Genomic DNA, 142360 nt, shown 5'->3' on the forward strand with positions numbered 1-142360 from the left:
ACCCTTGGAACATTCGGGGTCTCTAAGGTGTCGTCAAAACACCATCCCCCAGCCCTGGGTGCTATGAGTAAGGAGTGGTCCCCTCCCATGTTACCCTGTGGACACAGGAAAAAAAAACCTAGAGCATTTGTCCCACTCACCTTCCTCCATATCTGACCCTCTCCACCACAACTGGAGGCCCACATGGGCATGCATCACAAAGACCAGGGCTAAGCCAGGCTGAAGCCAAGAGCTGGGAGCTTCATTTAGGTCTCCCACATGGAGAACAGAGTCCAAAACACTTGGCCCCTTCTCCATTGCTGTACCCAGGCCATTAGCAGGGAGCTGGATTGAAGTGGAGCAGCTGGGACACAAACCAATGCACATGTGGGATGCCTGTATTGGAGGAGGCAGCTTTACCTACTACACTGCAGTGCTGGCCCAATGCTTTGTTTTTTAATGCGAGCTTGGTGTGTGCATTTGCAGAAGCTCATTATAATAAATAATGAATAATGGCCCCCCAAGAAGGCGATCAGATCCTGTTCTCCCAAACAAGCGAATATGTTACTGTTCGGGTTGTGATTAATCTGGGAATTAAAACAAAAATGTATCCTTGCTTAATTACATACATGACTGTAAGCCATTTAAAATTATTAACTTATTAGAGGAGAGATCTGTCCATTCTTCCTTCCCTCCCTCCACTGGCTCACTTGCCAAATTCTTTCACTAAAGCTGAAATCCAGACATGCAATCCAGGTCTCCCACGTAGGGTGTCAACAGCTGCTGCCTCCCAAGGCCACCATCAGCAGGAAACGAGTCAGCAGGTGGGGCCTTGCAACAGAGCCCAGGGCCTTTGACATGGGACTGTAAAGGAGGAGGGGTCTTAACTGATGTTTTAACCAACAGGCCTATGAATTTTAAATACCTGCTCCTAAATTGAGGTTCTTACTATGAGGGGAGAGGAGCTTGCATTATCCGGGTGGGTCTAATACAGTCACAAAGTCCTTATAAAAAGAAGGCAAGAAATTAAAGTGAATAGGAGAATAACTACACAGGAGATGAATGTGATGGCAACAAGGGGTTATGAGCCAAAGAATATTCTAGAAGATGTAAAAGGCAAGGCAGTGATAATCCCTTTAGAGCCCCTGGGGGTGCTGACAGCTTGACTTTAGTGTAGGCAGAATGTGGATTTATGAGACAAAAGTGTGTTGTTTTAAGATGGAACAAGAATAAGTATCTGCATTTCACTGGGTGTTCATTAAAATAGATATGAAACTCTAGTTAATGATATGCAGACTGAAGTGCTTTCAGAGGTAAGTGAACAGATGTTTACAGCTTACTTTGCATAAGAATGGATAAAGGAATGGATAAATGAATAGATCTGTGATAAGCAACTAAAGCAAAATGTTGATTAGAGAGTCTGGATGTATGGGTATTCCCTATGTAGTATAGTTGGCTAAGTTTCTGCAAACATTCCATATGGGTAATGTCCTGGCTGCTCCACTTCCTATCTAGCTTCCTGCTAATGCACTTGGGAAAGCAGTGGAAAATGGTACAAGTGCTTGGGCCCCTGCCTTTATGTGGGAAACCTAGATGAGCCCCTGACTCTTAGTTTTGGACCTGTCCAGTTATGGCCCTTGTGGCCATCTGGGGAGTGAATCAGTGGATAGAGATTCTCTTCCCCTCTTTCTGTAACTCTGCCTTTCAAATAAGTAAGTAAATCAATACATCTTTTTGAAAAATCGGCATGTTTGAATTTTCAGAGTGTAACGCTGAAGATGGGGTAGAGGCTCGCCCCTCAGTGGTGTGCTGAGGGACTGTGAGGGTGTACACTCCGGTGCTTGGACTGGGGAAGACGTGGAACACTGGAAAGGGAGAATTTGGATTTTCTCCTGGGTCTGTGTTGAGCCCGTGGAGTCTTGTGACAAGAAGTGGCAGAGTGACATTTGCATTACACCTCTCACTGTGCAAGTCACCCCTGGATTGAAGTTCTGGAAAAACTGTTTCCTTAATTTGAAATGCAGATCATCTGGGATGGAGTTGCTTTGGTCAAAGGAGTTTGTCCCTCTGTGGTTACCTCAATGTTGGCCTAAGGAGGCAAAGCTTGGGGCTCCTTCAGTGATATGGACAGATGTGACTTCAGATAGTCGGGGAGGCGGGGGGAAGAGTGGTTGATTCTAGCCTTATCTTTAAGGCTACCTGTTCTCAAAGAAAAAAAGTGAAACTTTCACATAGGCTGATGGACTGAGTTGTTTATTCAGTAAAATGGCCAATGAAAAGCCAAGGTTTAGAATCACAATGTCTTGTTTCTCACCTCAATTATGACATATTCCGTGAGTGTGGCCTTGGGAAAAATTACTGAAATTCTCTGCGTTTTAGTTTCTGAGTTGTAAACGGGAGTAACACCGGCAAGGGCCTAGGAGAAGTTGCTGAGTGTATGATAACAGGTGAGGTCGAAGTACTCACCATGAAGTTCTTGGAACAGTTCCTGACTGCTCAGGAAATGGTCAGCACTGGGGCTGGTGCTGTGTCCTAGTGGATTACACTGGCATCTCACACGGGCACAGATCCTGATCTGGTTGCTTCACTCCTGATCCCTGCTGAGATGCCTGGGAAAGCAGTAGGAGGCCAGCCTCTGTGCCCACGTGGGAGTCACGGATGAAGTTCTTGTTCCTGGCTTCAGCCTGGCCCAGCCATAGGAGTTGGAACCATTTTGAGAGTGAACTGATGAATGAAACACCTCTCACTTTGTTTCTGTCTATTCCTCTTTTTCTGCCTGTGACTCTGCCTCTCAAATAAGTAAGTACTTCTTTTTATTCTAAGAAAATGGTCAGTTTCTTCTTCTTTTTTTTTAAAAGAAATAATCAGCATTACCATTATCAATGTTCATTGATCTGCTTCTCAACGAATAGTGTGGTATTAGGAAGCATATCTATACTCCTGGCTTCTGTCATTCTTTCCACATCTTGGAAATAAGTACTGAATGTATCTTTAGACTACTCTGATGTTCAGACCTACATCCCCAATCTGCTATGGACATTTAAAACAGTTATTTATTTGAAAAGCTGAGTTACAAAAAGAGGGAGAGAGATTTATTCCCCAAAAGTTCACAAAGGTTGGGGCTAGACCAGGTGCAAGTCAGGAGCTAGAAGTCAAGAATTCCATCTGGGTCTCCTATGTAGGTAGCGGGGACCCAAGCTCTTGGGCCATCTTCTGCTGCTTTCCCAGGCACACTAGCAGGGAGCTGAATCAGAAATGGAGCCTCTGGAACCTGAACAAGGATTCATACGGGATGCTGTCATCACAGACACTCTAATTAATCAAAAACTAATTACACACTGTCACAAGCTCAGCAGTTAGCTTTTGTTCATCTGGAAATTAAATGAAAAGGAAGATGCGCTCAATGTAGTTATAGCATGGTGGCATTCTCTGAGGCTAGCGAAGGTGATGCCACTTTTATCTCTACAGGAAAGAGGTAAGGGGAAGGAGCCGCTACCAGAACATGGGGGACTTGCAGGGTAGTGCCACTTAGTGGGATGGGTGGTCTTTGCTGAACACTGCCCTGGTAGGCTGTGGTCTGGCCCAGAGGAAGCCAGGGAGAGAAACTTCTGGGTAATTCCCTACCAGACTCATCCACCAGCTGAACCTGTGGACAATTACCCCTGAGCCCCTGCCTGCTATCTGGTGGGCATGGCCCACTGCTTACCTACCTGTGACCTGCGGCACCACTTCCAGCCCTACACGTGGAGTGTGACCCCTGACAGGAGTACAAGGTCAAGGGGAATACACGTGGAGCATGACCTCTGACATGACTAGAAGGTCAAGGGAAATAGACATGCTTTATAACCAATTACAGCATCTTTGGTAGGTGGGAGGACAGTTGGAAGATGCCCTCCTGCCCTCTCCTTCCTTAACCTTTAAAACTTGTAACTTGTGTATAATAAAGCAGACATTCCTCGCCAGCTTGTCTCCGGTGGTTCTACAGTCAAAGAACACCACTGCCTCATCCTCTGTGACCTTGGGGCCTGCTGGCGGGTTTAAACCCGGAGACAAACACACCCCTGTGGCCAAGAATGTAGTCCATAAGGCCAGCCTGCTCAGGCGCAGGGTAGAGTGAGAACTGTGAAAGACCGCATAATTGTGAATTTTGGTTTGTGGCCAGCCTGGGGCCAGATGCCCCAAGCTCCCTATTGGAGTCCTGAGAGACACTTGCCAGCTGTCCTAGATAACCGTGGTGTATTCCGGGGAGAACTCCCTGCAGTGAGTCAGGGCTCTGTTCTGCAATCTTCAGGAAGCTGAGACCGGGTCCCTTGGCTCATGGTGGCGATGAGCCAGCATAGGAGCAAACTTTCATACCTGCCTCTCATTGCTGTCTTCAGATCTGGCCACAGGTTCTGTCAATTAGCTGCCACTATAATAAAATACTATAGCTTATCCTTCCTGCAGGATAAGCTGACCTACACAGAAGGGACAAAACATGAGGGATGGCCCTCCTATACAACAAATCATTCCCTGAATAACTCATCCAGTCCCATGAGAAAGGAACTGTCCGTCTTGGAAAAGGAACCGTGGTCACACTGGACATCTTCTCTCTTTTCTATCAGGCACTACCACAACACCTGCTGTGCATCTGCTGCCCAGAATTGCAGGCTAGGTGGGTGCTATGCTTTCTCATCCTGGGCCAGTCCTCCCCCGCCCCCATCTGCCTCATCTGCTCCAGGACACACACTTCAGAAAACAGATGTGTAGTTCTGAGATGGAGTCAGCCCCTGTCACAGCCTACCTGGCCAGAGCCCTCCCAGTGTTGTTGGCCCAGTCTGGCCCTACTCCTGTTCCAGTTACACACAGATCTGCACTTAAGGAAGATTCTTAACAACTCCATCACACCATGAAAGCTCATCTCCCATCACCACCACAATGACAATCAAATTTCAGTGTGAATTTCAGAAGGGGACCAGCCCTGCTCAAGTAATAGCAGTATTGTGTGGGTGGGTGTGATATTTTGCTCCATTTCATGTAGTTGTGGATTGTTCACTGTTGTCCTTACTTAGCAAAGTTGCAGTGATTAACGTAGCTGTTTCACTGAAGAGTCAAATTTGAGGATAGTATGAACAATGGTCCCGCAGTCCTTTGTGAATATGGCCTGTTTACATTGTGCACCTGTGTGTACAACTTGGGCTGTGGCTATGGTGTCATTCGTCAGACATTCAGGCTTTACTAGTCATGCATAGCTTTCCAAATGGCTGCTCAAGTTTACATTCTTGCCAGAAGTGTACAAGGGGTTCTGCTGCTGTCAGTTCTTATCAACACTCAGTACTGTCAGGATTTTTATTTTGTTAAATGTAGCGAATTTAGTTTATGCTATCTTGCTATATTTTAATTTGATTTCAGCTGAATATCGATCAGGTCGAGTATATTCCCTATGTTCATTGGTTATTTGCATTTCTCTTACACATAGTGTCTGCTGAAATCTTTAGCCATGTTTTCCTGGATTTTCTGCCTTAATGATTCATAATGGTTCTTTACAGGAAATTACCGGTAGTTAATCACTTTTGGTCTACAGAAATGGCAGTTTTGCATGGTTTAACATACAACCTTCTGCACATTGGTGCTTTTTAATGTGCTAACAGTTTATCAGATTATATAGCTTATCATTTTTTAGAAAAAGATTTATTTATTTTTATTGGAGGAGAGGCAGAGAGGGAGTTCATCATCTGATGCTTCACTCCCTAAGCGACTGCAATGGCTGGAGCTGAGCCAATATGAAGTCAGGAGCCAGGAGCCTCTTCTGGGTCTCCCACGTTGGTGCAGGGTCTCAAGGCTTTGGGCCGTCCTCAACTGCTTTCCCAGGCCACAAGCAGGGAGCTGGATGGAAAGTGGGGCTGCTGGGATTGGGACATTACGCTATTGCACCGGGCCCTATCGTATCATTTCATTTTCTTTATCAGTTTTTGTTTTAGTCAGAAGCTTCTAGTTTTAGTGCAGTTGGGCTTATCAATTCTTCACTTTATGATGCGTGCTTTACTTGTGTTATTTTAGAACTTCTGTCTTTTAGGCTGAAGATGATCTGAATGAGCTGGGGGCTTGGAGCAGTTTCTTTGGACATCCCACTCTGTACCCTGCTCACTTTGCCTCCACAGGGAATGAGGCAGCTCCCTCTGCGTTCCCGTTTGCAGTGTGTAGGGTGGGCAAGGGACCACTCCTGCGTGCTTCCTTTTTTTAAAAAAATATTTTTTATTTTATGACATAATTCCATAGGCTCTGGGATTGTTCTTACCCTTTCCCCAAGTTGTCTTCCCCCTCCACTGATTTCACCTATATTATTACAACAGAATAGTCCTTCGTAAGCAGTTATACGTCCATTATTCTGTTCCTTAAGTGTATCCTGACATTGTGGGTACAAACAATGGCAGATAGTACAACATCCTTCCGGGTCATTCGCATGGGTGCAGGGTCTCAAGGCTTTCCGCTGTTGCTTTGCTAGGCCACATGCTGGGAGCTGGAAAGGGAGTGAAGTAGCCAGGACATGAACCAGTGCCTATATGGGATCCCAGTGGGTGCAAGGTGAGGATTTAGCCATGAGGCTATGGCACTGGGCCCTAAGAGCTTCACTTGCAATGAGAGCAATGCAGATTAACACTCTCCTGGCATAGTTGCTGAGAGCAGATTGGCAGCTGCTGTGCCCAGTGGTTGGGGATTTACTGCAGAGGGGCATCAGGGAACGTGGCAACATGGAAATGTCCTAGATCTTGACTGCACCTGTGGTTGCACAGATGGACGTGTTTGTCAAAGACTCTTCAGATGTGCTTTTAGAATGGAGCCCTTTATTGTATGAAATTGATTAAAATGTATAATAGGATGATTTTTCCCTTTTAGAATTGAGAGAGATCAAAAGAGTCTGCTAGTGAAATTACAAGTGTACATCCCCGCAGTGTCTGTAATGGAAAAGGACTGAAGAGAGTCCAAATAGGGTACTGTTTCAATTAGGATAGCTTCTGGCATTGGAGGACCATGTAGGAATACAGATGGACCAGTGCAGGATAACCCTAAAAAGCTGGTTATGTGAACACAATACTGTGTAGAACAGTTGTACAGTAGTCTGTCGTTACAAGGAAAGGGTTGAAAAGAAACACTTTAACACATTTTAAATGTAACAAAAGCTTGTAGGATGTAGGAGCAGCTGCTCCTATTAGTTACAGCTAGAAGCTGGGAGGAAAAGATGGGGGAAGAGATTCTTTTTATTTATTTTTATTGCAAAGCCAGATATACAGAGAGGAGGAGAGACAGAGACGAAGATCCTCCATCCAATGATTCACTCCCCAAGTGACCGCAACGGTCGGTGCTGTACCGATCGGAAGCCAGGAGCCAGGAACTTCCTCCAGGTCTCCCACACGGGTGCAGGGTCCCAAGGCTTTGGGATGTCCTCAACTGCTTTCCCAGGCCACAAGCAGGGAGCTGGATGGGAAGCGGGGCTGCCAGGAATTAGAACCGTCACCCATATGGCATCCCGGAATGTTGAAGGCGAGGACTTTAGCCACTAGGCCACTGTGCCAGGCCCGGGTGCGGGGAGAATTTTAAGGGTCTACCCTTTGATATCCTTTGAATATTTGAACTAGTGTAAGTATTATGTGTATACATTATATATGGCTATATACCTGTGTCAAGTTACTTACATAATTCAAATGTTCTTTGTGTCACCCTAGACAGATTTATGAGATCAGTTGGGGAAGGGAACCTGAATCTGCATGTGAAACGCTCCAGGAGTAATTTGGACTTGCATCTCAGATTAAGGTCATTGTCACGTCGATATCTATATGGGGGAAATGTTTTGCATCCAGGCAGGGAGAGTTACCTGGCAGGCAGGATGACCCAAAACACGGTGGCCATGGAGTCCACTCAGTCTCTGCACTGTCCCAGCCCACCCACCTCGGTACCCAAATCCACCAGCAGTCAGCTTTTTCACAATTGTTGAAAGTTGTGCGTTCCTGGAATCGGTTGCTTTCCTAACTCAGGACATTGGTCATTCGCAGGGCAGGATAAACTGTAAGGCTCTGGGGGTAAGATCTGGGTAGGCATGAATGCTGGGTTCAAGAGGTAACACAAGGTTGAAAATTTCCCCTTTCAATGGGATGCAACAGATGCAATGGGTCAAATTCTTATGAAGAGGGGAGAACTCACGGATCATATTGCATTGTGTCTGGAAAAAGGTTTGGGGAATTTCCCCACAGGGATCTGGGAGGGAAATAAAGAGTAGTACCTTTGGTGCAGGTGCAATGCAATCTGCACACCAAGGAAGACAAGCATCTCTGGGCAACACCCAAGAAGTGTGCAGCAGCATCAGAAGGAAGCTGACTTACCTGACTGGAACTAATGATAGATGGCACATAAAGAAGCAAGAAACAGGGCTGGTGTCTGAGTCAAAACCTGAGGGAATAAGGAGTGGGATTAGACAACAGGGGTTGGAGAAAAGAACTTTGTGTTAAGGATAAGGCAGGAGCAAAGGTGCAGTGACTGGGAAGCGTGGGGAAAGTCCATGCTAGAGAAGCAGGGGCAAATCTGTCATCCGCATCTTTACTTCACCTGTGCTGCAGGTGCAAACGGAACACGGAACACGCTGTTTAAGGGTGTGTCCTGCTGCTCACAAGGTGGACCAAAACGCGGAGCTGTGTATAGCATGCATTGTTAAGTTTCAGTTGAGCGTAGTGGAGATACAATTCAGTATACATCTCCACTTCCAATGAAATGGTTCAATATATCTTGACAAGAGAATGCTGGACTGTCTGCCGTTGTCCATACCTACAATATCAGGATACACTTAAATAGCAGAATGATGGACTTAGACTGTTTGTGAAGGACTATACTATTGTAATAAACTAGGGGAAATCAAGGGGGAGGGGACGAAGTATGGGGAGGGGAAAGCCCAGAGCCTGTAGAAATGTATCATTAAAAAAAAAAAAAAGCCAAGGGATTAAAACAAAAACAAAGAAACAAATAAACTAGGGTGGGAATGGAGAGCCATCCAGAAATGTCTGCTCTAACATACGTGTGTTCCTGTAAGTCCTGCATTCCTCAATATCACGGTAACACCAACATGGAAAGTCAAGGTTGGAGATTATGGAAAATGAGTTTCTCCCGGACTAGCGTTTCTGATGCAGCAGAGAAGCTGCACCAGAGTCCTGGCTGCTCTGTTTCTTATCCAGTTCTCGGCTAACGTGCCTGGGAAGGCAGCGGAGGAGGCCCGGTGCTTGGGCGCCTGCATCCATGTGGGAGATCTGGACAGAGATCCTGGCTCCTGGCTGTTGAGGCCACTTGGGGCGTGAGCCTCTCTCTCTCTTTTTCTCTTTCACTTTGACTTTCGAACAAATACATAATAAATATTAAAAACGAAAAAATTATTTTATTTAACTTTGTGAAAAGCATTAGTAAAAACAAAAACAGCGTCTGAATAAAAAATGTTACAATAAAGCAAGTTAAATTTCTTACGAAGTTAGAAACATGGTAAAAACAAATCTCGCTGCTTTTAACAGTGGTGATTTAAGCCTAATGGAAAGTGCCTTAAACAGAAGTGAACTCTTCTGGGTTCTGGAGACAAAGGGAAAAAAAAAAAATCCCTACAGGTCATTGAACACCAAGAAATTGTGCCTCCAAGGCGGAGAATTGAGCCAAAGAAAGGAAGGGAATGGGCAGCACGTTTAGTCCGAGCACGCCACCTACTGGCGAGAATTGATTACGTTTAACAATGAAGTGTGATTTCTCGGAATAAAGCATTACACAAGCACCAGCAAACTTGATATGATAAAGATGCATAGGCACCAGCGAACTTCTGCATTCCATTGCCATTCTTATCATGATTTCACCTGAGAAACTAGGAGAAGACAGGGCGTGGTCAGGCCAGGGCGGAAAAAGCCCGACGCTAGAATTGCAGTAGACGGGCTGTGGATACGCTGAGAAAAGTTCTTTTTGGGCATGTTAGCAGTTGTGCATCCCAGCCTGATAGACTCAGAATCTTTGTACTGCCCCAGTCTGGGAGACGGCCCTGAGAAGATCCCACAAGGTCGAGGCTGTGGCAGCCTGCTGCCTTCCCCTCTGTAGGCATGAGCAAAAGGCCGAGAGCGTCTGACCAAGGAGGACGGTGGGAGGACGGTGGACAACTATACGTGCTGCTTGGGAAGCAGACCAAGCAGAAGCAGCAGTTGCGAAAATCCAAACAGCAGAATAAGTGAGATAAGACTATTCCGGGGTTCTCTGAAAAGTCCATTAAAAGTCAGTGTGGCAAAACAAAAACAGAAAGACTACACGAATTTCAGACTTTTTGCACCAAATAAGCATATTTTTTGATTCAGTTTTCTATAACCTTAAAAAAGATTAAATTAATTAGAGAGGGCGAGCGACTGACCAACAACCTCAGACACAGGGCTTGTTACAGGTACTTGGTAGAGTGAATCAGCTGTTGGGAGATATCACTTTATCTGTCTACCTGTCTGTCTATCAATGTAGTTGTGTGCCTCCTAAATTTAAAAAAAATAAAGAAAATAAAGAAAGAAACCCAATCCAGGCCTTCTGCATGAGTACAGGGACCCAAGTGCTCTAACCCACTGTCTCCTCGGATGCGCATTGGCAGGAATCAGGAGCAGAACCAGGACTCGTCCCAGGCGCTCCCACATAGAATGTGAGCATTCCAGGTGGCGTAGGAGCTGCTGTCATCAAAAGCCCCCTGCCTTGCTGTCCTTTATGGCTTAACATATATGTCTCTGTTGCACTAAATAATGATCTTCTTTGTCTTCTTCTTTTTTTTTTTTTTTGGTGACTAATCTTGACTGAAGAAAAAAAAGAGAGAAATCTGATTATTTGGTAAGAGAAGATTTGGAACTGGTGTGATGATTCAACTGGCTAATCCTCTGCTTGCAAGTGCTGGCATCCCTTATGGGCTCCAGTGCATGTCCTGGCTGTTCCACTTCCCATCCAGCTCCCTGCTTGTGGCCTGGGAAAGCAGCAGAGGATGACCCAAAGCCTTGGGATGCTGTACCCTCGTGGGAGGCCCAGACAAAGCTCCTGGCTCCTGGCTTGGGATTGACTCAGCTGTGGTCTTTGAGGAGTGAACTAGTGGCTGGAAGATTTTTCTGTCTATCTCTCCTTCTCTCTGTAAATCTGCCTTTCCAATAAAAATAAATACATTTTTTTTAAAGAAAGTGTTTTTTTTTGTTTTGTTTACCATAATGAATGTGAGAGCTATCCACATCAGTGCAGATAACTGATACTTGTTAATTTTTACTGTTGAATATTATTCACTGTATTGATATTCTTCAATCTCTTTGTCTCATATACTGTTGATGGATACCTGGGTTGTATCTGTTTTTTTTTTTCCCCTGCTACTCACTTTCTTATAAATGCAGCATCTCATGAATCTGCAAGGATTTTTGTGGGCAACAGTTTTCAAATTTTATTGCTGTGGATGCATTAATTTTTCCCCAGAAATCTAAGTTCTCTCTTCAACAAGCTGCTTTCCAACAGAAATTTTACACTGTTTCTTTTTTTTCCCCAAAGATTTATTCATTTTTATTGCCAAGTCAGATATGCAGAGAGGAGGAGAGACAGAGAGGAAGATTCTCCATCTGATGATTCACTCCCTAAGTGACCGCAATGGCTGGAGCTGAGTTGATTTGAAGCCAGGAGCTAGGAGCCTCTTTGGGTCTCCCACATGGGTGCACGGTCTCAAGGCGTTGGGCATTCCTCAATTGCCTTCCCAAGCCACAAGCAGGGAGCTGGATGGGACACAAGGCTGCCGTGGTTAGAACCAGCGCCCATATGGGATGTTGGCAGGTTCAAGGCGAAGACCCCAGCTGCTAGGCCACTGTGCCTGGCCCTATCCTGTTTCTTTACCTCCATGGCTGTCCATTTATTGCTCACAGAATTGGTTCTTGTTGCAATAGATTTTTATGCTTGCAAAATCTTGATTAGCATACATGTCTACTCCAAAAATACAAATGCAAATTTTAAAATGTTCTGTTACCACAGGATTTCTAATTTTTTCTGTATTCAGTTGAAGTATTAGCAGCACAAAACTTCATGAAGCAATTGGTTGGTTTTGGAATTGGGAAGGATGTTGCACAGATAGCATCATTGCTAGGATGAAAAATGCTGAGCATTAGATCCAGTGCTGTTCTTACCTTCATCAGTACAAATGCTGAAAGCCTTGTTCATATAAATAAGTCAGTATGAACAGAGGATGTTGTTATAGCGATGCCAGTCAGTTCTCCGTACTCCTTCCAAGATGAATGCCAAAAACCATATTGTGATCTCATTAATTTTTAATTCCTTATTAATGGATACATCCATCTTCTCATTTTTGGAAACACAATATGTTTCCATAAATAAAATAGTGGAACTTCTTGACTTGCAAGAGGATTTATCGGCCTGTTATCAGGGTTGTTTGATGGCACAATATCCAAGCAATACAACAACAAAACCTTAATAAAATCTGTCAAATGACTATCAATTGTGTCTGTAACTCTTCACCGAGGGGTTCAGAAGTACCGCATGTATGCTTGGAAAAAATTCAAACATTGAGTGTTAATAAATCTTTGTTAATATCTCTCAAAAATTTAAAGTCTGAAATTCTAAATATACTGAGATAGAGAAAAATAGTGTAGTGCACTGATGTAGCTCTCACTAGGAGACAAGAGTGGCACCTGACAGTTCTGCTTCGTTTAAATCCCCCCCTTCTCCTGGTTATTTGATGTTTCTAAATACCATATACTGTCATCTGTTAATATTTCATCAGATAATTCTAAAACAGTATTCTGATTATTGCATCTAAAAATAAATATTTAATCTGATCAAATATGCAAGGTTCAAGCACAGAAATCAGAATGGAAGTGGCAGCTCATCTGCTGTAAATTCTTCTCCACCCACACGTACACCCTTTAGTTCCCAAATTTCTATCCCTGATCCCCCAGAAGATCTTTGGATTTCAGGGACCCTGGGTTCAATCCCTGCAATTCTTTTAACTCCTGCAACTCCTCCAGCTTCCCCAGAAAATCATTTAAATTTGCAGCTTCCTGCTTTTAACTTCCCTTTCCCTTTGGCTTCCTCCTGGACTGGACCGCCCAGGTGACTGCTGATAGCCAAGAAGTGCATTAACTGGTCCTTGACTGTCAGGCTGAACGTTCATCCTTGATAGTTCCTTCTGATCCTTGATCATATTTTTGTTCTGAATTTTTTTTTCTAATGTAAGTATAGTGACGCCAGCCTTTGTATTTTGCTTGATGGTATATATTTTTAGCATTAAAAATTTTAGCTCATTTATGTTTTCATTTAAAAATTTTAAAGATTTATTTCTATTTGAATGGCCGAGTTCCTGAGAGGAGAAACACAACAGAGAAAGAGAGAGAGGAAGAGAGAGAGAGAGAGAGAGATCCTGTATATGTTAGTTCACTCCCCAGATAGACAGAGCTGGGGCTGATCCAAAGTTGGGAGCCAAAAGTTTTGCTCTGGATTCTCTTCCTAAGTGCAGGGGCCCAAGAACTTGCATCATGCTCTGCTGCCTTCCTAGGTCATAAGCAGGGACCTGGATGTGAAGTGGAAAAGCTAGAATGTGAACTGTTGTTCATAGGAGATGCTGGCGCCCCAGATGGAGGTTTAGGCGCTGGTCCCTAGGACGCTGGCCCCAATCTTTCTATTCTCAAAGTATGTTGCTTTTTCAGTCAACGTATTCATTGATTTTGCTTTTGTCCTATCTTACAATCTCTGTTTTTAAACCGGTATATTTCAACAATTCAGGTTTAATATGACGATTGATATAATTGAATTAAAATTTACCATGCTGTTAGCTGATTTTTAAATTTAACCCATCTATCTTTTTTAAGATTTATTTTTATTGTAAAGTCAGATATATACAGAGAGAGAGGAGGAGAGACCGAGAGGAAGATCTTCCATCTGCTGCTTCACTCTCCAAGTGACCGCAATGGTCAGTGCTGTGCTGATCCTAAGCCAGGAGCCAGGAGCTCTTCTGGGTCTCCCAGGTGTGTGCAGGGTCCCAAGACTTTGGGCCGTCCTCGACTGCTTTCCCAGGCCACAAGCAGGGAGCTGGATGGGAAGTGGAGCTGCCGGGATTAGAACCGGCACCCATATGGGATCCCGGCGTGTTCAAGGAGAGGATTTTAGCTGCTAGGCCACCACGCTGAGCTCTAACCCATCTGTTTGTTTATGTTCTCATTTTCTGACCTGTCTTGAGTTGAGAAAATTTTATGATTTACTTATGCTTCAGTTCCAGGCTTCAGATCAGCTCAGCTCCAGCTGTTGCAGCCACTTGGGGAGTGAACCAGTGGATGGAAGATCTTTGCCTCTCCTTTTTGTGTGTGTGTATCTGCCTTTTCAACAAAAATAAATCAACAAAAATTAAAAAGACACATTGCTAAAATATTGTTGAGGACTAGAAATGTGTCCTCTGAGCTATTAGTACCAGAGTAAGGTGGAAAAGATTATCAGCATATTATACTAGTATACAGCGTTAGTAATCATTTAAAACTTCCTTCTTTTCTGGTCTCTCTGCTATCTGTCTCTCCAATATGTTGCTAAGGTCTCGCAGGGTGGGGATTTGCTGCACAAAAATGATCCCGCTGTTCCTCCCTTTTCTTCTCTGGCTTTTGACTTTTCTTTACTTCTTCCTCTTAAAATCCTGTCTCACCTCTGCCTTCTTCTCTATCTCAAGTTCTTTCCAACACTCCTCCCCTATCCCATCTTTTCTTCATGCCACCTTTGCAAACTAATAGGTTTTACTTACTTATTTTAATGTGAGGGAGACAGAGAGGGATAGGAGTAGGGGACTGAGAGAGAGAGAGAGAGAGAGAGAGAGAGAGAGAGAGAGAGAGAGAGCTCATTAGACTGACAGCTATCATTCATTGATTTATTCCTCAGTGGTTGGGCAGGGGGCTAGAACAGGAGCCAGGAGCCCAGGAGCCAGGAATTTAAGTCCTCTTGTGAATGGCAGACACCCATTTAACTCATTATGATTGCCAGGAATTGAACCTAAATAATCCAATGTGAGATGTGAGTGCCTTAACTGTTTGCCTAAGCAACAGACTATTAAAAAAAAAAAAAACAGTTTATGTTTTAGGTTTATGGAAAGTTTGAGTTCTTACATGTTCCATCTCTCCGCCCTTTCAGTTTTCCTGTTAGTAACGTCTTGTGTTAACAGAGGACATTGGTTGTAATAGAGGAGTTAATATTGACATTTTATCACAAATTCCAGGCGATAGCTTGCCTTAAGGCTCAGTCTTGGTGTTGCACGTCCTATGGGTTTTGACACACGTGTAGTGACTTGTGTCTGCCGTTAGGGTGTCACACGCAGTGATTTCATTGCTCTGAAACCCGGCTCTGTGAAGCTTGGAGCTCTGTCATTCCACTGCCTCGACTCCTGTGCCCTTCCTAGCTGTCTAGAGTTGGAATCACACAGTATGTAACATTTGATGTTGGCTCCACCCTGTTAGCAAGAAACAGTTATGTTTTTAAAATATCCTTTTCAGGCCTGCTTAGCTCATTTCTTTTCAGTGTTGATTAACATGGTATCTGAATGTATCCAATTTATCCATTCAGCTACTGAATGATATCTTGCTTGCTTCCAAGTTTTGGCAACTATAAATAATTTAGAAAAACCACTGTGTGTATTTTTTTTTTGCCTAGACATAAACAATAAATTCTTAAATAATGGCTTGAGAAATGAAGACTTGGTAAAAATGATAGATGCTACCAGGAGAACATTTGTTAAGCTTTCTAGACTGAGCAAAAAGCTTGTTGCTTATAGATCCCTTGTCTATACACTTAAGGAACAGAGGTTTTTCTATTTGTAACTTGTGATTATAAAAAAAATAGAGTGTATATCCTTGTAAAAAGAAAAAAAATGGAAGAGGAAGGGAAGGAGAGAGGTGAGGGTGGGAAATATTGTTATGCTCTTTATTTTTTTTTAAAAAGATTTATTTATTTTTATTGGAAAATCAGATTTACAGAGAGAAGGAGAGACAGAGAGATCTTCTGTCTGTTGTTTCACTTCCCAAGTGGTCACAATGGCTGGAGCTGACCTGATCTAAATCCATGAGCCAGGAGCTAGGAGTTTCTTCTGGGTCTTGCATGCAGGTGCAGGGTCCCAAGGCTTTGGGCCATTCTGTGCTGCTTTCCCAGGACACAAGCAGGGAGCTGGATGGGAGGTGGAACAACCAGGACATGAACTAGTGCCCATAAGGGATCCTGGCACATGTAAGGTGAGGATTTAGCTACTAGGCTACTGTGCCGGCCCCTATGCTCTTAAAACTGTATCTGTGAAATCCATAAAGTTTGTTCTATTTTTATACATATTTTTTCTTTATGATCGATGACTTTTAAGGTTTTTAACTTATTTTTAATTAATTGTTTTATTTTGTTATTCTATGATACAGTTCTATAGGCTCTGGGATTTCCCTCCTTCATCCCCAAATCCCTACCCCTCCCCCGAGTAACTTCCCCCATGTCATTACAGTAGTATAGTTCTTCACAATCAGTCGTAAGTCTTTCATTTTGCTATTTAAATATATTGTGGCATTGTAAGCATGGACGTTGGCGAAGAGTCCACCGTCCAATGTCAAGACACATTCAACAGTTTCATTGGGAGTCCATCCTTGATTTGGAAGTGGAGACGCGCGTACTGTGTGTGGGACGGTCTCTACTACACAATTGCTATGCTTCCCCGTAAATGGAAAGCCATAAAGCAAAAGCAACAGCAGAGAGAAAAATAGGAAATTTACAACAACAAATTAAACAACATGCTACTGGATGACAAATGTGTCATTGAAAAAAGGAAAAGGAAAATCAAAGACGTTCCTGAAGCAAACGGTGCTAGTGTGTGAGCGATGAATCAGAGAGGAAATTAATAAGAAAAATAAAAACTTTTCTGAACGTATGAAATATGAACAATGATATCAAACCCTCTGAGATGTAGCAAAAACAGCATTGAAGGGGTTACTGATCTTACATGTTGCATGAAGTTTGCCTTCTATCAAATAGAATCCCCCAAAACAACGGTAGCAAACTTAAAAAGATGAACAGTAGAGGGCGGTATTTGCAAGATGTTCGGCAACGGTAGATCATTTCAGCTTAAGTAGCACCTGAAAAACGAGGTGAGATTTCTCATGCTCTGAGTATTTTTTCTTGTTTTGCTTTATTTTGTTACTTACATGTCTGTGATAGAAGAGGTACTTATTAGGAAGCCCCTTGGGGAATGTCCAGGAAATCTTGTAAATGTTTAGACCTGTTAGGAATGACAAGATTTGAACTTGCATCTCCTTAGCAGGAAAACACATTATTAAAATGAAAGTCGATCTCCAGTTCTACAGAAGTTTAGAGGGGAGGTTTATTTTCATAGCACAAAGGTAGCATTTTCCCGTGTTGGATAACTGACAGACTTGAGTAGGAATAATAGTGACTGTTTTTTTTTTTTTTTTTTTCCTCTCTGTAGCTCTAAGAAAAAAGAGCCGGCCCATTTCTTTACTGATGACCATTCTTTTACAAGTCCTTAGAGGCACTTCCACTTGGAGTGCCAGCTCTCACAGGGAAAGAAAAAGAGGAGGGTCAAGTAGCCATAAAACTTTGAAGAAGGGAAGGAAAGAAGCAGAGCATTGTTGCAGAACATAACTGGGAGAGTAGATATTATTTTACATCTACATAAAGGGATTTCCAAATCAACAAGACAAGATTCATGTAACTTAACCGAAACACTCAAATGAGCATGCAACTGGCAGGTTAGAAGCAAAGGCAGGCGAGTCATCAAAACAGAAAGCGTCCTGTCTCAGCCTAGAAGCTGCTAAGGTAGCGACTTCAGGCAGAATCAAGATTCCCTTTCCAGTCATCAGTGTGCGTTTTCTCCTATGAGCAGAAAGCAGCTGATCAAGTTCCACTATTCTTCTCCCCATCGTCCTGAATATCGGCAGGTAAGACCCCATGCTCACCTCCACGGCAGGTCAGTAAGCCACGGGTGGATCTGACCCCTTTGAGAGGTAGCCCCTTCTGGTACATCAAGTCTGTGTATGGGGGGACCGACTAAGTGTTGTTCCCCCGCAACCCGCCACAAGACAGGGCAAGTGGCAGAGAAATAAGAGGGGGACAGAGAATGCCTGGGGGCAAGATGCCTGCTCCTCGTGCGGAGGAACCTGGAAAGGCATGTTGGATCCAACCTTTGTTTTCAGCCTGCAAGGGAACTCTCTCCAGAGCAGAGAGGAAGCAGGCGGTGAGAAGCGTGAGCTGCAGAGTGAAAGAGTGAAAGACAGCTGTGCCTCAAGATGGCTGTTGGTTTCTGCAGCTCTCCATTCAGCTAAAAGGTGCTAATGGTAAAGTTTACTTAACTTATCTATCTATCTACTTATTTATTTATTTTGCACAAAAGCACTGCAAAGCTATGATGAAGAAAATGGAAAATGAAACTGCTGTTCACAACCAGCCTCTCTCTCTCTCTCTCTCTCTCTCTCTCTCTCTCTCTCTCTCTCTCTCGTCCCTGAGGGCTTTGTGTCATCCTTTGGACATGGCGTTTTGAGGAAATCTGCATAACCTTATTCTTTTCCTACTCCCTACCTCTCTCTTGCAGGTGTAATTTATGAGCGATGTTTTCATCTGTCACTGCTCTGTGTTTTTATGACGAGACCAAAAGAAACCACTGAGGGGTCATCCAGCAGAGGAGGGAGGACTGTTCCAAGACCGTCTGTACGACCTGGCAAGATACTCCATGGCTGACCAGGTAACAGGGCTCGTTTGGGTTTCTTCCCTCTGCCCCCCACCTCTAGTTCTACCAGTGTCCATGCCTCCCAGATGAGGCAATTGGATCTTTCTAAACTGTTTCTCAGTCCCTAAGTCAGGACCAAGAGGCAAATGTCCTTAAGGCCCATGTAAGTGCAAGCTGAAAATGTTACATATCTATTTTCAGAACCTGAAGTTTTCAGCAGAATGAGCTAAGACAGTGATTCCTTGGGGATATTAATGAATTTACTTATTTTGTTTGTGAAAAAGTATTTCCAGACATGCATAGAGTGCCCGCTGCACCCACACCCGGGTGCGGATACGGAATTTCCATATATATTCCATAAATATTGCAGGGAAGGGAAGAACTCTTGAATTTCCCATCTCCTGTCACCAAGTCATGGGCTGCCCTTTGAAGAATAAGGCTGCAGATTCTTCATTTGATTTTAGCTCTGCTGAATATGCTACACAATTTGGTGAGAATAATTTCCATTTTTGAAGAGGGGAGGAATATTTTGGAAGTAGAGCTCAAGTTGCTCTGCTCACATAAAACAGTTCTTGGGAGAATCAATTAAAAGCACCTAGTTGGCCAGAATGGAGTTATAAGCAGCAAGGGCTCTGACTTTGACCACAACAGCATGTTGTGGTTTCCTAAGCAGCCGGCCGTTTGTCTTTCTGTATTTTCCTCAACAGGCATCTTGGTCTAATGCTGAAAATATCTGTAGTCTGTAGATATGGATTTTAGTCTCAGCTCATCCACTGATTTGTGACTCCATCTGGCTCTTCTTCTCGCCTCAGTTTTCTCTTGGATAAAATGTAGTGTTCCTTGTCTGCTATCACATCCAATTCCATGTCAACAATCTCTCTGTGTTGTCCCTTCTAGAACAAAATGGAAGGAGAAGATGCCTCCCCCACAGGTAAGAAGGTGCATTGTGTAGGGGTTTTCACATGGGGCAAGGGGCACAGAATCAGCACCGGGGGCGGGGAGGCAGCTTCCCTGGCTCACAATGAAAGGCCCAAGACTGCATTCACCTCTGGACAAATGGAGCTCAGGAGCTAGAACATGTTAGATGTTTTGCTGCTCTGTTCTCAGAGAATGCAACTTGTCCAGACTAGACCTTGTCATCTTGTAAAACAGGGATCAGGCTGAGATGAAAGAAGTGGAAAGTGTGGACTCAAAACACAATCAAAACACTGAATGTCCTGTGGAGTGAGTAGAGAGAAGGTTCTAGGGAGGGTGGAACAACTCAATTCCATAAAGGAAGAATCCCAGGACTCTGTTTAGCAGGATAATTTATTCCACAAACCCTTTCCCAATTTCCTAGATTGCCTATACATGGGTGTCAGGCGATGGGAGCAGAGGGACTGATAACTCAAATAGGCCAGGCTGCTGGTCCCTCTGGGTTCTTTTCCTTCTTATCTGCTGTTTTCTCCAAAGGCACATGGGACTCATTGGCATACCCTGGGTCCCCACAGGCAGAGAAGACAGCTGCACTTCTGGGTCATCACCGTTGAGGATCATCCTGGTGGGCAAAACAGGCAGTGGGAAGAGCGCCACAGGGAACAGCATCCTCTGCCAGCAGGTCTTCAAGTCCAAGCTACAGGCCCAGCCCGTGACCAAGAAATGCCAGCGGGAAGCAGGCACATGGAACGGGAGGAGCATCCTGGTGGTGGATACGCCCCCCATCTTTGAGGCAAAGACCCAGACCCAGGATGCATACCAGCACATCGCAGACTGTTACCTGTTCTCTGCCCCAGGGCCCCACGTGTTGCTGCTGGTGACCCAGCTGGGGCGCTTCACGGACCAAGACACCATGGCAGTGAAGAGGTTGAAGCAGGTGTTCGGGATGCAGGCCCTGAGGCATACGGTCGTCCTCTTCACCCACAAGGAAGACTTGAAGGGCCAGTCCCTGAAGGATTATGTGACCAACACGGACAATGGGGCCCTCCAGGACCTGGTCCTGCAGTGTGGGAGGAGAGTCTGTGGCTTCAACAACTGGGCATCCGGGGAGGAACAGCAGGCCCAGCTGGCGGAGCTCATGGCTGTGATTGCACAGCTGGAGCAGGAGCTCAAGGGCTCCTTCCTCAGCAATGACCTCTTCCTGCAGGTGCAGCAAGGTGGGGAAAGGGTCTGCCAGGGAGACAACAGGAGGAGGTTCCTGGCCAATGTGAAGCAGCAGGTGGAGAAGCAGAAGCAAGAGCTGAAAGAGCATGAGAGCAATTGTGCATTTAAAGCTCTTTTCAGAGTCAAGCGCTGGGTGAATTCACGTTGTGAGCTTTGGCTTACTCTTCTCTTGTGGAGCTTTTTTTTCCTACTAATTTTCTTGATTATATTTTACTATGTTTAGTTCTTGGTGCTGTAGTGACATTTTTTAAAGTCTCACCCAGTGAATCTACTGTTTCCAGACCCTGACTGATTCTGCACCACTTCTGCCTGCCCTTCACCCTTACAGCATCAGCTTTGTTCAGATTTCTGCTGTAGGTCTAAATACTTCCCACTGTCTTTGCCAATACAGCTTCAGAAATGGCCTTGAGACTCCATGTCAACCAATGAGAAGTGCTTATAAGTGCAGTTCATGACTATGAAGATTTCGTTCTGTCCTAGAGGAGACCCGTTGAAAGAGACAGATTGCATTCATTTTCTGGGAATTTATGGATCTGAGATGCATTGCATTTCAGCATCCACTGTGCCACCCGCCCAATATGGAAGGCTTACTCGAAAGCAGATCAGCAATAAAATGAATCTTAGCTCCTGACTCATCAGCCCCAGAGCTTACTTTGTCTTTGGATTTCCAATGATATCAGCCAACAAATGTCAAGCTGCTTGAGCTTTACTTGTATTTGAGCTAGTGAAGAGTTCTTCAGATCACTTTTCATTCTTTAAATCTATGAGGACTTCCATGTTCTGACACTTCTTTTGGGAAAGGCATCCACAATAAACGAACAAGTTGGTCATTTCTTGTTGTGAAATTTCTAAGAAATATTCTCTACTACTAAAATGTCTGCTACTTTGGTAGTTACTTGTAGAACTCAGAGTAAAGCCAAAAGCTGTGATGATTGGGTTATTTTGATGACTAGGAGAGAACAGAGGAAGTATGAGTCCCTGCAGGCAGGGCTTTCTCTGTGTTTGATTCACCTTGTGGAAGGACCCTCAAGAAAAACAGAGTTCACATTTGAATCGTCACCTTTGTCAACACCCCATGGTAAAATGTCCTTGGGGGTCACATACTTTAGGCTCTATTTCCTGGGAAACCAGTGAGTGGGGACATCAGCTGGGGATTGGGTAGTACTGCTCATGGTGAAAGTGACTCCTCTGTGGTGGATAATGCCTGCATTCGGAGAGGTGGATATGAGCACCCACATGCCTAAGGGAAGGACATTCTGTGAAGGGAGGGTGGGAACACCCATTGTTTGCTGGGCAGATCAGCACCAGCACATCCTATATTCAACCTAGTGTCCCTCTGAGGGGGCCACTGGAGTGAAAGAAGCCATCCTTGCCCTTCCCCCATATCACGGTCAGTGGCCACCGTGCTCAGCTTCTTCTTTATTTTCTCCCACAGTCAGCCCCTCCTCTTTGTCCCCCTTGCTGCAGAGACAGTGCGGGTGCTAGTTGCCAATCTATGGAATTTTTCCTCTGAATGTTACTCCTTTCCTCAGATTTTTATAATTCAGCCACCACAGTGCTTCCACACCTCTTTCTATGTATATCAAACTGCTCCAAAGGGCTCCAGTGACTCTCTGACACTTAGGAGGCAATCACTGAACCCCTGAGAGTGAGACATGGGCACTGCCTCTGCCAGGCCCCTCCCTCCTTGCACCTGCTCATTCCCATCTCCCTTCCATGAATCGGAGGGGCAGGCGCACTCATCATCACCCCATCTGGAAGTGGGCTGCTCTATTTTCTGCTGACATCAGTTCCATAAGAGAAACCTTCCCTCACACCTCATTTTTTTAGGCCTTCATCCCTCTACTCCATAGTTAGCGTTGTGGAGCAGAAACTTAGCATCTATCTCACATTCCTGGTGCTGGCAAGGACACTGACACCCAGCACTCATATAAAACATGTTTGGGGAGCTGAGTTGAAAGAAGTCAGGAAAGTGGCAGACCAAGTTTCTTAGAACAGTTTGGGAACACTGCCCTGAGCAGGTACTCCTGGGCTGGAGAACTCAGAGTTCCTTAGGGTTCCCAGTGTTTGCAGGGCTAACCCATATACCTCCTATCCGTGTTTGGAAGGAGTTCCTCTCTGGGTGCAGGTGTCAGAGCCACAGAGCCCAAGCCAGAAGCCCCCTCACTAATGGTGGGGCTGCAGAATGGCAGAATGCTGAATCACAGTTCACTGACCAACATGATCCAGGACTAGCTACTGACCCATCTGGTCCTAGCTTATCCAGGATGGCTGGAGTTTCCCTTCCAGGGAACAGAGGTGTAGAGGGCGGGGAAGGTGCTGTTAAAAGGGACAAGATGCAGCACAACGGCCCGTGTGACACTGTTCATCTAGCTCCCTGCTTCCTCTGAAACCCTATATCTGCTCCTCTTCCACCCCACGCCTGCTTTGTTTGCTTTACTACCACTTAAAACCAGAACCCCACCTCTCCCTCAGATTTTCTCGGACATCCAATGTGACGACCTGTGGTTACTGACTGGGGGGGTCAAGATATTGCATTGCAGTGTAGTCTGATTGACAACGGGAGCTGTGCTATCAGATGACCCTCAGTCTCTCAGCCCTGGGAGCTCAGCGGGGCTTTTACATTTCGAAGTGGTCGACGAAACCAGAGAAAGAATCACACTTCATTCTCAGATGCAAAAATTATAAGGCATTTGAAATTTACTCGTCTTTAGGTTTAATGAGGCAGTCCATGTTTTTGTTTTTTAAATTAAAGATTTATTTATTTTAAACAAAAGTCAGAGAGAGAGAGAGAGAGGAGAGAGAGAGAGGGAGAGGTGAGAGCTGAGCTGATCTGAAACCAGGAGCCAGGAGCTTCTTTCAGGTTTCCCATATAAGTGCAAGGTCCCCAAGGTCATAAGCAGGGAGCTGGATCAGAAGTGAAACAGCAGGTACTAGAACTAGTATCTCTATGGATACGCCACTGTGCTGGGCCCTGTTCATGTTTTCCAAAGGATATATCTTAGAAAGCAGGTCCCAGGGACCAGATACTCTCAAACCATCGCAGTTCAGCACTTTCTCACTTGAAGTCCCTGCAAGTACTGTGGCTCAGGCTTCCAGTCACCATTGCCATTAAAAAAGAAAAAAAACAAAGATGATATATTTTTCTTCAGATTTTATTTACCTAAAAGCACTTGAAAGAAATCAGATGACATATCTGATGCCAAAAAGAGCCCGTGAAGATGAAACTGGGTGACAAGCAAACACACCGAGAAGGAGATGGTGGTCCGGGACAAACAGCAGTGAGGGCAGGAAGCACCTGAAAATGCTCAGCACTCACAAGGAACTCATCTCTTCACTAAAATGGCAATGAAAATCACAACGCATATAATGAGGAAGGCACACAAGATAAGGTGAGACCTCGCCCAGTGCTTGAGTCTGAGAAGAGCTCTCAATGCACAATTGCTCTCATGCTCTTTCAGCTCTTGCTTCTGCTTCTCCACCTGCTGCTTCACATTGGCCAGGAACCTCCTCCTGTTGTCTAGCTGGCAGACCCCTTCCCCACCTTGCTGCACCTGCAGGAAGAGGTCATTGCTGAGGAAGGAGCCCTTGAGCTCCTGCTCCAGCTGTGCAATCACAGCCATGAGCTCCGCCAGCTGGACCTGCTGTTCCTCCCCGGATGCCCAGTTGTTGAAGCCACAGACTCTCCTCCCACACTGCAGGACCAGGTCCTGGAGGGCCCCATTGTCCGTGTTGGTCACATAATCCTCCAGGGACTGGCCCTTCAAGTCTTCCTTGTGGGTGAAGAGGACGACCGTATGCCTCAGGGCCTGCATCCCGAACACCTGCTTCAACCTCTTCACTGCCATGGTGTCTTGGTCTGTGAAGCGCCCCAGCTGGGTCACCAGCAGCAACACGTGGGGCCCTGGGGCAGAGAACAGGTAACAGTCCGCGATGTGCTGGTATGCATCCTGGGTCTGGGTCTTTGCCTCAAAGATGGGGGGCGTATCCACCACCAGGATGCTCCTCCCGTTCCATGTGCCTGCTTCCCGCTGGCATTTCTTGGTCACGGGCTGGGCCTGTAGCTTGGACTTGAAGACCTGCTGGCAGAGGATGCTGTTCCCTGTGGCGCTCTTCCCACTGCCTGTTTTGCCCACCAGGATGATCCTCAACGAGGTGGATGTTTCAGTCCAGTTATCTTCCACTACGCCTATGAAAAAAAGAAGGTTTTGTTTCTTTTAAGTTATTGATTAAGACTTTGGGGATCAGGATAGCTATCCCACAGAAGGCATTGATCTCCTCCCCAGAAACAGCAGCATCCTTGATGATGTCTAAAGTGTACGTAGAACTGGGGCACCTTTGGGAAGCCCAGGCTTCTACCTGTGGCTGGAGTGTCAAAACTGCAATGGTTAGGAGATGACTCAAGCACTTCACCTGGATCGTGGCAGCTACAGTTTTTATGAGAAAAAAACCATTTTCTGTGCTTTTCCCTGAATGTCTTTTTAGCCAGTTCCACACAGAATTGTTCAGTCAATAAATGAGATTTGAAGGAGGCAGGGTATGAGCAGTCGCAGATGAGAAAATGAGCATCTGTCTTTTCCTACAGAATAGCAGGCACACATGCATAGAGGAACCCAATCCATTTATTTGAAGCTTCAGGGTGAGGGAAATCTCTGACCTAGCTTGAGCCCTAGTGTGAGCTGGGCCAAAGCCAGTTGGATCTGTGTTTTGGATGGGGAGTGAAGATGACCGCAGGCAGTGTGAAGAGGCAGCTTGGGATTGATTCAAGGCTATGTTGCCAAGGAAAGCAGATGCATGTGTATTGGAAAAAACATGTTTGAATGAAGCACAACAAATCATGCTCAGATTGGTGTTGGAAAGGGTTACATGGAGTCAGAGCTAAAATCTTCAGGCATGGAGGCAGTAAGAACCTGGCACTCTCTAGAATTCTTAGGAACTCCAGTGTTTTTAAGTTCCTAAAATACAGGGTGCTGAACTCTCTGCCATTGTCCATACCCTCAATGCCAGGCCACGCTTCAATAGCAGAATGATGGACTTATGACTGTTTATGAAGGACTATACTATTATAATAATATAGGGAAAATCAGTGTGGGTAGGAGGGAATTTGGGGAAGGAAGAAGGGATATCCAACAGCCTGTGGAATTGTATCATAAAATAAGAAAATCAATTAAAAATATTATGTATTTTGTGCCTTCTATTCTCCACTGGTCCTTCCTGTTCTTAAGTATTTTGAAATGTTTTATAGCAAACACGATTGTTAAATCTCGAAGGGGAAGTTTAATGTTCCTTTTTGTGTCTTTTTCCTAGTTTATTACTTTTTATGTTTTAATTTTTTAAAAGCTAACGATAGGCAAAGAAAGAGAAACCATGTTGTCTATTTGATTCCAGATCCTCCAATCTTGAGTTTCATTTCCTTTCTATATTTCTCATAAAAGGTCTGCAGGGAAGAACATCAGGTGAGTGCATGCACCTGTGTGTGTGTGTGTGTGTGTGAGAGAGAGAGAGAGAGAGACAGAGAGAGAGAGAGAGAGAGAGAGAGAGAGACAGAGAGATGAGAGCGAGCGAGAGAGAATGAGCTGGTGAGTGAATGAGCTGGTGAGTGAAAGAGTGAGTTACATGCTGCATGCCCAGGGAAGTAAAGGACAAATGATAATTTATCCTCTTTCATTTAGAATTATGGCCTATATCACTGTACTTGAGGTGTGGGGCAGGGAGGGAAGACAGTTACTGTCTCCAAATGTTGGAAGCTCTTGAGGACTCTCTTACCTTCAGCCATAGCTCCATATTGGCCTTTCTGAAATCCTTCCATTCTCTTCTGGAAAAAAAAAAATAGGAAAAGAATAAGAAGCCAATGTGTGTGGGAACTGGTGGGGCCTAGGAACACCTGAAGTTAGATACAGAAGGACAATGATCCTAGTTGAGCAATTTCCACTGTGAACTTTCCAGCTCTTATTTTAAGCATACCAGGTGATGCGAGGCTACGGTAACACAATGTGCTATTGCTCCATTTTTTTGTCAGCTTGCACGAAAGCAGGAAATGTTTTGAAGCAAATCAGTTGAGTATCTCCCCATATCTGAAAGACAGGAAATGAAGGAAGCATTCCTCTGTGGAACTGAGGGTGGGACATTCTTCCTCACTCCTTTGGATCAGGGTAGAACTTGCCAGAATCAGAAAAAAAAAAAAAAAGCCTTGTGGTAAATTACATTGGTTTGTTTGGAAAATTAGAAATTCTCAGTCTCAGTAACTTTTGTGTTAAATGTGAATTCCTTTGACAAAGGGGAACACACAATGTAATTGGAGAGGAAGAATGGGGACAAGGGCTGATGTCGAAGGAAGCAGTGGAAGAGGTTGGAATGTGGCCACTCTCCCACCCTGAGCAGTGGTGGGGAATGAAGCAACACTCAGGGCAAATTCCACATAAACTCATATCCTTTCCTGGGCTTAAAGGTCCTAATATCCCAATAAAGATCTTTTTGTTTGCTAACAGAGTTGTGCAGACATCGGTATGGGTACTGGCATAAACATATCCTTCCAAGGAGGCACACTACTATATTTGGTCTTGGAAAGGTGAGATGGGGAAAGGCACAGGGTACAGCAACGAAGACGTCACTTTGGTTGCTACCCTCCCATATTAGAGCACCTGTCCTGGCTCCACTCTGCATTCCAGCCTTCTGCTGGATGTGCGCCTGGGATGGAGCAGATAGTGGCTTAAAGTCTTGGGCCTCTGTCACTCAGGTGGGAGGCTGTGCTGAGCTCTGAACTCCTGGATTTAAATTGGCACAACCCTGGATAGTGTGGGGATTTGAGAATGAACCTGCAGATGAGAGATCTCTCCCTATGTCCCACTGTCATTTTTTTTTTAAGTAAATGTGTAAGAGGAGCAATGAGAACGTGATACATAGCGATCATTAAGATGAACTCCTACACTGTGCTTTCCTTATTCTTCTATACAGATGCTGTGGTTATGAAACAAACCTTTTAAAGAGATAAATTCATAGAAAAATATAGCCAATACCATCTGCCATAGCAAACATAGGCATTTTAGACAGCTGCAGCCATTCTGTTTGGTGAATGAATTAAAATGTCACCCAAATAGGTTGCACTTTCCTATTTTTTCCTAATCAGTTTCATTCTATTCCTTCCATTGCCCTTTAAGACAATCAAGTTTTTACAACCACTTTTCTTGTGTATTTATTCGATTTATTTTTCTGCATACGTGTGTATCTATGTACAGCATGTGGCACTGTTTCTGTACTTTAAAATTTCCTAAGTGAAATTATTTGTGTTATATTTTATGTGTGTTATTAACAAACATGTAAAATCCTCTGAAATATTTGATTGTGACTTACTGCAAACAGCACCCACCTCTATTTTTCATTGTGCATCTGTACACATATGTACCTCAAAGATATACGACCAGCTGTTGACAAATATGACTCAATGAAGACTGTACTAGCTCATGTTTGTATAACTCATATATGGGAATTCCCTCAAAATTTCCTTCACAGGCTCTTAATGATAGTAACACTTCCAATTTTTAGTCACTGTTATGGACATAAAGGAGGATGTCTTCATTTGATTTTAACTTGTTCTATATTGATTACCAATGAATTCAGAAACACTTTCTTAGCTTACTTTCTGTTTAGGTTGCATCTGTTGCTTCTAGCTTTTGTACATTTTCTTGCACACAATGAGTTTTCTTGGTCCTGTTTAAGCAAAATGATCCATTTTCACATTATCGCAATGTATTGAGACAGCCCGTTCCTTCCACTCCTCTCTTGCCACCTCCTCTCTCTCCTCTCACATTCTCCCCACTCTTCCTCATCTTTCTCCTCTCCTCCTATCTCCTTCCCATCCTCCCATTCAGCTTCCTCTCTCCTTGCCTTCTGATATAGAGGTAAACATTCTCATCCCATCTCCCATATATAATTCTCATCTCTGATAAATTCTATCTCAGCTGTCCCTAAAACTCCTCAAATCCTCAGGCATCTTTTCCATTTTAATTGACCATTTCTGAGATTTGGAGTCAACATATTGGTATGGTAAAGACAATGGCTGCAGTGGTGATGTTGGCAATGAACTTCATCATCCTCTGTGCAGTCATTTATAATTTCCAATTTTTATCAGTTCTTTCAATTGCTCTCCTCAATCCCCAGTGATGCAATCACTTTAAACAACCATAATTAAACTTTCTGTCAAAATAGTATGAAAGTGAGTAGTAGGTGAGCTGCCAATGTCGCACATTTGCTTTGGAGGTAAAAATTCTCAAATATCTCCGTTAAACACGTTATTTCAAATAGGCAGATACATCTCTGGAACACTGAATACAGCACTTCCTTCCATGGTTGGGATGCAGGCTGTTGTTGATGAATCAGAAATCTGGTTTAAAACTTACACAGAGAATTGTACTGCAAAACACTTAAAAATGATTATTCAAAGATAAAACTGCTGGGGAAGGGTGGGAGCCACTATGAATGAAAATATTTCAGCAAAAGAAAATTGGGTATTTTAAACTGTCTTCTCCACGTGACCTGAACAAAGCAACGTGACTGTCACAAAGACCAGCCAGGGTCACGTGTACATTAGTCAGGTGCGGAAAGCAGTTGAGTGGGTCAGGCTGCAAGGGGAGACCAAAGGCCCATGGAGGAATAAATGGGGATTTTTACTTTTTTTTTTTTAAGACTTTCTTGAAAAGAAGAATAATGGGCACACACATGTACAAACACAAACATACAAAAATACCTGCGGGGGGAAGAGAGAGAGAAAGAGAGAGAGAGAGAGAGAGAGAGAGAGAGAGAGAGAGAATGATAATGAATCTTTCATGCACTGGTTCACTCCCCAAATGACTGCAACAACTAGGATTGGCCGAAGCCAAAGCCAGGAGCCCAGAACCTCATCTGGATCTGCTGCTTAGGGACACAGGGGCTCAAGTACCTGGAGCATCTTTTGTTGGTTTCCCAGGTGCATTAGAAGGGAGCTGGGTCATAAGCACAACGGCCAGGACTCAAACTGGTGCTAAAAAAATTTGGGCCGCTGGAATCACAGGTGGCAGGTCAGTCTTTTGCACCAAAATGTTGGCCCGAGAAACAGATTGTTTAGCATATATTAACAAATCATCAAGTGTCCAGAGATAAATCAGGAAAGATTCTAATCAGACGCTAAAATGGGTCACAGAAAAGATATTAAAATGACTGGAAAGCACAGTCCAGATCGGCAGGGATGTAATGCTTGCTGACTTGCAGAACAGATGAAAGTAGGGAACTGAGAATGGAGACAGGTTCCTCTCTAAAGGGAAAATTCCACTCAACAGGGCCCAGGGTCATTTGGCAGGAGGTGTGCAAGCGAGATATAGCAAACCCAGACAGGGACAGTAGCAGGGTCCAGCTGAAGGAGGAGGTTGAAGGAAATGAGCATAAAGTACATTTTGGCTGAACAATTGTGTGAACTTGATGTTATCCTGATGATACTTTTATTTTAATCACAAGAAGAGTTGAGTCTCTCATGCTGCTTTTGGAACAATGAAATGACTAGTTTTCTTTTTTGTTGATAGGTATCTATCACAGCCTGCCCCAGTACCTCTATTTCCAGGAATTCAGACCACATTTTCTTAAGAATTCCACAGCAGAGTGGGGTGACTTGGGTTCACAGTAGCCTGCTAGATGATACATGGACAATAACATGAGTGAGAAAGGAGCTCCCAGGCTCCAACACAAGATAGACGAAGGGGCACTGCTGATCACCCTGCTTTGATCAGTACATGTTGTAGTGAAATGTCACACTGTAGCCTGTAAATGTGTAGAAGTCTTGTTAATAAAAAAATTGAAAAAGTCCATATTTAGGGGTTCAGTTCCTGTAATTCAATAACAAGTTCTTGCTGTAAGGCTTGCCTAACAAAGGCATCATTTGCATATGCCCTGAGCAGGTGTAACACCCTAGAGCATGTCATAGAAAGAAGGGAGATAGTGGGACAGCATTGGGGTTGGTTTATAAGAAGGCCAAGGGAGCACAAAGGAATCTTGTATGGGATTGAGGCTCATGAGGATGTGGAGCCCTAAGAACCCATGTCCCACCCCCAGGCCTCGGCCTCTCTGGGACTTAGTGCTTGGGTCAGGGTGGAGGATTCTGAGACATTCAGAGTGAAAAATGGGGAAGAATCCCCCGGCCCTGTTTGTAGAGCTCGGGAAGGCCAATGGTCCTCTGGGAGTGTCAGTTTTCTCTGTCAAACAGGGCGAAAGGATGTCATCTAGTTTTACTCTCAGAGTTTTGTGAAGATCCTCCCAACAAAGTAAGAAGAAGGAGATGGGCAAGTTCCCCCACCCAGTCCCCTCTCCTAACGGAGAAATGGGGCAGCTGTGAATGCAGGGCGAGGGATTTCAGGGCTGCTAGCACATTGAATAGGGCCATACACCTGCGTGTCCCAGACGCTCAAATACTGTTCTGGGTTACCGACGCGGCGCTCCGGAAACAGTCCAAGAGCATTAGTAGCCCCAACGGCATTGATCCTTCCCATCCAAAAAGTCGCAATGAACACACCCGGGCTCCTTACCGGCAGCGGCATCAGGTCTGTCCTGCGGTCAGGGGCGCTCAGGGAGGCGAAGGGGAACAGAAGTGGCTGCCAGGTCCCAGTGGGGGCGGGAACAGAGCTGAGCAGGGCAGCTCAGGAGAGGCCACTGAGCATCAGAAAGGAAGACGAACGAACAAGGAGGACGTAGGGTGCTCCGCCACCCCCGCCTCACCTCTCCCTGCAGCCTGGGAGCCAGAGGGCTGGCTGGGCAACCACTGGAGCAGGACCCCTGCAAGCAGCGGAGCGCACGGGTTGAGCTGCCTCCTGGACCGATCGCTTCCTGTCGGAAGGCTGCCCTGGGCCAGCTTGCCTCCTCCTATTTCCTTTCAATGACTGTTTAAAGTAAGCAGTCTTAGGAGGAAGCAGTCACGAAGAGAATGACAGATCCTGTGCCCTTGTCCCAAGGGGCATAAAAAGCTTTCTTATTGCCTGTAGGTTCTAGGGTTCTGGGACAGTTGCCCACCCAGCTGGTACCTGTCACAGAAGCATGGGGGACCTCGTCTCACAGTTCTGGTTTTAGAACGTTCCAGCTAACCTGGGATGGGAAGGCATTGCTGAGCCTCTGAGGTCTGGCCAAGGCTCTCTGTGGGCCTGAATCCCTGCGTCCTGGAGACATTGTGGGGTTTATGGGCAGGCTTATTTGGGTAGGTGCTGGAATGGGATGGTGGCATCTGTTTCTCAACAGGTTGCACATTTAGGGCCAAGAGCACTGAATGTAGGCGATTAGGAGCTCAGAAACACACCCCAGGTGGGGCAAAGGTGGGTCATGACTAGAGAGTCCCCGCATTGTCTTCTGACATTTGACACAAGCCGAGGCACATCATGACAATTGGCTAAGAGGTTGCGGGGAAAAGAATTGAAAACAAACACTGAAAAACCCAGGTCGGCAGAAGAGCAGTGGAGCAGGCTGCCAACTGTGTCATGGGCAGTCTGGTAAAAAAAAAAAAAATGTCAAAGATAGCAATCTCACCTTGTCGTTTTGCTCTGCGGATTCTCAAAGTCAACCAAAACCAGTGCTCAAGAGAGAGGACTTGGCCACACTGTTTTTCACACGGAGTCTTCCTAAATTGACAGTGAGCAAGCAAGCGTGGCTAAGAGCCATTGCCCAGGAGTGAACTCCTAGCCTAATCACAGGAGGGAGGCCTGTGGGCTAGAGAAGTGAAGTGAGGACCTAAGTTAGGCTCCTACTTTGCCACAGAGACTAGCAGATGTAAATGTAGATATTTACATTTCAAAGAATACAAAGGATGTATCCCAGGTTCTAGGGGGAAAAGCAGGCCCAGGTAGTAAAACTGATAAAAGCTTTTAAAAAGATTTACACCTGAAAGGAGCAGATAAAGGATTCACACCCGAGTTTCCTAGGGAAAAGTCTTAAAGAAGAGCTGTAATCTCCAGTTCCTCCCACGCATCCTTTTCTCCACCAGGGGAAATTATTTCTTATGTTTGCTTTTTATTCCACTTACACTTTCTAATTTTCGAAGGCTTTCAACCTGGTGCCACTCATAATTTGTGGGACACATTTCATCCTTATTCAATATGGACCCAGTACGGTCCCAGCAAGCAGCTGGAATTTCTTAAAAAGCTGTTTGTTTGTTTGTTTACAGCTTAATACTTTATTATTGAGATAACATCTTCTAAATTTATATCACAGTCAAACACTTAATGCTCTACTAAAAGAATTCAAGAAACAAAAATAAAAGACCGTAGTTCAGCAGGAAATTAAGCAAGGGTTACGAGCAATAATGAATAGAATGTTCAGAGGGGCTGGCGCGATGGCTCACTGGTTAATCCTCTACCTCCAAGTGCCGGCATCTCATATAGATGCCGGTTCATGTCCCAGCTGCTCCACTTTCCATCCAGCTTCCTGCTTGTGGCCTAGGAAGGCAGTAGACGATGGCCCAAAGCCTTAGAACACTACACTCGTTTCTGGCTCCTGGCTTTAGATGGTCTTAGCTCTGGCCTCTGCAGACACCTGGGGAGTAACCAGAAGATGGAAGATCTTTCTCTCTGTCTCTTCTCTCTGTAAATCTAAGTTTCCAGTAAAACTAAATAAATCTAACCCCCCCCAAACCCCAAGAGTTGTCCAACCTCACTCTCTAAAGCCAATTTTTAAAGTCAGAAAAATCAATCAAATTGTAGTAGTATATAATTCCTACCAATTTATTTTAGAAAATTGACAGGCAGATTCACATAAAAATCTTATTATAAACAGGTGAGCATGCACCTTTGCAATGAATTCTAAATTCATTTAATTCTAGACATTCCAAAATTCCTACCTCCCTACCTCAGATGCTCTGCCTGGATTCCCCAACGTTTTATTTATGTGCTTCTAGAACCTCAGCTAAGGAGTTAATGGATTGATGCTCCCATTCTAGATCAATCTTCTCTGCCCTCTGCTAACACTTCCTGGGCTCTTAAGGCTCAAAGATCCCCAGAAGGTCAAGGATGTGAGGTGCAGACTGGCTGCATCCGCTTCCAGGGTGAAATCAAGAGACTCTGTGCTAGAATCTAACCTTAGAAAGTGCTAGAGGGGCTGGCCAATCCTGCCCTTTCTTTTGGGTGGTGATATGTGTTCCGGCTGCTCCGTATCCAGATCCCTGTCTATGGCCTGGGAAAGCAGCGAAGAGGGGTGCAAGTCCTTGGGCCCCCACACCGACACAGGAACCAGTTCATGGCTCCTGGCTTTGGATCAGCTCAGCTCTGGCCACTGTGGTCACTGGGAGAGTGAAGCAACTGATGTAAGATCTTTCTCTGTCTCTCCTTCTCTCTGTAAATCTGCCTTTCTAATAGAGCTTTAAAACGAAAGTACTAGAACCAAGCTTTAGAAAGTGCTAGAAGTATTTACTGATAAAATGAAGAAACACACTTCTTAAATGTTCTCACTGTTCTCTCATGTGCTTTTGTAGTTACACTTGGTGCTAGAAGAGTAATGTCAGGGTTCAGACAGTTTCAGACAGCAGCAGTGTAGAGACGTGGGCAGACCCAGGTTTGAAGGTATTCCCAAGACTGGCCTTACGGTGTCTTTTCCCACACCCTCCCTGCATTCCTCTGTTCAGATTTACAACAAACTCTGAGGCTCCCTGGAGATATTGAACACCAAGAAGTTGGCCATTTCCTCCTTGTCTGACATTAAAATCAATCCCGTTAGATTCCTGGGTAGGAAGATCGGCTAATCATTCCCTTTCCAGCTACCCACTGCTTTATTTCCTACTTCCTTCTTCACCAGGCCTCTTTAAACACTACAAAACCCGATCAATCGGTGTTGAAAGCAGGTCTTCACACACCCCAGGGCACCTGTGTCCCCGTGTTCTCTTTGTGATTCTTTATGGGTGTAGAGATCTGGGTATGCTCGTTTGTGATGGAGATCTGTTTTTGTGATGTAGTGGCACTGTCTCTAGCCGTTGTGAAAATCAGCTGTATTCCGGTGCGGGGGATGCCACAGCCACATCTCTGGAACATTTTGTGCAGTCACCTTCCCTGCTCACTTAACTGCGATCCCAGAGACTCTGTGTTTTGCCTGTGAATTTCTGTTTGAGACAGACGCTAGAGAATTCCTTTCTTCCAAGAGGGGAAGGGAGCTGGAGTGAGAGCAAGTGTGGCATTTACCATTTTATGTTGTGCCACGGTGGTGGGCTTCTCCAGTGACACTTAGTCTGACCTGGCCAAAATTTGACTGCATCTAGCACTAAAAGTCATGTCTCCTGTGAAATTTGTCAGTGTATTTCAGACTGAAACTGTCACCAGAAGTTTCCTAAATTACTTCATGTCTGTTCACCCCACCGTTTGACTTCTGTTTATCCATCTCCTCTCCCTATTACAGGAAGGTTATCCTTGAGCAAGAACCGTGGGAAATTACAAAAATGAAACCTTGAGTTAGAACGGGAAGAAGCGAAACCAAATGCTGCAGTGGTTTCTCTTCCTTGTGTATTTTCACTCTATGAAGAAATTCAGGCACAGGTGCGTGTGCCAACATTTAATTCATTCCTAGACTGCTGGGGTGCACAGAAAGGGTAGATGCTGAGGTATTTTCCTCTTCAGCCCTCAGGGAGGAAAAAAAGGGACACCCAGAAACCTGAAAGTGGCTGGTGGCCCCAGGACAATTGCCTCTGGCTAAAGGAAACTCCATCCTTGGCATACTGAGCTGTGACAAATGCTGTCATGTGGGCCTTGGCGTGATAACATTTGGAAGCTCTATTTTCACCTAATACACAAAACGGTGCTGTCTGGGTCTATGTTCCTTTTAGCATTTGACGCCATCAGTAACTTCATGCACTATCTTGGCATGCACATGATAGTGCTGCATATCCCTGGTTCCTTCTTCTCTGAGCGCCTTAGGCCTTACACACGCTCAGGAAACTGTCAGACTCTGCCTTGGCCAGCACCCGTGGCCAGCACGGTCTCTTGTAAGTGATCAGATCAGCACTCTGGGAACTATATCCATGAATTTTCTGACTATCGGATCCATTGACTCAGAGGCAGGACTTCAGTGACTGCTTATTTGCACAGCATTGAGTTGGGATAAAAAGTAAATGTAGGGCCCGGCGCGGTGGCGCAAGTGGTTAAGGTCCTCACCTTGCACGCCCGGGATCCCATATGGGCGCCGGTTCTAATCCCGGCAGCCCCGCTTCCCTTCCAGCTCCCTGCCTGTGGCCTGGGAAAGCAGTCGAGGACGGCCCAAGGCTTTGGGACCCTGCAACCCGCGTGGGAGACCCGGAAGAGGCTCCTGGCTTCGGATCGGCAAAGTATCGGCCCGTTGCGCTCAACTTGGGGAGTGAATCATCGGATGGAAGATCTTCCTCTCTGTCTCTCCTCTCTGTATATCCGCCTTTCCAATCAAAAAATAATAAAAATAAATCTTTAAAAGTAAATGTAAAGTTCATTTCTCTGCAGAGAGGTGCAGGGGGTTAATTTGCATAAGATGTGGTAGAAACGGTTGAGTGCTAACATAAGCAGTCATGCAGCAGGCCACGACACCCTGTGGTTTTTCAATGAAAACCTCAGCTTTTAGCTGCCATCAGCCTCACGGAAACTTGCACGCACACATCAGCTGATTGAAAGTTCAACTTCCAAAAGATTTAATTTCTATAGAAGAGAAAGGCAAAAAAACAAGTGTACTTGTACACAGAGAGACCTAGAAGAATCTCAGAAATCACCAAGGCTGGTTCTCTTCCTCCCACTCCACGTTACTGGCATGGAGACCAAGGTGCAAAGCAGTGATTGGTTTTAAGATCACTTCTGTTATTTTCAGTACATCATGTGAGATATAAGTCAAAGTTCTACTTTGTTGTTGAAGTCTTCATCTGACTTTTAGAGTTTTTGATCTCTAAGTTTTGTGCTTTTTGCTCAAGATCTTTATCTCTGCCAAATTTCTCGTGCACCACACACAATGACTTCCTAATTTGATTTAATTGTGGTCTCTCATGTCTCTGACTATTATACACATTCTTTACAGATTCTTTATGAGACATTTCATTAGTTTCTCTTTTTATTAGAGTCTAGGATTACTGGATTCCTTTTGGAGCATGATATGCCTTTCTGTTTCATTGATTTACACATATCTGGCAGTTCAAGTGTCTCTATCATTTTTAAAGGATGACTTTTGGGAACTGAAGCCTTTTTCCTAGAAGGGTCTCCAGGAACCAGTTGTGTGTGTGTGTGTGTGTGTGTTTGGTGAGTGGTAAGCAGTTCTGTTCAGTTCCCCACAACACATTCTACGAGCACGTGGAAGCCTTGAGAAGCAGGGAGTTCTGAGAATAGTACAGAGTAACCCCACTTGGAAGTAAAACACCCCAAGTACCTGAACTTAAAGCAAAGTGAGAAAATTAGAAGCAAGGTAAGAAAATTTGTAGTAAAAAAAAATAATTAGGCAAAGAATGCCATTGAAAAGTAAGGTACAAAAACAGTTAGGAGCCAAACTAGTAACTGTAACAAAATGCTCAAAACATGGGGAGATATCTGCTTAAAGAAATAGAGAGGTAGGGGACAAATTCAGCAAAATCTCAAAGATACTTTATTGATTGGAGAAGTACAAATCTTGCCTGAGGACCAGTGTTTGGTCCTCAGGCAAGCTGTTCCCATGGTGACTCTTTTTTTTTTTTAAAGATTTATTTTATTTTATTTTTTAAATTATTTTTTTATTGGAAAGGCGGATATACAGAGAGGAGAGACAGAGAGGAAGATCTTCCGTCTATGCCGATACAAAGCCAGGAGCCTCTTCCGGGTCTCCCACGCGGGTGCAGGTTCCCAAAGCTTTGGGCCGTCCTCCACTGCTTTCCCAGGCCACAGGCAGGGAGCTGGAAGGAAAGCGGGGCTGCCGGGATTAGAACCGGCGCCCATATGGGATCCCGGGCGTGCAAGGTGAGGACCTTTAACCACTTGCGCCACCGCACCGGGCCCTCCCATGGTGACTCTTACCAGGTCTGGTGTGAGGTCCCAAACATGGCATCTTACTCACAGCTGCAAATATAGGATGGGTTTTAAGTCTTTAGACATAAATCATCTTTTTTTTTAAATAGATAGCTATTAGGTTATGTCTTTTTAAAAATTTCTCTGGAAAAGGTCTTTTAGAAAAGCAGGAGGCCAGGATTTCATTTGATCTCACATATGGGTGGCAGGGACCCAAGCGTTTGAGCCATTATCTGCTGCTTTCCCAGATGTATTAGCAAGGACCTGGATCAGAAGCAAAGCAGTTAGAACCTGAACTGGATTCTAATTTGGGATGCTGACATCGTAAGCGATAACAACCCACTGTGCCACACTGACCACAGCATCATTATTCTTAAATAAAATAAAGGGCTGATTTAAATACCAGCACTGCAATACTGTGAGTCAATCTGCGAATTGTGATAGCTCAGTGACAGGTGGGGAGTAGATACAACAAGGACACATTAGACAAAGGGATGACTCATGTCCCAGGCCGGACAAAGTGAGGTGAGATTTTTATCTTGCTGTTCAGAACAACATGCTATTTATAACTTATGAATTGTTCACTTCTGTATTGTGAATTATTATTCCTTTTAATAATTTCCAGCTACAGTTGGCTGTGGGTAACTGACACTATGGTATGACTGTGTGTCCATGTGTTGTTATTGGGCATGCCCAAAGGTTATTGTGCATAAGATCTAAAGTCATATGCTGCCACAAACTTTATAATTTACTTATTATTTTATTGCTTACTTCATCATACTCACAAAAAACATGACATTGTAAAGAAGAAGAGAGTTTTTAGGCAAATGAAACTGCCTTTATAAATTTGAAAATGAGTATAATGTTTTACAGCTTTCAGAATATATTTCACTGCAAATAGTAACTTTAAAGATAATTTGATTCATCAGTACAGTGACATGTCACAATTTTAAAAATTGCACAGAATACCATATATATCAGGCAACTCCCCCTGGTTGACAGGGGAGTGCCTCCATATCAATAACAGAGGTAAATAAATGATAATGTGTAACTATTACCTAGGGGTCTTGCATTCTAGTCCAGTGGTCTTTCTCAAAATTGTCATCAACTTTTTGGGTATAATAAACAGTAAGCCACAGAATAAATTGCACACACTAAACAGCAAGCTGTACAACAAATTGAACACGCTATGCAATGCACAAACTAACAGAATGAGCAACCTGACATACAACTGAATACAGAAGAAAACCCACCACTGTATTTTGATTAGGGTTCGTTTGAGGTGATTGGCTTCAGTCATAGCTGTGGAATGTCTCTGAGTTTCCATGTACTTCACAAGATTCTCCTTGAAATCCTTGCATCTCTCCTCTGACTCAGCAGATCCACCTTTAGTTCCTCCAATTAAGCCATACAACTCATTGGTGTAGTAGTCACCCTTTTTCTCCTCCACCAGGCCCTCAATCAAGTCCATCAGCTCCTTCACTTGGTTGTCCTGATCCCTTCCTTTAGCATGGTTATTAAAGGCACAGACTCGCCCCCCACATGCTTCCACCAGCTTGCTTAAGGCATTGTTGTCTGAGTGATGGATGTAGTCCATCAAGGAGCCCCCACTGAGATCTTCTTTCCGTGTAAAGAGGACGATTGTGTGTCTCATGGCAGCCTCTCCAAAGATCTCCTTCACTCTGTGTACAGCCTTCTGGTCCTGGGGGGTGTATCGGCCCAGCTGGACCACCAGGAGCAGCACGTGGGGTCCAGGAGCAGAGAGTAAGTAGCATCTCCATACCTCCTTACACAGGGGTTCAGCAAGGTCCTTCCCAGAAAACAGATCTGGTGTGTCGATAATGACCACTTCTCTCTCCCCCCAGCTTCCCTGACTTTCCCTGCAAGTCTTAGTCAAGGCCTGGGAACTCAGCCTTGACACAAACACCTGTTTCCCAAGGATGCTGTTCCCTGTGGCACTTTTGCCGGTTCCTGTTTTTCCCACCAGGATGACTCTAAGTTGTGATCCTCTGGTGTGTTGGCTCTTGGCACAGGGTTCTGTTCAAGGCAAGTTCAGCATGAGTTACTGCTATACTGATTAAGACAAGTGAATTTTTCAACAACACAAAATTTTCCATGTTATGGGAAAAGGCGTCCTCATAAGCTGTTTTATTTAAGATACAAAACCTCACTGTACTGTCAGATAAAATTAATTATGTGTTTTGAAATGTCTCAGTTTTCTAGGACTACAAGGTACTGCCATGTTTGATGCTGATGCTGGAAAAACATCTTAGAGGAATGAAATAGATTTAGATTTTGAATTGCATTTTCACCATATAAAGCTTACTTGAATCTGTCACTCCCAGGATTTCAAAGATGCATTATCTCGACATATGCCTCTCCAAGGCTGAGGAGGACAGGAATCTTGACTTGCTAGAGAGACAATGTCAGACTTTCATCCAGGTGGGTGCTTATGTACCAGTTCATAGGACATTGCACGCTGTCACATGGGCTCATCTCAGGGCAAGGAGATAGCATCTTGGGCAAATGTAGGTGCTACCCTGTCCACAGGAGCCAATGTCTCTTGTAATAATTCCATGGCTTAGCTTCTAGGTTCCATGAAAGAGCATGAAATTTAGGTCCAAAGAAGCCCAAACCATAGATTCATATCACATATGATATGATATTGATAGCTCTTCCAATCTATGTTAAATAAGGAAAAGTTATTTTCATCCCAGGTCAAGCAAGAGGAGTCTCAAGTTAAGAATTGGCATGGCATATGATACTTGTGGAACTACAGAAACTTGCAAACGTACCCAAGTGTGGTAAAGAGAAAAGAATTCTTGGGGAAAAGTAAGCAGAGGCACCTGGAATTTGGGGACATATGTAAGCGTGGACACTGTTACCTACTTCTTCGCTGGAGAATTCTACATTCAGAAAGTGCTGGTTAGAGCCACTAAGCAGATTATTTTGAAAAGCAAGCAGCAGCCTATTCCCTTGGAAAAAGTGAAGGCAATAGAAGTTAACTAGACATTGTCATCCCGATGAGACCCTGCCCAAAGGGAGTGTTCAACAGTGTAAGTATGCTTGGGAGAGCACCAAGGGAAGGAGCAGAGATCTACTTAATATCATCCACAGTGCACATCTCCTATTCCTGCAGAACCTCTAGCTTCCTCACATTGCACATTTGGATCCCAGCCATGGTGAAGTGCAGGATGACCATTCAGGATCAACTAAGTGACAAGTACAAAGACCGCAGGATTCAACAGCTCTGCCCTGCTTCTTCTATCATTCCCTCTCCTCCTGACTAAGAAAAAAGAAATCATGGGATGGTTGAAGAGGCAGAGCTGAAAGGGAAAGAAGACTTCCAGGAAGTCCTGGGGCTGGTTTGACATCAAACTGGGCTGAGCAATTTGAGCCTTGATCAAAATGTCCTAGTTACTTGAGCAGGAGATGGATAACTTATTGGAAAGAAACAGAGCAAAGGACATGGCAAGAGAGACGTCCAGACAGATAAGGGATCTCGCTTAGATGTGTAGTTTTGTTTCTGATAGAAGATTGTAGTTTATTTTGATCTGCTGGTGTGGTGGTGGGGATGTAGAATAATGTCTCTAACCCTTTATATATTTTACCCAGATATCATCAGAAAGAGCAAACCACACAAAACAAGGAAGTCACTTTCTTACCAGAGCGACTGTGTTTGTTTTGGTCCATTGGTGTTCCTAAGTAACAGAGAAACAAGAAATTATTTTTTTTCAGTTTTTAACCATGAAGTATCTTTCTATTTCCAGATAGCTGTCTTTCAATTGCTTACTCATCACCGACAAGCTGGGTGAGAAGAATATGTGTCCCTCACTCCAGGAATTGAGAAGTGCACTCATTTGTAAACCTTGCCTGCTTATCTCCAAGCTCAGCTTTCCTCTGGGTTCCTTCTTCTCTGGTCACATGCTCTTCTCTTTTCGCGGCTTCCTTTCCAGGGTCCTTCCCCTAGATCTGAGGTTTTGTGTCTTCTTTGGTTCTCTTGTCCTTCTTCCCACCTCAATCCTTCCCTTCTTTCTCTAACTCTTCCCTTCCGTTTGAGATTTTGCTGAAAGACTCAGTGAACATGAAGATTGACTCTAGGAAAGTACATAATCTTGGAAGCCAGAAACTCATTTCATTGAATCCATCAGTTACTCAGACTTTCCTTATTCTCCAGCAGCTGCTGCTGCTGCTGAAGCACTATAGGCTGCCGACTTTTCCTACGTGGTGAGAAGCATTCATTTATTTTCACCATGTGGTTTCGACTTATAGCCACATGGTAAGGCTTAAGCTCTTCCCAATTAGCATCTCCTGTTGGCCAGCTGAGGAAATCTTTGGTCAGTAATGTGCAAAATCATTTCATGAAGTTATTTTCTGAACATTCGCTTAAACTTCTGTAAATTGTCTCCCTTACATTTGGAGAAACTTATTCTTAAAAAGAGAAAATTTTCTTGAAAAAAAAAAATCTAGACATTAACGCTGTGGAGGTTTAATAGTATGGACTTACCCGATTAACTGTCCAAAGAAGTGGACAGAAGTCTGTTTAAAATTGTGGCCCTCTAGCTCAGCTCGAAGAGAAAAAGAAATGAAACAGAAACTCCACTTTGCTTTCTTCCTCTTTTTAATCTCCGCTGAATTTCCTAACTGCAAAAGAGCCCTTCCATGCTGCTGTATTTGAAATTCTCATGTATGCTAGATGTAGAAAATAAATGAGTCAAACGTGAAATTTGATCAGTAGTCATTTACTACCCTGTTGAACAACCTTCTCTTCTCAAAAGTGAAAAAAGAGTATTTGAATGATGTCATTCAGGCAATAAAGGCAGTGATGCCTGGTAAACTGGTAGATGGATTCCTTTCCACCTGGTGTGTCCCAACAGGCGGAAGTTTACCTAACACTACTACAAACGGCAGTACACCATTATTGCTGCCCGTTTCTTCGGATTGTTTCCTGTGCAATTTCTTGAGCACTTAGACAATATGACACTGGCAACTGCTGCTTCATATCAGCAATCTATTTGTAACATTTGGACAAAAAAAAAAATAGAATAGGCTAGGTGATTATGCTGACATACTGGTAGCTTATCATAGATTTGGCAGTAACCGGGCCCAGGATGCCTGCCTGCTATTAGCTGTTTTTCTCTCAGCAGTGTAAAACTTACCTAGGTACAATACAACCTAGGCCATTGCCCCTAACTGGGGTCAACATAGTTTTAAAGATTTCCCTTTGTTTTTTTCTGAACAAACCTTTCATTCTCTTACTTCCTGCCCATTCTAAACCCTATACCATAAGCAGCCTACAAACATTTCTTTGCAGCCTTTACCTGTGGGTGAGTGATGTTAGTACAGCCTTCAGTGAGGATAAGGTAGGAATAAGGTAGAGGTGAGGAACGGCCAAGGTTGAGTGAAGGAACACTTTTATTGTAGACTATGGATTCACACTCTCATGATTCAAGTTCATTTTCGAAAGTGGGTCAGGCCAAAATAATAGACCATAGATTTCTTGTGGTCATATTGAGATGCATTTGATAACGGCTCTGTGGTTTTTTATGAAGAGTTTTTTTTTTTTAATAAACAGCAGTACTGTTAAAAAAAAAAAAAGCCCAGCAAAACTGGTAGAACATTCTGTGATGATGGAAATGTTTAATATCTACATTGGGGTCCGGCATGGTAGCCTAGCGACTAAAGTCCTCACCTTGAACGCACCTCCCATACAGGCACCAGTTCTAATCCTGGCAGCCCCGCTTCCCATCCAGCTCCCTGCTTGTGGCCTGTTAAAGCAGTCGTGGACGTCCCAAAGCCTTGCGACCCTGTACCCATATGGGAGACCTGGAGGAAGTTCTTGGCTCCTAGCTTCAGATTGGCACAGCACCGGCTGTTGCAGCTGTTTGGGGAATGAATCAGTGGATGGAAGATCTTTCTCTCTGTCTCTCATACTCTCTGTATATCTGACTTTGTAATAAAAATAAATAAATCTTTTTTAAAAAAGTTGCAGTAGCCAAGTTGGTAGCCACTAACCACCTGTGACTACCAAGCACACACAATGTGGTTGATATGAAAGAAAAACTGAAGTTCATATTTTTTAAAAAAGATTTATTTTATTGTTTTTATTTGAAAGGCAGAGTTAAAGTTACACAGAGAAAAAGTGGGACAGAGCTCTTCCACCTGTTGGTACATTCCCTAAATAGCTGCAGTGGCAGAGCTGAACTGATTTGAAGCCAGGAGCTTCTTCTGGGCCTTCCACGTGGGTGCAGGATCCCAACGACTTGGGTCATACTGTGATTCTTTCCCAGGTCATAATCAGAAGGCTGGTTTGGAAGTGGAGCAGCTGGGACACAAATCAGTGCTCATATGTATGGGATGTTGGCAGAACAGACAGAGGCCCAGCTTGGTATGCCATGGTGCTGGAATTCTAGTTCTATCTGTTAAGGCAATATAATTTTGGGGCCCAACAGCGTGGCCTAGCGGCTAAAGTCCTCACCTTGAATGCGCTGACCCTATTCAACCCACACTCATAGCGCATGGAAACAAAACAGTTGTCGGTGGTGAGCTGAAGGTGTGGTACCTTTGATGTGAGATGCTACACTGGTTCCTCTGTTCACAACAGGATTGGCACCCGTCAGGGCACCACACCCTTTTCCTTTTCAGCCAGTCCTTTCGATTTTCACTTTGTATTCTCCCCAAGTGAAATCATGTCTTGAAAAGAACTTGGTTTCTAGTGTCTTTGTCAATTGTGATAAACAACTTTTTGTTGTTGTCGTTAAGGATGTGAAAGGAAATGACAATGGGCAGGGGACAACGGTCTGGAGGGAAGCTATGAATTCACCGAGGATAGAGAGCTGTCTTACCACGTGTGATCTGAAGGGTTTGAATGTTCCCCTTTGCAAACCACAGACCTGAAATCCACTGGCCTTGAGGTATTCTTCTCTTAGGAGTAAAAGCCTTTCACTAGGATAGTGATTAAACAGAGAAAATAAGAGGGAGAGATTGATAAGCAGTTAAAGCAGCTGACGAAAGCAGTTGAAGGGTCAAAGATTCAAGTCCTTGAATACAGGAGTCTCCTTGGTGTAGTATGTAGCCGTTGCTCTTGGATGCACAGCGTTGTATAAACGAGATGGGGTCTATAGTCCTCAGTTGCTACAAATGCTGGGCTTTACCATCATGAATTGTAACAGCAGGCTTCTTGGTTGGCTTACGCTAGCTTTCCCTCTTCCTGCCTCAAAGTCCTCCCATATACATTTTTTTTTTCTTCACAGAGTCCATCAGTGACCCTACATGGACAACATAATCTGTATTTTCAATGGAATCAGACAGATCTTAGTTCCAGTTTCTATCACGTTGCCTGAGCTAAGCAAACTTGAGTCTGCTTGTTCTCACCTTAATTTGGGAGCGATTTAAACCACTCACTAGAATTTCTCTTCCTTCCTTCCTTCCTTTTTTCCTTTCTTTCTTTCTTTCATTCATTCTTTCTTTCTTTCTCTCTCTCTCTCTCCTTCCTTCCTTCCCTTCTTCTTTCTTTCTTTGTTCATATATAGGTCATACTCTTTTACTATAACCCCTAAATAGTAATGTAGCTAAAAATATTAAATACTTAGAAAACAATACAATGACATATACACACAGACTTCTATACAATCTAAAGAGTCAAAGAGAATGCTGTAAACTAAAGTTAAAACCATTTAGATAAATAGGGAAAGTTTAACTTGAATTCCAGGGGATTCTTGCAAGCTCGTCTCAGGGAAGGGCATGGACAGAAATGCATTTGATACTAAAGAAGAGACCCTAAAAGGAACTAAATGCACATCACATGAGTTATTTCCATGTCTTTGCTGTTGTGAATTATGCTGCTATAAAAAAAGGATTGCAGGTCACTTCCTCATTTTCATTTCTTTTGAATATATTCCCTGGAGTGGGATATCTGGATCACACAGTAAATAAAATTTCAGTTGTCTTAGCATTGTCCATAGTGAGTTACATAGTGGCTACACTGCAATTAAATTTAAAAGTGCATGTAACACATGAATGCTAATGGATAACCCAGAGATTTTTTTAAGCCATAGCCTCTATTAGAATCAGCCAAAGAGCTCTTTACAAAATGCAGACAACTGGGCCTGGCGGCGTGGCATAAAGTCCTCGCCTTGAACACACCAGGATTCTATATGGAAGCCAGTTCTAATCCCAACAGCCCTGCTTCCCATCCAGCTCCCTGCTTGTCACCTGGGAAAGCAGTCAAGGACGGCCCAAAGCCTTGCGACCCTGCACCCCTGTGGGAGACCTGGAAGAAGTTCCTGGCTCCTGGCTCCGGATTGGCACAACACCAGCCGTTGCAGCACTTGGGGAGTGAATCATCAGACGGAAGATCTTCCTCTCTGTCTCTCCTCCTCTCTGTATATCTGACTTTGTAATAAAAATAAATAAATCTTAAAAAAAATTAGGCCTCCAGATCAGGAGTTTTTAAAACAAAACAAAACAAAAGAAACAAAATGCAGACAACTAAGCAACATTTCTGAAGTTTCTGAATTAATATGATAAAACATTGCTAGTTTCTATGCTGTTGGGGGATGGTGAGTGAGTGAGTAAGTGAGTCGGAAATTTTACACGAACTCCCAAGTAGAGACCAAAGTCTCTGATGTGGAGTGTTGTGGTACATAATGCTATAAGAAGAAAATGGAGAAGAAACCACTTTCATTTGGACAAGTGTTTTCACATACTGCTGAAAAGACAAAACCAACAAACATAGTAAAACAGGATGCAGAGTTATACCCTGACTGACCGATAGCAAGGGATCTGAATTTGCTGTGAAGTTTTTTTGTTGTTGTTGCAGAGCATGTAAAATGTGCTACATATTTACAAGAGAAATTCTACTGGGTAATTTGGTTGGATATTCACAGAATTTCAGGGACAGTTGCATAGAGAGGTGTAAGGACTAAGCAGAAATGTTAAACTGAAGGTAACATTGCATGGGTAAGAAAAAGTTAACAGGCAATGTTGGTGGGGCGATGCATCTCCCACTTGTTTGTTTATTTCTGGCTAAGCCCTGTGTTTTATATCTTGTTCTAGCTTAATACTACAGCAACACTAGAAAGCAGAGGTTATTAACTGCATTTCTAGATAAGTAAAAGGTTTCAAAAGATGTGTAAGGGCCGCTGCTACATGGCAAGTGAATGTGAGATCAGAGACTGGAATCTTAAGTGTCTATATCTGTCCAGTCCTGAGTGTCTTATTACATAAGAGACTAGGAGATGAATTTGTGAAGAAATTTTACACTGTAATAGAAAAACTGGCAACTCCAGACCAGGGGATGCAAATCGCAAACCATGGTGGTGAAATCCTGATTAACAGACGTGTGCTAATCTGAATTGCATAATTTTGATTTGAACCTCCCAAAATAAATAAAAGTAGAGGAAACTGGACAATAGGGAGGTTACTTTTTATGTAAACTCCCCTGCATCTTTTGTAGTTCCTTTCTCTCCCTTTCCTCTTAAATTCTACATTTTACTCTCATTATTAATTTTTGCGTTTCCCGTCCCAGTTCTCTCTCTCTCTCTCTTTTAATATTTATTTTATTTTTATTGGAAAGTCAGATATACAGAGAGGAGGAGAGATGGAGAGGAAGATCTTCTAGCTGCTGACTCACTCCCCAAGCGATCATAATGGCCGGAGCTGAGCCAATCCAAGCCAGGAGCCAGGAGGCTCCTCAAGTTCTCCCAGGCAGATGCAGGGTCCCAGGACTTTGGGCTCTTTGACTGCTTTCCCAAGTCACATGCAGGGAGCTGGATGGGAAGCAGGGCTGCTGGGTTTAACATCAGTGGCCATATGGGATCCCAGTTCATGCAAGGCAAGGACTTTAGCTGCTAGGCTACCACGCCTAGCCCGATTTTCTCTTTCTTGCCTTTCATTTTTCTCATAATGCCTGCTGACTGTTTTGATCCCAGTTCTTTACCCTATTACACCAAGGAATCTGAAATGCCCAAAGGTCCTGGAACACCCTTCCTCGGTATCCAGAATGGATGGATTCTGAAAGTCACAGAGTAAAGCAGAGGCACTAGCTCTTCCAGACAGGCCACTGGGATCCTCCCCACCTGCTCTTTAGAGAACAACATCCTCCATCAAGAACCGTGTACTCACATCACTGCCAGGATCTAGACAATTATCAGCTCCTATCCTTCTCAAGTTTAGCACCTTTATGAAGGGATTTGCTTTAGGAGTTCATTCGCTCTGGAGGATAAGCAGTGATTCCTTCATCTGAGAGATGGAAGACATTGCAAATGCAGACAGGCTGCCAGGCTAGGGTATCAAAAATGGTTTTAAGATATTTAGCCTGTAAGTATGACCCATTAGTCATGAGACCTCATCACACAATAGGAATTTGAATTTCTTCCAAGAGAATTATATTGATGTTAACCATGGAAGGATATCAATGCCAGATTTGCATTTATTGCATCAAAACATGTAGAGACAACATCTCTAAGGGGCTCATTAATGTATTCATCCTTTCCATGACAGGTACAATATTATGACTGTGCTAGTAACGTTAGGACTCTTTTATTAGCAGATGGCTCTGGTTTTCCACCACGAGCCATTTGTAACGGAATTTACCATTAGCTCCTCAGCACTAATGCCTCCCCTTAGCATGCTGTAAAGCAGGAAAGGTAGTCTGGGAATAAGAGGATGAAGGTAGTCGCTGGGAGACATTGAAGGGCATGGAGTCAGCTTTGCTTCCCTCTTGGTACAAGGAGGCAAGTTATGCTGTGCGACATGACTATGTGACCCTGGTATTCCAGGTTCCTTTCTCAACTCACCACAAACCATACTGTGCACTCTAACAATGCCAGATTTCTTACCTGCTTAAGCTATGGGAGGGAGCCTGGGAGACTGGGAAGTGGTGGTACTCAGCATCTCCATGCAAGGTACTGCTTAGGAGTCTGATTACTCTGCTCTTGAGAGAAAATGTTTGAGGGAGACGGGAGTGGAGCAATAAAGAAAATGAATGTTGCTGCTATTGAAAGTTGATCTCCCTGGGAAGTGAGCACTGCTCTACAACAAAAATCCTTGTGGAAGCGCTTAACCCTGGCATGAACTTCCAGTGGTACCTGATGCTTTTCAAGTCTCTGAGTCTAGTTACCCTGGATCAGAATAAGCACGAAACCGAGACTAGTACCTTCCATTTTCTATTTCTGAGGTTGCGCAGTGCAAGCTGCATGTTCCTTCCCACTTCCTGTTTGTCTAACCTCACACAAATGTTGCTTGTTTAAGGGCATTTCTCTGGCATTTCTTTGCTGAAAATAATACGCTAACATAGGAATGTTCTCCATGTATTCATACATCTTGGACACTTTCCTTTGGCCCCTGTGTTCACTGCTCCAACAGAGTGATCAAGTGTCAGCCACAAAGGGAGAGTTGGAGACATCACAGGATTGTGTAGCCAAGGAAAGTGGCCGGCTGGTAAGTCTGAATGTGTGTGTGCTTATGTGCTTCTGTGGAAATGTGTGTGTGTGTGTGTGTGTGTGTGTGTGTGTGTGTAGGGGTGTACTTGTTTCTGATTGTGTTTATGTGTTTATATACGTATGTATTGTATTTTTATGAGTGTTTATGAATTGTGTGTGATTGTGTTTACATATTCATGTGTTCGTGTTACGCGTGTCGAGGGCTACTTATGGATACGCGTGTGCTGTGCATGTATATTTGTGTGCTCTTTGCACTCTGTGATGAACTCACCATTCAATGTTTGGTAAGTCACGTCTCGAGTTTTTCTTTCTTCCTGAGCAACAAAGGTGATGTCTCGGCTTTGGTGTTATAGACAAACAAAAGTACAAAGCTGATTCCCATGTGAAGCACTGTTCAGGGTGGGGTCTAGGTGAGGCAGCAGGTGCAGAAGGTGCAAACTGCTTCTCGGGATCACACCAGGTCCCGCAGAAGAATCGCTCAGTTTTGCTCCCAGGTGCTTCTTTCCACTCAGCATGGTCCTGCCTAGCCATTGCTTTCTGTTAAATTGCCCATTCCCTCTAAATCACAAATGATACTGCATTGATGGAGGGTAGTATCAGAGTCCACCACGGGTTTAAGGAAGCCAGAATGACAGATTGAACAGTCTGCAATTTAGAAGCCACAGCCCACAGCCTTAAGAGGAAAGGGCCTCGCTGTTCACGAAAGCCCTTTGGCTAGATGAAACACAGTGTTCTTTCCAGAAAATGGTTAACCAAGTCTGAGGGAGGCTGTCTACCTGCTCGGGTTCTTCTCTTTTCCTGGAAAATCACCAAACTTTTCTGGACTAGCTCCACCCTTAGCTTGGCACTTCATAGAAGATGTCACTGAACAAAGATGCCAATCATAAAGCCACAAACCCAATGATCTGCCTTTGGTTAGCTCCTTTGACCCGAGAAGGAAGACAGAAATAATTTTTCTGGCGAATAGAATAGAATACACATCCATGTCCACATTGTGGACATGAGCAAACCTTGTTCACCGAGATTCACTGCAGTTAGGATTCCCCAGGCCCTGGGACCTTTGTCTGTATTTATTTCATCTGGTTATGAATATTTCCCACACATTCTGAGGGAACTGCTATGAACCAGGAAGTGTCCTCTGCAGTCTCACAGTTCAAACCAAGCAGCTGCAATGCTGTGGGCTCTGGAAGAAGGAGGTGGTGGTGTCAGTCCATGGAGCAAAGACACATTGATCTGTCACCAGAAGGGTGATGGGAACTCCTGCTTAGAGTTGTTACAGTCCTATTTTCAGAGGGCTTGGAGGTGCTAAAAAAAACCTGCTGTGTGTTTTGGTCCTAGGAGACGAGAGCATCATGGGCATCCAGCTCATGTCCAGTGTTCACAGTAAAGAGAGGTTAAGGGCCAGGCAGGTGGACTGTCATAATCAGTGCCCGTGTCTCCACTGAGCTTTGAGGTTTTCTTCACTGGGAGAGTTCCACAGCTCTTTTCTTTGGTACAGTGGCAGCATCCAACCCCTCAACTCTCAAGTCTCTGCAATTTTCTCGAACTCCAAGCCTTCTGCAAAGTTCAAGCCTGAACCATTAGTTTCTATCCTAAACCTACACAGCCTGCCTCTCCTCAGTACCTTCCTACCTCTGCATGCTAGGTCTTTTCAGCCATTCAGACCTTCCAGCCACTTGGAACCCACAGGATCATGGGTGCACCTGACTTTGTATCTCTACCCACAATAGATGCAGACCCTGTGTCTACTCAAGTTCAATCCATTCTTGAGGTTGCAGGCCATTGCGTCTTTCTCCATGGATTCTCTTGAACTTACAGTGGGAAGACAACAGGGTGTGTGTGGAGAAGAAATAGAAGAGCTGGCCCCTCTAATCACTCACTCATTCCTCATTGCTAAAACAATTAAAACAATTATATCTAGCAAGAGAAAGATGAAAGGCAAGTGCTTCTTAAATTCAGGATATTAGTAAGCCTTATTATTTCTCTAGGTGGAGAAAAAAGAATCTGAAGAGGTTTCTCAGGAGGATCTGCCAGATGAGCTGTGCCAAGATCCCACACAGACGTTGTCAAGAGGTAAACTACTTTCTTAGCAAGAGTGAGTTGGGGACAGGTGCACAGAAAGAGTGTAAAAAAAGTTGTTGTTGAGATCAAAGCTGGAAGCTTACAGTGTTTGATTCTGGAGTGACAGCTCTTGGGGTCATAAAGATGGAAAACACCATGTGAATAAGCAGAATGTACTCACTAGCAAGCCAGGCGGCATGCAAATTCTATCATCTGAGACATATCAAAAGCTTAGGGACCAGATGCATACACTGTCTAGTGCACTCCAGGTCTTATCACCTGTGGGGCTAGGAGAAGGGAATTCTCATCCTGTCCTGCATCCCTCATCATATCTAAAAAGCTTACATCAGGTTTCTCAGTGTTTGGTTATCATCTCCACGTCACCCTGTCTTCAAGGTCGTACACCAACAATCAGAGCTTGGTGCAGGTATCAAAGACAGATGTTTACAGATGTTTATCTGTATCTCTCCTACCCCTTATCCTGAGCAATCTTCCCCTGAGGAAATCAACCGTTCCTGGGGAACATGACTTCTGATGTCATAATTTGGGTGGGTAGTGCCTAACCCCAGTTCTCTCTGCTTTCTTTTGATGCTTCTAGGTCTAAGGAAGGAAGAACAGACCCCCAAAAGACTGAGGCTTATTCTGGTGGGAAGAACAGGAAGTGGGAAAAGTGCAACAGGAAACAGCATCCTTGGCAAGAAAGTATTTGAGTCTAAAATCAGTGCAGTGCCAGTGACCAAGACCTTCCAGAGAGGCACCCGAGAGTGGGATGGGCAGGAACTTGAGGTGATTGACACCCCTGACATTTTGTCCTCTCTGTTCCAATCTGATGTGGCAGACCAGCAGATCTGCCAAGCCATCACCTTCTCCTCACCAGGGCCACATGCTGTGCTCCTGGTGACTCAGCTGGGCCAGTTCACGGAATATGACACGCGGGCAGTCAGGCGCCTCCAAGAGATCTTTGGAGTGGGTATCTTGGCACACACTATCCTAGTGTTCACCCGGAAGGAAGACTTGGCTGGTGGCTCCCTGGATGAATACTTGCGCAAGACTGACAACCAGGACCTTCACAAACTGGATGTGCTGTGCTTGCGGCGCCACTGTGGTTTCAGCAACAGGGGGGAGAGGGTTGAGCAGGAGGCCCAGCTGCAGGAGCTCATGGAGCAAGTCAGAGGAATCCTGTGGGAAACAGAAGGGCACCATTATAGCAACAAAGCTTATCAATACACCCAGAAGCACTTGATGCTCAAACAAGTGCAGCAAACTGAGATGACCCAGCAGCAAGGCTCTGAGAAAGTACTGGTCAAGCGATCCTCCCTGGAAGGGCTTTCCCAAATCCAAAAGGAGTCTGAGAAAACTCACAAGTACCTTCTGGGGAAGGTGTCCTTTTGAACACTTCCTGGGTAGGAGCAAGGTCCTTCCTCAGCCCTTGCATCCCTGTAGCCAGCCACTTCCAGATCTCTCCATCCCACATGGCACATTGATCAGTCTCCAGGTCAGAACGTCTAGTATGCTGAGAAATGTGATGTCCTTTGTCTGGAGTCCCCAGCTTCTATCCCAGGACCTCCAGTTCTGCCTCCAGAACACTCAGGCCTTTCCTCTGCACCCCAACGCTTGCTGACCTCATGTGGGACCTTTCATCCCATCAGCACTGTTTTTGTTGGGGGACTTGTCTGTACCTTGATAGAGCCAAGGCTTCTTGAGGATTGACCCACGTCATATCCTTCCATGTCTCCCAAGTTGTGATCACTTAGTGCAACTAAGTGGGGCAGCAACTCAGGGGGAGACTACACATCTTGGGCTGTGTTCTTTCCCATTAAGGTAGCCGGCACAATGAGTGTCAAGATGTCTGTTGTTTGATGGACAGACATTCTCTGGTTCTGAGATGTAAGGAGGGATACTTGGAACAAGGAAGGAGATGGGAGGGGCAGCCTGCTCTTTTCACCTTAACAAACATGTTCCTTAGAAACTTTCTACGAGGACAGTGAGTGAAATTTGGAGTCAGGTATCTAACCAGCCAGGATCTGGTCAAGAAGGGGGATCTTAATCCTGGCTATGGAGCATGGAATGTGCTTGAGGTGAAGGAAGCCACCACTCCTTCCCCAAAATGTGGACTTGGATGAGGGAGGGTCCACATCTGTTACATTGTTTCCCCCTCTCTGTGGATTCTCAGAAACCCTCTCAGAGCTTCCTCATGGCTTTGGGAAACAAAGGCTGTTTTTAATCTGCCTTGCCTTAGCCATATTTCTTCCCTTCTTCCTTTATCATGGGAAGATTGTGAATAGCTGTGTGTAATGGTTATTTAGTGGGGGTGAATAGGGAGCAGGGAAATATTAATTGCAAAGTGGCAGTAGGTGATTTGAATATCATGTGGGGCAGCCTGCCGAGTTTAGATGAGGACTCTGCACCAGGAGGGATGTCTTCCTGTTGGCCATGCCTCCAGACAGGATTTCTATGCAGTGTTATTAGGAAGGGTGAGAAAGTGCCTGACTGGGCCTCATATGGGGAGCCAGACCATCATGCCAGCATACCTGCATTTCACCTTCTCTGGGGTTCAAGATGTGCCTGAGAAGTTTGGCTGACCTATGGGAAGAGATAGGAGAGAACAGGGTGGGGTATCTGGCACATATTTTTCTTTCTCCCCTCCACATCCAGAGAGGAGTCAGAAGTGGAGGTGGTGGGAGGGGGCCGTGGGGGAAGGTCAGAAGTTTGCAAGTGCAGTCTCAGGTTTTCTGGCCAGGAATTCTGTATCATTAGACATCCCTGCCTTTGTTTCTCATGCTGAGACCCAAGGCAGCCATCTTGCCCAAATGTAGGAACCTCCTAAGGCAGTCTAAGCATTTCAGTTGTTGAAAGGGCTTCTTCCATCTATTCACGTTTATATGTTGAAATGTTAGAATGTAGCCTCAGATACATTGAATTATTGATGATTCAAGCTTGTTTAAAAAAAGAACACAGACTTACTTTGGAGTATGCTTACCAGTCTTTGTGAATAAACCATTTATTGAATAAGTAATCCGTTTCCCTCTGAACTGAAAATGCAATATTTACCATTTGGTCAGTTCTAATACCCCCTAATTCGTGGCAGAATTTGTTTCTGCTCATGCCTTTTAGTTCCTATTCTTATGTGACTACAATACTGATTTAATAACACTGCTTTTTTTATAGTATGATGAGACAACATCCTCTTCAATACATCTCTATGTTTTCTCTGTAATTCTCAGGTATTGAATCTACTTTGTAGAAGTTGAAATCAAGTTTCTAGTTTCCAAGAAAGAACTTTATTCATACCACAGTTGGAACTGTCTTACATTTCTGTGTTGAGAGAATGGTAAATACTTCAATATAAATCAAATCCATGTTGTTTCTAGATGAACAGATGGGAAACTTTAGAATTACTAAGTATAAAGCATATTTGTATTTCCATTAGAGTATGAGATAAATTTCTTTAATTTAGATGTTACTACTTTCATTCTGCTAATTTAATTGATTTCGTAATAAATATAGAAGCATTTGACTAAATGACATCCATTTTGTGGCTAAATCACATCATTCATAATTTGCCATTCATTAAAAGTTGATGCCGATTACTTCAAATACGGTGGTTTCTGTCTTTTATTGCAAAACAACAGGGAAGATACCTCTCACAAAAATCTCAGGAAGTTGGGCTGGTTTGTTCTGATGCCACCACACTCAGCCCTGGAAGAGAACTGGGGAGGTGTGTCTGTGTGTTCTGGAAGCCCTACAGGCAGTGTGCCAGGAAGAAAGAAATGGGCCAGGGAAGGTGATGAGAGGGGATGTTGTCTTGATCCAAGGCCATGATAACAGTGATTTTTACAACTTGTTATTTCCTAAAAATATAACTGTAGTGGAGAATAAAAAACAAGTGAATGAAGCTGTATCAATACAGGTTTTAAAATACTTTATTAAAATGTTATATATATTTTAGTAAAGCATATCCATACACATATCCAGAAATGCCTATAAGTATGCAGATCAGTGAAGTTTTTTGTCATCTGATTATTCTCATAGCCAGTACCCAAGAGTCCTCGCAATATCTATCCCTCCAATTTTTTTAACATGTAAAATAATAAATTGTCATTTAACTGCTATGATTCAATGAAGCAGTATTTGTGATGACATACCAAATGTTCTGACATCCACACAGAGTTTATCTTTATGTGCTAACTACTATATTTAAGTGAAAATGTGATATTTTTCCTTTTGGATCTGGTTTATTTCACTTAACATAATGACCTACAGTTGCATCCATTCTGTTGCAAATGTCAGGATTTTATTCATTTGTGGCTGATTAACATCCCGTTTTGTATATAGATTGCATTTTCTTTATTCAGTATTAAGTTGAAGCACAGTGTTTCCCTCCCTCAAAGCAGTCATGACAGTATTTATAAGCTACGTCTAAAACATACAAACAAGAACATTGAAGAAGTAACAGTCGCCATCAGGAAGTGACTAAATGCAGGCAGCCACTCTCGGGGAACTTGGCCCCTCGGATGAGAATAATGTGGTCTCACACCTCACACTGATGTAGCTTTTCTGAAACACTCCCAACGTTGCTGGTAAAGAGGAGATTCAAGTGGAAACTCGCAGTGACCCTAAGAGGCAGAGGATGGAGTGTGGGGTGGCCAGAGCAGGTAGAAATTGGCAAGGGAATGCCCAAAGAAAAAAGCCAAAAAGCAGGGGGTAGGGTGTGTGTGTGTGTGTGTGTGTGTGTGTAGTGGGGGAAGATAACTAGGGAGAAAGACATTGTAAATTCTGTCTTTGAACTCTGTGTAAATCATTCATGGGCCCTGCACTGTACAAAACAGAGAGATTTACAAAGGTCCAGGGAAAATCTTATCTGGAGGCTGGAAAGCTGATCATAGCTGCCTACAATAACAAAGGGAGTTCCAAGTTCCAGTAGGGCAGTGTAATATACTGAACTGTAAAATCATATTTGTTGTTTGGGTGGGAACACATTTCACTCTAATGATTTGATGATGTTACTAAGGACACTCCGTGGGGATTTGATCCCTAAGATGAGGGGACCACATATCCCCACACTGTTATGGATTTAATCTGGAGAGGCTGGTAGGCTGTGAAGGCCAAGCAGCAAAGGACTGGCAATGCTCAAGCCCTGGATACCACACACATCCCATTACCCTCAGTGCTGGTTCAACATAGCTGAGGGTTCTGCACATCTCCATCACACACCAGGCAATGTGCACACCCACTCCACCCCATGTGGAGAAGCCTCTCTCTCCATCGCACACCAGACAACGCCATAACACTTTCCTGAAGAACTCCAGGTGCACTGCAGCTCCAACCCCAATCTTGGCTCCTTTAAATACTGCAATCAGGCCCTTGTTCTATAGGTGCCTCCAGCATCCATGGAGGCAGTTCTCATTCTTAGAGTTGTCTGTATTCAGGTCTGAATGTGTCCTATTCCTTTCCCTTTCAACAAATTCTGCTTTTCTGCCCACCTGTGGCTATAGCTTCTGTTTGTATTCTTGTCCTGGAGACAACAAAAACACGGAATAAATATACTCTGGGGTTTATCTGAGCACAACTGGGGTTCTCAATCAGTACAACATAATTCAGCTGTGTTCACCCTGAAAAGAAATTGCAAATGTATTGCTACACGAATTATCTGTACTCTATGCAAGCACATCTTGGATCAAGTCAGAGTCAATGAATTGATCCTACTTGAATAACTTTTTCACAAGCACTGATGTAGTATCATTATTTGAGTAGTTTATGTAGACAACATGAGTTTCAATTGTATTTATCACTATTACTGGTAATTAAATTCAAATTATTGCTGTCATGATAGCAGCTGAACATTTTCTGGGCTTATCCAATCTACTGGAGATCTTTTGTATCAGAGTGGGGCTCTAAAGGCAGCACTGGATACTTCTGTGCTGAACCATTCTTTTCTCCCTGGCTTGCAAACAGGAACTGCTGATTTCTTCACACCAAGGATAGATATATTCTAGTTTATATGTTATCTGCTCCTCAGCAATAGCAGAGTGATTGCTATATTTGGGGATGTTAGGGAAAACCGATGCATATGGGACCACTTCCTCTTCTTGATTTTACTTTTCAAAAACAGGAAACAGATGACCAGCTAAGACATGCAATGTTACATTCTAAATGTATATGCACCACATATTGAATGACTCACACAAATAAAATAATTGTTGCTTTACCTAAAGGGAGAGTCCGCCTAAAGGGAGGCTCCACTACAATCATAGTGGGGATTTTAACATTTCTTTTTCAGAAGTGGACAGATCTTCCAGATAGAAATGGCAAAGAAATGGCAGGATTGAATTGCACCCTAGATCAGCTGGATGTAAGCAACATTTACAGAATTTTGCATACAACATTACAGAACACATTCTTCTTAGCAGAATATGGAATATTTTCTAGAATAGGTGACATGGAACGTCACAAACAATTCTCAACAAAACTAAAATAATGGAGATCATACCAATTATCTTTTTAACATAAAACAATAAAACTAAAAATCATCCATAGGAAAAGCTTTGAAATCTATACAAAATTGTGGGAATTAAGAAACTTACTCCTAAACAAGCAATGGGTCAAGCAAGAAAACAAGGAGGACATTTTAGAACTTCATAAAATGAATAAAAGTGAAAACACAACATGGCAAAACCACGGGGTACGAGGGTTACTGAGAAGAAAATGCATAGCCTTCAATGCTTGCGTAAAAATCACAGAATTTTCTCAAACAACTTGTGCCTGTATCTAAAAAGCTTGAAAATAAGAACAAAAAGTCACTGAGAAAAAGAAATAAAACAATAAAACTTGGAGCACATATAGTGAAACACCAACTTGAAAAATTAGTAATTCTGCTCTTAAACTTGTATATACAAATGCATGAAAATTTCCTATTTTATTTAAATAGACAAGTTTGAAAAATCCAGATCTGGGTATTCAAAATGGCAAATTAGCTAGGCCATTCAAGAGAACAACAGAGTATTCAAACACACAGGCTTGGAGATGAGCACTGAGGCATTATGAAGCACGCCACAGAAATGCAAAGGATTGCTAGATATTTCTTTGAACAAGTATGTGGCAACAAATTATGTAACTTAGTAATGAACAAACTCCTGGTTGTATATAGCTTACCAAGATTGAATCATGAAGTAGCAGATATTTAAACCTAGAATGACTAGTGATATTAAGTCAGCAATCCTATTGAAGAAAAGTTCAGTACTGCTGGATTGTATCAATCATTCACAGCATAATCAGTAGGGGAGTGAGGGAAGTGGAAGCCGTTTTCTTGGAAGTGTACCTTTAGAATGAATAAAATTCATTATCCAAATAATTATAAAATCCATACTTTATATGAGTAAAAATTAAAAAGAGTAATTAGAGCTAACCATTCTTACATTATTTTAGAAAAATAGAGGAAAAGGGACTTCTTTAAAATTTATTCTTGGAGCCAGCGTTACTTTGGTACAAAAAACTACACACTAAAACAAAGCAATGAAATAAAATAGAAGAGAAAGAAATCAAGCAAGCTTTTGGCTAATATTCTTGATAAATACAACTACAAAATGTTTTAAAAGACTAGCAAATCTAATGCAACAATGCACTAAAAATTGAGGTGGGACTCATGCTAGGGCTGCAAGGAATGCTAAACTTTAACAGATCAATAATTGTGATACATCACATCAACAGAAGGAAACACAAAAGCATATGATCATCTCAATGTATGCAGAAAATACATTTGATGGTATTTAGTATTACTTCATGATAATAATTTGATCAGAATTATTATCATGAAGTAATGCTACATATTTGCAAACTACACATCTGTCAAGAGATAGTATAGAAAATACACAAGGAACTCAGACACCATGTCACGATTGATCAAACAAAGAGCGAGAGGATGCTTAACATAAATATGATTTTATCAATTTACCGAGGCCATCACCTACACTTTCAGGATGATGTGTTTTGTCTAAGGAGACACAGATTTTTGTATCCCAAAATAACCCAGGTGTCATACAAAGCTCTCTTTATTCTTTGTCTAATGTGAAGCTAGTAGTTCTTAGAATAGTTTTTCTTATGTTAGCTACAGCTAAAAAAAAAAAAAAGTCAGGGAGAAAACATTAATACAGAGTCTTGGTATGCTTTGATCTGTTATTTACAACTGAAGAAAAGTAAGAAGAAAAGATGCTATTAAGGTTAGGGACACTTCCTTCTGTTATTTTTAACCAGAGGGAGGTAGGAAAGAAAGATAGCCCTGGGACTCTGCCTGCTGTTTGGTGTTCCAAGGTTAGTCACAAACTCAGGTGTTCCTGGCTTGTGATAAACTTCCTTGTCCACCAACGCACTCAGCTCCTTCACAGCTTAACATTTAAAAATGGGATATGTAAACAGAATACGATATTATTCAATCACAAAAGGCGAGCTTTTGTCATTTACAACAACAAGAATGGGACTGTACATCATTGAGGTAAGTAAACCAAGAACAGAAAGACAAATATCAGATTGTCTTGCTCAAATGAGGAATCTAAAAAATAGTCTACCAAAAAATATTTGGCTTAAAAAGTTAGGTTTGACTTTGGATGTTTTCACTATAAAGAAGGTCTAAATTTTTTAAGGGGTGTATCAACTTTTTTCGCACATTAGAGAATGTAAACAACCATGAAACATCACATAGCGTTTCATAGATATGTGTCAATTTGTATGTCTTAATTTTTTTTAAACTTTATTTGTTTTTATTTTAAAAGCAGGTTTTATATATAACAGACAGGGAGATAGAGAGAGAGCTTTCATCCATTGGTTAACTCCAAAAGTATCCCCAACAGCCAGAGCTGAGTCATTCTGAAACGAGGAACCAGAAGTTTCTTCTGGGTTTCTCACATGGGTGCATGGATCCATGGACTAGAACTAGCTTCTGCTGCTTTCCCAGGCTATAAGAGGGAGCTGGATTGGAAGTGAAGCACTAGGGACTTGAACCAGTGTCCATATGGAATGCTTGCACCCCAGCAGAGGTTTAGCCTACCATGCCACAATGCTGGCCTGATACACATAATTTGCATGATTACCAAAAGCATTATGCTGAGATGAGGAAGTCACTCTCAAAAGGGTCTTTTTTTCTACAAATGTCTAGATTCTGAGTGTTTGGCCCAGAACCCAGAAAATAGAATCAATGTATGTTAAGGAATGGACTAATAACTACAAACTACAAAATGCATGAGAGAACTTATTCTCCTCTTGCACTAATCATAGTGTTTAGTATTTGCTGCTTCTGCTGCTCAGGTGGGTGGCTTACATTCTGGGGATCCAGGAACTTGTGTTGGGGTGGACCTGTGGACTCAACACATGCTTGCTTTCTGGATCAGGGGTGGGGGAAAGCACGTGGCAGGGGGAGGGTAGGTAGGGCCTCAGACTGGCATGCTGGTGTGGTGTGCTGATGGATGGGATTTAAGGACTTGTTCATGTGATTAGATCTTGGGCAGGTGAGCAGGTAGGGAACCTGTGCACAAGCTTGGGTCCTGGGTGGGAGGACAGGTAGGGTCCCACGCATGCTGGAGGACTAAGTCTTGGGGTTTGTGCATGTGCTGGGGTCCTGGGAATGTGGGCAATGTTTCAGGCCAGCACTCCACCTTGCCAGAGAACTGGGCTCAGGTATCCATGTGGTCATTGGTGAGGGGGCTGAGGATTGACCAGGGAAGGGGTATGGGATATGACGGAAGGGAGACCACCGAAGGAGAATATTGTAGGTGGAGCATGACTTCTTGGCCAACTTCCACCAAAATGCCACTGTATTTACAGGTGAACAGGGAGCCTGAAACTGAGCAGTTTCAAGGAGATTCCAGTAATGCACAAATATAAGAGTAGTAAAAATCTTTATTGCAATAATAAACAAACGCTTAAACTGGGTGGGAAAGGAGCGTAGATATGGAATAGCAAGCAAGAAATATTTTAGGGTGATAAATGTGGAGTAACAACAGGTAATTTGTTCCTTAAGAAAAGGAGAAAATTGATTGTTCATCATTTGGTTAAACTGAGAGCGGAGAGTTCAGGCAGATACATCTGAATAAACCAAAAGTTATCTTCTGTTGAAATTCTTTCACTCTTTCTGTCTTTTGAAGAATATTAGGTAGTTCAGTTATGAAAGACCTCTTTTCCAGACAAATATTTATCTTCAGTGGGAAGATAATAATAAATGGTGGTAAAAATGTAATTGAACAGGTTGAAATTCATTGAAGAAGAATTGTGCAAGCATCTTGATCTACAACATTACCTATTGTCAAGAACTGATTTTTGTAAAATATCATGGGAATAAGACTAACATCATGATCCTGAAGGCAAAAAGGAGTGGGTGGAAGCTGTAAGAGGTGCAGAAGATGGTGCCAGTGAATCTAAAAGCAATTCAGAAAAGAACAATTTTCTGGTGTTTTCTGGAAAGAGCTTGGAGTCATCTTACGTCTCATGTATTCCTTTTCCTTATGTCTCTAAGGAGGAGCTGCTGAAGTACTGAACAGCAATACTTTCTGTTTTGAAATCGACAGATTGAGAATTTGTCCTTCTGTAAAGCCAATCAAGCATCTTGCCTGTCAAAGATGAACTTTACTACACTCTGTAGTCCTGAGACAGAAAATTGAGTCTTACAGGCCAGGGTTTCCAAAGAATATGCAGAAAATCCAATCATATTCTTCATTAGCTTTAGTCATCCATAAACAGATGTGAGAAGATAACACAAGCAACCCTCAATATTGTGAGGATAATTTCAAGGAAACCATTCTGCTGCTCAAGATTACTTCTGGCATTTTGGCATTGGGAAGTATACAAAGTCTCCCTTTCTTCCAATTCTTGGTTCATCTGCACCTTTCTTTTCTCCTGCTCCAATTGGTTTTCCAGGTTTCTGATCATTCCTTCATATTTGTTTTGTATGCGTTTTTTCTCTATCTCTAGCTCTGCTCTGAATTGTTCTTGCATCACTTGGATTTGCTTCTGAATCGCCTCCTCTGCCTTTTGATATATTTTATTGGTATAGTATTCTCCTTTATTCTCTCTGACCACATGCTGCATCAGGTCCAGAAACTGTGCTCTCTGGATGTCCTGTTCAGCCTTTGTTGCCTTATTGTTGAATGCGCAGTAGCGATGACCAAACGTGCCCGCCAATTCTTGAATTGCTTGGGGAGCCGTGCTTAAGTAATCTTGGATATCAGTGCCATCCAAGTCATCTTTCCGGGTGAATAAGAGAATCATGAATCTTCTGGCTCTGGCTCCAAACATTTTCAGAATCTTCTCAGTGGCCTTCTGATCTTCGCTAGAGTAATTGCTCAGTGGGACCACCAGAACCACAGCATGAGGCCCTGGGGAGGTCAGGAGAATGCAGCGAGAGATCTCTTTGCATGTAATATCATCAGGCACCTCAGTGTCAAAAATGCCAGGTGTATCAACAACAACAATTTCTTTTCCATTCCATGTGCTGCTCATTTTCTGACACTTCTTGGTGACAGATGTTGGCTCAGTGGCAGAAACAAATACTTTCTCTCCAAGGATGCTGTTCCCTGTGGCACTTTTTCCTGCTCCCGTTTTACCCACTAAGACAATTCTCAGTTGGGAACCAGTGCGCTGTTGATTTTCATACCCTGAGTGATCAAGGAAACAAATGCCAAAGTGTTAGAATCTACCATGAACCCTTCGCCCTATGGAGTCCTGCTGACGATGGGCATCTCTTCTTTATGACTTCTGCACTTATAAAAATCTACAAAGCCCTTTGAACTTGATGCTCACCTTATTGTACTTGAACAACTAGCTCTTTCTCTGGGACCGCCTGCCTACAGTCTTTGTTTTCATGATTTCCTTGAGTTTCTTATTCTGACCTTTTGTACCTTTGGAACCCAAAGGAGGAAAACCAATTTCAGGAGAGAATTGTGAGCTGCTGCTGATTGGTTTTTCTACCAAGACAGGCAAAAAGTCGCACAAAACCTGTGACAACTGACTTGGGAAAAAATGTGTATTTATACTCAAAACAATGTTTTTCTTTCTCCTATTAAGAATCTAGGTGAAGAATACAACAATGAACTGAAAGAATACCACTGCAAAACCTAACCAAGTAAGAAAGGAGGAGAGAGGTTGGTCATGTGGGTGGGAAGGAGAGCAGAGGGATGAGTATCACTATGATCCTAAGTCTGTGTTTTGAAATTCATGATACTTGTTCATTTCATCTAAATAAAATAAAACAAAATAAGAAGCCAGGTAGGTGGATTTTATAAACCACCCCCTTTCCTAAAGCAGAGTTTTCAGTTTCATAACCAGAGTCCTGACATGAAAGCAGTACATTCCCCAAAGCCAAAGGACTGAAAACAACATTTCATGGAGACTGAGATTATCAAAGGAAAATATGGGTGGAGTTCACATTACTATTTTGCTAGTGCCATACTGAGAGGCAGCAAGTATGCGGAGGTGGGGTACCCACAGAAGGCAGCGAGAATATCCTGGCAGTGTCCTACTGAGAGACAGCAAGGATATCCAGAGGGTATTCACTCTTGGAAGTCTTCTGTCCAGCAGGCCCTGAGATCACTGAGGGGTGAAGCCACAGTGTTCCTCTACCGCAGATACACTGGAGACAAGCTGGTGGTGAAGGATGTTTGTTTATTTGAAAGAAGTCACAAGCTTATATAGAAAAAGAAAGCAGGCAGAAGGCTGTCTCAGTAGTACTTCTACCCAATAACAACATTGTGACTGGCTAACAGATATGTCTATCCCTCTGGACCCTCCAATGAAGTCAAACGTCAGGAAGCACAGGAAGCTGTGTCCCAGGGCAAACTGTTACCTGTTGAAAAAGAGGATGAATGTAACATCTAACTTCCTAGAGTTGCTTACAAAGGATGTCCTAGCACGGCTCGGTTAAATGGGCACAGAAGAGAGACTAGGGTGCAGACCATCACTCTTGTCTCATGCCCAGTGTTGGGGCTTTAATTAGCCAAGGACACAGTGTGCCATGTGCCTATGGCCTTCCATAAGGGCTAGTAGGTGGTGATCCAGGGGTGATCCCCCAGAATCCACAGGGAAAGGCAGTGAGAAAGGCTTGGCATTGTTCTACTGAGAGGCAGCAAGGATATCCAGGAAAAGGGAGCAAGGAAATCCTGGCAAGTCAGATGGAAAGGCACAAAAGCCCCAGCCTAGCACTGCAAGAGCTTGCCAGTACTGACAGCATCTATGACAATTCGTGCTTCAGACTGCATGGGCAATCACAGGCTCTTTATATCCCTGCATGTATGATTCTTGGGAAAGAGAGTTTCTATTCTTATCCAGATGTCATCTGTATCTATTTGCCTTGAATCTGTGCAGTCATAGGCTATTTCTATCCCTGTGTATTTGACTCTCAGGGAAAAGATTTTCTGTTCTTCTTATCCAGATGTCGTCTGTATCTCTTTGACTTGAATTGTGTGATTTACTTTGGACAGCAGCGCTGTAGCAAGCACAAGGCAAACAGAGACTCTAAGAACCTATCTGATGAGGTTGGCCTTCTCATTCTGCTCTTCCTGCAACTACCACACAGAGAAGCCTGGACAAGACTACTCAAGGATAATAAGGAACTCCTAACCCTGTGTCCCTGATCCATTTAAGAATCTGTTGCCTGTTAGACGTGTCCATGAGTCCATCTCCCACCATGCAGTTACTTACCCTAAAGTGCACTAGCTTGTCACAAATACAGGAATGAATGAGATCAGCTAGATCCCAAGAAGTGCCCCCACTGAGCAACACAGTCAAAATCCAACTACATGGCTTCTGTGTGAGCTGTTAAATTGTGGGATAATTTGTTAAAACAACAGAGCTCAACTGAGAGTCAACTTTTGTGGGAAATGAAGTGAAATGGAATTTATATCATATACCAACTTAGTAGCCTTTGAATTCGTTGTAAAGAAATTAAAGACTAAGTAAATAAGCATTACTCCTACATCTCTTTCCTAGTACTCCTGCAGGCTGAAAAAGGAGACATAAGAACAACACAAGAGGTTATAATCAGCTGTTCCAGTGTCCCCACAGTGTGGGCCCACAAAAGTGAGGAACTATGCTGCACAAACAGAAAACAGTTTAATCTTTCTGAAACTTTGGTACAACGGCTACTTCAGGAGTCAAAAGTGGAGAAGGTAAAAAGAAATGAAAGAGAAAGTACGTAAAGACAAAATGGGTTGAAAATATTTTCTTGCTCAGAGCAGGACTGGCTAGGAAAACAAGAGAAGCCACTTCCCCATTTCTGCCTACTCTCCTCTCCAGAGCCTGGCCTGGGGGACCCCTGAGCACCCTCTCCACGGATGATACCCAGTTGAAACTTACCATGGTATTGGGATGCCATCGTAGCTTGAATTCCTGTAGATGGGAACAAATACATAACCATGTTATCTTGTGGAATCAGCAGTGACTAGTATCCCAACCTCCAATAGCCATTATGCATTTTTTTTTTTTGGCTCTGAACTGATAACTTTGATTTTTCCTGTGCCATTTCCTCAAACATCTCATGAACCTTAGTTATTTTCCAGCGTCACTTCAGGTAGTTCCCTTCTCCTCACACAAACGTAAATGCTTCAGTGCTACCTCAGCACTGACTTACCTCTTTCTTCCTTCCCAGCAAGTCTGTCACTGCTTTGATGTCTTTCTGCATAATCTCTACCTCATATTCTCTTCAAAACTCCAAACTTCCAGGATGGTGCACTGGGCATGGTAGACTAATCCTATGCCCTCAGCACTGCATTCCAAATGGGTGCTAGTGTGTGTCCTGGCTGCTCTACTTCCCATCTATTTCCATGCTTAGAGCTTGGGAAATCAGTGGAGTCCTTGGGCACTTGCATTCATGTAGGAGATCTGGAGGGAATTGCTGGCTCCCAGCTATGAACCAACCCAGCTCTGGCCTTTGTAACTTCTGGGGCAGTGAACCAGGAGAGCAAAGATCTTTCTGCCTCTCCTTCTCTCTGCAAATCTTTCAAATCAAATCAAATAAATCTTGAGAGAAAGAGAGAGAGAGAGCCCTCCAAACTTGAGTTTGTGGCCTGAATTGAACTCTAGACTTCCCCCTCCAGGCATGATCCTGCCTCAATAAATGACGTGGTCCTCCAGCCAATGGCTCCTGCAGAAGAATCTTGGGGTCGCCTACTAGAACTCTTCATTCCTTGCACTCACTAGCCCATCAGCAAATCCTATTGATTCTATTTCTAGAAAACTCCAAAGTTTCTGTTTGTTCCATCTTCATGCTAGCCAATCCACTGCCAATTATTTGCACTGGGACATACTCTTCATCAATTATCTCACCTTTAAACATTTTTCTACTCTATAATTGAAGCTTTTTTAAAATCAGAGTTTGATCTATTTCTCAGTAACTGCCTATTCGCTTTAGGGAACAGTTTAGCTCCTTGGACTGATCATATAACTTTGATGAGCCACTATCTTCAGTTTCACTGGTTTTGAGCCACTGGAGGCTTCTCAATAGTACGCCCATCCTCTAAGCTCCTTCCAACTGCTAGCCCTTGGCAGAATTGCTCTGTTTCACACTCCAACCTGCTACCCAGCTCATTCTTCTTAGCCCTAACAACATCCCAGAGAAGTTTTCTCCAACATCGTACAAACACCATTGCCAACCACCAATAACTGCTCTTTTGTATTCTGCTTTAATTACCCTCCAAGTACATTGCACAGTGGGCATTATTTGTCTGATGCTTCGTTGCCTCTGTATAGACTAGAAGCATTGTGTTGGGAGAAATATGTATGCCTTGTGTTTTTTGGGAATAGGCACAATACTCAATAAGAAGTGGTTCTCAATAAGCATTTTTTAAACAAATGAATCAATAAATAATTCCCTGCTTCTTGTCTCTCTCTGAACGATCATTATGATCATTCCACGTGTGTCTATGAAGCAATTGTTTTCTTGTTAACCAATTCCTAGTGTCGCAGACACATAATTCTACTAAAAGTGTTTCCTTCGAGTGCTATCTACAAACATGTTGCAATGGAGCAGACTGTGAATAGGATAAGCTGAAAATGCTAGCTGTTCAGGGCAAAGCTCACCAGACAACAAAGCATTAATTGCAATTATGAAACTCTGCTAGAAAATGAGGCTTCTATTTCAAAAGTAAAGTCATTTGTTTTTCCTTTAAGAATACAGGGTAAGAATGCCTGGTGCAGTAGCCTAGCAGTGAGATCCCATACAGATACCTGTTGTAATCCTGACAGCCCCATTTCCTATCCAGCTTCCTGCCTGTTGGTTGGAAAGACAGTCAAGGACAGCCCAAAGCCTTGGTACCCTGCACCCATGGGGAGTCCCAGAAGAGGCTCCTGCCTCCTGGCTTCAGATGCAGCTCCAGCCGTTGTATCTGCTTGGGGAGTAAATCAATGGACGGAAGATCTTCTTCTCTGTCTCTCGCCCCCTCTGTATATCTGACTTTCCAATCAAAATAAACACATCTTCAAAAAAGAATACAGGGTAGGAAATATCTTCCTGTAACCCAGGAAGAGAAATCACAAACTTAAAAAAAATCTTTTCAAAATTTTTGTTGGTTTTGATATTAGGTGCAGGGATAGGAGAGCAAAAACAAAGAAAACAGCCGCTCTCTGGGCATTTTATGGTCTTCTTTCATAAAATGGTGTTTTAAAGCTGCTGTGTAGAACTGGACTGAGACACAAAACCAGGAGACTGCACTTATGCAGAAACTTATCTCAAAAGGCTGAATTATTTTCTCTCTGCCCACAGAGCAAGCAACTCCTGGTCCCAGAACTGTCCTGAATTGCACAGTCACATGGGATAGCATCCTCCTAGTCTTATGACTAAGGAACATCCACCTTGAGACAAGAAAGTCATTGTCCTTGAGAAGGTGACTTCCCCAGAGACACACAGTTAACCTTGAGACAAGAATTCGTATTACAGACCTCCCATCTTGTCTTCTGCACAGCATTTTGGTGGTTGGGGGCGGGGGGACTACCTGTTTAGTTTGGCTCTTTTTATCAGCGTTCATCTTCCCACCAGTTCAGATGAGTTAATTCGCAACACTCACACAGCCTCACAGAGGACAGATTGTACAGCAGTGAAAAACAGGTAGATACATAGGTGAACAATTATATACACACATTCTCATAGATGAACTGTATAATGGAGACTAGTATATTGGGAAGTGAAGGTAAGCTAGAGTATGCTTCTCTACTCCCCAATTAAAGATGGACTGTCAATGAAACAGTTAAATATAACTTGACATATACTAGATTTTCTACCTTTGCCTATACCTACAATGTCATAAGGCACTTAAATAGCAGAATGTTAAACTAGTAACTATTGCTAAAGGACTATACTATTGTAATAATATGGGACGAAATAATGACAGGAGAAAATGGGGCAGGAGAAAGGTGAAGAAAGGGGGGGGGAAATCTCAGTATCTAAAAGATTTTATCATGGAAAATAATAACAATAAAAATTTTAGTGAATCACTTATTTAAAAAACTAAATATCCTCTGAAAGAGACATTATTGTGTAGAGCCCTACATTCAAAACAGATTACAACCTAAACTCAGCAAATACAGGAAGTAGAAGCCAAGAAGTATACTGGGGGTGAGAGTTTGCTGGTAGTTTAATATGTATCTCAACTAGAGAGCCCCCCGCCACCAAACTCAACATCTGCCTCAACACACACACACACACACACACACACACACACACACACACACACACACACGTTCTCTTACCTGGAAAATCTGGATCCTGTGCCTCTCTGATTTTGCAGACACTGCTAAAACAGGATGCTGAGAACGAGGAAGAGAAAGAAAGTTAAGGGAGGGACTGTTCAAACTTGCTTATGCAAGGGACCTTCCCACCTTATTACCCAGAAGCTCTAGCAGAAATTCCTGCAGAGATGGGATTGGTCTCTGGTGGGCAGTATGGGAACCACGAGCCACTCACTGCTGCCGAGCACTTTAGATGCAACACTGTCATCTAAGTCCACGCCATTTTCAAGATTTATGAAGTTTGAAACTGTTACTTCATTAAACTTCATTAGTGCCCTTGCCCTCTGCTGTCTTTCAGAGAAAGCATGCTAAGATTCAGAAAGAATACACTAACATTATTCTCTTAATGGCGTCTTGCATCTCTCTTTGGTTTTCTTTACCTGGCAAAAGTAGGAAGGATGAAACAGCTTTGGCTACTTGGTACTATATCAGAGTCATATCAAAAGAATTAATTCCTTATGTTACACAGCACAGAGGAGTAACTGTCATCCACAGTAACCTTTTACATGTTTTATGAGTCAATTGAAGAAAGGCACTCCAAAGCTTCAATCAGAAATTGATGTCAAAGATGGGGAAAATGTTGAATATTCTGTTTTGATCAGTATACAGTAAAATGCGTGTATTGAAATGTTGCATTGACATCCATAAATATGTGTAGTTATTCCTAATAAAACTAAGACAGGGCCCAGTGTGGTGGCCTAGTGGCTAAAGTTCTCACCTTGAACGCGCCAGGATCCCATTTGGGCACCAGTTCTAATCCTAGCAGTTCCACTTCCCATCCAGCTCCCTGCTTGTGGCCTGGGAAAACAGTCGAGGACAGCCCAAGATCTTGGCACCCTGTACCCATGGGAGACCTGGAGAAGGCTCCGGGCTCCTGACTTTGGATAGGTGCAGCACCGGCCATTGCGCTCACTTGGGGAGTGAATCATCAGACGGAAGATCTTCCTCTCTGTCTCTCCTCCTCTCTGTATATCTGATTGTCCAATAAAAATAAAATAAATCTTTTTTTAAAAAAAGACAAAAACAGATTTTGTAATGAGTGGGAAAAACAATTGCTTGAGATACCCACATTTCACATCAGAGGATGGTTCGAGTCCCAGCTACTTTGTTTTTCCCTTCCAGCTTCTTTCTAATGCCTGGCGACGGTAAAGCATGGCTCTAGTGTTGGTATTCCTCCCACCAACATGAGAGAACCAGATGGAGTTCTTGGATATTGGCTTCTGCCTGGCCTAGAGCTGATGTTGTGGGTGTTGGGTGCTTAAACCAGTGAAAGAAGTTCTCTCTCACTCTCTTTGTGTCTGTTTGTCTTCACTCTGTCACTCAGCCTTTCAGAGGAATAAATGCTGAGGGAAAGAAAGAAGAACGAAAGGAAAAGGGAGAGGGCAAAGGACAGGGAGAGTGAGAGAGAGAGAGAGAGGAAAATTAAAAGAAGAAAAACACTTCAAAAACTCCTATGAACTTGTGGCCATCTCATGATTGGAAGGGTGGAGAGTCTTCCGTGTTGCACCTGTTTCAGGACAGAAGATGGAAAGATCATTGTTCAGTAAAAACAAGCTGCCCTCCGATAGGGTTGCAGTTAGATTTTCAACAATCTCTTTCATTCTCCTCTCTGTGGTCACAATCTCATCTGTTTTTTTTAAAACCAACAGACTTCCCTTTTACACAAACACAAATATTTATGCCACATTATGAGGAAATACATGGTAAAGATGCCAGAAGATGGTTTTAACAGCACTTCCCCAGAAAGCCTAAAATGAATGTTAGTTATTTCCCCGAATTCTCCGATGTCAAAAAAAAAAAGGTTGTTAATTGTAAAAGTAGCTATACACAGTCACCACTTCCTCCCTGTCCCTACCCTTTTACCTTGCTCATCGCTTACGGTTGCGGTCATGTCACAGCCAAGAAATGTTAGAGTGCAGGAGCCATGCCCCTTAGCTTGTACACATGAGGATGGTCAGAAAGCACTGCAGGTGCAACCTTGGGAAAAGAAAACATGCCCAAGAAGATCTCATGGTTATGAGCTGTGCTCAGGATCTCCTTGGGCATGCCTTCCGTCTGGCATGCCTTCCGTCTGATGGGGTTGGTCCAGCACCAGATCAGGGGAGTGTTTCTCTAAGTTTCCAGTGTGGAGAATACGTTTGGCTAAGGATATTCACTGTTCTTTCTTGAGTTGAAGAAAATGATCAGTGCATCTATTAGAGAAAAATCTTGAGAATCAACACCTACATCATAAAAGCAAAAAAGTCGCAAACAATATATTCTTCTCGCTCAAGGAAACATAAAACTAAGAACAAAACCATTAAGACAATTATTAGAAGGAAGAAAATAAAGAATACCAGAACAAAAAGAATTAAAATGGAAAATGAATTCACAACATAAAAGATCACAAAACAAAACAAAAAAACTATTTACTTATATAAGAAAGAAAAAATGTAGTTCAGTAAGTAGGATTGGGAATTGGATAAGTTAAAAATTTTAAAGGTGTTGTTGAAGCATAACTATAAAGTTCGGTTCATGGAGATAACATTTTTTTTAAAGATTTATTTATTTATTGGAAAGTCAGATATACAGAGAGGAGGAGAAAAGAGAGGAAGATCTTCAGTCCGATGATTCACTCCCCAAGTGAGCGCAATGGCCAATGCTATGCCGATCCAAAGCCGGGATCCAGGAACTTCTTCCAGGTATCCCACACAGGTGCAGGGTCCCAAAGCTTTGGGCCCTCCTCGACTGCTTTCCCAGGCCACAAGCACGGAGCTGGATGGGAAGTTGAGCTGCCAGGGTTAGAACCGGTGCCCATATGGGATCCTGGCGCATTCAAGGCGAGGACTTTAGCCGCTAGGCCATGCTGCCAGGCCCTAACATTTTTATATGCAAAAAGATCATCTTTTTAGGAGAATAAGTTACAAGTGAAAATAGATCTACATAAAATACAGTTATGATGACAGGTTTTAGTACGTATCTCAGTCATGACTAGAGTAGGTAGTAGAAGCAAATCGAGAAGTACACTGAATACTTGAACAACATAATTGACTATAAACATGACTTAATTAACAGAGTGGTCCTCCTTTGTTCACTGGAGAGCTATTCCAAGACCTCCAGTGGATGCCTGCAGCTGTGCAGGGTCCTAACCAGAAGTACACTCTATCTTTTCCTAAACATACATATCTGTTATAAAGTTTAAAGTATAAATTAAGATTAACATCAATCATAAATTTAAAAATTATTACTAAGATTATTAATAGTAATAAAACAACAGCCATTATTGATAATAAAATAGAAAAATTATAATGTCATGCTGTAGTAAAATTTATATGCTTATACTCTTTCAAGATTCCTCCTTGTATGACACCTATCATTCTTTTTACTCATCTTTTAGACCACTGACAACTGGATTAAAATAAACTAAATGTGGGTTGTGAGGATACTGCCTACATAATGTTGCACAAAATTGCAGTCAGTGGTTTTCAAGTACACAGGGAATTTTTATAGACATTGATCTTCCATCTATTCATAAAGAAATATTCTAAAAATTTCAAGGAATTGAGACAGCATAGACCGTGTTTTGTGATGACAATGTAATTAAAAGATAAACAAATATTATAATCTTAACTCATGCATGGATTAACTATGATATGAGAGCAAAAATTGGTATATTTACAACTGAATAATAATTACAGTACCACATATCAAAGCTTATGAGATACAGTGAAAGAAGTAATTTACAGGCCAGAACTTAGGTTTAAATGCAGATATTAGAAGAGAACAAAGGAGGGACCAGTATTGTGGCACAATGAGTTAGGCTGCCAATTGTTGTCAGCATCTCATATCACAGTGCCACCCCGAGTCTGGCTGCTATGCTTCCAATCCAGATTCCTGTTTATATGCCTTAGAAGGAAGTGAGGATAGCTTTTGGTAATTTTTGTTTTGGTAAGTTCCCAGGAGTAGGATGACCTGTACAGAAACCTCTTTCATATGCAGATTTAATTTCATCTTGGTGAATTCTGAGGAGTGGGATATCTGGATTAGACAGTAGACATATTTTCAGATACCTGTGGAATCTCCATACTGTTCTCCATCATGGCTGCACTCACTCACATTCCCAGCGACTCTGTGCTATTAATCACAGGAAACATCCTTTACTGTGAACACGTAAACCTGAGATGTCAGATGGCTGGAGGAAACAATGACTTCCAATTCCATCATCTCCACCTTCTGCAATGTGGCATTTTGTTGATGTCAAACGTAGAAAACACAATCTTATTTAAGAATAAATTTGATTTGAGATTCTCAAGATGCATCTTTAATCAGAAGAAAGGATGTAATGTCTTGAGTTAAGAATACTGTGAATCAACAATCTAGAATACATAGACAGAGAACAACAGGAAAGATTAGAATCAGACAGGAAATGGTCAGCATGGATTCATTTAAACCTTACTAAGTGGGACACAAAGATTAGTTACTTCTCGCCGGGGTTTTGAAGATTTCTCTGCACACCCTTCCTAAAACTCTTCTGCACTTAAACTGTTGGCATATGTCTTGTTCGAGTTATAAGCCAGTATTGACTACTTGAAAAACAGCCAGGTTCAGCAAAATTATGCTTCAACGCTATAAACTGCTAAATACTATAATGAAAATAGACACGAGACAGCTGAATAGTAATCCAGAGCCATTTTAAGGTGTATAGAACCCGGTTGTATATAAACTAAAATTGAAATGTCAATGAAGAAGTCACAGGATGTGGTTAAGAACTTCCATTTTTTTTTTAACATATTGGTTACTCAATACTATGTCAATTCCATAACATTATAAATTGTTGCTGATGTTATGTTGAGGCTTTTAATTGATTGGGATGATACTGTGCCGGCTCTACCTTCAAACCAGAGATGGTCTCCCCAAGAAGCTATAGAACTGATCTGGACAATAAGATGCTGGACTCTATGCTTGGTATATGCTTGCAATGAAAGAATCTCAACTCAATTTGAACTGTGGCAATGCAACATGGTGGAGGAATCCACCATGGGGAGAAGGTTTGGGGAAGGGTGGGGGGACTCCCAATGCCTATAAAACTTTGTCACATAATATAATGTAATTAATTTTTAAAAAAATACATCTTCAAAATGGTTTTAAAATTGATTAATTAATTAATTAATATCTCCAACACACACAAAAAAGAATATCGTGAATCTCTCAGAATTTGAGAGTGAAGTGAAAAGAACCCTCAGGACCAGCCCATAGTAGAATTCTGTACCATGTGAAGTTATAATCTCTACTTTTTTAACTGTCATCAATGACTTCATCCTCACATGCAATCCCCTTCAATCTCCCCTAACCCAAAGACTGATGTTAGGTACCTACTGTATGTTTACCAGAGAAATTTCCAGGTTAGAGAGGTATCCTTTTGGAAGAATAGACTTTAATAATATGGGAGACATAGAAGATAATGTAGCCAGGGCTATTTTTAAAGACCTGCATATTACAGGATTGAATCAGTGATCCTGACCTCTATTTGCTAGACGCTGGTAGCAGCCCTCTCAGTTCTGGAAATAAAATATGTCTCCAAATGTCCCTACACACCCCTGGGGCTCAATATCACTGTCACCTGAGAATTTTAATTTATATATTGTCTTATAATAAAGCGGGCTTATTCAGCAGTGAGAATGTTTTTAATAGCATATCAAAGAGTATATAATTATATAGACATACTCAAAAGATGATTAAATAGTAGCATGTATGGTTGTTGCTGTGGGACTATGTGTACAGCATTTTGGCAATGATTGCTGGCTTCTTCAGCCTCAGGGATTCAGCACTCAACAGTACCTCTCAATTTACTGATAGAATCTTCAGAGTGCATAGCTACAAAGGAAGGCATGTTGCCAATTTGTAGCTTCCTTTTTGTTCAGTCATACACACACTTTCAAATTTGATCATAGGTGACTCGCTAGAATGAGATTCTACCAAAAATAAAATCTATTTTTAAGCAGCCGAGTAGTGATCTCTAAGAAAAGTCAAAGGTTTGCCCCAAGTCTTCTGTGAAAGCCTCAGCGTGGATGGAAGTACAGTGCACTTTCTCCACATAGCTCCTTTACTTCCTGTCCTCCTTTCTTCATTTGTGAGGACCTGGGAAATTCCTCAGCACAGAATTCTATCCTTCCCTTATGTCTCATTTATTTTTAGTTGAAAGGCAGATTTACAGAGAGAAGGAGAGATAGAAAGAAAAGGTCTTTCATCCACTGGTAACTCCCCAAATGGCTGCCCTGGCCGGAGCTGAGCTGACCCAAAGCTAAGAGCCAAGGGTTTCTTCCAGGCCTACCATGTGGGTACAGAGTCCCAAGAACTCTGCTGCTTTCCCAGGCCATAAGCAGAGAGCTGGATCAGAAGCAGAGCAGCCAGGCCATGAACGGTGCCTCAAGGCATGCCGGTGCTGCAGGGTGGAGGAGTAATCTGTTGGACAGATTTCACATATATGGCAGCACAGATTTAGGAGCTTAATGATAGCTTCCCTCCTTACCCACCTCCTGCCTGCATTCCCCACCTGCCAGCCGCCTTCCTTACTTCTTTCTTTTCCTAGTTAATTCAACCCTCCATTATATAAAATTATTAACATCTGGTAACTATAAAATAACAACAATAATAAACAGAATAGAATAACCAAACCAAAGCAAAACAAAAGACCTGCTTGCTATTCCTCGGGTCTACAAACAAAGGTTGTACATAATAATCAAATCCCAGAATGTTACTCTAACACATGAAGATTACATTTTTGAACTCTGTGCATTAGTTATCACAAATTAGGGAAAATGTATATTTGGGTTTTTTTTTTTTTGACATTTTTTCTGGCCATCTCTTTGGGAGTTCTATGTGCTTCCTGTCCTTGGGTATCCCTTTCTTTCTCCACATTAGGAAGTTTTCAGTTATTATTTCACTGAATAGGCCTCCTAGGCTGAGCTAAAAGTCACTGTGTGGCTAAGGGATTCTTCTCAACTAGAACTACTGGTGGTGGGCATGGAGTTATTCCTACCTTGTTGTGGTATGAGGATGTCTTGCCACTGGCCAGCAGTTGGCTGTGTTGTGTGGAGTAGGCCGCTCCGTAGTCAATATTTTATAGAATACATTTTTACCTGTTCCCTTCTCCTCTGCAGATCTATAATTATTTGTGTGCTGCATATGTGTGTAGTATGCTTGTCCTGGTCTATCTGTTCTATTACAACAAAATACAGCATACCGGTAACTCCTAAGTAATGTTAATGTCTCTCTCACATCAGGAAGCTGGGAACCCCATGGCCAGGGCACCCACAGATCTGAGCTCTGATGAAGGCATACTCTCTGCTTTCAAGATGGCACCTTGCTGCATCATCAGAGAGAAAAAAAAAAAATCTGTGTGCTCAGGGGGAGAAAGGGAGCAGAGGAGAAAAGGAAAAAGGTATCGTAGCATCTCTTTTATGAAGGCATCAACCCCATGGATGAATCCTTGTGACTTATTCCAAATCCTTGTATTACTGCATTGTGTATTAACTTTTCGTAAGAATTTTGGAGGACCTATTCAAGTCATGACTGTATGTGTGTGTGTGTGTGTGTGTGTACGCGTGCTAATGTTCCACCAGTCATTGACATTCTGTTTTTCCTTTTATGCACCTGCATACCACTGTAATTAAAATTAGAATACTCCCTTGACCTCAAGTAAACTTTTTTTTAATATGGTCAATAATCAGCCTTAATCTCATCCAATAAAAGTTTGATTTTTAGATTGTATTTAACAGTTTCACCTTTCTTCAATTTCTTCATCTCTGAACATATTACAAATATCTTCTCATGTTGATTCTTTGTTATATTTGCTACTCTTCTTTTGGGTACTTTTCTTCCAGTGCCATCCTGTAGACTGTGTTTGTTTTCTGATTGCTTTCTGATATGAATATTATTTCATCTTTCTGACTCTACCAGTATCTGGGCCAGGGAAGCCATGACATTCTTCGAGCTCTACATTCTCAGTCCTCCTAGGAGTTGGTCAGCCTCTAAAAACCTAACTAAAAGTACATCAGTATATAAGAACAATCGATGGAAAATAATGACAGGATCCAGAAATGGAACAGAGGCCATTGACCATAAGAGGCAGATTGTTTATATCTCAAACGATGAGAGTCAAAGAGGGAGGTAAAATTGTTACTCACAGGTAACATGTTCTGAATGCGTGGTCTGAAATTCACAGGCTGTTAACTAAATTCCCATTCAATCATGTTGTGAGGTGGATCATGAGCACCTCTGCCAGTGGTCCCTTTAGTTGGGACTGATTTGAGGTGTGATGTGTGTGCCAAGAAGAGCTTTGGCACACGGGGCGTGTGGGTGGGGGCGGTGCACAGGAGAGATGATCCAATGCACGGTTTATTGAATTTTTCTGGGTTTCTTATACCAATTTTTTACATGGTAAGTAGGTTGGTAAGTTACAAGTTAACTGAACAATGGTATGCAAACTACTCCAGCAACAGATCACAAGGGATTAAGGGAAATGATCACCAGATGGGTAAACATGAGTTCCAGAATCAACAGCGGTGAATAAACAGATCCAACTAGAAGAGGAATCAAACGGAACTCTGTACTCAGATACGTCTAAGCCACAATCACTAAAGGAAGAGGGAGATAACAAAGGTGCCTCACGCCTCCTGAGACACATCAGCTGGCAAAGGAGCCTGCTCCCTGCAGCATTCTCAGTCTGCTGACATTGTAATCTGGTTTTTCTGGGGGGGGGGGGCGGGGAGGCAGATCTCCACAATTAATGCATCTCCACACACCTCCCCCTCCTGGAGGTATTAATCTGACTTTTAGCAGACTCACACTCTTTACCTTTTCTGCTATGTGAAATGCAGCATTATTCCTCCCCTCCAGGCAATGCAGTTTTCTTTCTTTGTTTTTTGCTTTTTTTCTTTAGCTTTATTTATATTATTTGTTTTAATTTTTTTAAATTGTCTATGATTTTCACATACTTGATCAGGGCACAAAGGGAAGGGGCTTGAGGAGAGTGGGTAAGAACATTGTTTCCACATTCTCTTGATTTCTTCCTATGTCTGGGGGATGGGAGGAGATTAAAGGAAAAGCCACACCCAGCCTCCCAACCATCCCAGGGTCTCTAATGTGGCACATCCTCTGAGGGCACTTAACAATGCACTTTTCAAGCATAATCCTGATAGAAAGACCCTGGTCCACACCTGACACCCAAGATTTCTGATGGCTTACAAGCGTGCAAATAAGCAAACAAGGACAGAGTGGTCACTGTGGTGCAGTATGTTCAGTTACCACTTGTGATGCCTAAATCTAATATTGGAGAGTCAGATAAAATTCTGCTATTCGGGGCCCAGCGTGATGGCGTAGTGGTTAAGGTCCTCGTTTTGCACGCTCCGGGATCTCATATGGGCACCGGTTCTATCCCGGCGGCCCTGCTTCCCATCCAGCTGCCTGCTTGTGGCCTGGGAAAGCAGTCAAGGATGGCCCAAAGCCTTAGGACCCTGCACCCGTGTGGGAGACCCGGAGGAACTCTTGGCTCCTGGCTTTGCATTGGCTCAGCTCCAGCTGATGCGGCTGCTTGGGGAATGAACCAATGGATGGAAGGTCTTCCTCTCCGTCTCTCCTCCTCTCTGTATATCTGCCTTTCCAATAAAAATAAATAAATCTTTTTTTAAAAATTCTGCTATTCTGTTTCCAATCCAGCTTTTGGGAATAGAATTGGGAGGCAGAAAACAAAGGTTATAATTCTTGATTTCCTACAACCCACATGGAGATTTTGAGGAAATGATTCCTGGCTTCAACCTGGCTGTTGTCTTTCTCTGTACCACCCTGCCATTTAAATAAATAAATAAATAAATTTTGTTTTCCATTAAAAGTATTCCCTCATAAAAGTAAAAAACATCTTTGTTTTGCATTAAATACATCTTTGTTTTCCAATGAAAGTAATCCCTGTGTCAGAGCAACCACTGCCACATGCAATATCTATAACTGGGAACAGACCTGGTTGGAGAGCTAAGAGGCCACCCTAGCTGGGTTGGGGTTCCCACAGGTGAGCACAGGGTTGGAATGGGAGCCATGTTGTGATCTGGACTTGGCTGCAGTGTACCTTGGCACAAGTGTGGACTGGGGCTGAGTGCACCAAGCTGCCATCACCCACTGGTGCTCATGAGAACCAGGGTAGGTATAGGATGGGCTAGGCTAGGTTTCTGCCCCTGGTGAGTCATGTGTGAGCTATGTCTGCGTGTGGACAAGGCAAGGTTGGGCTGTAACACCCAAGAAGAATAACCAGAATGGGTTGAAGGTTGGTCAGGAAAGGTCATTGTTCCTGCTAGGTCAGGAGGTGGACTGAGTAGTGCTGGCCCATGGACCTACCCGTGTGTGCAAGATCTGGCATTGGGAAAGGTTCTGATAGAGGAGCCTGGGAAATTCCTCTGTCAGGACACAGTCCCTGCAGGTGAGCACAAGAACGATGATAGGGGGCAGCTCAGACCAGGCCAGGGAATAGTCTTGCATACATATGGCACAGGTCAGGGCAAACCAGGCAGGGCCACTTCACATCACCCACTGGCGAATCCAAGCACCAGAATGACGTGTGGGTCAGGGGGTGGGGGTTGGTTGCAACACACACCAGTACACATGACTAGGGGACTGGGGACTGGCTGGGTGGGCTAGGCTGTTGCTCCCACCAACCCAAGCTGGAATTGAAGGTGGGATGGGCCAGGCCAGGTTACAGCACCCACTGGCAAAAGCTGACGTGAGGCTGGCCATGCCAGACTGGGCCTGGCACCCAACTAGCACACACAAGACCCAGGGTGGGGCAGGGGGCAAAGCTGGTAGAGGGATGTGGAAGGCTTCTCTATTGGATCACAATCCCCACTGGAGAGAGTGAGTTGGGATAGGGGCAGACCAGACATGGCAGAGCTACAATACCTGTTAGCCTCATACGAACTAGACCAGGGAAAAGCCAGGCTGAGCTGACTGTTCCTACTGGTGCAATTAATTTTTGTAAGAAATTGTTGAGATTAGATTAATACCATGATGTTAAAGGCAAAAACTGAAAGGAGTGGGTGAGAAAGCTAGCTGCTAATCTAGAAGGAATTTAGAAGAAGAACCTACTCTAGTTTAAAGTTTACTATATAAAACTTAGAGTCATTTTCTTAGGTCTATTGTAATCCTTTTCTTTATATTTCTCATGAAGAATCCAAAAGCATCAACAGTTTTTACTTTTTAATTGTAAAAACTGGGAATTTGTCTTCCTCTTGTATCAAACACTTGCCCATTGTTGTTGGTGAACTTACTACACTTCTTAGTCCTGAGGGTCTGAGACAGAAACAAGAGTACTAAGGACCATGGTTCCCAAAGAATTGCAGAAAAGACCAGTCAGATTCTTTATTAGATTTAATTGTTCACAAAAGTACGAAGAATGATTAAGAAAACTGACACCAATGCGTTGAGGATTCCTCGTAGGATTCCATCCTGCTCCTCAGCTCCCATTCTAGCATTTTGCTGCCTGGAGATACAGAAAGTCTCCGTTTCTGGCAATTCTCTTTTCGTTTCTTCATTTCTTTTTTCCTCCTCCAAATGATCTTCTACTGTTCGCAATTCCTCTTGACACCCCTCTCTAAAGCGTTCTTTCTCTATCTCTAGCTCTGCTCTGAATTGTTCTTGCATCAGTTGGGTTTGCTTCTGAATCTCCTCCTCTGCCTTTTGATATATTTTGTTGGTGTAGTATTCTCCTTTATTCTCTCTGACCACACGCTGCATCAGGTCCAGAAACTGTGCTCTCTGGATGTCCTGTTCAGCCTTTGTTGCCTTATTGTTGAATGCGCAGTAGCGATGACCAAACGTGCCCGCCAATTCTTGAATTGCTTGGGGAGCCGTGCTTAAGTAATCGTGGATATCAGTGCCACCCAAGTCATCTTTCCGGGTGAATAAGAGAATCATGAATCTTCTGGCTCTGTCTCCAAACATTTTCAGAATCTTCTCAGTGGCCTTCTGATCTTCCCTAGAGTAACTGCTCAGTGGGACCACCAGAACCACAGCATGAGGCCCTGGGGAGGTCAGGAGAATGCAGCGAGAGATCTCTTTGAGTGTGTCAGCATCCTTCCTCTCGGTGTCAAAAATGCCAGGTGTATCAACAACAACAATTTCTTTTCCATTCCATGTGCTGCTCATTTTCTGACAGTACTTGGTGATAGGTTTTGACTCAGTGCCAGAAGCAAATACTTTCTCTCCAAGGATGCTGTTCCCTGTGGCACTTTTTCCTGCTCCCGTTTTACCCACTAAGACAATTCTCAGTTGAGAACCAGAGCGCCGTTGGCTTTCATTTCCTGAAACAAATGTCAAAGTGTTAGAATCTACCATGAACCCTTCGCCCTATGGAGTCCCGGCCTTTTCTGGCTATAGGCTTCTCTTCATCACTTCTGCACTTATTGGACGCCTTATAGTGCTTGGAAAACTGGCTCTGCTGTTATCTTCTGCCTTCCCTTTTCATTATTCTCCTAAATTCTTTACCCTGACTTTTTTTACTTTGAATCCCAGAGGATTCAGAAGAGAACAGTAAGCAGCTGATTGCTATTCCAATAAGATAAAATAAGAAGCAAACCAAAACCTGACTCTGGGGCTCCTACAATGGAAGATGTATTTTTCAATTCTTCATCCCATTAAGAAGTCAGGTGGATTATGCAGACTGTGCCTACTCTAAAGACGAGTTTGTTTATTATTTGATAGAACCCTGGCATGAAAGAAGTAAATTTCTAATGGTTACAGGAATTAAAACAATTAAAGCTAAAATTATCTAAGGAAAAATCGGTTGCAGTTCACATTACTATTTTGATAGTATCCCAGTAGGTGCTCTTAAGAATATCCATGGGAAACTGGTTGACCACAGAAAAAAGAAGGTAGAATATCATGGAATTTGGCATAAAAATGCTCAAAAGCCTAGAAAGGAGGAAGTAGAGAGGTTCAGAAGAAGTGGATGAGCAGGGTAAATGAATCAACATGAGGAAGGGTTTGAAAATATTTTCTTGCTCAGAGCAAGACTGGCTGGGAAGACAAGAGAAGCCACTTCCCCACCTCTGCCTACTCTCCTCTCCAGAGCCTGGCCTGGGGGACCCCTGAGCACCCTCTCCATGGATGAGATACCCAGTTGAAACTTACCATGGTATTGGGATGCCATCGTAGCTTGAATTCCTGTAGATGGGAACAAATACATAACCATGTTATCTTGTGGAATCAGCAGTGACTAGTATCCCAACCTCCAATAGCCATTATGCATTTTTTTTTTTTTTTGGCTCTGAACTGATAACTTTGATTTTTCCTGTGCCATTTCCTCAAACATCTCATGAACCTTAGTTATTTTCCAGCGTCACTTCAGGTAGTTCCCTTCTCCTCACACAAATGTAAATGCTTCAGTGCTACTTCAACACTGACTTGCCTCTTTCTTCCTTCCCAGCAAGTCTGTCACTGCTTTGATGTCTTTCTGCATAATCTCTACTTCACATTCTCTTCAAAACTCCAAACTTCCAGGATGGTGCACTGGGCATGGCAGGCTAATCCTATGCCCTCAGCACTGCATCCCAAATGGGTGCTAGTGTGTGTCCTGCTTAGAGCTTGGGAAATCAGTGGAGTCCTTGGGCACTTGCATTCATGTAGGAGATCTGGAGGGAATTGCTGGCTCCCAGCTATGAACCAACCCAGCTCTGGCCTTTGTAACTTCTGGGGCAGTGAACCAGGAGAGCAAAGATCTTTCTGCCTCTCCTTCTCTCTGCAAATCTTTCAAATCAAATCAAATAAATCTTAAGAGAGAGAGCCCTCCAAACCTGAGTTTTTCACTGAATTTTCCCATTTGGCCATTTTATGGGAATCTCCAGAGTGTGGCCCAAATTGAACCCACGATCTCCCCCTCCAGGCATGATCCTGCCTCAATAAATGACGTGGTCCTCCAGCCACTGACTCCTGCAGGAGAATCTTGGGGTCATCTTCTAGAACTCTTCATCCCTTGCTCTCATTAGCACATCAGCAAATCCTATTGATTCTACTTTCAGAAAACTCCAAAGTATTCGTTTGTCTCAAGCATGTGCTAAATAATCCAATCATTTATTTTTATTATAGCACCTAACTGCATTTAACCTTAAAAGCTTACTGTTCTACTATTGATATTGTTTTAAAATCAAATTTTCATTTATTTTACTGATACTAATATCACACAATGTATACTTTAACGTAAAACTATTAAAAGAGACTTAAAATAAAATTATATAATAATTAGAACAATTCAACAAATGTATATTTACTCAGTCTGGGACACCTGGATATTTGAAACAATAGTTAATGTGTCTAAAGAGAGATACGGGCTTTAATACAAATTACTGTATTAGGGGACTTCAACACCTAATGGACAGATAAATAGATAAATAGACCAAAAATCAAAAAAGAAACAACAAATGGATTATGGATCAAATTACCTAATTAATTTCTACCAGATATTTCATCCCACAATTGCAGATTGCACATTCTTTTCATCAGTACATGGAGCTCAGTCTAGGAAATACCGTATATTCGACCTTTATGCAAACCTCAGCAAGTTTAAAAAAATGAAATCACACCATTAACTGTTCTGACCATTTTAAATATCAAATTTAAATCAACAATATAAGAAACTATAGAAAATATATAAAAACATGGAGACTAATCAATATGCTGAATGAAAAGTGGCTCATAGAAGAAATTAAAAGGAAAATTTTTAAAATTCTGGAAACAGGGGCTGGCACAATGGCTCAACTAGCTAATCCTCCGCCTTCAAGCTGCAGGATTCCATATGGGTGCCGGTTTGTGTTTGTGACCTGAGAAAGCAGTGGAGGATGGCTCAAGACCTTGGGACCCTGCACTCATGTGGGATACCCAGAAGAAGCTACTGGCTTTGGCTTTGGATCAGCTCAGTTCGTAAAGTGAACCAGCCATGTGAAAGATCTTTTTATGTATCTCTTCTCTCTGTAAATCTGCCTTTTCAATGAAAACAAATTAAGATAACAGCATAACATATCAAAACTTATGGGATAGATCAAAAGCAGTGTTGGGAGCAAGGTTCATAAGTTAGTGTCTATTTCAAGAAGTCAGAAAGCCATCAAATAATCTGTAAAGGCATCTATAAAATTTAGAAAGACAACAAACTAAATTCAAAGTTAATGGAAGAAAAAAAATAACAAAATTGAAGAGAAGTAAACAAATTTAAACAAAAAAAGACATATAAGATCTGTGAAAAAAAAGAACTTTTTCAAGAAAAAAATATAAGATCCAATCAATAAAATCAGAAATAGAAAGAGAATTACAACAACAGACATGTTTGATGCTGCTCTGCAGAACCTGATTCCGACACACACTCCAGACTGTGCTCCTGCAGGTGCTGACCTCAAGAGGCTGAGCTCTTCTCTGACTAAAGAACAAGCAACTCCTAGTTCCAGACCTCTACTGAACTGAACACGGGACAGTCTTTCTCATCCTGCTCTCCAGGGCATCCATACCCTGAGAGACACAACGAGGAGCATTATCCTAGGGGCATACAGTTAACAAGAGCCTCCTATCTTTCCTGTGTGCCAGCATTTTTGGTGGGAGGCGGGAGGTGGATTGCCCACTTAGTTTCAGCTATTCCGTCATCCCAGTGTTCATCTTCCCACCAATTCACCTGAGCTAATTCACTACACTCACCCTACCTCACAGAGTGTAAGTCACACAGCAGTGAAAAGATTCATTTGTTAAAATACATATATATGTATATGTATATATATATATATCCTCTGAAAGAAACATTAATGTGTAGAACCCAACATTCAAAGCACATTACAATCTGAACTCAGCAAAGACAGGAAACAAGAACCAACAGGAGAGAAAGTTTGCTAGGAGGTTTAACATGCACCCAGTGGAGAGAGCCCCTTCCCACCAAACTGGACATCTGTCACACACACACATCTCTATTCCCTTACCTTGAAAATCTGGGTCCTGAGGCCCTCTCTGATTTTGCAGGCACTGCTAAAACAGGATGCTGAGAAGGAGGAAGAGAAAGAAAGCTAAGGAGGAACTGTTCAAACTTGCTTATGCAAGGGACCTTCCTACCTTATTACCCAGAAGCTCTAGCAGAAATTCCTGCAGAGATGGGATTGGTCTCTGATGGGTAGAACGGGCCATGAGCCATACATAGCTGCTGATCACTTGAAATGCAATTGTTGAGCTGATTTTTAAATTTTATTTTATTTTAGAAAACTTGAAGTTCAATTCCTGCATGTGCCTGCTGGTAACATATTGGACTACACCAATAGACTGTGTGAACTGTGCTGTGGAATTCTCGAAAAAGCTCCAAGGTTCAAGCCAGAGAGCTGTCAGCTACTTTCAAAGACCTCTGGATCACCAAACCCACTGCTGAACACAATAGGCTCCCCCAGCTGACGTTTGTTCCTTGCACTTCAGGCTTGTATTCATGTAAGCAATTAATCCACCCCTTTCCTTACCTCCAATACCATAAAACAAGAACAGAGCAGAACTGCTGTTTCGAACATGTGTCCTCTGGAACATGTGCTGGAAACAAAACCAACTTTCATTTGACTGACAAAGATTTACCCCAATTCATCCTGGGACCTGATACTAGAACAGTTCAATATAACATTAAATGAATGCCACCTCTCATTGAATTATGAGAGTATTATATTGGTGGTTCCAGTTCTTTACTACACCCAGTATTCTAACATCATAAAGTTTATTACATCTCCGGTCTGAGACTTCAGAAAGTGTTGCAAACTTACACTTACATTGCTTTAGTATTCATACAAATGACTCACAGTTGCAAGGAGAGATAAGAAATAAATTTAACTGTGAATGAATTTCTTTAATTAACCCATTGTTTTCTTCTTTAACCAACAGTTTATTTAGAAGCATATATTTTAGACTCCAAAACAGTTGAGAAATTTTCCAAATATATTTGTGCTGTGGTTCTATTTGAATTTCATTATATTCAAAGAACACTCTGTACTATTTAAATTATTTTATATTTACTTAGATTTCTGTTGTCTAAAATATGATCTATGTTAGTAAACATTATATAAATAAAATGGTAGCACTTTATTGTTAGGCAGAATAGTCTAAAAATATCAAATAAATTGATCTGATTAGTAGACTACTCAATTATCCCACAATCTAACTTGAAATTTATTTTCTACCTGATCCATTTTATATATTCTCTTTTTCTCTTTTTCCTATTTCTCCTTTTTATATTGAATTTTGATTGTTTTGCTTTTCTTGTTTATTGGTGTAATATATCTATTTGGTTTTTGTTGGTTATTTTTATTCTTTTTTAATAGCATTTTTCTTTTTTCTGTTACTTTTTATTTTTAATTTTATAATACAGTTTCATAGGTTCTAGGATTTCCCCTTCTATCTCCCTGAATCTCCTCCCCATGACTGATTTATCCTATCTTAAACAATAGTATAGTCCTTCAGAAAACAGTCGTAAGTCCATTATTCTACTGTTTAAGTATATACTGACATTTTAGCTATGGACAATGGCAAAGAGTTCAGCATCCTGTTGTCAAAATATATTTAGCAGTCTCATTAGGAATCCCTATTTGGTTTGGAAGTAGAGCTGTATACTGCAGCGTATCTTCATATCTTGATATGATGGTCTCTACAGCCCATCTAGATGACTATATATGTACATGAATGTTTACCTGTATATCCACTGGTGTATTTTGCATGAAGGTTGCATTATCTCTGAGAGAACATAGATATTTGTCCTTTTGTGACTGACCAATATCACTGAGCAAAATTTCTCTAGGTGGGACCACTTGGTAGCAAACGGTAGGATTTCATTCTTTTGAATGGCTGGGTAATATATCGCAGCGTGCATGTAGCACGGTTTCATTATCCACTACTCTTTCGACAGGCATCGTGTTGTTACCATGACTTTGCAATTGTAGATTGTGCTGCTATAAATACAGGACTACAGATCCCTTTCTCATACGCAGATTTTATTTCCTTGGGATATATTTCTAGAAGTGTGATAGCTGCATAATATGGCAGATTTATTCTCAGTTCTCTTAGCACTTTCCATAATGACGCCCATAGTAGTTTTACTAGCTACCCTCCCACCAGCAGTGAAGGAGGGTAGTTCCCACATTTGCACCAGCAGGTGCTGCTAGGAAAGCCACACTCACAGGAGTTAAGTGGAACCTGAATGTAGTTTTCATTTGTATTTCCCTAGATGAGCTTTTGTGTCATCTTTTCTACTTCTGAGAAGAATGGTGTTGGGATTTTTATTGGGATCATATTGAATCTGCATGCTTCCCACTAAGATCTGGAACTAGACATGATGTCCACTTTTACCACTGCTCATCAGTATAGTATGTGAAGTCCTTGCTAGAGCTATTAGGCAAGAAAAAGGAATTAAAGAAATTAAAATCAAGGGCCCGGTGCGGTGGCGCAAGTGGTTAAGGTCCTTGCCTTACACGCCCGGGATCCCATATGGGCACTGGTTCTAATCCTGGCAGCCCCGCTTCACTTCCAGCTCCCTGCCTGTGGCCTGAGAAAGCAGTCGAGGATGGCCCAAGGCTTTGGGAACCTGCACCCGCGTGGGAGACCCAGAAGAGGCTCCTGGCTTTGGATCGGCATCGCATCGGCCGTTGCGCTCACTTGGGGAGTGAATCATCGGACGGAAGATCTTCCTCTCTGTCTCTCTTCTCTGTATATCCACCTTTCCAGTAAAAATAAAATAAATCTTTTAAAAAAAAAGAAATTAAAATCAAAATGAGGAATTAAATTATCCCTGTTTCCAGATGACATGATTCTCTATATAGGAGAACCAACAGACTCATTCAAGAGACTGTAAGAATTCATGAGAGAATTTCACAGCGCAGCGGGATACAAACTTAATGTATGTAAACTGGTGGTGCTAGTATGCACAAATAGCTCCATGGCTGAGAAGGAACTTGTAAGTACAGTCTTTTTTAAAATACTGAAGAGAAATCTTAAATACCTTGAAATTAATCTAACCCAAGATTGGGAGACCTCTATGATAAAAATAATAAAACATTTTGAAAAAGTAATAGAAGGAGTTTTTAAAGATGAAGAAACCCACCATGCTCTGGGTCAGCAGGATCAACACCCTCAAAATGTCCATATTACCGAAAGTATTATTTAGATTCGATGTCAGCTAAACATGTCTACATATAGTAAAAGAACCTCCCAATCATATGCACCCATTAACCCTCCAGAATTTTATATTATTGTTGTCACACTTTGACATCTACAGTTATACAAACCTCAAGTGATCAGTCCTGTGGATTGGTGTTAGGATTCCTGAACTCATCCAAGTCTCTTTATTGTTTATTAAGCATTCTTTTTTAGTTCTTCAGGCTCATAAAATATACTGCTTTAAATATTTATACACTTATTTATTTTAATTAAAAGTTAATGAGAGAGAGAGAGAGAATCTTCCAGTCTCTAGCTCACTCCCCAAATAGCTGCTGTAGACAGAGCTAGACCGGTCTAAATTTAGGAGCCAGGAGTTTCTTTCAGGTCTCCTATATGTGTGCAGGGGCCCAAGAATTGGGTTGTTTTACAGTGTTTTCCCAAACCATTTGCAGGGAACTCAGTCAGAAGTTGAATAGCCAGCATGCTGACTGGTGCCCCTGTGGCCCTCTGCACTGAAGTTTTGGAGGGTATACTTGGCAGCCTTGTTCATTATATAGCATAGTTCAGGAAGTAGATGATACTGTGAGGCTCAGGCATAGGCAATCCTGATAAAGCCTTTCCTTTAAGGCCCCTCCCCTTACCACATACCAGAAGACACATCAGAATATTCTTTGCAGGGATCTTCTTCAGTTGGATGGGTTTGCTTGAACTTTCCACATATGAAGTCCATGCCACCTCAAAGGCTTGGGAAATTTTTCACCATTGTTTCATTAACTAGTTCTTAATACCTTCTGCCCCTGTTCTCCTTCAGGTTTCCCCAAAATGCTGATGTTCTCTTTATGGTGCCTCGTAAGTCTCCTTGGCTTTCTTCATCTCGAAATGGCAGGCAGGATGAAAGAAACGCACTTGAGGACTTCAATCATAACAATGTGAAAGAAGAGGAAATGTTGGTTACAATGATTTGATCAGTATGAAGTGAAATACATGTGTTGGAATGTATTATAACTCATAAATATGGACAATTATTCTTTTTTTCTAATTTCCTTTGATGACACAGTTTCATAGGCTCTGGGATTCTCCCAACCCCCCCCCCATGCCCTCTCCCCCATGGTGGATTCCTCCACCTTGTTGCAGTAGTACAGTTCATATCCAGTCATGATTCCTTCATTGCGAGCATGTACCATGCATAGAGTCCAGCATCTTATTGTCCAGATAAGTTCAGCAGTTTCATTGGGAGACCATCCCTGGTCTGCAAGTAGAGCTGGCAGAGTATCATACCCTCCGATGAAAAGCCACAGCGCAACAACAACAATTTACAACATCATGGAATTAATTGACATGGTATTGAGTGACCAATATGTTAGAAAATGCAAGTTCTTAACCTCATCCTGTGACTACGTCATTGACATTTCAAGTTTAGTTTATACGCAATCAGCTGCTATGCACCTTAAAATGGTTATAGGGTACTATTCAGATGTCTCGTGTCTATTTTCATTTTTATATTTAGCAGCTTACAGTGTTGAAGCGTGATTTTTACTGAACTTGGTGAATTTTAGGATAGTCCAAACAAGCTTATAACTCTAACAAGGCATATGTTAATGATTGGGGCACAGAACAGTTTTAGGAGAGGTGTGCAGAGAAATCTTCAATACCTTAGTGAGGAGTACTAATCTTTGTGTTCTGCCTAGTAAGGTATATGTGAGCCCAAGCTGATTGGTTCCTGTCTGTTCTAAGCTTTCCTTATTGGTCTCTGTCTATCTGATCTAATTTTGGGGGGAAGAGGGTGGGGCTCCGGAGTGACCTTGATGGTCATTGTAAGAGAGGGTAGGGATCTAAAGTTGGACCAAAGTAAGGACCAGAGAAAGCTCCTCTCCCGAGTCCCAAAGGAAGTTTACTGTTCTGTTTCTGAGGACTGCTCAGGGCTTCTGACTGTTGTTCCGATGACATTAGATCGTGTGAGGAAGGATCTGGGCTTCTTTCATCTCGTGTGGGAGATCCGATAGGGAATGGATGACCTCAGAGTTCTTGGCCTACAAGGGCACTCCAATTCCCTGTGATGGACAATTATTTTTAATAAAAATGTATAAGATAAGACAAGGGCATGTTTCATGATGAATGTGAAAAGCCACTACGTCAGCAACCCACATTCTGCTTCAGAGTGTGTTTCAAGTTCCTAGTTTCTTTTTTTCTCACTCGGCTTCTTACTGATGCCCCTCGGGGCAGCAAAGGATAGCTCTCATATTTGATTTCCTCCCATACATGTGGGAAAGCAAGACAGAGTTCCTGGCTCCTGGCTTCAGCTTGGCCTAGCACAGATGTTTTGGAAGTAAACCAGTAGAGGAAGACCTCTCTCACTTTTGGTTTCTGCTTCTGCTTATTTTGTCATTCTGAATTTCAAGGAATTAAACATGAGAAAAGAAAGGTTGGAAGGAAGAGAGGAAAGGAGTGAGGGAGGGAGGGAGGGATGGAGGGATGGAAGGAGGGAGAAAGAAGAAAGAAAGAAAAGAAAAAAAAGACCTCTGTCTTTGTTTCTCTTTCTCATTTTGTCGCTCTACCTTTCAAAGGGAAAGACATTAAGGGGGAAAAAAGAAAGGAAATTAAAGAAAAGCTAAAAAGCAGGAAAACAGAAGATTCCCATGGATTTCATGGCTGGAAGGCTGGAGAATCTTCAGTGTTGTGCTTGTTTCAGGGCAAGGGATACAAAAAGACCACTGTTCAACAAAACCAACTGCTCTCAATTGTGTTGAAGTCAGATTTTCAACAGTATTTTTGCTTTTCGCATCTCCTCTCTGTGCTTACAATCTGAAAATTTTAAAAACCCTTTATGACCTTCTAATACAAATACAAATATTAATGAAAACTTATGAAGTTTCATGTGTTAAACATACCAATCGCTTCTCGGCCTTTTGGCTAAGATCAAGTGTAGTATCTGTTCTTATCAGTTTAAACATACCAGAGGATGGTGTTAACAGCACTTCCCCAGAAAGCCTATGGTCTAACCCAAAGGTTAGTTCACATCCCACAACTCTCTGATATTATCAAAAGATGGTTGTTGACTGTACAAGTAGCTCTACACAGTAATCACTTCCTCCCTGCCCTACCCACAGCCATTTCCTTGATCATATCTTCACCTTTTACCTTACTTATCACATATAGTTGTGGTCATGTCACAGCCAAGAAATGCTAGCGTGCAGGGCCCCTTAGCTTGTACACAGGAGGATGGTCAGAAAGCACTGCAGGTGCTTGGGAAAACAAGAAATGTACCAGAAGATCTCATGATTATGAGCTGTGTTCAGGATCCTCCTTGGGCATGCCTTCTGTCTGTGGTGGTCCAACAGTAGAGCAGGGGAGTGTTTCTCTGTTTCCAGGGTGGCATGTTTAAGGATAGTCTTGGCTCTTTCTTGAGTTGGTGAAACAGATCATACGTTATAGTTATCAGTGTCTATATCATGCAAAGCAGAAAAGTCTCAAATAAACCTATTGTTAAATTCAAGAAAATAAAAAACTAGGATCAACCAAATAGAAAATTAGTAGAAGGAAATAGTAAAGGTAAGTGCAAAATCAAGTGAAGTAGAATATAAAATAAAATACTAGGGTCCAGCACAGTACCCTAGCAATTAAAGTCCTCACCTTGCACAGGCCGGTATACCATATGGGTGCCAATTCTAATCCCGGTGCCCCTATTTCCCATCCAGCTCCCTGTTTGTGGCCTGAGAAAACAGTCAAGGACAGCCCAAAGCTTTGGCACCCTGCACTCGCATGGGAGACCTGGAGGAAGAGACTCTGGGCTCCTGGCTTCAGATTGGCTCAGCTCCAGTCGTTGTGGCCACTTGGGGAGTGATCAACAGACAGAAGATCTTCCTCTCTGACTCTCCTCCTCTCTGTATATCTGACTTTCCAATAAAAATAAAATAAAAAATTTTTTAAAGTCAAATACTAAAGGTCAATAAACTGAGAGAAGTTATTTACTAATGTAAAGAAGATAATATGCAATGTTAAGGATGATCATTGATAACTGAAAATAACTCAACTTTAAAATGGACACTATGATCATTTTTATTAATATAAGAATATTAATATGTATTTTCTAGATATGACTGTAAAAAAAAGCATAGCTTCTTTTCTTCCTCTCAATTCTCCTCCTTCTTTTCTTTCATTTTTGCTTTTTGAACCTTTCACTGGCCTGATATTCAATGATTAAAAAATAGAAAGACACAGTTACACAAGTATGTAAGTTAGAATTATAAACAACAATCAAATGACAAGATATTCATCTTATCACTGTGCACTTTTTGGTATTCTATGCTGACCATTATTAATTAGAAAAAAGTTGATATTTGTCTTTTGGTGACTGACTTACTTCATTAAGCACAAAGGTTTCCAGTTGCATCTATTATGTTGCAAAAGATAGGATTTCATTGTTTTTTTATGGCTGAGTAGCTTTCCACAGTGTATATATTTTACATTTTCTTTACCTGGTCATTCATTAATGCACATATGGATTGCATTGGTTTTGTGAATAAACCTTCAATAAAAATTGAGACACCAATAACTCTTTGATATACTGATTTCATTTCATTTGGATGAAATCACAGGAGTAGGATGGCCAGGTTGTAGGGTTGATCAATTTTAATAATTCTGAGGCATCTTCATACTGTCTTCCATAATGGTTTTTATACTTGAGATTCTCAGAAGCAATGGATTAAGACACCTACACCTCCTGCAACATGTTTATCAAAAATTGTTGGTTTTCAATTTCCGAATGATAGCCATTGTACCTGGGGTGGAGTAAAAATTCTTTGTGTTGGACCTGATGAAATGGCCAGTAGCTAAATCCTTGTATTATAAGTGTTAGCATCCCATATAGGTGTCCATTTATGTTCTGGCTGTTCCAGTTCCATCCAGCTCCCTGTTTGTAGCCTAGGAAAGCAGTAGAATACGGCTCAAAGCCTTGGCATTCTGTATCCACATGGGAGATCCAGAAGAAGCTCCTGGCCCTTAGCTTTGGATCAGCTCAGCTTCAGCCATTGTGATCATTTGGGAAGTGAATCAATGGAAGGAGGACCTTTCTCTCTGTCTCTCCTCTCTGGAAATCTGCCTTTCCAAATAAAATGAACAAATATGTTTTTTAAAGAATAAGACCTCTTTATTCTTTGAAAGATTTGTTTATATTTTTTAATTCCTTTGTTTGAAAAATGCCCATTCATATACTTTAGCCATTTTTTAATTGTATTATTTGTTTTTGCTGTTGTTTAGTTTCTTGAGATCTTTATGGATGTTGGATTTTAATTCTTTATCAGTTGCATAGTTTGCAAATATTTTCTGCCATTGTGTTGGTCGTTCTTTACTATGTTGACTATTTCCTTTTTGGTGCAGAAACTTCTTAGCTGAATGCAATCTTATTTGTCTATTTTTGTCTTTATTGCCTGTGTTTCTAGGGTCTGTTACAAGAAATAAAAAATAGTGAATGTTAAGCTATTATCTCTACTTTTCTACTACATTGCTACTACTAGACTAGAGCCTCATCCTTGCATGCAATCCTCCTTGGTCCCACAGATTTCCATTGGGTACCTATTATCTGTTTTTCAGAGATGTTTCCATCGCAGAGAACCACCCTCTTGGTAGGATGAGTTTTACCAATATGAGAGGATAGAGGGTAGTGTAGGGGTAGACTTAAGGACCTAGGAGTTATACCATTTTATCAGTGTCCTTGGCCTCTATTTGCTAACAAAGCATGTCTTCAAATATTGTTACATGTCCTCTGAGGCTTCAAGTCAATCTCATGAGAGAACCTGTCCTATTTACTCAACTTCTTAGTGTTTGTTTATAAACATGGGTTTATATAATAGTGATGTTGTTTTTAAAAAGCATACCAGAGATGATACAATTGTACACACATACTCAACTAATCATTCCGCAGCAGTGTTTTGCTCTCTTGGCTGTGTGTGCAGCACTTTGGCAAGTGGTTACTGACCATCAGGAATGTCTCCTTCAACCTCCCTGAGGTTCAGCACCCAGAGCATCTCTGGGCTTCTCTGCCAGAATCTTCTTCAGAGTTCATAGCCACAAAGGAAAACATGTTGCTAATTTGTAGCTTCCTTTTTGTTTGGTCATGCACACACTTTCAAATTTGGTCTCAGCTGTGGCTGTTCCTTAGATTGAGTTTCTGCCAAAATGGAGTTTATTTTTAAGCGGCCAAATAGTGATCTCTAAGAAAGGTCAAGCGTTTCCCACAGGTCTTCTGTGAAAACCTCAGTATAGGTGCAAGTACAGTGCACTTTGTCCACACAGCTCCTTTACTTCCTGTCCTCATCTGTGAGGACCTGGGAAATTCCTCAGTACAAAAATAATTAATTAACTAAGTATCTATTTATGTATTTCCTTACTTACACGCAGTGAACAAATTTCACATATATCCAAATATAGATTTTGGAGTTTCTGGATAATTCCTATCCTAATAACTCCCTGGGCTCCTTCCCCACCTACCTTCCTACTTCCTCATTTCTTTTCTTCCTAGTTTTTGCAATAAAATACTTCCATTTCACTTCACAGTCACAAGTTTAACACGGGTAAATAGATCAGCACCTAGAGAAACAGAAAACAGTAATAATAACAAATAACAAAGACATCAAACCCAAACAAAACCAGAAGAAGGCAAAACAATACAAAGCAAAGAAAACTTACTATTCCAAGCAAAGGCTATACACAAAGATTGAATCCCAGAATGTCACTCTTACACCCATTTTTTCATTAAAACAACATTTTTGATGGCTTGTACATAGTTGAGAAATATGCAAGCCATGTGGACCACTGATTAGGGTGGGAAGGGTGAGGGAATGGGCGAAAGTGAATTAGACTACTGTTTCCAATTTTCTTTTTATTCCTTCTTTATTTGCAGGGGGTGGGGGAAGAAGGAGAGAAGCTGTACCCAGCATCCTAACCATACCAGTACCCTGGGATGAGGGACAGCCACCCAATATCATCTCATGTTCCCCAATGTGGAGTATGCTCTGAGGGTTTTGGTAGTTCTGAAATGCTATTGACTTCGTTGTTCCAAGGATGAGGAATTCCTTCCAAGGTCCATTTGCTGGCATAATCCACCTTAGAGTCTCCATTCGCACAGATACTTTTCCCATTTGTTCTGCCCTCCTTCCTCTGCTATGCTACTAGATGTCCTCTGCAGGCTCCAATAAACTATCAGGTCTTTTATGCTCAACTGGGCATGCAGTCCACTGCTCAGGCTTTAGCAAATGAAGAGAACCATTCTGATACATGCATTCTGTGTCAGACCACAGGTCTTGCGATTTTCCTCGTGCTTGGAATTCTGAGTCCAGCAGTCCAGTTGTAGGACAAGATCGCCAAAGAAACCTCACCAGAGTTGACCCCAAACCTGACTCCTGTGTGTGCCAGCCAGTATAGGGTCTGGCTCAGTCCATCAACCATATCAACCTACACACACACACACACACACACACACACACACACACACACTCATGGTTGCAGTTCTTGGGTCAGTTCTGTCCCCAGACCCATCTCTTACACCAACCAATGGATGCTGCAGTCCAGTTCAACCCTGCCCACCACACATTCAACCTTCATGTGATATGCACCAACAGGAATTATAGCCCAGTTGGACTAACCCCCAAAATCCCCCACCGATCCTGGCCCCAGCCATGGTTTCTGTACATGTCAGCATGTGTAACAGACTGGTCCAGTCTGACCTACATACCATTTAGCTTTGTACCCACCAATGGGTGCTGTAGCATAGTTCAGCCTGACTGACCCCACTGTACAGCTCATACTTATGCTGGCAGGTGCTACTACCTGACCAACCAGGTCCACCTCCAGCCCTGATTCTCATGTTCAATGGTAGGAGCTACAGCCCATCACAGGTGCCCCCACTGGGAGCCTCTCAGTCCTAGATCTTGCACTTTACAGGTGGTTCTGCAACCTAACCTGACAGGACTTGCCCCCATTCCTAGCACTTGCCAGCTGATGTTGTGGCAAAGCCCTACCAGCCTGCACTTACTCTGGCTCATGCATGCACCAGTGGATACGGCTGCTTAGCCCAGCCTGGGTTTCCCCCTAATCCAGCACATATGCAGACCAAGGGGTTTTGTAGCCCTGCCAGGCCTGGTCTGCCTCTGACCCAGTTTTCACACTCACCAGTGGAAATAGTGGTCTAGCAGGGAACCCCCTCCAGCCCCCCCCCCTTACTGGGATCACCCATCCTTGCTCTTAGGTGTGCTGAGGGGTTCAGGGCCCTGTCTGTCATGCTGTACTCTGGCTGGCCTGCACCCAGGTCCAGTTCATGTTGTGGGGGTAATCACCTAGCCAAGCCTACCCAGCCCCTGGTCCTAGCCCTAATTTGAACCGGCTGCCATTGTGGCCCAATCTGGCCTGGCCTGTACCCTGTCCTGGTTCTCACGTCTGTCAGTGGGTGCTATGAACTGGCCCAGCCTGGCCTGCCCCAGACCTGACCCCACACGTATGCCAGTGGATACTGAAACCTGGCATGTGCTGGGCTGCTGCCAGTCTTGGTTCTTACACTAACTTTCAGGGACTTTATCCTAACAGAGGAGTTCTCTAAGTTCCTCTGTTAGGTCATCTCCCAGTCACAGATCTCACATACACCAGTAGATTGTTGGCTCAACCTGGCTTTGCCTACCTCCTGTCCTGGCAGATACAATGGCCTTGCCTGACCATCCTATATCCATTCCAGTTCCTACTGTGGGGTGCACAGCCCAGCCAGCCTGATCCATCCAGACCCAGCAGTCCTATACCCACCCTGGTTCTCACGAGCACCGGGGAGTGCTGGAGCCTAACCCAATCTGGCACACCCCAGACCCTGTCCACACCCATGGCGATGGATACTACAGTTATGTTTAGCCCAATTTAGTGCCCCCATTTGAATTCTTGTGCTCACCAGTGGGAACCACAGCCCAACCAGGACATCATCTTAGCTCCCCACCAGGCTGGCTCCCAGCCACACATCTAGTGCATGCCAATGGTTGCTCCAACCCAGCTTGGCATAGCCACCCTCACCCTCCATCTTAGCCTTTGCCATGGGATGTTTCAACTTGGTCTGGTCCAGCCCACCTCCAGTTCCAATTCTTGCTATAGCTTAGCCCTGCCCAGCCTGCCCCCATCCCTGGCTTTTACACAGAACAAGTGGAGAAGGCTTGTCTGGTGTGATCGACACCCAGGCCCAAATCACTTGCTCACCAGTGGGAGGTCATTGGACCCACCAGTGTGATGGGGATTGAGTCCATGAGCTTTGAGGTGGAGGATCTGGCAGATCTCAAATCATATGATTCAGGGCCTTGGGCCTGCCCTATGTGGTGGGTGCTAGATCCATGAGCCCCAGGGTGTGGGGCCCAGAGGGGTCTGGGTATCCTGGCCAGGTCACCAAGCCTACTTGCATAGTGGGTGTTGAACCTGTGATCCCCAGGGTGGGGGGCCCAGAGGGATCTGGGTCTCCTGACCAGACCAAGCTGGGTCTCCGGGGGGGGGGGTCTGCCAGAGAAAGACCCAAGTTTCCGAAAAAGAAGCCTCTGGCTGAACTGAGACAGTTGACAACCTTCTCCAAGCCCTTCTTTTCTCTCTTTGCAATATTTATTGAGTATTCTGGTAAAGGCTCAGAAAGAAAAGATTAATCCTACAGCGAAAGCTTCATTCTTATACCTAAGAAGTCACAGACAGGGGACGAATATTGATGGAAATGTGAAGAACGAAGGTGATTCTGTTGAAGTCCCAGATACGAATGAGGAGCATGTGATTGGGCAACGGAACAAGGGCTCTTCTTACCGTGAAGTGGCAGAGAACTTGGCTGAATTGTGCCCATATTCTAGTGTTTTGTGAAGGTAACGTGTGAGCAATGAAATCGGCTATTGGTTGAAGGAACATCTAAACGAAATGTTGGAGGTGCTGCTTCCCTTTTCACTGCCTATAAGAGGCAGGTAAGACGCCTCTCACACCTATCAGAGTACTGGCAGGATACCCAGCTGAAGCTCCTGAACACAGCTTGCTGTCAGTGCTGACCTTGGGAAATGACTGGGTTCCTGCCACCCATGTTGGACACCTGGACACAGCTCCCAGATTCCAGTTTTGGCCAGCATTCTGGTCTGAGATCATTGTAGCCATTTGGAAAGAGAACAGAGAATGAGTGCTGGCTCTCTCTCTCTCTCTCTCTCTCTCTCTCTCTCTCTCTCTCTTCTCCACCCCTTCTCTACCTGTCAAGTAAATAAGTAAATAAAATAATAAATTTTAAAATAAATTCTCTGACTATGAATTTTTAGTTTAAAAAGGAAATAAAGCGTAAAACTTTCCAACAAAAAAATCTCAGCTTATCTGTATTTGAAAATATGAGAAAGGTGAGAAGAAGGATATGGCCAAATTACCATTTCCTAGGGAGACTAATGTAGGGCGGGCACTCAGTGGCATCCAGATGCTATCAAGACAATGAGATGGTTAGCCCATTCCATGGTCTGACTTTGGAAAAAATGACCCCAAGAACATTTCAGAGACCGTAGGGACAGACCCTGCATTTGTAACCCCAAAGTGCTACCTCTGGAGGAACAGAACAAGGAAGGCTGCCTTATATTACAGACTGTGTTCCCATGCTTCATTGCTGTGCTTCTGAGTTGCTCCAGCTACAGCTCTGGAAGATTTTATTGAGAATTTGGACACAAAAAGACTGTGGTGGCAGAGACTTGCAAAGTTGTAAGACAAGAAATGATCCGGAAGTACTACTGCCATGAGACAGGATCCAAAATGAGGACTTCTAAGCCAGCGGTCTTGGAGCACAGAGCATGCAACCAAAAATTGTTCTTGAGCCTCAGACTTTCCTTTCAATTTCCCCTTGGGAATATGACTTTCTGTCCTATGCCTGTCTCAGCATTATATTATGGATATGTGTGACATATTTATGTTCACAGATTCACTATTAGAGGGCAATTTACCACACAGTGAATTATAACTTGGATTTCATCCATATTTGATTTAGAAAAAAATAGATGAGACTTTAGATTTGGATTTTGAATTTCGTGCTAGAATAAGATAAAATCTTAGGGATTATTGGAATAGAATGGATACATCCTGTTGTGACAAAGGACGAGGATTTTGGAGCATCAGGAGCTATGCGATGGTCTGAATATTTATCTCCCCTTAACCCAATTCATAGGTTGAAATTCTCCCACGATGATGTTCTCAGGAGGGGAGGCTTATGAAGCAATTAAATAAAGAGGCAGAAACCTTGTGAAGAAGATTAGTTTGTTTATAAAAATGTGCTCCAACAGAAACTCCTTGTTGCTTCTGCTGAGATCAGAGTAAGAGATGGATGTCTATAAGGAAGAGACCTTCCCAGGTAGCGAGCCTTCTGGAACTTCGACAGTGGACCTGATATGGAATTGATAGGTCACTAGCTTAGGACCACAAGATGGAAGCCACACTTCCCCAGCCTTTGGTTTATCCCTTCTATCCACCTGCAAGTCAAATGACTCCTTGTCAGAGGATACCACTCCTTGCCTGGGCCCTGAGGGGTGGTGACATGGAGCCACTCTCCTTTCAGACCCCATAGGAGCCCTTACAAGGAAGGGGTCTCTCTGGCTCTCTCTCACTCTTTCTCTCTCTGGAAACATGGAGAAGGCAGAGAGCACCTCTTTTAACCCTTTCTCTTCCTCACCCACTTCTTTCCTAAGTATGACCCATGTGTGTGATTTCCTACCTGTCTCGCTTTGTAAGCCATGTTTGTACTTATACTTAAAATGCCTTTTAACAAAGGGGCAAGAACTTAGAAAGAAATGTTATGCCCAAACTAACTGCCAACAGACTTACAGTCTGCATATCTGAGAAGCAAGTGAGTAATTGATAAGTCCCATAAGTCCACTGTATTTTGTTTAGAAGCTTAATGGATAAAGATAACAACCATGAGTAATAAATGTATTACCTCAAAGAGATATCTGCACTCCCATATCCATTTCAGTATCCACAGTAGCGAAGATGTATAAATAACCCAAGAATCCATGAGCAAGTGAGTGGATGAAAGAAATGTGGTATATAAACTCATGTGTACAAAAGAGTGTTCAGACTTTGAAAAACAGGAAATCCTGTCATTTACAAAACTATGGGTAAGCTATGAATATGTTATACTAAAGGAAATAACCTAAGTACAGAAGGACATAAACGACATAATCATTTTTATATAGAATTAGATGATTCATAAAGTTATATATATTATATATCATGCACAATTATATAATATATCATTGTATGTTATAAAACATATCTTACATATTTATATTTTATAAAATTATAAAGCATGTAAGACATAAATTATAAAATAAAATTTAATTATTTATAGTTATATGTATAGCTATATAATTATATGTATAATCATATAAATTATACATAAATGTAATTGAATGTGTCCAGAGACTGAGGGGATGAGAGAAGGGGTGTGTATTGTTCAATGGGAACAAAGATTTGCTTATGCAGGAAGAGTGAGCATTGATGAGCCAAGGTACATGTTAGCTCAGGTTAGTTACAAATCCTGTGTTGCACTGATTGTCCTTTGGACATTTTCAGAGAAACTGATTCTTACATTTTCTCACTGCTAGGGAAAAAAAAACCCCATACTATGTAAAGTCAATGATATAGTAACTTTTTATTTAATCATTTCATACTGTAGGCATACACATTATATTTTGAAACTTAAGTAGACATAATGTTTGTTTTTCAATTTCACCATAATAAGTCTTGTGTAAGGGAGATATTATCATAAAAATTTCGGAAAATACAATCCATCACATTAACATATCAAAGTAAATAAAAGGCAATGATTGCATTCATTTTACTGCCAAAATTTTGACCATATGTTCTGAAGGAACTGCTTAATCAGACTGAAGATATATTGAAATATACTTTCCTCAACTTCTTCTTTGATATTCTTAATTTTTTCATCATATCTCATCTTTGCCTTTTCTATTTTCTCAGCTTTTTCTTCCTTTGATTTAAGACTAGGATCATTTTCTATAAACTTAATTTCACTCTGTAACTGATCAGCATATGTTTTCTTTAAATATTCCTCCTTTTTTTGCAGTTTTTCCTCTATGTCCTCATATATCTTCTCAGAAAAATACTTCCCTTCATTTTCCTGCACCATCTTCTCTATCAGCTCCATCAGCCCCTGCACTTGAGCTTGCTTCTCAGCCTCCGCTGCTCTGTTGCTGATGGCATAACAGCGGTTCCCACACTCCTGGATGAGGCATTTTAGGTTCACATCTGCCTTTGCTAAAAAGTCATCAAGGCTACGGTTCTCCAGCTCTTCTTGGCGAGTGTACAAGACGACCATGTGCTTCATTGCTGACTTTCCAAAGAGAGTCTTTATCAGCGCGACCGTTTTCTGTTCTTCTTCTGTGTAGCGGCCCAGCTGCATAACCAGGACAATGGCATGAGGCCCTGGGCAGGAGAAGAGGACACACTTGCTGATTTCCCGGCAGGTTTTATCCAGTTTTTCCTCGGTGTCAAAGAACCCTGGGGTGTCTACAATAAGGAGTTTCCTCCCTTTCCAGGCCGTGAATGCTTTTTGGCAGCTGTTGGTAAGAGACTGGGCACTTATTCCAGATTTAAAGAGTTCCTTTCCAAGGATCGTGTTTGCTGTTGCACTTTTTCCACTTCCTGTCTTCCCCACCAGAACGATTCTCATTGCGTTCTTTTGAAAATCATCCATGTCTTTGTGAAGATGTTTGTTTGTTAGCTCAGGCACCTATGTGCAGACAGAGAAGAAGGGAGGGAAGAAAGGTCAAACTAAATGAGTAGAAAATATTCCCATCCTTCTTTTCTACCTCATCTGGCTAAACGCTTGTAATATCTTATACACAGACTCATCTCAATGGAAACTCAAAGATAACACAATCCAATTTCCATAGAAGAGTTGGGGAGAGTTGTGAAAGTACCAGGTCCAGAGATCTTATTAGTTCTAAATAGAAAATCCATGGTATTTAAACATTTCTGACTCTACAAAACTAAGGAAAAGTACATTCTTATATTTTGTGGAGGTTTTTTTTTTTTTTGAATCTTAGTAATTTATTTGTTTTATCTGAAATTTAGTTTTGCACAAGGAAAGGGACAGAGATACATTGTACTGGTTCAGTCCCCAAATGGCCACAATGGTCAGATCTCAGCTGATCTGAAGTGCGAGCCAAGAGCTTCTTTCAATCTCCAACATGGGTTCAGGGGCCCATTACTCGAGCTGTCCTCCACTGCTTTCCCAGACCATAAGCAGGGAGCTGGATTGAAGTGGAGCACCCAGGACATGAAACTGCACCCATATAGGCTGCTGGTTCTGCAGGCACAAGAATAGCCTGTTAAACCACCACGCAAGTAGCAGAACACTACATTTTTTTCCATGAAACAAATATAATATTGATTTCAAAAGCTGATAAAGATTTTATCAATAAAGCAAGTTACACTGGTGTCTCATTTAAGTATTAGTAGAAAAAAAAAACATAATTATTAGATCCCCCCAAAATACTACATTCTAATTAGGTATCATTTATTTCAGAACTACCATGGTGATTCAATAAAATATAATGGGTTATAACAACACAGAATATGAAAACATTAATAAGAGGCTTAACGAAAATCAAAATCATCCTTAGTTGGCTCTAAAATTCAATTTATTAGGAACATTTCTTAAAATAGGAATTAATACATACCTCTTTTGCATGAATTTATAAATTTTAAAACTTTGGTCATGACTTTTTACTTATTTGTAGGAAAACATGCTGACTATGAAGTTCATGTAGATGGATAAAAAAGCAAAGTCAATCTGGGTGGTGAAGGGAAAGGAAAACAATGATAACAGCCTTGTCCTACCAGCCAGACAGACATCATGGTCTCTGTCGTTAAAGCAAAAATGTGAATTAACTCAGGACACTGGGACTATAAGATTGTGATAAATGATTTTACATACCAGAACAATTAACTCAGCCTAATTCTGTTTGATAAAGTATCCCTGCAACCGTTTAAATTTGTTAGAATTTTCTAGAAAATTGTCACTGTTTAAATGGTTACTGAATCAAACATTTGATGTCAACTCAACTCACTAACACTCTGTTGTAACCACTCAGTCTTAACTACCCCAATAGGATTCGTCTCTCAGGAATATAAATGTCATTCTACATCTGATCAAGTGAGATCTGAGGCAGCATCCAGAAAAGGAACTGGGGCAGGCATATGACAGGCCTGGCAAGGAGGAGAACCTCACATATCTAGGCTGACATTTTAACCACTGACAAAGTTGAAAGGCACCGTAAGAAAAAAAAAATCATTAAAAGTTTTCCAGAATGTTCTTGAAAGACCCTGAGTATCTCCAGCCAGAGAAAGGCTGAGCAGTAAGAAAAGCATGGGTTTCAGATGTGGCCAGCCTGAACTGTTGCCCACACCGAGCAGTTCTGAAACATGCCCGAAGCTCCTCGAGCGTCAGCTCCTCTGTAATGAAAAGGGACAATAAAGTCAGTTGTGCGTGATTGTAGTGAGGCCTTCAGAAGGGCTTCTACAGGTGTGGCATAAAGAAAAGCACAACCTGGGATGGGTGGGGGAGACGGTTGGGGCTCCTCCATTTATCTCCCCCTTTACCCCAGATACAGGAAAAAAAACAATGTGGAAATAATAGTCTTACCCAATTTCCTGTAGCCCTTGAATCTTTGTGCCCTAACTGTGTAAAGATTGTCAAAAATAAAGAAAAAATGAAAAAAAAAAAGAACAAAGATAAGTGCACGCAGAGTCAAAGGTGGCTGTTATGAATACCATTAGCACACACACACACACAACATTTACTAAATGCAAATGAGGGAGTCACATTACACTGTTGGCATTTATTGGATTATACTACTTCTTACACCCTGAGGAAGAGGAGTTATGGAAGATAGCAAGGTTTGGGGTGTAACTAGTTCTCCATAAGCTGTGCTGTTAGGGACACAGTTCCTGTCTGCTGAGTGTTGAAATTCAGAACTGCCTGAATTCTATTGTTTTCTCTCATTAGTGGCCTGGATAACCCACAGAGAGTCACCAAATTCAACGACTGATTTTCCTCTGCAGTAAGCAATTTAGGCAGATGTCCCACAATCATTTTCCAGTTCTAAAAGTTTGCCTTGGAATCACCAACATTTCCAGTAAGATTGCCCAGAAATGCTTTGTGTCTGTGACCACAGGGATTTGATGGAAGGTGCCCTGTTCCACAAAAGTACTGTTAAATATGAGATGCACCGACATCATGACAAAACATTTTTTACTGTCTCCCCTTCACCCAATCTTTATCACTTTGGAAGTATCCTCTGTGTGACACAGTACCTGTTGGCACAGTACACTTCCCTATGTCAAACCCAAATCCACCCCAATCAAGTGCCTTGCTTCCTACTGTCTCTTATTAGTCTGTCACTTGGGATCCTCTACTCAGACAGGCTCACCTGTTGTTGAACCAGTTGATGCGTTCTCAGTTTTCTTCTAACAGGTTGATATAGCTGCTCCCTTTGCTGTGACTGTGAGGCAAGAGATCGCACTCATTAAACTTCTACTTTCAGGAAGCTCAGATTGGGTGGAGCCAGTGGAGACAACATTTGCCTTTAAAGAAAAAGAAGTAGTGTCCCTTTGCTAGGTAGCTGCTGCAAATTTCCCAAGTTGAAAACTATATCCACATGCCTGAAATAACGTCAAAGTTTCCAAAGTTAAATCTCAGAGTGAGGGTGATGAATCCAGTGGACCTGATTAAGTGACCCAAATATTGTGCAGAAAGCAAAGCACAGCACCTGGTCATCCTTCCTGGTGGAGGATGCTGAGAGTGGTCGGGGGAAGAGTGAACATGGGCACTGAACCTGGTGTTTCCCAGCATAGAACTGAGTGTACTGTACACTCAGCTTTTTTTACTGTAGTCTTTCTGGAAGACATCAGCTTACTCATTGGTAGATTAAGAGTACTGAGGCACAAAACCAAAAGAATCTAATATACTAGGAAACAACACTGTATAAGGGGACACTGAAGCCTGGGATATTCACAGCAATGACCACAGAGCTTCTGGAGATTGTGCATGAGGTTATCCCAGGTTTGCAGACATGTATGACTTAACAGGTGAAGATGAACCTGGAGAATAAACCCTCCTTCCTAATCTTCCTACCTGTCCCAAATTTTTCTACCTCAGACTCTGTAGGAATCTATTTTCCTGGGTTTATCTATTGAGGGATTTCAGTCTTGTCTGGAAATGTTTTTTGTTTACTTTCATGCTGATGAAAAGACACCTCCCATCTGCTGGTTTCACTTCCCAACATGCTCACCGCAGCCAGGGCAGGGCCAGGGTAAACCAAGAGACAGGAACTCATCCCTAATCTCCCATCTAGGAGTCAGGGACACGTGCACTTGAGCAATTCACTGCTGCCTCCCCAGGATCATGTTATCAGGAAGCTGGATCAAAAGCGGAGAGGCCAGGACTCCCACCAGTCACTTCCGTACGGGATGAAGATGTTCTCAGAGTGATTTAACCCCCTGTTCTGGAAACACTGAAGGCAAGTTCTCAGAATTCACACCAGTGATCATGTTCCATTTGGCTCTTGACCATGACCATGAATATACTACAATTTTATATATCATGTATATCTGAGAGAGCAAGCACACTCAGAGCTTTTTCTGTGTCACTACAATATTAGACAAATGCAAGGCTTTACTTAATAACACATTACAGGAACAGTAACATGAGATAGAAACAATAGTATCAAATGAGTTTCTGCTTTCTTCCAGTGCCTGCCTGAAAACCTTGCTGTGAAGAATTAAGCATACTTTGTTTCCGCAGCAGGGGAGAGTACTGTTTTCAGTACTCATGCCGTACACGAGGCACTCTGCAGAGGCAAACCCACCTCATGGGACCTTTTTTTTTTTTTTTCCAGCAGCCTAAACTATTAAGACAGAATATGACCAGAAATTGTTGAGAGTCTGCTATGTTCAAGACACTAACCTTTATGTTGATATCTCCTTCATTCTTTCTAAGATACAAAATGGCATGAACAGAAACTATGACTGAATTTTAGATCGTCAGAACTCCACCAAAAAATTGTGTTGTTTCCAAAGAAGAAGCCAAAAAAAAAAAAAAAAAAAGACTCACCTAGAAAGAAAGGTCTAGAAAGTTTGTAAAAACGATTGAATAACAGGTCAGAAGACACCAACTCTAAGCCCACGGCAATGGTCGTGTTCCTAATAGAGCTATATGCAACCATTGCTTAAATTAATTTATTAACTGCAACTGGGATTGGAAAGAAGAGATTGAGGATGTTTACATGCAAATTAAACATGCCACACACAACAGAAAAAGGAAAAGAAACATGTCACATGCCATTTCTTTCTTATTACACAAGCTTTGTTGAATTACACCTATGGAATATTTTTTCGTAGTATTTGAGAATGTGATCTTGTTTGGAATAACAATCTGTACTATAATCAAGTCAAGACAATGTTTTTGGGATAGGGCTTAATCCCATGAAAATGCCAAGACACAGAGTTTGGAGTGATGAATCCATAGGTCAAAAAAACCCAAATCTAATAATCACCTGTAACTAGGAAGAGTAAAAATATCCTCTCCTAGAGGGAGAAGAACATAGCCTTCTAATAACTTTATTTTTGACTAACAAAGAACAAAGCATGAACCTGAGCCCATGTCCCCAAAGTACTGCTGTGGTGAAGGGTGAACAGAGTCACAAACCACGTTGAGCGTAAACGCCACTCATGTACCAAGTACTGCTGTGACTCTGGGTGGATGTAGTTACAAACCACGCTGAGCACGTACCCTAGCCCATGTACCGAGTACTGTTGTGATGCTGGGTGGATGTAGTTACAAACAATGTTGACCATGAGCCCCAGGCCACATTCCCACAGTACTACTATGACACTGGATGAGCGTAGTTATAAACCATGTTGATGCTCAGAACAGCATTCCCCAAAGCAGCCACAAGGAACAGAGAGACCAGCCTTAGGACTCTGAGCTTGATAGTCGGGTGTGAGGGAGGGGAATGCTAATCTAAACCACCTTTGCTCAATGTTACTGTCTATGTGGGATTCAGAATAATGTGTAGATACTGATACTGGCGTTGTTGCCACCTGGCACAGAAGAGCCAATGAACTAACAGGCAAAGGTGCACACTTTGCTCACGGGGATTTCTGCGGCTCTCAGGCCACATCTGACCCTTTCATTGCCAGCTTGCCTTGACTTCCTTGGCTACATTCCCTCAAAGTCCAGAAAGTCTCCCTGTGGGCTTGCATATTTTGTGATAGTAATGATGGCAGAAAAGCTCAGGTAGGAGATTGGACATAGGCAAAGAATGAAAAGGCTGAACTAATCTTCAGACAGACTTCAATAATTTCCCCTCTCTGGGACTTTTTTGTACAATCTGCTGCTGCCTTTATTTCTCCTTTTTGGTTTCAATGTGACATTCATTCTGTATTTACTCCACTCTGATCCTCCCCAAAATAAAGTGGTCTCAACTACATGCTACATGGTAACTGTTCTAAATTAAACCTTACCAGAGCAAAGAGGAACAGCTGTTTTGCACAACTCAGCATGTCACAGCATACATTCTTTGTTTCCTATAAATTCTGCAACTTCAAGAAATAGGCAGCAAGTGGAACTGTTGTGAATTCACTTGTGCTAAACAAGGTAAGCATCCTGCCTATCACGGCCACTTCCTGCCTCACCTCCTCCACCTCCTGTCTTACTTGTCAAATGCAGTTGTGGTCATGTTGCAGGCAGGAGTGCAAAGCCATGGGGCCCACAAAGGGCACGTTAAATCTGGGTCAGGGAGAGGCATCACCATGGAGAGCACACTGAACTCTGCTCAAGCTCCATGCTGGGTTCTCCGCAGGCACATCCTGACTCAGGATGAAGCAATGGGGTTTTCTCTGAGTCTCCAAAACCCCACCATGGCCTCATCCAGGCCAGGCTTGTTAGCCTGCACTTTTGACTGTGGCATGAGCTAAATAAAATATATTCTGCTGCAAACTGGAGCAGGTATTAATTGGTGTTAATACTTTTCCAAACCCTAAGAAATCAAGTTCTCACGACCTAAGGAGAGATGAAGAGCTAGCTAATCAGCATCCTTGTTTCTGATTACTATTATGAAGTGAGAGAATTTGGAGCTTGCATGTAAAATTAATCATTTCCAAGATGTGAAAGAGCATAAATGACGATTTGGAACAGACACCATCATTTTTCTTGTGCTCTGCAAGTTTAACTGACTTCGCTTTATTAGGAGAGCAAGGACTTTCAGGTAAGAAGCCAGCCTAGGAAACAATGGAAGCTGCTCTATGTAGGTATCTGCTTAGCCATGTTTCATTCGCATGTGTCAATCAACAATTAGGATTATTAGGACATTCTCAAGGTCAGCTGGTCAAAGTGGCTTCAGCCCCGCCTAAGGAGCAGCACCCAGGGGAAACGGGGGCGGGGGGGGGCTGTATCTGATCCTTTTGGTATTTTCTCCTTACTTTGTGTTAGCCACACCTTGCTCCATGTGCTGGCAGAGAGCTTTTGAAACAATGTCCTGTCAATCTTCAACTTGATTTAACGTGTGCATGTCTTTTTCATTGATGGCAAGTTTCTTTATTTTAAAAGAAATCTATTTGAAGGAAAGTCACTGAAAAAGAGGAAGTGTGTGTAAATGTGTGTGTGAGAGAGAGAGAGAGAGAAAGAGAGAGAGAGAGTTTTTTCTTTTCTTCCTTTTTTTTAAGATTTTTCTTTTTTATTGGAAAGTCAGATACACAGAGAGGAGGAGAGACAGAGAGGAAGATCTTCCAACTGATGGTTCACTCCCCAAGCAGCCACAATGGCTGGAGCTGTGCCAATGCAAAGCCAGGAGCCTCTTCCAGGACTCCCACACAGGTGCAGGGACCAAAAGCTTTGGACCGTCCTTGACTGCTTTCCCAGGCCACAAACACGGAGCTGGACAGGAAGTGGAGCTGCCAGGATTAGAACCAGTGCCTATATGGGATCCCAGCACATTCAAGGCGAGGACTTTAACCACTATGCTAGCACACCGGGCCCAAAGAGAGAGTTTTTCAACCACTATTTCACTCCCCAAAAGACTACGGGGTGAGGCCAGGTTAAAGTCACTTGTAGAGATTAATCTAGGCCTTCCACATGGGTGGTAGGGCCCCAGGCACTGGGTCATCTTCTACTGCCTCTCCAGGCTCACTAGCAGGGGACTGGCTGGGAAGTGCAGTGGCTGGGAATCCTACTGGCACTCTATGGGCTGCCAGCATTGCAGGCAGCAGTGGAACCTGCTGTAACACAGCAGCAGCAGCCCTGACTTTGGATCTCTGACAGTCAGAGAGGGTAGAGTTTTGTAGTTTGGAATACAAATGCTGCATGTCTTCAGCAGTTAAAGTCATTTCAATGTAAGCACCACCAAAATGGTGTTCACTTGAATGACCTCAAGCACTCTGAGGCCAGTCAGTTGTCTGCCTGGATGAGGCTGACTCCTGAGGCTCAGAGCTGAACCATGTTCATGTTTTATAAGTGTGAGTTCCACTTGATTGCCTTTCCTTTTGATATTTCTTATTCTTAAAGAACTGTGACCTACTATTAACTGTGGGTTAAATTTAATGTTAAATTTTATGTGTCTTTTTGATTTTGTGGTTTGCTTCTTCACATTTCTAATTCTAATTTTTAACTAATAGATTCAGAACAACACTAATTTCATTCAAGAAGGTGAAAACCAACCTCTGTTTTGATTGTGTAGAATTGATGGGAACTATAATTTTGCTAAAGTCAGTTTTTTTATAATATATTAAATATATTCTGTGAAGACACTTGAGGTATTTTTGATTTGTGTTCTGTCAACCATTTTCTTATGTTAAAAAGAATTTCGTAGTTTTAACTCTTGTACTTGATTTATTCTGAGTTAATTCGCTTTTTTTTTGCAGATGGATACCCAGTTACCCCACAGTATATAAATTTTAGTCCCGCCATCAATATTTTATATATTTTTCATGGCATCCTCGTTTTTTGGGCAACCCCTCATATACACAGGTTATCCTATGTGACGCTGCAAAGCAGTTTCCCTTTCCCCACTGTGGGCTCAGCCTTCGCTGGGTGCAGGTTGAATCAGACAACAGCCTTATCCTCGGGACCCTGAAGTGTTTCTCCTTGTATTCCTACTAGCTCGTTCACTGAGCCTGGAGAAATCTCTGGGATTCATACTTCAACTGAATAGCAGAAATCAAATGTTGCTCACTTGACTTGAGTCAAGGATTAAGACCTCCAGACCTCCCGTTGCTTACATCATATATTCTGCTACCATTTTTCCCAAATTTCTTTTTTTCTTAAAAATTTGTGATTTGGGGCCTGGCGCGATGGTGCAGTGGTTAAGGTCCTCGCCTTCCACGCCTGGGATCCCATATGGGCACCGGTTCTAATCCGGCGGCCCCGCTTCCCATCTAGCTCCCTGCTTGTGGCCCGGGAGAGAAGTTGAGGACGGCCCAAAGCTTTGGGACCCTGCACCCAGAAGAGGCTCTTGGCTTCGGATCGGCATAGCATCTCCTGTTGCGCTCACTTGGGGAGTGAATCATCGGACAGAAGGTCTTCCTCTCTGTCTCTCCTCTCTGTATATCCGCCTTTCTAATAAAAATAAAATAAATCTTTTTTTAAAAAATTGTGTTTTTAAATTTATTTGAAAGGCAGAATGAGAGAGAGAGAGAAGATAAGCAGAGAGAGGTCTTTCATTTGTTGGTTCATTCTCCAAATGGCAGCAATCTCCAGGAGCTGGGCTAGTTTGTAGCCAGGAGCCAGGAGCTTAACCCAGGACTCCCATGTGTATGTAGGGGCCCAATCACTTATGCCTTCTTCCACTGCTTTCCCAGGCACATTGGCATGGAGCTGGATTAGAAGTGCAGTAGCCAGCACTCAAACCGATGCTTAGATAGAACGCCAGAATAGCAGGCATTAACTTCACCCACTGCCGCAATACTGGTCTCATTTATCTTCAGCAATGATCAGGAGAGTGTCCATTGCAGAGTTTTTTTTTTCTTTCTCTGCTTGTTTGTTACAAGAGTATGCATATATATATGTATATATATACACATACATGTATATATGCATATGTGTATATCACATATATATATGTATGTCACAATATAACTGTTTAAAGGAGGGTCACACTGTTTTGGTTTTTTAAAATCTGGCTTTAATTTTTACATACTACAGAGTAAGACAGAGAGAGAGAGAAAGGGAGAAATCTCTCACAATGCCTGCAATAGCCATTTCTGAGTCAGGACTCCAACCCAGCACAGAAGTGGAATGAGGATGCCTACGCAGTGTCTTCCAAACCACACCAAATTGCCTCCCTCAATAGTATATTGGAAAATGAGCAAACCAAATCAAGATTCCTTAAACTAGCATGCTGTCTGCTCCTGAAGACAGCAAGTCCCAGCGCAATGCCTTGGCATTCCTTAAGCACCAGCATGCACTAGCTTTGCATGTAAGGGACTCGTAGGCTTTCTCTCCAATACTGTCCCAGTTGTTGGCAGATGCTCTCCTGTCTACACGTCTCCCCGTAGATCACCTGGGATCCTCGGACTGTGGAGGCAGCAGGCAGAAGACACTGTAGGGAGAGGTATTTGCATTTCCCCCGCAGAATTAGGGATGGCTGGCAGTTTGTGTGTGAGGGTAGTGGTGTTGGGTACAAAACAAACATGATTGCTTGAATTTGGAGGAACAATAGGGCTCTTTCCTGGAACAGAGAGCCAACTCCTCCCTACACATATGGAGAGCTAGGAAGTGGCTCCAGCATCCACAACCAAGCCACCTACCCTCAGTCTACACTGAATTGCCCCATACCCCCAACGTGCTTAGGGAGATCCAAACCCTAGAAGAAAAAAATTCCAAACTTTTTTGAATGTTTTGATTTGTCTCTAAGTTGAAAATGTCCCAGGAGTTACTGTTCTTGCATGGGTTGCCTATGAGTGTGTATGCTGACGAGAAGGCCTCTGCTGGGCAGCAGACATTCCATAGGCCCTCCACGGCTGCTGGCAGCTGAGTCTGCCTCCTCCTCGGACCGGCGGAATGCTCTACTTTCAAGTTGCTGGGGGCTCAGGAGAACAGTATGTAGGGACTCACTGCCCTGTTAGCACAGAGGGAACATTCCTCTCCCCTATTTTCTGTTCTCATGCGTACACACCAGGAGAGGCACACGGCAGCATGCAGAAAGCGTTAGGAATAGCAGAGTGCAGTGCTTTACTTGCTGGGCATTTAAGGCACTTGAGCAGAAACATCTATAGATTTCGAGTTCTTTTACTACAATAAGAGCTGGCAATGCATTTATTTTTGAAAATAACAAATTCAATTAAAATCAACATGAGGGTCCTGAGGTTGTTCTTTGTGCTCGTTTTTAGTTTTCTGTCTATGGGAAATACAGGGACTGGGAGGACATATATTCTTATCGATTTTTAGGAGACAATCAACGGCAGGAAAAAGTAGTCTCAGGTTAGGGAAGACAGGCACGAGTGACAGCCATCATTTAACTGCAGCATGGGCCCAGCTCCAAGAGGTCCCAGGCTGGATTCTCCAGCCGGCAGGTCATGGGGTGGAGGAAAGGAAAGTGCGTGAATCCTGATGCAGAACAGAGATGCGTGAGACCAGTGGTTGACCCGTCCCCTCTATTGCTCACGACTGACCTCAGTGAAGACCTCGGGCTGGCACCTCCAGAGTAACACACAGAGCAGGAGAGAGCCCCCCAACACGAGGACCAGCTTCCATCTCCACCTGCTACCTAGCGACTTCTGCCACTTCCACAGCCAGGTCAGTGGCCATTTTGCAGTAGACCTCTGCATGCGGGCCTTCACCTTCTCCGCCACCATTTGGAGACGCTGCTCCGGGCTGGCCCAAGGCAGGGACTGCACAAAGCAGTATTCCTTGTTGGTGTAGTGGCTGCCCGCATTCTCCCTCACAAGGTGCTCTACCAGGCCCAGCAGCTGCTTCACCTGGGCCTCTTGCTCACTGCCGGTAGCTCCATTGTCGAAGGCACAGACTCTGCCTCCGCACTCGGCCACCAGCTCTCGCAGGGCCTGATTGTCCGTGCAGCGCACGTAGTCCTGTAGAGACCCACCGACAAGGTCCTCCTTCCTGGTGAAGACAATGACCGTCCGTGCCATCACATCCTCCCCGAACATCTCCTTCACCTTCATCACAGCCTCCTGATCATGGGCCGTGTAGCGACCCAGCTGGGTCACTAGGAGCAGTGCGTGGGGCCCTGGGGAGGAGAGCAGGTAGCAACGACCTCTCTCCACGCCCTCTGGGTCTGTCTTGGAGACTTCGGAGGTGAAGATGTCCGGGGTGTCAATGACATCCATGTGCCACCTGTCCCAGCTGCCACTAGCCACAGTGCACGTTCTGGTGACGGCGGAGGCTCCAAGCCTGGAGAGGAACATCTTCCTACCCAGGAGAGTGTTCCCCGTGGCGCTCTTCCCCACTCCTGTCCTCCCAGCCAGGATGAGTCTCAGCTTGGGAGCCTGGAAGGACTGGCTGTCATCTTCTAGACCTGGAAGAACAAATGGTGTCAATCTCCTGGCAGTTAACCCAACTTGCTCTCCAAAATGGAAACCTTCTTGCTTGTAGAACAAAAAAGGGTGGAATAGAGACTTGAATTCTCTCCCCACCCAACAGCCATTTTTTTTTTTTTTTTACCAAATCTTTAGAGCAGTCATCTGCTTATACAGTTTGAACTCCTGAGTGGTGCATACTGTTATTCTCCTTCTAAATTTGACTTTTCTGCACGCACCCACAGATGTTGCAACACTGCTGGACATGCCAGAAACGGCTCCTCTAGAATTTCCAGTCATCGCTTTATCTGAGTTAACTACTGGACATCCATAGCCAGGCACCCACACCCCATCCCATGTTTGAGCGTGTCAATGGATTCTATGTTGTTCTCCCAGATGCCAGCCGCGGGGAGGAAAGGTCGGGCAGCACTGCTTGATGATGGAACACCTTCTGAGGTCTCAGACATCCCCACCCCCACCCCAAGTGCTCTCAGTGTAACCTTTTTTTTTTTTTTAAAGATTTATTTTTATTATTATTATTATTTTTTTTATTGGAAAGGCAGATATACAGAGAGGAGAGACAGAGAGGAAGATCTTCCGTCCAATGATTCACTCCCCAAGTGAGCGCAACGGGCCGATACTATGCCGATCCGAAGCCAGGAGCCTCCTCTGGGTCTCCCGGGCCACAGGCAGGGAGCTGGAAGGGAAGCAGGGCTGCCGGGATTAGAACCGGCGCCCATATGGGATCCCGGGCGTGCAAGGCGAGGACCTTTAACCACTTGCGCCACCGCGCCGGGCCCCTCTCAGGGTAACCTTAAGGAAGCTGCTCAGTCTCTCCCAAATCACCTCTGCAAAAATAGCAATCATCATACATCATGGTTTCTGCTAGAACTACTGAGAGGGCTTAATAAAATCTCTTTCCTTCTCCCACCTTTCTCTTTCCTTCCACACTCTTCTTTTAAAAACTTATTCTCAGAAAAAACACATCCATTTTATCCCTCCATCCTTGTTTGTTAATATAGTCTGCCTGCTAACTGATGTTCACTTTAATGCATGTTTTGTAGTCTCTTTGCCTTCTGCTGCAGTCAGAGCAAATTTATTCCCCTCATTTTATTCCTCAGCAACCCAGAGAAAGGCTTGCGTCTCAGAGCAGAGCGCGGACAGAGATCCAGCTGTGGTGCAGACCTTGGGTCTTGGTGTTCTGCTCCAGTCTTGGGGGTCTTCCAGGTCTTACTCTTGTGCAATCCTAGGGAAGTCCCTTCCCTCCTCTTTCCCTAAGCTCCCATCTGGGAGGTGGGAGGAGAGGGGAGGGGATGTGTCCTTACCACAGACATTTTCTTCATCTCTCGCCATCTTCCGTCCTCCCATGCTTGCCTGCAAGAGTCCCAAACACAGTTTATTCGTTATTTGTTCATTCCATCAATAGAATGAAGTACATTAGTCAAAGACCAAAGCCATCGGTGACACCACAATGACATCAGTGTCAAGACCTGGCTCCTGCCTGCAAGTCTTAACATCTAGGTGTGTGTTTTTAAGGAAAGACAAGCAGCTAGACAGAAGTCAAAGAAACTTTGTCAGTAGTAATAAATTCTGCTAAAATTAAAACAACAAGCTGTATGAAAAATTATTTTGCATCTTGAAATCAATATACTTGTAAAAAAATAGCCTTTAATTTTGCTGATGCTTCAGGGGGATTATTTTATTATTCAGCTTTAACTTCATTCTGCTCTGATTCTTATTATTTCTTGCCTCTTGCTATTTTTGGTTTGATTTGTTTCTACTTATAAACAGACAGAATTTTAGTGAGACTGAAAACAAAAAAGAAAAGAATCTTTTTTTAAAAGGAAAGAAACTTTTTAAAGAAAAGACTTATTTATTTTTTTAATTGAAAAGTCAGATTTACAAAGAGAAGAGACAGAAAGATCTTCTATCCACTGGTTCACTCTCCAGGTGGTCACAACTCCTAGAGCTGAACTGATGCAAAGGCAGGAGCCAGGAGCTTCTTCTGGGCCCTCTAAGCAGGTGCCCTCAGCTGTCTTCCACTGTTTTCCCAGGCCACAAGCAGGGAGCTGGAAGGGAAGTGGAGCAGTCAGGACACGAACCAGCACCCATATGGGATCCTGATGTGTGCAAGGCGAGGACTTCAGCCACTAGGCTACTATGCTGGACCAGAAAAAAAAGTCTTAAATAAATAAAATCAGAGATGAAAAATAATAAATTATATCCCAAGCTGCAGTACTACAAAAGATAATGAAAAACTACTAGAAACTCTGAGCAAGTTAGGTATAGAATGAGTATAACTGGGTATCAGGGTGTGGTTCACTAACTCTGGAATCTAGAAATCAATGCAACAGAAGACAGAGAACCCAGACATTAATACATGTTCATGTAGCCAACTGATTTTGACAAACATACAAAGAACAAACATTGGAAAAACAACAGTCTTTTTAACAAAGCATGAAGGCAAAATTGGATAGGAACAGAAAGAAGAATGAAATTAGATCCTTGTCTCTCAACAGCTCAAGATGGTCAAAGACCCAAGCATAAAGCATGAAATTGTGAAACTCCTAAAAGAAAACATAGAAGAAACATTTACATACACAGGCAATGGTTTCTTGGATAAGATTCAAACAGCACAGGCACCGAAAGCAAAACCAGACAGAGGAATTGTCTCCGACTCAGAAGCCACTACACGGCAAAGAAATCAGTGACTAAACTGAAGAGATATCTAACAAAATGGAATAAAATGTTGACAGGCTACTTATCTGAAAAAAGTGGTTAAGATCCAGAGATATTAGAAATTCAAAAAATTCGGTTAAGAAGGAATCTTTCCAAATTCCTCTTATGAGCCAGCATTACCTTAGTTCCAAAACTAGAAAAAAAAAAAAAGATACATTAAAGAAAGAGAACTAAAGGTCAATATCACTGATGAATATAGATGCAAGAATTCTCAGCAAAATATTAGCTTATCAAACCCAACAAAACATCAGAGAGGTCATTCACCCAGACCAAAAGGGAGTTATCCCTGGTATGCAATACGTGCAAATCAGTAAATGTGGCGCATCACACTAACAAAGTGAAAAATAAAAACCACATGATTAGTTCAATAGATACATAAAAAGCAGTTGATAAAATACAATATCATTTCATAATTTAAAAAAACTTAAACTTTTGGTTTAGAAAGAATCTACTTCAGCACAATACAGGCAATATATTAAAAACCTATAGTCAGCATCAAATAAAATGGAGGAAAGTTCCAGAACCAGACAAGAATGCCCACTTTCACCACTGGTGTTTAATACACTTCTGGAAGTTTTAATCAGAGCCAATACTCAAGAAAAAGAAATCAAAGGGATACCAATTAGGAACGAGAAATTAAATTACCCCTGCTTGCAGATGACATAATTCTGTATATATAGGGAAAAAAGACTGCATTAAGACTAATGACCTCAATAAGAGTTTGCTAAAGTTGCAGAATATAAAAGCAAAACATACAATTATATACACACACAATGCCATGGCTGAGAACTTGTAAGATCAGCTGCTTCACAATAGCTAAAAAAAAAAAAAAAAAAAAAAAAAAAAAAACCACTCAGATATCTTGAAATAAATTTAATCAAGGAGGAGAAACATTTATGCAACAAAAATTAGAAAACATTAAAGAAAGAAATAAAAGAAATAAATAGAGAGCCCAGTGTGGTGGCCTAGCAGCTAAAGTCCTCACCTTGAACCGCCGGGAATCCATATGGGCACCCGTCCTAATCCCCGCAATCCAGCTTCCTATCCAGTTCCCTGTTTGTAAACTGGGAAAGCAGTTGAGGACAACTTAAAGCCTTGGGTTCCTGTACCTGCGTGGGAGACCTGGAGGAAGTTCCTGGCTCCCGGCTCCTGGCTTCAGATCAGTGCAGCACCAGCTGTTGCAGTGACTTAGGGAATGAATCATTGGACAGAAGCTCTTCCTTTCTGTCTCTCCTCCTCTCTGTATATCTGACTTTCCAATAAAAATAAAATAAATCTTTAAAAAAAGAAATAGAAGAAGTCACAAAATATGGAAAAATCAACCATGTTTGTGAATTATTACAATTAATATCATTAAATGTCATACTAGTGAAAGATTCAATGTGGTCCCAATCAAAATACCTAGTGCATTCTTAAGTGTAGAAAAGATAGCAAAATTCATCAAGAAATAAAAAAGACCCCAATTGGCTAAAACAATCTTAAACAACAAAAACAAATCTGGACTTCAAAACCTATTACAGGGTCCCAGCAGCTTGGCCTAGCAGCTAAAGTCCTCGCCTTGAACACACCAAATCCCATATGGGCGCCAGTTCTAATCCCAGCAACTCCACTTCCCATCCAGATCCCTGCTTGTGGCCTGGGAAAGCAGTTGAGGACAGCCCAAAGCCTTTGGATCCTGCACCCGTGTGGGAGACCTGGAGGAGGTTCCTGGATGTTGGCTCGGGGTAAGCACAGCACCAGCCGTTGCGGTCACTTGGGGAGTGAATCATCGGACGGAAGATCTTTCTCTCTATCTTGCCTCCTCTCTGTATATCTGACTTTGTAATAAAAATAAATAATCTTAAAAAAAAACCTATTACAGGATAATTGTAATAAAAGCAACCATGTACTAGCTCAAAAAGCAACATAAAGATCAATGGAACAGGGTAGAATTCCCAGAAATGAACCCACATATCTGCAGCCAACTAAATTTTTGGGAAACCAACTGAAATCAATCCAGGGAGAAAGGACAGTCTCTTCAGCAAATAGTTCTGGGAAAATTGAATCTTTGTGTGCAGAAGAAACAAGACCCATACCTAAAACTTTATATTAAAATCAGCTCTAAATGGATCAAGAATCTAAATCAACACCCTGCATGACTTAAACAACTGAGAAGATGCAGGGATAAAGTAATCACATATCTCTTCGTGACTTAATAAATGACCTGATAGCATCAAACTACTAGAGGAAAATGTTAGGGAAACTCTGTAAGACAAAACTTCTTGGAAAAGACCCCAGAAGCACAGCAATTAAAGCAAATACAAACAAATGGGATTATATCAAGCTAAGAGAGTGTCTGCACTCAAAGCAAGCACCCATCCAAGTGAAGAGGCAGCCGACAGAACAGGAAAAAATATTTGAAAACTATAAAACTGTGTAACTGACAGAGGATTAATATCTAGGAGCTATAAAGAGCTCAAGAAGCAGCAACAACAAAACCAATGGGTAAAGATATGAGTTGGTATTTTTCAAAGGATGAAATTCAAATATCTTGCAGACAAGTAAAAAATACTCAGGATCATTAGCTGTCAGGGAAAAACAAAGAAAAACCACAATGAGATTTTATTCCCCCCCCCCCAAATTATGATGGCTATCATCCAAAAAAATTTTTTTAAAATCCTGGAGAGGATGGAACATGTTCCCCTAATTCACTGTTGATGGTAAACTCTTACAACCATTACAGAAGACAGTACAGGAATTCTTCAGAAATATGAAAATAGATCCACCATATTATCCAGCCATTCCACTCCTGGCAATTTCCTGAAATGAAGCTAAATGAGCGTGTGAAGGAGTATTTCGCCCCCCCCCCATGTTTATTGCATTTCAGCTCACAATAGCTAAATTATGGAGCCAACTCAGATTGCCATCAACTGATAATTGATTAAAGAAAAAATGGTACGTTCACATTGTGGAATACTACTCAGCCACACGAAGGAATCAAGTCTTGTGTTTTGCAACCAAACAGATGCAACTGGAAGCCATTATGCTTCATGAAATTAGCCAGTTCCCAAAAGACATCATATGTTTTCTCTCGACAACTAATACATGGAGCACAAAAAATGCGATCTATAATGAGAGTGACATTCTGGGATTTATTAGTGCATACAAGAGTTGTGTATAACATTGAGGAAAAGTAGGCCTTTATGTATTTTTTTCTGCTTGCTCTGCGTTAATATCTTTCCCCAGTGCAGTGTTAAGCCTGTGATTGTGCAGTGAAGTGAAAGTGCGCCATTGCGAATATTAGAAAGAAAGAAAGAAAAAGAAAAAAAGATAAGGAATGAGAGTGGGAATTTGAGCAGGAGTTAGGATACAGTGGGAAGTATTCTGTGTTCCTAAATCTGCACTATGAAGTACATGAAATGTGTTAATTTTATATGAATTTTAAGAAAAACGAAATGGACAAAGTACATGACCACAAGGTTATCAAAAAATGGATACAAATGACCTAGGACGTTAGAAAGTGTGATAGCCACCTGTGAAATACAGTTCAAAAACTCAACGAGCTGTCACCGTACCACTGTTACAGTGGTTATTATAAAGAAGACAGAAAGCAACTAGTGCTGGTAGGATATAGAGAAAGGGGAATGGAAAATATGATATATACATACACAGATTTCTTTACATATCTTCATATATATATGTTTTTAAACTACAAAAAAAATTGCCGTATTATCCAGAAATCCAGAACAGATATATATCCAAAAGACATGAATCGCCCACTTCATCCTGTTTATTACAGCAATATTCATAATAGCTAAGATGTCCATCATGGGATAAAGAAAATGTTGTGTATAAGCACAATAGAACATTACTGAGCCGCAAAAATAATGATATTCTGTCCTTTGCAGCAAAGTGGGTGAAACTGCAGAAGCTGATGCGAAGTAAAATAAAGCAGATGGAAAGTCAGATACTGCCTGTTGTCCCTCAATCTGAACTCAGAACGGTGATCATCAAAGGTTGGGAGTCTCAAAAAACTATGGGAAGCTGAGCACTGCTTATGAATTTTAACTAATATATCAAACCGGTGCAAGATGCCAGTAATAGGGGAATCTGGGTATGGTTTATTTGTTGTGACAAATATAGCATGAGTTTTTAATAACAGAGGAAGCTGAGTGTGGGGAATACGGGAGCTCTTCATGATCCTTCACAATATTTGTTTTATAAATCTAAAACAACTCAGAAGCAAAGTGTATTTAAAAAAGAAACAACATATTCTTGTAGTTGACACCGGAACAGAGCTAAAACAGCTGTGTATATTTAGCGTGCTGGTTAGAGCAAGAATTTGGCTGAAACAAGAGGTCTTCACCAATGATGAACCGTGCAGAAGGGAAACAGAAAGGATTTAGTCCAAAAATAAGGAGTGTCCTTTCCAGAGTTGGTGAAAATGCTTACCACTCTTTCCAAATCTAGTCCATTTGGAAATTGGATCACCCTTATCATCCTGGAAACATGTGACTCCTTCCAGATCACACTCCCCGTCCTCCACCTAACTGTCAGGAGCTCTCACTCAGTCAACCTCATTGGAACCACACCTTTAGGCACTGACTGCTTCCTGCCCTCACCCCGGTGTGCTCCCAAACCTGGAACAGGCTCACCTTCCCTGGTGCCAGGCTCTGGAATAGAGTCTGCAAGGCCCTTGTTTGCTGCTTTCCCCTCGGTGCGAATGTAGCAGCCTTCTTCCTCCCACATACACAGAGGAAGTCACACACAACTCAGAGCTCAGGGCTCAGGAACGGCTGAATGGTTAAGGGACTTAAAGAGACAGAAACACTCACCAGTGAGGAGGTGTGGCGGACGTGCAAGGCTTCCACTACAAACATCATCCCCTGCTTTGGACTCAGGTGCTGATTTCAGAAGGTCCCTAAGACGCTGACATCTTTTCTCCATAGGGGCTACAATCTTAGAATATTTGAAGCATTTGAAGCCGGGGTCATAACTTTGAACAGGTAAAAGTAAAAAAGAACCCAGCAGGGACTAAAAATAACAGTCATCTCCCAAAGTGAACATTTCATTCCTATGTATTTTTCATTATGTCTCAACTGTCATGTATCAGAGAAAACATTATATTTGTGTTTTGAGACAGGCTTATTATGGTTAATGAGCATAATGGTTCCAGGACAACAATTTTGGACTGTAAATTGGTCCAATCATTGTGGAACAAAGTCATCAGAAATCTTGAACTAGATCTACCATACGTCCCAGCTACCCTACGCCTGGGGATATAACCATGAAATGAATCAGCTAATACAATCTTAAAAAGCAAATAACACAAATCTGGAGGCATCATACTATCAGGCTTCAAGACATTCTGCAGGGCAGTTAAAACAGCCTGGTACTAGCACAAAAACAGAAGCCAACAGAACAGAATAGAAACTGCAGAAATCAATTCGCTCCTCCACAAGCATTATGGAAAGAGTACGGAGTTTCCTCAGACCTCTGAAAATAGAGTTATCATATGATCTATTCTTACGTAAACTCTTGGTAATATACCATCCAAATGATATTTGTACCAATATGTTTCTTGCAGTTCAAGTCACAGAGGTTAACATATGGAATCAACCCACATATTCAAAGAAAATCCTGTTGAGGGTTTGGAAAAAGTTCCTCTAATTCACTGCTGATGGAATTATAAACTAATACAGCCATCTTGGCAGACAGTATAGAGATTCCTCAGGAATCAGGAAGTATATAATTCAACCTTCTGATTCCTGGGGATTTACTCACTAACATGGGATCAGCATGTGAAAGTTACTTGTACCCCACATTTCTTGCAATTCAGTTTATAATAACTAAGATATAGAGTCAATCCAGATGTTCATCATTGATGACTGGGTCAAGAAGATGTGGTGTGGACTATTCCGCCATAAAAAGAATGAAATCCTGGGTCTGTCACGGTGGCCTAGTGGCTAACGTTCTCACCTTGAACTCGCCAGGATCCCATATGAAATCAACAAATCCTGACAGCCCTGTTCTAATACCGACAGTCCTGCTTCCCATCCAGCTCCATGCTTGTGGCCTGGGAAAACAGTGGAGGACAGCCCAAGCCTTGGAACCCTGCACCCGCATGGGAGATCTTGAGGAAGTTCCTGGCTCCTGGCTCCTGGCTCCTGGCTTCAGATCGGCACAGCTCTGGCCATTGAGGTCACATGGGGAGTGAATCATTGGACAAAAGATCTTCATCGCTGTCTCTTCTCTTCTCTGTATATCTGACATTGCAATAAAAATAAATAAATCTTAAAAAAAAAAAAAGAATGAAATCCTGTCTTGTAACAAAATGGATGTAGTGGAAACCATTATGCTTAGCGAAATAAACTACTCAAAAATAGTACATAATTTAGTTGGTATATGATAGATAACACATAGTTCAAAAATGTACAAGAATGAAATGAATGTCTTGTGATATGATTGTCATTTTAATCCTTGTTTGTACCCTTGTGGAAGTGTGGTCTTCCTGTTTTTTTTAATTTTCTGAATATTATGATTTGTGGTGAGTTAAGCCTGTGGGTATAGAACATGTTAAAATGATCTCTTCATTAAAACTGGCGAACAGAGGAGGATCAAAGTGAAGAAGATGGGAACAGGCAGGAGGGAAGGGTGTGGGACTGCCTCCAAGGGATACACGTGAGAAATGCATGAAATCTCTTCTTCCTTATACTAACAAATAGTAATAATACTGAAATATTGCTTCAAAGATAGAGAGAGCATCAGATCTCTCATCTATAGGGTCACTCTCAAACATTCAAAAAAAAAGCCAGGCCTGGGCCTGGTCAAAACTAGGAGCCCAGAACTCAATCCAGATCTGTCACAAGGTGGCAGGAACTCAAGATTGTAGCTGTTGCCCATGCCTTCTGGGGTGTGCATGAGCTGGAATGGAAGCAGAGCCACAGCTCAAACCCAGGCATGCCATATGGGATGTGGTTATCCAAAGTGGCATGTTAGTCGCTGCACCAAATACCCTCTTTCCATCATTTAAAAGTTGATTTTACGTTATTCTGTGGTTTACATCTGACAGCTCCAAACCCAGGGCTTGCTCTTCTCAAATGGCAATTATTCTTTCAGGATCCATGCCAATGGAGACCGTTTCCCCCAAAACAGATGCAGATGGATTTCATTGCTACAGTTGGCCCCTCCAGGATCTCAGCTCTCAAGCACTGGGACCTGGGCCCTGCCTCTGACTGCAACCAGGTGTCTGTACTGGGTTTTCACCCTGGTCCTCACACCTGAGGACACCGAAGGAAATGAATGCCAAATGAGCTCCACGAGATAGATCAACTCATTATCTGTCTTTGTTTTTGTTTTTGTTTTGTGGAGCCTGGGTTGAGAGTTGTAAGGTATGCTGTTTCTGGCTTTGAGTACAAACAATGTTGTGATCAATTAGCAATGTCTGCCTTGGCAATATCCATTAGATGTGTCTGGAGGAAAGGCATTGGGGGAAAGGCTATGTGCAGGCCACAGGCTCAGAGGAACAAAGGACATTTACTCTGTCCTTCCCTGGAGTGGTTGTTCTGCTCCCCAAGCTGTCTCACTGTCCGGGTGACTGAGAAGACAGTCAGAGGGCTAGGAAGCTAAGTGACTGCCCTGGGCATCTTAAAGGAGCAGCATAAGTTACGGAGAGTCTGCAGGGGAAGCACATGCTGGGTTGAGCTCTGAGCCTCAGGAGTCAGCCTCATCCAGGCAGACAACTGATTGGCCTCAGAGTGCTTGAGGTCATTCAAGTGAACACCATTTTGGTGGTGCTTACATTGAAATGACTTTAACTGCTGAAGACATGCAGCATTTGTATTCCAAACTACAAAACTCTACCCTCTCTGACTGTCAGGGATCCAAAGTCGGGGCTGCTGCTGCTGTGTTACAGCAGGTTCCACTGCTGCCTGCAATGCTGGCAGCCCATAGAGTGCCAGTAGGATTCCCAGCCACTGCACTTCCCAGCCAGTCCCCTGCTAGTGAGCCTGGAGAGGCAGCAGAAGATGACCCAGTGCCTGGGGCCCTACCACCCATGTGGAAGGCCTGATGGAGTTTCAGGCTCCTTTCTTCGGCGCCCGCCTTTTAGAGAATGCAATTGTCTCTATCATATATCTATCTATCCATCTATCTATCAATCATCTATCTATGTCTCCTTGCATAATAAAACTGTTCTTATGTAAATGAAGAAATCTAAAATCAATGAAAAAGACATGCACACGTTAAATCAAGTTGAAGAATGACAGGACATTGTTTCAAAAGCTCTCTGCCAGCACATGGAGCAAGGTGTGGCTAACACAAAGTAAGGAGAAAATACCAAAAGGATCAGATACAGCCTCCCCCCGTTTCCCCTGGGTGCTGCTCCTTAGGCAGGGCTGAAACCACTTTGACCAGCTGACCCTGAGAATGTCCTAATAAGCCCCGAGTGTGTGCAGGCCTCTGCTTGTGGGATTTGGAGGCTTGCACAGGGTCCTGCCCATTTGCCACTTCTCCTGCATCTTGCCAAAGCCCTTCGTACAGGGTTCCCTGATTCTGGCTGCTCTGGTTCCCCTTTCGTTCTCATTTCTCATTGCTGTGGCTCAGGATATTACACTTGTCTTTTTCCCTTTATTTTGTTCTACTTGGTCAGACTGAGCTCTCTGACATCTTTCTACTTCAGAAGATGTTTTTGGATATGTTTGAAGCATCACTGGCACTCTTGGGCACTCGTGGGAGCTAATGATTTACATTAGGGTGCACTCTTTTTCTAAAAAAAAATAGTTTTATTATTTTCCATGTCATACTTTTATAAGCATAGAGATTCCCAACTTTTCCTATCCTTTCTTCTTACCTATCTTTGCCTTCCCACCATTTCCCCCCATTAGTACAGTAGTTTTGTCCTTAGTAACAACTACAAGTTGACATTCTGCTATATTTAAGTGCATCCTGGATTTGTAGGTTTAGGCCAAGTAAGGAAAACTAGTAGCAAGGTATATCTAACTGCTTCACTGGGAATCCTTCTTTGATTTGCATGTATAAATGCATACTGCAATGTATTTTCACTTCCTTGTATGGCAGTCCATTATACAGCTCATCTATGAGAATATAGATATAAACTTGTTCACCTACATGTCTATTTGCTTTTTATATTGCATCAATGTTTCCTTATATCGGTGAGAACATATGATATTTGTCCTTTTGCGATTGGCTTATTTCTTTGACAATAATGGCCTCTGGTTGAGACTATTTTGTTGCAGATGGTAGAATTTCATTCCTTTTAATGGCTGTGTAGTATCCAACAGATTAGATGTACCACAGTTTCTTTATTCCTTCCTGTTGTGTAGGCATCTGAGTTGTTTGCAAGCTGGCTGTAGTCAAGTATGCTGCTAAAAATAGGGTTTTATTTTATTTTCTCATATGCACAACTCATTTCATTAGGATACATTTACAGGATTTGGATAGCTGTGTTGTATGGTGGATTAGTTTTCTGTTTTTGAGTACTCTCCATACTGACTCCCGTAATGGCTGCTCTAGGCTACACTACCACCAACATTGGAATAGGTACCTTTCTCCCCACACCCATTCCAACAGATACTGTTCATAGATTTCTGAGTGTAGACTGTTATCACTGGAGTTAGGTGGAGCCTGAAAGTGGTTCTTATTTGCTTTTTAGGGTTAACTCTTGGTATTGTATATTCTATAGGTCTGGCACACACACACACACACACACACAAACACACATATATATAATATGCATCCTTCATTAGAACACCATACAAACTAGTTACACTGTATTCAAATCCTCTATCTTCCTTCCAGTCCTTTCTTGCAGAATGTATGCATTTTAAAGAGATTCATTTTCTTAGCTTGTTGATTGATACATGCGAATGAAACATGGCTAAGCAGATACCTACATAGAGCAGCTTCCATTGTTTCCTAGGCTGGCTTCTTACCTGAAAGTCCTTGCTCTCCTAATAAAGCGAAGTCAGTTATACTTGCAGAGCACAAAAAAAATGATGGTGTCTGTTCCAAATCGTCATTTATGCTCTTTCACATCTTGGAAATGATTAATTTTACATGCAAGCTCCAAATTCTCTCACTTCATAATAGTAATCAGAAACAAGGATGCTGATTAGCTAGCTCTTCATCTCTCCTTAGGTCGTGAGAACTTGATTTCTTAGGGTTTGGAAAAGTATTAACACCAATTAATACCTGCTCCAGTTTGCAGCAGAATATATTTTATTTAGCTCATGCCACAGTCAAAAGTGCAGGCTAACAAGCCTGGCCTGGATGAGGCCATGGTGGGGTTTTGGAGACTCAGAGAAAACCCCATTGCTTCATCCTGAGTCAGGATGTGCCTGCGGAGAACCCAGCATGGAGCTTGAGCAGAGTTCAGTGTGCTCTCCATGGTGATGCCTCTCCCTGACCCAGATTTAACGTGCCCTTTGTGGGCCCCATGGCTTTGCACTCCTGCCTGCAACATGACCACAACTGCATTTGACAAGTAAGACAGGAGGTGGAGGAGGTGAGGCAGGAAGTGGCCGTGATAGGCAGGATGCTTACCTTGTTTAGCACAAGTGAATTTACAACAGTTCCACTTGCTGCCTATTTCTTGAAGTTGCAGAATTTATAGGAAACAAAGAATGTATGCTGTGACATGCTGAGTTGTGCAAAACAGCTGTTCCTCTTTGCTCTGGTAAGGTTTAATTTAGAACAGTTACCATGTAGCATGTAGTTGAGACCACTTTATTTTGGGGAGGATCAGAGTGGAATAAATACAGAATGAATGTCACATTGAAACCAAAAAGGAGAAATAAAGGCAGCAGAAATTGTACAAAAAGTCCCAGAGAGGGGAAATTACTGAAGGCTGTCTGAAGATTAGTTCAGCCTTTTCATTCTTTGCCTATGTCCAATCTCCTACCTGAGCTTTTCTGCCATCGTTACTATCACAAAATATGCAAGCCCACAGGGAGACTTTCTGGACTTTGAGGGAATGTAGCCAAGGAAGTCAAGGCAAGCTGGCAATGAAAGGGTCAGATGTGGCCTGAGAGCCGCAGAAATCCCCGTGTGCAAAGTGTGCACCTTTGCCTGTTAGTTCATTGGCTCTTCTGTGCCAGGTGGCAACAACACCAGTATCTGTATCTACACATTATTCTGAATCCCACATAGACAGTAACATTGAGCAAAGGTGGTTTAGATTAGCATTCCCCTTCTCACACCTGACTATCAAGCTCAGAGTCCTAAGGCTGGTCTCTCTGTTCCTTGTGGCTGCTTTGGGGAATGCTGTTCTGAGCATCAACATGGTTTATAACTACGTCCACCCAATGGCACAGCAGTACAGTGGTACATGCTCTGGGGCGCATTCTTTATGCAATAGAGTGTTTGTGTATTTGTGCTCATTGGGCAAGACCCCAAAATTCTAATATTATGTATTGCCATGGTAAACATCAAACTTACATAACCGAATTCTTCCGTTTCTTTTTTCTGAAAACAACACTAGAGCTTAGGAAGACTTTTATTCCTTATGGAGGTAGAGAAGCACTCATCTCCAAGTTAGGCCAGAACCTTTTCAAATTGACATTGCATTTTCTGTATTTATTGAAGAATATAAGGTTTGATGTGCCAAACTTAGAATACATTAGTGAAGTCCACAGAAAAACGGGTCCACTTACGTGTAGCTTAGATTGTTTCCCTCATATGTGGCATTTTCAAAATTTTTTAAAAATTAGTATTTTCTCAGCATTATGCAACTATGTGTGACTCAAAAAATATTCTTGCATAAAATAAATGTATCTTTTAATATTCTTCAACCAAGTCTTGAAGCATACATATTTAAATGCTTTGAAGGTTTCTTCTCGTTTTATATATTCATATTTAGGGCTGGCATTGTGGTGCAGGGCTAAAGCTAAGACAGCAACACTGGGCGCCCCATATGGGCACCAGAATGTGTCACAGCTGCCTCTCCAATTCCCATCTAACCCCCCGACTTATGGCCTGAGAACATCAGCAGAAGGTGGCACAATATTTTGGCGTCTGACAGCCATGTGGAAGACCTGGAAAAAGCTCCTGACCCCTGATCCTTGGCTTCTACCTGGTCAAGCTGTGTCTAATGCAGTCATCTGGGGAGCGAACCACAGGATGGGAGACAGCTCTCTCTCTTACCTTCTCTGTCTGTGAGTCTTTCAAATAAACAAATTTCTTAAAAGTATCTTTCAGTAGATTTGAAAGAGAATGAAAGAAAAGTCATTAATTCCCTTCTCAGATGCCTGCAGCAGGTGAGGCTGGGCCCGGCTGAAGTGAGGCACTGGGTCCTCCATCCAGGTCTCTGTGGGTATCAGGGACCCAAGTACCTAAGCTCTCGCCTCTCGGGAAGCACATGGGCAGGATGCTGACTGGAAGCAGAGGAGCTGGAAGTTGAAGCAGTTTCTGATTCAACTCTGATAGCCTTAAAACCTGCACAAAATGCCTGCCACTATTTTGTCCTTTCTTAAAGGGATAATAGGTTCTTCCCTTTAAATGATGAACCAATTATCAAATGCAAGTCGGTTACTCTATAAAAGTTTGAGTTAGCTCTTGCTGGTTGACCACTGCATGCTTTCAGAAAGAGGTGATATTATGACCTACCTGGTTTATACTGTCTTGAGAGATTGTCTGCTCCCCCTTTAGAATTCAGGCATTAATTACATCTCTCAGGATTTAATTTTCTCAATATTTCTACTAAGGAACTATATCTCTTACACATAATTCATCTAAAAATTTTTAAATGGGAGCAAAGAGAATGACAAAAGGGAAGAAAGGCTGTGTGCTAACTTTGTATTGTGCCCAATCTCCAGTAAATTTCCTAAAGCCAAAAGTAGAAAATGAAAGGCGTAAGCTCAATATGAGCCACTGAGTAACTACTAGAGTTTTAAAATAATAATAATAATAGCAATTAAAGAGCAAACCATACTTTTTAGATTTTCAGAGTTGGATTTTCATAGTTTTCAGGCTGACACAGCAATCATGCGTAATTTTGTGGGATCAAAGCAGAATAAACAAGAGGAAGAAAGAAAAGGAACCGTTAGAGACAGTAGGGAAGATGTTGAACTTTCGCATATTGTGTAACTTGAGTTTGTGCTAAATTTAACCAATTCTTCTAGCAGTAGGGATATTCAACTGGTATCTGAGTGATAAATTATAAGTTGAGCACTTTGGACTTTGAAGTTATCAGATATTGGAATATCGTTTAGAAAAAAAAATCCTCTGTGTTTATGGAATTTACAACACAATTAAGAGATTTAACATTAACATAAACTAAATGATGGATTTGGCTAATATTGTTGCATAGCAGGCAAAGCCACTGCTTGCCTACGTAACTACTACTGCCATCTCAGATCTGAAGGCCAATCCAAGTCCTGGTTACTCCGTCTCCAATCTAGCTTCCTGTTAACACACCTGGGAAGGCAATAGATGGTCCAAGTGCTTGAGTTTCTGTCACCAACATGGGAGACCAGGGTGAAGCTACTGGTGCCTGGTTTTGGCTTGTCCCAGACTTTGTTGTTTTGGCCATTTGGGGAAGAAACCAATGAGTGGTTAGAGATTAGCTTTTCCTTTCAGATAAATATTTTAAAATAATAATCACATTTTTTTTAAACTTGATGATAGATTGGGCACTTATCTAAAGTAGATATGTATCTATGTGGAGGTCAGTGTGGGGGCAGAGGTGAGGTGTGGGGAAGCCATGTGATAGAGGAAAGCAGTACCCAGAAGAGTGCCCATATTAGTGATGAATAGCAGCCAATGAGTGTGGAGATTTAAATGCAGGGCATGCAGTGTGTGGTACCAGCAGCCTGGAACATGTGAAAACAGTGCAGAGGCATAAAAGAGTGCAGACAAGAATGTTATCATGTCTATTCCTAGTTTATTGAGTGTTTATCATAAACTGATATGGATTTTGTCATATTGTCTATTTCTGTGTTTATGAAAATGATCATGTAACTTTTTTCCTATGTTAGCATAGTATAACTCATTTATTCATAATTATATATTGAGCAAACATTACATTCTTGAGGTAAATCCTAAGTATATATAACGTGTGCACCCTATATATTTTTCATTATGTACACTTTATACAGATTGTTCTATTTGGTTTGCTAGTATTGATTATCAGATTTTGGGGCTTATAGCCCAGTAGCTAAAGTCCTCACCTTGCACATGCTGAGATCCCATATGGACACTGGTTCTATCCTGGCAGCCTGGTTTCCCATCCAGTTCCCTGCTTGCGGCATGGGAAGACAGTCGAGGACTTCCCAAAGCCTTGGGACTCTGCACCTATATTGGAGACCAGGAAGAAGCTCCTGGCTCCTGGCTTCAGATCAGCTCGGCTCTGGCCACTGCGGCCACTTGGGGTGTGAATCATCGGACAGAGGATCCTCTTCACTGTTTTTCCTCCTCTCTGTATGTCTTACTTTCTGATAAAAATTTCTTCTCGCTGTCTGGCTCCTGGAGGTGGGAAGAGCGTCTGCTGGGTGTGCACTCAGGAGCACACTCTGAGCGTACTCTCATAGTCCAAGGAGGCGCTACCTGGTGGCCATGATTACAAGTAGAACACCAGGGACATGCCTGCATTGAAAAACTCATCTGCTGACTGAAGTTACAGAACTGGCGCCACAGCATTCCTACCCGTATCTGGGAGGGAAGGGTACCCAAGCATCAAGAAGAGGAATAACACCGGTCACCCACAAGATGGCAGTATCAGACAAGCAGTTTGAGGGTTAAAAAACAGATACATCTCTCCAGGATACACCTGCCATCTGAAGACGGCAGGTGAACTGTGCCCTGTACCTGCAAGCACACACAAGAATCTGCTCTGGGATCACCTCAGACAAAGTTTCTTTGGGGATCTCCCCAATCGATCTGCTGCACTCAGAACCCTAACCATGAAGAGAAGAGCAGGTTCCATGGCCTGCCGTGGAGTGCAAATGCCAGAGCTGGGCCTCCTCAGAGGCTCAGACGGAGCAGTGGACAGCATATCCAGGTGCACATGGAGGATATGGCAGTCCGTTGGAACCTGCAGAGGACACCTGGTACCACAACAGAGGACAGAACAAATTGATCAACAGTTAGAAACTGGGCAAATGAAGACTCTAAAATGGATTATGTCAATCAGTGGATTCTGCAGCAACTTCATCGTGCTTGGAATGGCGAGATTGGCAGCAATTCATAACTGCTGAATTATCAAAACCATTTGAACAAGACCCTCAGAGCATACCCCACATTGGGGACCTGGGATGGGTGGGAGGCTGGGTGAGGCTTCTCCCTTTATCTCCCCATTAATGCCAGATACCGAAAAAATAATAATAATAGAAGAAAGAGAATGTGGAAAGAATAGTCTTACCCATTTTCCTGTAGCTCTTGAACCTTTCTGCCATAATTTACCATGTAAAGATTGTCAAAAAATAAAGAAAATAAAAAAGAATGATGTACCCAGCAAAGCTCTCATTTGTATTTCAAGAATGAAATTAAATACTTCCACAATAAAGAGAAGCTGGAAGAATATGCCAACACTAAGCCAACTCTAGAAACACTCTTCAGAAATGTGCCGAAGTCAGAAAGAAATAAAGTGAATCATAATCAAACATGGCAAAAGGGAAGACCTCCTCACTAAAAATCATAAAAGAAAATAAAATTAAACAGAGACACTAACACACTCACAGCTTTGCTGGGTATGTTATCCTGGGCCGACAATTTTTTTTGCTTTTAGAATCTGGAATTTTTGCTCCATTCTCTTCTGGCCTGTAGAGTTTCCTGTGAGAGCTCTCCTGAGAATTTAATTGACATTCCTTTATATGTCAGTTGATTTTTTTCATGTGCACAATTAAGGATCTTCTCCTTATGTTTGATTGAAGAGATCTTGATTATCATGTGTCATGATAAAGATTGCTTTTGATCAGGCCTGCTGGGAGTTCTGTGCCCCTCCTGGATGTTGTTTCCCAACTCTTTGTCTAGTTTAGGAAAATTTTCCCTTATTCTTTTGTTAAATACATCTTTAATCCCAATTTCTATTTCTGTGTCTTCTGGGACCGCCATAACTCTTATATTTGACCTTTTAATAGTGTCTTTCAATTCTTGAATACTTTTCTTTGCCTGCTCCAACTCTGCTTCCAGCTTTTTCTTATTTCTCCCTGGTGACAAGAAATAGCTTCTAATTTTGACATTCTTCTGCTTGCTTCATTCTATTTTGGAGACTCTCCACTATACTTTTAATTTGCTCCACTGTATTTTTCATTTCTGACATATCAGCTTTCATTTGATTAATTTCCTTTTGTAAAATATTCCTTAAACTCCTTGAACTCCTGCTTTATGTGCTTCTCGCTGTTGATAAGAAGTTTTATAACGAGTGTTTTGAATGCTGTATCCCCCATGTTCTCGATATCTGCCTCAGTTAACTCTGAGGTTGGCAAAGGGTTTTGCTCCTTTGCAGGGGAGTCTTCAGTAATATTCATTGTGCCTCTGTCTCTTCTTTTGCTCTTGGTCATTGTACTTCTGTTTATCATATTCTTCTCCTTGGGGCAGGTATCTAAGCTGTGTCATGCACAGGTATACAGTTCAATCTTACTTATTGTGATTGGTACAGGGCTATTTGTTTTCAGTCACTTGTGCCACTCCCTCCAGCAAGTTCCACGTCTGAGTTCTTATGTTAGATTTCCACCATGGTCTCTGTAGTCCCATCTTCTAGCTCACCAGTCTCCACCTCCTGTGATACCATACTGAGGCTGCACCATTGTCTGTACAATCTTTCTCCCACTTCCAGCTCGAGCAGGTTCCAGGATTAGGAAGACACCAGGTGTCCTATATAGCTAGGTTGTTGGTGGTGCTGATCTTGCCAGAACCTGTTAGTCTTAGGGTCTGGGGACCACACAGACCTATTTTGAAATGTAAGATGCCAAAGTCAGTATTATTTTCCCTGTGGGACCAGTGCAATGCACTGAGCTCAGTGAGTTCTCTCCCAGGTCAGCGTACACGCAACTCACTGTTGTCCCTGCGATCTTAAAGATTTTGCCATACTATACAAATTTGTGCCTGATGTGCCACTACTAAAGTTCTAGATCTGCTGGCCAGTCAGGTCTGAGGGCTACCCGGACCTCTCTTGGGTGGAACCTGTAGGATGCCATGTTGTTCACTGAGCTAGAAATGAGTTCACTCCCAGCTCAGTGCATGCATAGTCCTGTCCCATAGCTTTGCCTCGTTAAACAAAATGGCACCCAATTCAGCTCTAGGGAGCAGACTGGGCTGTGAAATCTGTCCTGTTCCTGCATTGCCTATCTGGGACCTGCTGCTTTATCTCTGCTCCTGGTCAAATCAAACAGACAAGCAGGACGAGCAGTTCTTTGTCTGGGTTCACCTCCCAAGCTCCCTGTGAATGTCCCTTCCCACCTTGTTGCTGGTGGAGTTCTGGCTGTGCTATGATTCAGATCACCACTCACTGAATGCCTCTGGGGTACTGGTCACTGCAACACCACACAATTGTGTCCGCTGCTATCCTGTGTCTGTCAGTCTCCAGGTATCCCTTTGCTGTTGTTCTGTTCTCTCCTGTTTCCTGGAATGTGTCCTCTATGCTTCACACTGGCTAATGTTTCTCCATCTGTTTAAATGCGTCCTTCCCCTATTTCACCATCTTGATTCCTCCAGCACACACATACTTCTAAGCACAACTGGTTGCAGTAGTACTGCCACCTCACTCAGGAGCAGATCTAAAGAAAGGAGCGATGTGTTTGGATGCTGCTCATGAGAAGGGGCCACCTAAATCTTTAACCCACATAATTCCACTTCTTGCAGGTCCCAGGCTCTCATGCTCAGCCCTAGGTAGCATGTGGGGATTTGTTCCTTTCTTTACATGGGATGGAAGCTTGGCAAGGATGGGAGGGCTGGGGTAAATTATGGAATGCCATGCACGCTTTCTTCCCTACCTTGTTCTAAGACCAATTACATTTCTTTTCTCTTGCTGTCATGAAGCATCCAGAACACTGGTCTCCTGAACTGATAAAAGCCTTCCAAGTAGTTCTCACCATGTAAAGGTCCTCAGGCCCCCAAAATGCAAATGCTTCAGCTGAGTTAAGGTTGCCTCTTGTGGAGGTGTGTGCTTTCCATTAAGCAGAAAAATAAGAGTCAGAAGAATGTGAATTCAAAATGTAACTCTTCTTTATTAATTGACTCAACTGAATATATTGACACACTGATTTTCTAGAAGTTACCATGTTATGGTTAGGTGGCATGCAAAAGGGATTAATTATGATAGTCCATGTTCCTCTAAGCAGGTTGATCTTGATGCTGACCTTATATTGTTGGGAGGAAAAGCTAGGTGAAATAGATCTTGTCTTGCATATGTATGAAATGGTTAATACTGAAAACATCTAACTTTGTACCTACCGAAGAGGAAATTACAGATTTTTCATCTCACATCTCACCTATCCCAGGCTTCTTTGCCCAATAGAGATCACAACCATGTTGGGAACCAAGAGGTAAGCTTGAGTGGAAATCCAAGGCAAATGAAGCTAGGGAAAACAGATGGAATGAATTCACCATGTTGATGCCCACTGTGAACACCATCAGGGGTCCCTGAGGTCCTTGACATGTGATTCAATGGGCCTCTGATATGTTCACTCCACTTTTAGTTGAGTGAGTGCAAAGGAGTTTTTAATGACCTTCTCTAGAGGAAATCTAGAATTAGGCTATTAGAGCCCTACTTGGAGAATTTTGTTCTCTCATGCTTATAACGTTTCTTCTAGTCTATGTCGCTGTGAAGTTGCACAATGCAATCTCAGAGATATCCAATCCTACAAGAAACGGATGTCGTGTCCCACCTTGCATCCAACTGTGAAATATGAAGAGCTCTAGAGAATGGCTGCCACAGGAGGAAAGGAGCTCACTAGCCCTGAGTACTGCTGTAAAGGAAACAGGATTTCAGGAAGCCAGTGGAGAGGACGCAGGACTTGAAAAAAATGTAGCCATAGAAGATGTCCCTGGAATTGGCTGCTGCCCTTCCACCACAGCTTCAACTCTTCGGTGATTTGGCCAATTTATTATTTGCTAGACTGGCCATTTTGCAAAATCATTCAGCCAGTCTGCTCTTGGAGACTGGATTTCTGAATAGGAAGCTAACTGGTCTGCTTCCTGAGCTGGATTGATCCCAGGAAGGGTGACGGTCTCCTGCCCTCTAGTGACCTTGTGACTACTAACAAGTACCGCAGATGCCCTCCCCGCCACCAGCAGCACCTTCCTCAGCAGGCTGCATCAGCAAGTCTCCCTCCTGCAGGTCTAGAGTGGGCAGAAGTGAGCTGCACTAGACCTCAGAAATCAAGCAAGTACGGAAGACACCTGCAAGCAAGGAGGAATCGCCGAGGTGCACACACAAAGTGGACAAAGATGAGAAATGACCTATTTCTTGTGGCAGGCACCGGCAAGACTGCAAAGCTGCATAGGAAAGACTTAATTTAAGCCTTGAAGGTTTGTGTAGAAAGCAACCTGTCAGGCAATGGAGTGAAGGGCAATTCTGGCAGAGTAAGAATTGTAAATGCCACAGGCAGCTGGTGCTGAGAACAGCTTGACTCCAAGTGGGAAATCCAATGAGAAGCTACTGTCATGGTTCCAGGTAGACATGAGGAGGATTGAGCAGTCAATGCATAGTGCATGCATATTTAGGAAACCAAAACAATAGAAATTTCTAAAGATTTATTTTTATTGAAAAGGCAGCTTTACGGAGCAGACGGACAGAAAGATCTTTCATCCATGGGTTTGCTCCCCAAGTGACTGCAACAGCCAAAGCTGAGCTGATCTGAAGCCAGAAGCCAGGAGCTCCTTCTGTGTCTCCCGTGTGGTGCAGGTCCCAAGGCTTTGGGCCGCCCTCTGCTGCTTTCCCCGGCCACAAGCAGGGAGATAGATGGAAAGTGGAGCAGCCGGGACACGAATCAGTGCCTCATATGGGATTCTGGCATGTGCAAGGTGAGGATTTAGCGAACCATCACGCTGAGCCAGAAAGAAATTTTTTAAAAAGGATTCGGAGATGCTGTTACAACTGTTGCAGTTTCCTCCTGGAATGGGGAAGCTAGTCACAACAGACAGCTGTCTGATTCTGTAAAGTGTTATTATACATTGTCCCACTTCAAAGATGGAGCATACGTGTGTTTATCTCAGTCTAAACAGATGGCAGGAAAACGACTTATTCCTGCATGAATTCAATCTTATTCAAGAATCTCATGTCAGAATGACAAAAATTCTTAAATGATATGCTTATTTCAAAAGTCCTAACTTGAAGGACACCTGTTTCTGATTCACATAAAAAGACATTAATCTCTCCAGGATGACTGGGCACGGAACACCCTGAGAACACCACATTTTTGAGTGACTTTTGGCCACAGGACTGTGAGCAGGCATGATACTGTGCTCAGCTGAGAACAACAGGTTGGGGCAGTGAATCTGAGGCTTTCAGACAGAGCAGGCAGAAGTCCAAAAGGTCAGGATTGATTCCTGTGTCCCGCAGTTACTCATGCCAGCGTCCTGGTGGAAATGGTTGGAATTAAACAGAATAAAGGCAGTTTTAAATCCTCACAAAAGCATCCAAAGGGGGAATTAAAGCAGGAAGAAACTATCAGGCCAAAGCAAGAATCCTAAGAAGAAGGCAAGAGCAGAGAGTTCCTTTTCGTGGAGTATTTGGCCATCCTGAAAGATAGAGATCCTTTAGTTGGGGGACTCAGGAAAAGGTCGGAGCGGGGGTGGATTCCCAGTGGCAAATGGCAATAACTAGGCCAAAGTTAAAGGATGCAAAGAAGACTGTATTGGGGCTCCTGCAATACAGAGAGGAGAGGAGAGAACTGAGTCTGAACTCAGTGCACCAAAACATGAGGTGTGAATATCATGAGGCACCACAGGGAGTTCCTGGAAAGCCCAGGAGATAGGAGATGATCAATGGGGTGTGTCCAGCCCAGGGATGTATTTTTTTTTCTAGGAACATTTTTTTTTTTTGATTGATTGCATTGCATTATGTGACACTGTTTTATAGGCACTGGGATTCCTCCCTCCCCTCCCCAAAACCCGCCCGCCCCCCATGGTGGATTCTTGTTGCATTACCACAGTTCAAATTCAGTTGAGATTCTTTCCTTGCAAGCATCTACCAAGCATAGAGTCCAGCATCTTATTGTCCAGATAAGTTCAACAGTTTCTTGGGGAGACCGTCTCTGGTCTGAAGGTAGAGCCGACAGAGTATCATCCCAATCAATTAAAACCCCCCAACATTACATCAGTAACAATTTATAACGTAATGGAATTAGTTGACATGGTATTGAGTAACCAACATGTTAAAAGAGAGAAAAAAAAAAGAGTGTTAAGTTCTGAACCACATCCTATGACTTCTACATTGACATTACAATTATTATATATAGCTGGGTTCTATACACCTTAAAATGACTATAGATTACTATTCAGCTGTCTCATGTCTATTTTAATTTTCGCATTTAGCAGTTTATAGCGTTGAAGTATGATTTTGCAAAACCTGGCTGTTTTTCGGGTAGTCTAACTCTATAACTCTAACAAGACATATGTCAACAGTTTATGTGAACAGTTTTAGGAGGGGTGTGCAGAGAAATCTTCAAAACCCTAGTGAGGAGTAACTAATCTTTGTGTCCCACCCAGTGAGTTATAAGTGCATCCCCACTGCCCGTTTCCTGTTTCTAAGCTTTCCTTGCTGTTCTCTACCTATTCTAGGGTTTTTGTTTGTTTGTTTGTTTGTTTGTTTTGAGGGGTTTCTGGAGCGATCCTGATGGTCATTACGAGACAGGGTGGGGACCCAAAGTCGGCACCAGGCAAGAACCAGAGAAAGCTCCTCTCCCTAGTCCAGAAGGAAGTTTACTGTTTTGTTTCTGCAGACCGCTCAGTGCTCCTGGTTGTCGTTCCGATGACCTTGGATCCTACAAGGCAGGGTATGGGCTTCTCCCATCCCATGTGGGAGACCCAAATGGAGGTGGGTGACCTCAGAGCCAGGAATGTATTCTTGAGCTTGAAAATGTGTGGCTCTGTGACCAGGACATCTGTGTTTATCAACAAGTGCAGAGTAGGCTACTGACTGCTCACAAAACTTCAGTACAAATTTGGAAACGATAAACCATCGGAGTCTCTCAACCAGTATTTGTGAGCAAGAAAACTGCTACTCCGATATCCTACAACCCATGCATATGGTTTCCTGGATATAGAAGAGTACAATCAGAGAGGTACAAAATGTTCATAACAGGTGACACATTTATTATAACAGTTAAAACACTACTCGGGACACTAACAACCCATACCTGAATGCCTGGATTCAAGTCTCAGATCTGCTTCCAATTTCAGCTTCCTGCTAATGTGTACCCTGGGCAGCAGATAGTGATGGTTCAAGTCCTGACTCCCACATGGGAGCACCAGATTGAGTTCTAATGTCTTAGTTTCAGCCTGGCCCACCTCTAGTTGTTCAGCAGTGAACTAGCACATGAAAGATTTTTCTCTATATAACTATCTCTCTGCCTTTTCAATAAATTAAGTGAATACAACGCTCGAATGTTCATGGCAAAATTGTATATGATATAAAAATCCTAAAAACAAACCTAAATGCCCATTATCAGGAAATTGCATAAATAAATTATAGGCTAGCCACACAATGGAAAGTGTACAGAAGCTAGACCAAGTGAACTTCAACTGCCTCCAGTGATGTGGACTGATCAAGGCAATATGTTGTGAAGTCAGAAAACAATTCCCAGGCAAGCGTCATGGCACAGTAGGCCATGCTCCCCAAAAACACTGGTAACCAGTGTGGGTGATGGTCTGTGTCCTGGCTGCTCTACTTCCAACCCATATATCTACTTACGACTTGGAAAAGCAGCAGAAGATGACTCAAGTCTTTGGGCCACTGCTCCCACATGGAAGATGCAGGAAAGCCAGGGGTGCTCACCAGGCACCCCAGCTGCTGGCAGCTTCAGCATGGGCCTCCCAGCCCAAGGAATTGTGACAAATATGCATCTGCTTTTTTATGGGCTGAGTGGGGCTGTTGTTCTTTACAGCAGCTGGAATGTGCTAGGAGAGGGACTTTAGATCTGGAAACTAGGCTCACATGTATACATCGGCTCACTTGGACACTTGGCAACATAAGTGTCTTACCAAAGAACATCTAAAGGTAGGATAACACTAACATCTCACTGTTTTAACGATAGATCACAATAGGGGAGGTGTATACTAGCCAGAAAATAGGGAAATGAGAATATTTCATTCTCTTTATATCTGTATTCTCATGGTGATAAAGAATTGATTGAAACACTGAATTAAAAATATGAATAGCACAATAATAATAAAACACAATCTTTAATATATTTGAGAAGGAATATTCCTTTCTACAAGGGAATAATACCACAGAGTTAAAAATACATAAGGAGAACTGAAAGCTTAAATTTCCAAAGTACACAGATGAGTCTAAAAGTTTACCATAGATACATCAGGAGTGGATTGCAAAAATTCGGAGCTCATACCAGTGTAGCACAATATTTATGTATTAATAAATTGCCCATATCCACATGTTGGTTATGAGAATTATTTTTTGGTAATGATAATTGAGGAACCCGAATTAAACATTCGGGAGTTGGTATCAAAGATAGTTACTCCAAAAGGAGTCAAAATTGCTGCTGCATAACCCCCATGTACAGCTTGTTGGGTAAGAAACGATAGAGTGGAGAGTGGGGTTAGAATTCAGTCTTCTGGAGAGACTCTTGAATCATTGCAATAAAGACATTGAATTGAAACAGCTATTCAGAAGTTTTCATAGGAAGTATTTTGCTTCTTCTGACAGCTTACATTTAACCACCATAGTTCACCATGATTCTAATGGTACTTGGTATCTGGAAGAAGAAAGAGAAAGAAACCAAATGAGAATCGTGGTCATGTCCTGCTGATAAATGATGCTCAGAAGTGACAGGTCAGAGCCAGAGATCCTGTGGAGCTGCCCTGCTGAGCCACAGAGTCAGAGAGGGAATACAGAGAAGGCAGAGGCAGAAAGCAGAAAGTAGAAAAACCACAAAAGGGTGGAGCCCCTCCTTGAGCTGAAGGTCTGGCCTGTGGTGCGAGAGGTGAGCAATCTGCCCTCCCTAAACAGCAACTGTGGTGTCACCATTCCCCTCCACAACCCGCCCTTGGTCGTCAGCAAGTCAGTGTTTTCTCACATTTTTCAGGGGTGAGTGTTCCTCACAGTAAATCATGCACATACATTCAGATTGCCCAATCAGTAGAGGGGCACCACAAAAGGGAGAGAATGGAAAATGGCAAATAGAAATATATCTCCCTCTGTCAGACTCTACGAGGAAACCTGAAACGTGAGTGCCCACACCGTCTTGAGACTTACACATGCTCAGCTGCAGTAGAACATCACTGTAACCCGTAGAGGCCGGCAGGGAGCCTGCAAATCATATCACACAAGGGAAGGGCACCGTGAGAGCTAAGCACAGGGGGATCACCCACAGGGGGGTCTACCTCTCTGGCTGAGCAAGGAACAAGCTCCTGGCTCGGGCCCATCTCATAGCCAGCAGGGCAAGGTCCAAGGACATTGGTCAGGACTGTCCTTTCCCACGGGAGCCAGGGGGACCTCAGTAACCCACTAGGTCAGTGTCAGACACACATCGCCCAAATCTTAAAGCTGTGTGACCCAACTTCAGGCCTCCTTTGCACCCCTACTCTCAGCACCAGACAAAACCCCAATCGGCTCCTTGAGAGACAAGGCTCTGAATTCCAGCTGTCTGCCATTCCATGGGAATGTGGCAGGGTTGTGCCTGCTCACACACACTGCGCTGAGGCATAAGAGGGGCAGAGCTTTGGGGGCTCTTCGGTAACCCAGACCACATCAAGATCTCGCATGTGCACAGACAGTGTGAGACAGAGGCCCCAGCTCCAAGGGCCGGCATTGGAACCCTGAGGCAGAACCTGGAAGAGCCTTCTGGACTGGCTGAATCCAGTCAACTCATCTCACAAGGGAGAGGCTAGTCGGCTCACGAGAGACACACGAGCCCCACAGCTGGTTGCTGGACGTGGATGCAAATGCTGAGGGCCTTGGGCACCAGGGGCTGTCACCAGCCCATGAGTGTCAGGGAGAGGATGGTGTGAGGCCAGAACGCCTGTGTCTGGGGGAACAGCGTCACTGGGGAGGTGCAGGGAGCCAGGCATGACCCAACACGAGGGGCTGGGCTGTGCTGGGGTTTAGCAGGGCTGTGCCTTTGGCCTCCACAGTCTACATTCACCCAGGACTGACATTTCTGGCATTTTACACTTAGCCAGGGGGACATAGCCATAGCACAATGGGGGGAAGTTGTGAAAAATAACAAGTATCACAAGAGTCAGTGTCCATGGGGAGACTCACCATAAGCTCGGAGGAGCCGGGCCAGGGGACCCTCACGCATGTGTCTATTCTTTTTCTCAATATACTCCTGTAGACTGACTTCCATGTGCGGCTCCATGGATTTAGTCCCCTGGGCTTTCCAGGGGGTGTCAGAGAACACTTTGTGGGCTTCCAGCCAGGGTGGCTGTCGGCAGGCTCTGTTGGGGTGTGAGAAAAGGGTGTTCGTGATGGGGAACTGCACTCGGGCTGACTTTTTCCTGTCATTCCATTTGGGCAACAGCATCTGTGGCCAAAATAAAAGGGCACAAGCAGCCGTTTCCCTCAGGGGCCAGAGGGTAGCTGTGCTAGGCACAAAAGACCTAGACAAAGATATATATACAGAGGGAAAGGGAGAGTCGGGGAGAGGAGAAAAAGCCTGCTTGCATATTGG

General features: G+C 42.8%; 6 protein-coding genes, 1 long non-coding RNA gene and 1 other non-coding gene across 23 annotated transcripts; 3 read left to right on the plus strand and 5 right to left on the minus strand.

Annotated features, from left to right (window-relative positions):
* Positions 1–17382: 17382 nt before the first annotated feature.
* Positions 17383–21690, plus strand: LOC121170783 (GTPase IMAP family member 5-like). 9 transcript variants are annotated; one of them, XM_041002073.1, is made up of 6 exons: positions 17384–17936; positions 18192–18332; positions 18587–18736; positions 19092–19211; positions 19619–19652; positions 20174–21690. In XM_041002073.1, the coding sequence occupies exons 4-6, from the start codon at positions 19136–19138 to the stop codon at positions 21081–21083; spliced, it is 1020 nt and encodes a 339-aa protein (XP_040858007.1). In that variant the 5' UTR covers positions 17384–17936; positions 18192–18332; positions 18587–18736; positions 19092–19135; the 3' UTR covers positions 21084–21690. The 9 variants fall into 9 exon arrangements, with proteins under 9 accessions (XP_040858014.1, XP_040858007.1, XP_040858013.1 ...); XM_041002080.1 differs by lacking the exon at positions 19092–19211 and having other exon boundaries at positions 17383–17936; XM_041002079.1 differs by lacking the exon at positions 19092–19211 and having other exon boundaries at positions 20212–21690.
* A 2309-nt stretch (positions 21691–23999) lies between these two features.
* On the minus strand, positions 24000–41517 carry LOC121171018 (GTPase IMAP family member 5-like). 5 transcript variants are annotated; one of them, XM_041002545.1, is made up of 4 exons: positions 31408–31717; positions 28497–28567; positions 26627–26675; positions 24000–25049 (listed from the first exon to the last, which is right to left on the minus strand). In XM_041002545.1, the coding sequence occupies exons 2-4, from the start codon at positions 28512–28514 to the stop codon at positions 24187–24189; spliced, it is 930 nt and encodes a 309-aa protein (XP_040858479.1). In that variant the 5' UTR covers positions 28515–28567; positions 31408–31717; the 3' UTR covers positions 24000–24186. The 5 variants fall into 5 exon arrangements, with proteins under 5 accessions (XP_040858479.1, XP_040858480.1, XP_040858483.1 ...); XM_041002546.1 differs by lacking the exon at positions 31408–31717 and adding an exon at positions 29796–30903; XM_041002549.1 differs by lacking the exons at positions 28497–28567; positions 31408–31717 and adding an exon at positions 41496–41517.
* On the minus strand, positions 38575–42438 carry GIMAP2 (GTPase, IMAP family member 2). 2 transcript variants are annotated; one of them, XM_041002540.1, is made up of 3 exons: positions 42338–42438; positions 41496–41531; positions 38575–39867 (listed from the first exon to the last, which is right to left on the minus strand). In XM_041002540.1, exons 2-3 carry the CDS (start codon positions 41521–41523, stop codon positions 38885–38887), a joined length of 1011 nt encoding a protein of 336 aa, XP_040858474.1. In that variant the 5' UTR covers positions 41524–41531; positions 42338–42438; the 3' UTR covers positions 38575–38884. The 2 variants fall into 2 exon arrangements, with proteins under 2 accessions (XP_040858474.1, XP_040858475.1); XM_041002541.1 differs by lacking the exon at positions 42338–42438 and adding an exon at positions 41620–42117.
* Positions 42439–49051: 6613 nt separating this feature from the next.
* On the plus strand, positions 49052–56697 carry GIMAP6 (GTPase, IMAP family member 6). Its single transcript, XM_041002539.1, has 3 exons — positions 49052–49272; positions 51263–51347; positions 51934–56697. The coding sequence occupies exons 1-3, from the start codon at positions 49132–49134 to the stop codon at positions 52725–52727; spliced, it is 1020 nt and encodes a 339-aa protein (XP_040858473.1). The 5' UTR covers positions 49052–49131; the 3' UTR covers positions 52728–56697.
* Positions 56698–61205: 4508 nt separating this feature from the next.
* On the minus strand, positions 61206–69322 carry GIMAP4 (GTPase, IMAP family member 4). Of its 3 annotated transcripts, XM_041002543.1 has the most exons (4): positions 69271–69322; positions 69057–69113; positions 65670–65702; positions 61206–62974 (listed from the first exon to the last, which is right to left on the minus strand). In XM_041002543.1, the coding sequence occupies exons 3-4, from the start codon at positions 65686–65688 to the stop codon at positions 62043–62045; spliced, it is 951 nt and encodes a 316-aa protein (XP_040858477.1). In that variant the 5' UTR covers positions 65689–65702; positions 69057–69113; positions 69271–69322; the 3' UTR covers positions 61206–62042. The 3 variants fall into 3 exon arrangements, with proteins under 3 accessions (XP_040858477.1, XP_040858478.1, XP_040858476.1); XM_041002544.1 differs by lacking the exons at positions 69057–69113; positions 69271–69322 and adding an exon at positions 65944–66105; XM_041002542.1 differs by lacking the exons at positions 69057–69113; positions 69271–69322 and having other exon boundaries at positions 65670–65726.
* Positions 69323–80452: 11130 nt separating this feature from the next.
* Positions 80453–115676, minus strand: LOC121170707. Its single transcript, XM_041001947.1, has 7 exons — positions 115160–115676; positions 112955–113833; positions 104735–104826; positions 101119–102030; positions 85070–85115; positions 82248–82280; positions 80453–81418 (listed from the first exon to the last, which is right to left on the minus strand). Exons 1-7 carry the CDS (start codon positions 115200–115202, stop codon positions 80487–80489), a joined length of 2937 nt encoding a protein of 978 aa, XP_040857881.1. The 5' UTR covers positions 115203–115676; the 3' UTR covers positions 80453–80486.
* Positions 91156–91355, plus strand: LOC121171028. Its single transcript, XR_005886080.1, has one exon. It is a non-coding gene; the product is annotated as a U2 spliceosomal RNA (small nuclear RNA).
* Positions 115677–116157: 481 nt separating the features above from the next.
* Positions 116158–121335, minus strand: LOC121171019. Its single transcript, XR_005886078.1, has 2 exons — positions 121208–121335; positions 116158–116706 (listed from the first exon to the last, which is right to left on the minus strand). It is a non-coding gene; the product is annotated as an uncharacterized LOC121171019 (long non-coding RNA).
* Between the last annotated feature and the right edge of the window lie 21025 nt (positions 121336–142360).

Source organism: Ochotona curzoniae, unplaced genomic scaffold (assembly GCF_017591425.1).
Source record: "Ochotona curzoniae isolate NIBS_2020 unplaced genomic scaffold, NIBS_Ocur_1.0 scaffold_2476, whole genome shotgun sequence".
NCBI classification, from domain to species: Eukaryota; Metazoa; Chordata; class Mammalia; order Lagomorpha; family Ochotonidae; genus Ochotona; species Ochotona curzoniae.

What these genes read in the sequence shown, in the direction of transcription:
- LOC121170783 (XM_041002073.1), top strand. Translation starts at nt 19,136, where the DNA reads ATGGGCTGCCCTTTGAAGAATAAGGCTGCAGATTCTTCATTTGATTTT. An exon ending in TGAATATGCTACACAATTTG is followed by an intron (nt 19,212 to 19,618) that starts GTGAGAATAATT and finishes TGTCCCTTCTAG; the next exon opens with AACAAAATGGAAGGAGAAGA. An exon ending in AGAAGATGCCTCCCCCACAG is followed by an intron (nt 19,653 to 20,173) that starts GTAAGAAGGTGC and finishes TTTTCTCCAAAG; the next exon opens with GCACATGGGACTCATTGGCA.
- LOC121171018 (XM_041002545.1), bottom strand. An exon ending in ATATGGAGCTATGGCTGAAG is followed by an intron (nt 25,050 to 26,626) that starts GTAAGAGAGTCC and finishes TTTTTTTCATAG; the next exon opens with GCGTAGTGGAAGATAACTGG.
- GIMAP2 (XM_041002540.1), bottom strand. Translation starts at nt 41,523, where the DNA reads ATGGACCAAAACAAACACAGTCGCTCTG. An exon ending in AAACAAACACAGTCGCTCTG is followed by an intron (nt 39,868 to 41,495) that starts GTAAGAAAGTGA and finishes TGCCTTGAACAG; the next exon opens with AACCCTGTGCCAAGAGCCAA.
- GIMAP6 (XM_041002539.1), top strand. Translation starts at nt 49,132, where the DNA reads ATGTTCTCCATGTATTCATACATCTTGGACACTTTCCTTTGGCCCCTG. An exon ending in CCAAGGAAAGTGGCCGGCTG is followed by an intron (nt 49,273 to 51,262) that starts GTAAGTCTGAAT and finishes TTATTTCTCTAG; the next exon opens with GTGGAGAAAAAAGAATCTGA. An exon ending in CACACAGACGTTGTCAAGAG is followed by an intron (nt 51,348 to 51,933) that starts GTAAACTACTTT and finishes TGATGCTTCTAG; the next exon opens with GTCTAAGGAAGGAAGAACAG.
- GIMAP4 (XM_041002542.1), bottom strand. Translation starts at nt 65,724, where the DNA reads ATGTATTTGTTCCCATCTACAGGAATTCAAGCTACGATGGCATCCCAA. An exon ending in GATGGCATCCCAATACCATG is followed by an intron (nt 62,975 to 65,669) that starts GTAAGTTTCAAC and finishes TTGATCACTCAG; the next exon opens with GGTATGAAAATCAACAGCGC.
- LOC121170707 (XM_041001947.1), bottom strand. Translation starts at nt 115,202, where the DNA reads ATGGGAGGACGGAAGATGGCGAGAGATGAAGAAAATGTCTGTG. An exon ending in ATCAACTGGTTCAACAACAG is followed by an intron (nt 102,031 to 104,734) that starts GTGAGCCTGTCT and finishes GTCTGCACATAG; the next exon opens with GTGCCTGAGCTAACAAACAA. An exon ending in TATGGTCAAAATTTTGGCAG is followed by an intron (nt 85,116 to 101,118) that starts TAAAATGAATGC and finishes ATCCTGTTTTAG; the next exon opens with CAGTGCCTGCAAAATCAGAG.